Below are 122,814 nucleotides of genomic sequence, written 5' to 3' on the forward strand. Positions count from 1 at the left end.
CAATATTGCCAAGGGAATACCTGAAGGGTGTCACTTAACAACATCATTTCTTCCTAACTCCTTAGTATAGTCAAGTGTTTGTTTCATGCATGGGAAATTCTGCCCAGTACAGCTGAGAAAAATACTTTGTAGATAATCAAAGAAAATGTATGCATGCAAACCCAGGGTACTTCCATATGAATACTTATGACCACCCATCATCATACCAAAATAAAGCTTGAAATTACTCAAGTCATGATGAAATCATGCTTACTAGCAAACAAAAATGGATAAACACTATCATGACTAACAAAGTCATAATGTAAAATAATGAAGCAAATAAAAAGCCAGAAAACTTTTTAATGCCTAATTATCCTTTAGTCTGACTTCTATGTCACAATCTTCCGTAAATATTATAAAAAAAAAATTTAAAGCTATAAATTAAAATGTTCCTATTTTATTTTATGACAACTTTCAAAATGAGATATTTTTCCCTTGACTGTTTTCTTCTCTCAAATTAAATCAATCACTGATCTTGAAGTCTAGCATTTCTTTCTTCTATTGTCAAACAAACATTTTGATCCAATCAATCATATCCCTTCTAGCTTCTTCAATATAAGGTTTATCATCAGGTTTCATATCTTCTGGCTTCAGTTGTGCAAACCCATGAACTTGTCCAGGATAAACTTTGATTTTATATGGAGCTTTACAATACTGTTTCAGCTTGTCCTCCAATAAGAAGATCTATTGAAAAAAAAAAACAAAACAATTTTTCCATTACATTATGAGGTTTTTTCAGTTTTCCAAATTTGCTGTTTCTCCCAGAGAAAATACCTCTTTGGGTGTAAGACTGAAACTTTTTTTTAAAGTATGGGTGAGTCTAAGAACTCCAACAGTTGCAGCAAAGATGGTTTGGTAAATCTCATTGCTATAAAGGAATAGGTGTGTTTCTGCTCAGACTCTCAGGCTTGTAACCTACACTTGAAGCTCTGATCTTGAAAGAACATATTCCATAAATCTTAATGACCATCAGTCCAAAATATTTTGATAGGCTTAGTAACAGATTTCAAGAAAACATGGAGGGCTTTTTTCTTTCAGTTTAGTGAACAATAAAAAGACATTGCTCTTGCACAGTGTTTTGGTGATTGGTATACATACAAAGTAATATGTATGGTTTATGTGCCCATATACATCTGCCGGCACAGTTTGTGCTTATTTCCGTTAGAAGTCAGAAAATAGAAGAATGAACTCTTATTTTGCCCCACAACCTTACTTCTACCCAGTTGTGCAGATTAGAGTATTGTAATTTATTTCATGGATTTTTTTGGTTTTTTAGTTTGTTGTTTTTTATATGGAGCCCTTTATTTCAGTAAACTATGTATTTGAGGATTGGATTTTTTTTTTTTAATGCAGGAATTTTTACTTATACAATCTGCACAGAAAGAAAGCTTCAGGAGAAAAGGTGTGGTTTCAATGTGTAACACAACAGAAAAAATGCATTTACCAAAACTGTGCCCCTGGGAGAAAGACTCGCCATAAAATAAGGACAGGGAGTGAAGGATTTGTTTTCCTCTGCAAATGAGACACTTATGTGGTATAGATTAACATGCAGTTAGAAGTAAATATTGAATGACTTCTGCATTCCCAGGGCACACTGTCAGTTCTCCAGTCAGACCCTACCCTAAAAAAACAAACTGTGCTAGAGGTGGTACGTTATCTTTGTCACTGAAGAAAAAGAATTTATGCACAGAAGAGGGCACCAGTTTCCTACCCATATATTTGTCCAGCCTCTCATATATGCTTCCAGTAGGGGTTATATCAGAACACAGATGGCAAAACATTTGAGTCTGCAAATTGTTGTCTCAGTGAAAATTCATGCCCACTCTTTTGACACAGTTAATTTTGTTTTCTTGTAGCAAAAGCAGTTAGTCATTGGTCCCCATTACTAGAAAGTTCAGTTACTAAACTGAAACTACTCTTTTTCTCCATTCAGTGTCCAAATTCAGTGGTTTAGCTACCTGATTTCTCACCCATAGCAGTAATATGCAAGTTTTTGAGATGCTTGGCTTCTACCAAGTTGGTTATCCCTGCCCATTTCACATGCCGCTTATCTAGCCACTCAGAGACTTTACTCAGAGACAGTTCTTTACTGTATTTCTTACCTCATAAAAGAAGCTTTGAATAACCTAAATAAGATAGGAGGGAAGTTGAAATAGAAACAGAACCATTCAACCTGTCTAATTTTTTGTATATGAAAATGGTTTCTAACAAGGATGTGTAGGATAAATGAACTATGGAAAAAGAAATCTTTCCAGAACAACAACTTACCTGGTCCAAAGAAATAGTGTGGTCTTTCTCACCAAAAATGAAAAATGTGGGATTTAGTAAACTGTATCTTTCTTCAGAGTCTCTAACTATTCCTATAATGTTTTGAGAAACATTGAGTTGATTAGTGAGGTTAACATTCCTATGAGATAAATTACGAATTAAAAGAGAACATTTCTAATTAAGTTTACTTATTAGGTACATTACTTAGATCAGGAGAGTGGGTAATTGGATGGAGAATAAGCATTTGGAAAGCATATTTCCCTGCTCTCCTAAAACAAGGAATGATTTTTTTTTTTGTTTACAGTATCCTTAATATTTTTATATCAATATAGCCTATTGATGAAATAACTATAATTAAAATCTGAAACTCACCTTTGAGTTGAGTATTTATAGAAATTGTTGCAAATGATAAGTACTATTACAAACTATGCATAGTCATGTGAACCCATATAAGTTTTCACGTGTGTTCTACACTACCATAGAGGGACACCCCAGCGGTTAATTGAGGATTTTTCAGCATCAAGTGATGTACTGCCATTCCACCCCAGGAAAACCCAACGATACCAATCTTCTTTGCACCGCATTGCTCCTTTAGATACTTCAAGACAACATCAGCTTCCCTAAGATATATAAAGAAAAGTAAACTAAGGAATCTATTGCAGAACCAATACTTGACAATTCAATGGTATACATACATGGTATTTTTTTCTGTGTCTGCACCTTCAATAATTTAAAACAGAGATTACTTTAAAAATCACATTTCAGGCTAGAGCAGTGGCTTCTACTATTAAATGAGAGTTAATATCTCTGGTCCTAGTTTAGGGAAGTACATGTGTAGGCACTTAAATACTTACCTGAATTGTCACCTGCTCCTTTGTTTTCAAAATTAGTAAATTTTTATTTGAATCACTTTGTCTAGGACAGGACAACTAAAGACAAGACATATCTGCAAGTAGAACAACATCTTGCATTATGGACTGTAGGAATAGATAAGCTTCACTGTATTATCTCTACAGAGTTCACTTATTTAGATAAAGGTTTTTCCTATGTCATTCCTGTTACATGAGTTAATACTAAAATATCTTACAGAGCCCACATGCAAGAATGTTAAGCTAAAGTAGCAGTTACTCAAATTACATTGTCAATAACTATGTTTAAATGTTTAAAAAAATAACTTTGGCATGAGATGCAATGAAAAAAACCATGAAAAATATTTTTACTGTAGGTGTGAACAAGTAAATTTTTTTTAGACTGCTGACTTCTGAGGCCTCAAATTTATCTTCTTCATTACCTACAGTTTTAAATTAAGTTTAAATGCAGCGTTCATAAACTATTAACTAGATTTTCAAACATTCAGTAGAGTTGTATGGTCATTCAGGTGTGGTTAGGCTGATCAAGAAAAACCCAGTATGAGAGTGACATGAGAGGACATTGTGTCCTAGGCCTGTGGCCGCGCTCTTTCAGATTTGGTTTGTTTGAAAGTCATGTGTATGTTTGGTTTCATGTTCTCTGAAACAGCAGTAGATCTGAACTGGAATGTTCACCTACAAATGATACCTCAGAAGAGAGCAAAGTCATGTCCTGAGATCTTGATTTTTTAAGACTGCTCACATATCTGCTCCTTTGTGGAGTAGGATTATTTATAATTGTTAGTCATTTGTCTTTTCAAAAAAATTGGCCACAGGCTCTGGAATTATAGGTCAAAAAGTGTGCTGAGAGACACTGAAGATAGATTGTGGCTGTTGAATTTGTGGACAGAGTCAGAAGAATATTTGTGGCTTGCAGGATGGTAACTGAATAATAGGGTGTCATTGCTTCATTATCATCTGAATTATCATCATCATTTTGAGCTGTGGTGAGAGATGCTGAAGAAATAGCAATGCCTCCCATAATTCAGGGAAGCCCTGTTACATGCATTATTAGGTTATACAGATAATGATCCCTCTATTTCACACTCAAAAAAATAGTGCAGTTGATCGGATGTATCTTAGGTTTTGGTCAGTCTAGCAAATTTTTATGTTGTAATGCTCTGAACAATTTCATCAGTACCTATCATAATCTGCAAGGCAGAAAGCAGGATGGGCATGTGACAATTGGCAGATAACATTTGCAGTTGTAGAAGAATTTTCCACTGTATCTTGAGGAACGGGGCACAGAATCAGCACTTGTGGGTGAGAGTGTTTCATAGCCTATGAAACACCGTGAGCCTGTGTGGCCAGTATAACATAGTCAGAAAAGGGCTCAGGAAAACAAGATAGGGACAATAAGCAGAGTGATGGACAGAGGAGATGATCCTTTTCAAATCCCATCCGAGACAGTGCCCAGGACCACAGAAGAATCACCCAGAATAAGAAACTGTGGTTGTGCAACCAGCTTGACCTGCTGTGAGGTGCCACTTCTAACATTTCATATAGATTCTCCTTGTTTGCTAGATGCTTTTTAAAGTTCAAGTACAAATACATATCTTACTTGTCTGCTTTCATAGGATCATGATTTTTCATCCAGTCAGGAAAGTCAACCCAATGATCAGTAGATTTCCAGGGTTCTGTCCCCTTGAAGAAGTCCGGGCAGATAGCTCTGTGTGAGATATGGAATTCAGTCAATTTTCATTGAATCTGTGGATGTCTAAATGCCTCCAAATATCTTCTAGTCCAGAGTACACATCTACATGATCATGTTTTACTCATCCTATTCTGGAAATCAACTAGTTAAAAGTTTGTCTTTGTATGGAAAACAAACAAACAAACAAACAAACAAAACCCTACAAATAAATGTCCATTGTTTCCTTAGACACAATACAAAAATAATGGGATTAAACAAACCTCCTGATTCTATATAAACACATATATACCTCTTTAGCTTGTAACAGTAAAGAAAATGTTCAAAAAAGTTTGGTTCTGCAAAGCTTATTCAACTTAAAATAGATACCACTGCTTCTCTTTAGATCACCCACACTGCTTCATAAACACAAACACAGGCACTTCAAAACTCCTTGTGCCTTTGTGCTCAGGTCAGGCCCATTTTTCCTGGGTCAGTTTTAGTAGCTTTGGTGGCTCCATGGATATAATGTGTCCATTTTCTCTTTTATTTGCTCAGACTGAAATGGTATGGTTGTCTTATGTGTATTGAAAACATTATATGCCATGCCTAGCTTTGAGCCTGGTGATCTATCAATGCATTTAAGGGGAAGATAGGAAAGAAAGTTGCTTACATATATCCATGAGCTGCCATCAAATCGACTATGTATCTAATATCTGGGAACTGCCATCCAAATACATCATGGACCACAATCACAGCTTTGTCCGTGGAAAAAGATGGTCTACAAACATATGCCTTAAGGTATTCAATTTGTACTTCATGTCCAAGGCACCCATAGTGAGACCTTTCTCCAGTATTATATAGAAAAGGATCAGCCATTTGAAAACCTAATAAAAAATAAAATAAAAAGAGAAGAAGTAATAGATAGCAAGAATGTAAAAATAATTTGTTAACAAAAATTATTTAGGGCAAAAAGGCAAATATGGTCTTCCAAAAGTAGTTGAAAAACTTCTGTAAATAACATTGACATCCTTGTATGGAAAGAGAAAGTAGAAAAAAGCAAAAGCAATGGTCCAGTGCAGAATCCCTCTTTGTCTATAATGTCATTAAGCTGAGAATAAAGAGAAATACCAAAATCAAATTATAAACAACCTGCATATGTAGGTCTTGACACTCATGTCACATTTGTTTTGCTGCCATGTGGTTCTGTCAGCAGTGGTGAGAAGCACTACGGCGCTTCTGATGTCACTCTCTTCTGAGGCATGGAGCCATAACGCATGTCTTCATGGGGAATCCTGTGTTGGTTTCTCTGAACAATTTGCAAGGAACACAGCACTCAATTGCTGCATTGAAGTGTAGTGTTCAGTGCTTCTCTCAGTGCTAGTGCTTGGTAGCCCATTTGTGCTTTCTGTAGCAGAATCGCAGCTCTTCTGAGAGCAGAAGTACTGGGCACATTTAATGAAGAACTGCAATATAGATTTATAAACTAGATTCCAATGTCATGTGCCTCTATGCCCTTGAAAGGGATTGCAAGAAAATGAGATTATGTGCAAGCCTCATTCTGAATATTTGAGGGCATATGGTTCTCCAAAGGTAGTAATTAGAGACAATGAGCCAGTAGATGTGCTAGACAGATTAATGTCAAAAGTTTTTCTGACTCTCTCTGTCAGGAGCTTGGAATGGACTCTGTGCAAAAAGTAGATTATGATCCTGTAATTAAAAGTGGTGTTACAATGCATCTCTACAAGGAATCCAATTAAGTCTGAAGAGACAGTGATAATAGTAGCATTTCCTAGTCATGTACTGACTTTGAAACTGTCCTTCGACATGCAGTACACAGGCACATACACTATGACTGTCTTCACTTCATCATTTCTACATCAAACTATTTTTTTAGTTTGCATTGTAACATGTACTTCATAAAGTTATCTAATCTTCGTGGAAGAGCAAGAAATTCTCATAAAAATACATGCCATCCTCAGCCCTCCATTAACTAGAGCAGCAGAGGGCTACATTTCACAGAGTAATGGGAAGTGTTGCCAAGGCAATATGGACACATTTGGAACCATGGTACAGACAGACTAAAGAATAGAGAGTTGATGCCACAAAGACTCACTGCTTGCTTATGCCCTACACAACACTTCCCAATTTGCATGATTCACTCTGGCTCAAGAAAATAATCAATATTTTATATGCATTTAGACTGCTTTATACCCAAGACAATCGACCTCCACAGTGCAGAGACACTGTTCTTTTCCATCCTCTCCCAACCCTGGGGCTGCTGTCACCCAGATCTGGCAGGGCCAGTACTCAGTTTGAGCAAGTACACTTGATTACCACCATAACCCTGGCTGATAGTGGTGTAGACATACAGGAACTGCGCAGACATAGCTTTACTGCTCTAATCAAGTTCATTCAGATAAATCCATGAGATGGATGATCTCTCATCATCAGTAATCCCCTGTGCTGATAACTGAGAATTGATTATGTGTGTTAATTTTCATCCCACCTTTCTCAACATCTGTCAGGCTTGGTTCTAGGAAGCATGAAGTAGCCTGATCTTCAGGATTAAGACCTCCATTGTTTTGGCATTATATGAAACTGGAAGGTGTAACACACATGAGAGATTGCCTCCTAGTTTAAGCCCCCCATGCTTGAAATGCCTGAAAGTGCTTGAGAGAGATCTGTTCATACAAAAATGCTTCCTACCGCTCTTTTTGATAACCTAAGATGAATGAGCTTGTTGAAGTAGAGGAGGCTGCCTGAAGAAACCACAGACACTCATAAAGATAGCTGAGACTGCTGCCTTCTGAGATGGCAGTCACAGTCTTACTCCAGTGGTATTCTGTTCAGAAAGGCACAATCTATGGTGCCCCCTTCAAGGAAGTGTTATTTAGGAGGAATTAACCTATGCAATAGTTGTGAACCAGCCTACTCCCTATCCATTGGTTGCTTCCCAGAAACCATTTCTTTGGCCTGTGCTGACTGAGACACAGCCAGCTGGCTCCTTTCCAGGCACCAGGCAGTGGAGAACATTAATAAATAGTCAGCCACACCTGAACTGCTTAGAAGTTTGATGGGATCCTGTTCAGTCAGAAGCTTTATTTGCTCCTGCCTGCTTTGTCCCACGCAATGTGGTGTGGCAAAGCAACATGCCAGGATATTTCCTACTTTTCCAGTCTCACCTCACTCCCTCTTCCCACCAATTTCAGCCATTACACTTTTCCTTTTCCTGCTTTCCCCATGGCACAGTTCCAAGCAGGCAGCATCTCACCTTTATGTCCTGCTCCTCATCACTGTGCTGACACACAAATGAGATGCAGGGCCTGGTGGGAACAGGGGGAAAAGTTACTGCTGCTAATGGGGAAAACCAGATATTGATGAATCTTGTGTCATCCTACTGCTACTTAAGAGAAAGAACAGAAAGCTTCTAAGAGCTTGTCCTTCCCTCCAGTGGTCGTGGTCTTCCTTGAGTGTCTTGATATCATTGTTTTAGTGCAAGTAACATAAAAACTGAGGAGAGTTATTTACACAACTCAAAGATGGGTTCCACCAAAGGTGGTAGGATAGACCCGAACTACTGCATTTCTAGGAGCAACAAATCACACAGTTATATTCTGCTTCATTTTCATCAGGAAAAAACAAATCTCTGCTTGGAAAGTGAGGTTAAAAATATATTTTAAAACTATGAGGTTAAACAGAGGCAAAGATACTGCTAAGGACAATCTCCACTTCTCAGAAAGTGAGTATGAGCACGTGATCTCCAAGTGCTGTGCTTCTTGGCAGGACCTTGGACTACTAATGCCAAGATGTGACATCTCTGCCTTTTTCCCAGGTCAAGTGATAACATTTTAAGCTATAGCAGCGTTTAATTTCAATGCTAAGGTCTCAGTAGAGCAATCCAGGAAAAGAATGGAAATTCATTACCATAACAGTGAAAAAAATTATGACAGTCCTTAAATATGAACTTGCTACTTGATGAACATAGAATTATCAGTATTCTCAGAACTATTGCTGTACCACAGCTTGTAGCAAAGACTCAAAATGATATTTCATCTTTCCTAAAGTTGACAGCCTTTATCTTCGTCTTATCTGCCCCTTGATACTTGTCTTTGTGCAATTTTTTACTGAAACCAAAATAATAGTCTCTCTTTAAAGGAGTAGGTTTTACTGATTGTCTCATGCCTTTTCAAAGAGCTATATCTACTTGCTTAGCAATTTCAGATTTTCCCTTTCAGCACAGGTAAAATAGTTATCCTTTTCTGCTGCCAACTCAGTCTGCAAGGACCAGTTTGCCCTCACATACCTGGAGTGCAGGATCCTGTTTCAGCCCAGCTCACTTCTTCTGCTTGGTGAGACACCAGCTAGATTTCTCTAAACAGAAGAGAATCAGTTCTTGCTGATGGTTTTGCTCCTGGTGCTGCCCATCCAGTTTTCAGGTGCTCTTCAACTCTTCTGCAGATTTTGGGATTGGGAAGTGAGGAGGAGAGGCTTCACTCAAGAGTCATCCTGAACGGAAGGGGTGGGGACAGATCATGCAGAGAGGCAGTCTGCAGCAGGCTCCACATCAGTTGCCTTTACTCCACCTTTCATTTATTTATTATCTAAGAAGCTTAGAAGGAAAGATGCACCCAAACACTGTACTACACTATGGTGTGTGTGATGCAGACATTCAAGACACTGCAGAGGCTTTAGACTTCAGTATTTATAACTGAGATATTTAGCATTAGTGGTGTGTTTGCTGATGCATTTTCTTGAAGAATATTCGTATACTTTTTGACTATAATAAACGTCACTAATGAAATTTGAGGCAAATTAAGATGAGTCTGTCCTGGTAAACTTGCAGCTTGAAAATCTTACTAAGTCTCCTTAGCACACACATTAAACACATTACAACCACACCCATAAGTATTCTCAACAAGTTGAAAAGTGTTCCAGGTTATTTGTGATTAGACTTGCATTTGAAAGCAAGAAAGACTTGAGTCTGTGATGGCTCACTGAAATTTTCCATTCCTATTTCCACAATGGCACTGTATGCAAGGAACATTAACTTAGCCCTCAGTCTGACACACACTCATTTTCTCTGTGTGTACACATGGTCTGGGTTTGTGTGCATCTTGGAGGGTGGGGAGTATGCAAACAAGAGAGACAAAAGAGCTCAAGGAAAATTATAATGTAATTTTGAGAAAAAGAGCAGTAGAGAAATTTTTATTCTTGGTATATATGACAAACAAGTTCTCCAGTCACCCAGCAGATGCTCAGGAGTACTCTGTGGGGTAGGAACCATAATCTGAGGACTATGTTAAGTAGATGATAGATGGACTCAGTTCACCAAACTTCAGACATTTACAATGCTGATGTCTTCATGTCAGCCAGGTGTCTACACTCCCACAGTGCCATCAATATTTAGAGTATGATTCACACTCCATGGGTGTCTTTTTTTGAACGAAAATAAGTAGTACCCTAGATGACCCAATGAGTGCAATATGAATGCTGTGCTGAATGCACGAGTCCTACCTCTCTGTGCTGTGGGAACTGCACACAACCCAAAATTTAGGTATGTCATGACCAGAAGGAGGGTGTTTGTCCTGTTACACACATCAGTAGATTTGCACATCAAGATTGTACAAGAAATCATTAAAAAGATTGCTTGTGTTGCAAGGGAGGGTGTGGGGAGACTTGACTGAAAAGATCTGGTTTGTACTTTGGTATTAATAGCATCTTGCTTGACCTTGTGTAACCCCACCCAAGTGGGTCTTGTACTCAGATCCACAAGACTGAAGTATTGTCTTCCTACCTTGCCCAGACAGAACATGGATTCATCCAAGCTGCAGTCCCCTGGAACAGACTGGGCTAGCAGAAGCATATATCTGATCCCATATACATCTCATGACTGTAAACCCTGTCTTGGTGCCCAGCCTTGTGGGTAGTTAAGGTAAAAGGAGAACAAAGGACTCACTCTGCTCTAATGCAAACTTTTACCTGCACACGGTGTTTATGTTTGACCTGCAAACCCTCTATAATTCAGATCTCCCATACTTAATGAGACTGTCTTTATCCCTGTAAGATACAATCACCTCTGTAATGGACTCAGGATTATGGAGATCATTGCATCCATGACCTTCCAACAGTCTCAAGGAACTTATACATTTAATTCTTTATGTCTGCTATGAACATTTCTATTTTTAGGGTTAAAAAAAAAGAAAAAAATAGAAAGGAAGAAGACAGATAAGAATTGGAGTGAGCGCAACAAATATACTTGTTCAAACACACAGTGCTGGCATTTCTCATTCACCTGAGACACACAGCTGGTTTTTGGCTGGTGTGACTTCTTTTGCTCCTTAAGGCTTGCACCAATACTTCTCCAACTACTCCTCCTGCTTTTATAGAAATGGGCATAGAATAAAGCTCAAAAGTTAATCATCACAACTGTTGGCTGCAATTTTAGTTGTATGTCACTAAAAGAAACAAGATCCTATGACATGCAAGCCTGCTGCCCTGAGGCAAAATAGAAAGGTATTCTCTCCCAGATCACTACTGATACTTAAAAACCCAGAAAGGTAGGTACTCTGGTGGCATCTAGTGCAGAAGTGAAACACTCATATGGAGAAACCAATGAGCAGGCTTAAACATGCCCAATCTACAGTCACCCCAAACAGTATTTGGAGTGCTGCTGGTAACAACAGAGTCGCCAGAAAGTTGAAATCATTACAAATATTGTATTTATGTTGTGAAAACACCTGTTCAAAGCATCTCTGTTAAGTGACAGGATTGCAGGCTAGAAGCTACAGACGAGACAGGAGGGACAGCAGAGCTCCCCTCTCCTCTTACACAGTGCCAGCCAGCAGCCTTGTTAAGGGATTACCACTGCCAAGGTACCTTGTGAGGAACCACTGGGGAAGCTCCTGGGAAGGCCCACAGTAGAGGCACAGTGGGATGGAATCAAAATGTAGCTCTGCAGAGCCAGCTGTAATGTCACTGGGGACTCCGTACCAAACATCTGCTTTCTCAGCAACAGGAATTCTTTGGGATTTGTATCTCTTCAAGAGGGGACCATAGTTATTCATTCTAATAAAACTTCACTGAAAAGACAGCCTTACTAGTGAGCTTGTAATTTGGAGCTTGATTTGGTGCTTTTTTTTTTTTTCTGTATGTTAATCTGATTCCTTTCCCTCCATCCAGTAAAATGGTTCATATCTAAAGCTATCTACTGAGTCATCACTTGGAAGGAAAGAAATATATTTTAACAAATCTGATTTAATACTACAGGTTTTTGTCCTGGGTGTCCAGACAGTGTTTGAATAAAAACTCTTGGAAATCAGGCCAGCTCTTCTTATTGCAAATCAAGGCTTGGTAGGAGGTTTACATGTACAGATACTTTCTTTATTATCAGCAAGAACTTGTTGTACACTTAAAATTTTGTTCTTTACCATTTACCTAGCATGGTACTCTGAAGCTGGCAGCTGCCTTTGCCTGGAGCATTACAAAAATCCTCCAAGGAATTCTCTGATTTGGTTAATAGTGAGCCATATTCCCACTCTTTCCCATGCTTTCCGATCTGTGGGAGTGAATGGCTTTATCTGCTTCATCATTGCATTGTCGGCAGGCATGACCATGTTCCCTACACTGATCATAGAACCCGCTGCTCCTCACAGGGCACCAGGACCAGGGTGATTGCTGCTTCTTCACCATAAATCTTCACATCTCTCACCATGCTTCCACGCCCTTATAATTTTATTTGCTGCTAAAATATAATAGGCTAAATCTGTCATCATCTCTCCCTTTGGCCATCTCCCCATTGCATCCACCCCTTCTTCCTCCTGTTTCACTCTGTTCCATTTATGTAAGTTATTTGAAGCCACTGGTTTCAATTGGTTTCTGGTTATCCCTTTTAATGTTCCAAGGTTTTTCTGGGGTAGGCTAGACTCAGCTCTGAGAACATATAAGTACTTACCTAACTAAAATCGATATTATGACTTCCACCACAGGGGCAGAAGGATGATCTTCAAATGATAGTTTTCCATAGGTATGTTGCTAGTTTGTGATGTAGAACTGGTTGACCCAACAGCTTCTGTGTTTCTTACACCTGTCTTGGATTAATTTTTACTGAAAAATAAATTGTGAATGTTTGTTCTCAAATTTTCTATTGTTCCTGAAAGAGCTTGTGTGATTTCAGAGGGTGTGCTTTGTGAACTTTATAGAAATTGGGTGGAGTACTTTAATTATGCCGAGTAATAACAGGAAATCTATTCTAATATTGTGCGTGACATGCAAAGAGGGGTATTAAAATTACTTAGCACTGTCCAGGTGTTTCTAGGTTATTCAGTAGCTCTTCAATTTATTAAGGAACACTTTCAATGGAATTTCAGTACAAGGCAAATTATTCCAAATTATATTAATGAATATTAATAACAGTATACAGGGGAAATACTACACTTTGGAAAAATGGCTGAAAAACAGGTACCTCAGATCAAAGGTGATATCTGTTTTTCACTGAACACCATAAATGCAGATACGAGCAAGTCAATACAATTAAGAGTACGTGGATAATTGCATGGACTAAGGGCTGATTTCCTTCTCTAAGAAACTAAACATCTATTTTGTGCATAATTTAAGAATATTTATTGTCTTTTTCTAACTAAATATTTAGTCTTGTCTAAAACAACAAAAATTTGAAAACCAGTAATTACTAAAAAACACTTCTTTTTTTTTCAGTTACCCACTACAATATTAATATAATAGAATAGAATAACTCAGAATATTGCTTTCAATGATGAATTAATTCATTGTGTTTAGTCATTGAAACTGCATTTTGTATTTATATTTTTTATATATTTATAATTTTTTATATATAAGATTTTTTCCCATAAAATGTGGATTTAAAAAGATGTATAATTTTTTTTTCAGTTTTATTCCAGGGCATAGGTCCTTTTACATTTTTTTTTCTGTTTCTTTATTTGGTATGTGTTGTCTCATACGAAACTCATTTAATGCTTATTTTGTTTCAGAAAATTTCTGGGATTAATCAGCTGGAAGGGAATGATTTTTTTCCTTCTAATTGAGGCCATATTTGCACGGAGATGTAAATACTACTTCAGTCTTCAGTAAAAATAAGCTGTCCTGGACAAAAAGTACACACTTGTGCCCACAGAATTTATTTTAATTTTCAGAAGAGGTAACTTTCATGTGTAGAATTCTGGCTTCTCCTCTCTAAACTCCCAGCATACACTTGAACAGTTTCATTTGGCTGAGATTTTCTAAGACATTCTTTCTAAAGCCAGGAGGACCCCAAAATTTCCACCAGCATATGATCCCCCACAGGTTATACATCTTTCAGATGAACCTTTAGTTGTTTTTTTTCCTAACTACAGAAAGGGAAACAACATTCACTGAATATTGAACAAATCTGACGAAGATTACTATACTAATCAGTGTTTTAAACTCCAAAACTTTAAACAGAGTGCCAGGAAAAAAAACTTTTACCCATGTTTCCTTGACTTTAAAAGTCCTGTTTTGCAAATATGTCTGTGCATTAGTAATCTTGGAATGTATCCAAACAGCTTTGGACTGCATCCCAGAAAGTAATACAGACACCCAAGTGCAACATCAAAGCAACAGGTTTAAGGAAAGTATATACAAGATCTTCTAATTATATAACAAGATAATTACCATACATAATTCAGAGCAATCAAGGGGATTTATTAAATATGTTTGCAGAAAGCACCTGTCTCACCCTTTTTCTAAAATGAGATAATGAACTTTACCCTAGCAGAAAAAATCCAACGTTTTGGTGTAACCCTGCAAATGGTTGAGACTGTTCTGGGACTATTCTAAGTCTGTGCCAGTTGAACAAAATGAGTTTCTAAGACTCTCTGAGCTGCTGTAAACATGTAATGGAGCATCTCAGAAGACAAAAGGGGTCCAGGCAGGAAGGGGGCCAGCCCAGTGCAAGTAGAGGAAGGCAATGTGCATCACACGTGGAAGGAAGCTCTTGGGCCAGGTAGTGCAACTAGACTGCAGTCACTTCCCATCCTACCTGGTTCAGATGCTTGTGGCATCAAATATTATGGTGTGGAAGAGGTTCTCTTCCCCTGATTACCTGGTCATTTCAAACATTTGCTAGCACTGTGTGTGTCAAAGCCAAGACTGAACTCCCAGGCTTGCTCTTCCACAGCTTGGTTGTGAGCTAGCGAGTTTCAAACTGGATGCTACAGGAAGTAGAAAACACAAGCTTAAGCAGGAAATTCAAGGCCTGATCAGATTTGCTCTAAAAGGCTGATGTTAGCACTTCCAGATTTCACAATTTCTAGCATGCTCCTTCCTTCTGGTCTCAAAATTGTATCACAGTTTCCTGATAGACCCACAATGAGATCGCAGAGAGCTGAGGTGTTATAGGCCATGACACAAAAAGTTCAGGCCCACCTTATTCAATTGTTTACAAGGTTCATCTCTAAGGTGCTTTGATTTTCCCTTTATTCCCTGGAAGCTGCAGAGATGATAACCTGTTTTTATTTGACAAGGCAGGTACTATAAGGCAGATTCCTCCCAAAGACCTGCCTTGAGCTGCAGTTTAGACCTCAGGACAAGCTCAAGTGATCGCTACAGCCTGTTTTCCTGGTTCAGGGGGAAAAACCAATCCAAATCCAAAGCCTGAAGCTGAAATCAAATCCCCAGTCACCTTCCACTTCAAAGAGACCCGAAGTCTGCATAAAACTTATTAACTTCCCTAGAACTCCTGGTTTGTTTGTAAGTTTGCCTGGGGAGGTGTTGGAATCCAAAATAAAAGCCTCTCTGACCTACTCAAAGAAAGGAAAGAATTAAAATATATTAAACCATAGATATAGAGTAAAACTGTAGGCTTTAGTTTTAAGTAGGTAAAGATATAGATTAAGTGCACTAAGAGTTTGTGTTAGCTAGTGAAAAGCCTTATCACACAGTTTAAAGTTCAATGATACTATCCTTCACAGATTCAACTTGAACTGAACTTTAAACTGTGTGATAAGGCTTTTCACTAGCTAACACAAACTCTTAGTGCACTTAATCTATATCTTTACCTACTTAAAACTAAAGCCTACAGTTTTACTCTATATCTATGGTTTAATATATTTTAATTCTTTCCTTTCTCTGAGTAGGTCAGAGAGGCTTTTATTTTGGATTCCAACAGGAGGTGAGACCAATTTTTTTGAGTGAAATCACCACTTGCTTCTTCCAAGCTAGACTCCAGTGTGTTTCTTTTCCTTGTGCACAAACCTTTTAATAAGTCCAGATACAGAAAATGAACAAGTTCTCCAGGGTGTGGATCACCTTCTGGCTTGTAATCTGGATAGAGAGGGAAGGAAAAAAGGGAAATTAGTTATCTCCTCTGAAGAAGGAATTCATAGCGTGTCTCTACCATCACATACTCTTTCTCATGAATGATAGACTGACATTCATGAGAAGCATTTGTCTCAATGTCCATAGAAAAGATAGAACAGATATAAAGCAGGTGGGAGTACTGTTGTGAGAGGAAGTCTTGGATAGGCCAGTTCTGAAAGGACTTTCTACCTAAGATATATGCTTTCAGTATAGACCTGAAGATTTAACATAAATGTGCTGGGTCAAAGATCTGTGCTCAAGCTAATGCTCCACCATGCTCATTTGAGCAGAAACTGCCATACTCACATGGCAGTTTCTTGACTTCTGTCTTCTCTAGAATACTCTGCCTTGGTACAGCCACTTCTGTTTTAATGTGAGCTAGAAACAGAAACCTGATTCCTCTCACTACAGTCAAATACTATTGTACTGGGAGCTATTCAAACACTCCCTCTCTAGTTTTAGGCAGAAATTGCTGCCTGCTGAAGATCTCTTCCCCAGAAATTTCTTCAAAAGTGTGCCCAAAACTGAACTTTGAATATGTGGATTTTTCTGATGATGCATATTTATCCTAAAATAATCACTAAGTCATTTCAATTCCTCAAGAGTTAAACCCCATGATTTAGCTGAGATCAAATATTGCTGTATGTTATTCAACAATCTTGATAAGTTCTTTCCTGTGAGAAAGGACATAAATGCCAATATTTTCAAACTTAAACCTCTGAGAGCTAAGTGAATTTCCAAGGACAATTACATATGTGAATTGAGAGCAAGTAGTAAGCATGGACTGACTCAGAAGCAATGAAACTACACACTCCAGAATGAACATGTGAATTATGTAAACAGAAAATCAGAAATTAAACAACAGGCTCCTTCTTGGTGTGGTAATTAAGGCTCTTGATTACCATGCAAGACGCTGTTATAATTAAAGTTTGTTAAGAAGCCTATTTTTGTTTCCTGCTTTGATGGGATAAAAAGATTTTGTGAAGTTTGGGAAACAACTGGCTTCCCTAAATGCAGTCTAGATCTTGCACATTTCACCTGGGTACACTTCAAAGTAATCTTTGCTGTGTTTATGTTCTTTCAGGCAGCCGAACTATTGGTAGTTGTGTTGATTACTCTTGGAAACCTCCCAGAGAATCTGCATACTTCTTTAAAAGCTTGTTAGGAATTCTTCTCTTTAGGTATGGTATCTTTTCAAGGAATTCTTCTTTCAATGCTCTCCCAACAGCAGCTGAAAATCATTAACTCTTCATCACACTTGTAACTTTCTTTGCTCTTGTACTAAATGACTCTCCATTAAATGGCTCTCTGTTTATCTTAAATGCAAATTTTACAAAGAAGAAAATATATTCTTCTGATTTTTATTATGAAAACAAGAAATATATGGGGTTTTCCAGTTTGTTATCTCCAGATTTAAAAAACTCAAACATGACTAGGATGCTGAAGAAGAAGCAATGTTGAAGTAAAGCTCAGAAGAGCCAAGCCAGTACAGTCCCAGTCCTACAACACACAGCACTTGACCAAGGTCCCAGTGATTTGATTCCCTGGGCTCCAGGGGGAGCTTTGATTTGTTTGTGAGCACAGCACTAAATATATGTGGCAAATTTCTAAATACAAGGAATCCAGGTGAGTGAGAACTTATAACTTTCAGCTTTCAATTTTCATTAAAATATGATCATATTAGTAGTAGGCAAAGAACCTTATTAAATATCTGTGATTACATATGGTACTAAACCATAGGACATTACTGATCTGCATGTTATAAATATGGGTTTTCAAAAACAAAAAGAGATCTTTAATGTCTTCCTTCTCATGGGTCTTCAAGACACACACCTTTTCTTGGTTGCAATAGCTGCTCTGGAATTAATTCCACATACAAAATCTACATGCCAATATGAAGCATGCAGCAGGTTTAAGAATATTTCAGATATAATCATTAAAGTTATGTTAACATAGCTATGTTAAATATGCTAAATCAGAGTATTTAACATAAGTACACACTTTCAACCCCAAGTTTTGGACTGCAGTGAGAAAATCTGTCATAGAAAATCAAGCACAAGCACTTCTTGATGTACAGATTTCCAACTCACCTACATTCACAGATCCTTGTAGCTCAGATGAATTGGGGAGTTCTGGGTCACCTCTCTTGGCCTCCAGGACTTTCTTCTGTTATTGTAAGGTGCAGCCTGCTGGTGAGAACACATCGATTCACACAGGCATGCTGCCCCATAGGGCTGGGCTGACATGCTGCTGGACAAGCTCCCATCCTTTATGTCCAGATTCACACAACAGACTCCTTGTATGAGACCATTTGCTGTGTCAGTTCTGAAGTACTCCTGTACCCCTTCTTGCCCCCTATCCCCTTCCTGGTGGAGGGCTAAAGCATATCTCATTCCTCTTGGCTTCAGACTGCTTGATACTGCAGACAGGACATTTCAGAAGTTAGCATTTTGCATAGAATTTCACAGATTTATACCAAAAAATCACTGAATGTTATTGGGGTGGCAGCTACTGTTGCTATATTTTATATATTAGTAAAGGCCTGTCTGCACAAACCAGTCTTTGAAATAAGTCGTGATATTAAAGGCTAAAGTCCTTGAAACCTTCCTGCAGAAGAGAGAGTAAAGCGAAAAAATATCCTTGTGTACAGGAGAAAAAAATGTAAACCTGTGTTTATTAGCCAATAGTAACTTGCTTAGCCCACAGACCCTGTAAAACCCTTTATAAGGTCTGCTAAAGATAGAAGTAAATGGCATTCACTTTTACTTCTGTGAAGAGTCATGAAAAAGCTGATGGTCGCTCAATATCTGGCGCTTCAAACAGGGACGCTCTGTGGGCAGGGGGCTTTGGAGCCAGAAGAGCGGATCTGGGCGCAGGAAGCCCCGGACGCAGATTGGTACTGGATAGGCAACCTGAGCGCGGTGAGACATGGTGCAGTTAGATGTGTAATTAGAATTCAGGTTGCCGGGGGAGACGGAGGTGCAGAGGAGTGAGTGAGGGGTCATGACCCTCACCCCGCCATGTGCCGCCAGCATGGAAGTTGAATTTGCAGCAGCGAAAAAACTGCTTCTTTGTATTCTCATTAAATGAGGCGAAGCAGCCAGGGAAAACGACCTGGATAAGCTCATTATATGGGCGAAAAATCACGGGAATTTTGCAGTGCCCCCAACGCTCTTTGCAGTTGAGAAATGGATGGATATAAGGGCTCTGATGTGGGAAACGGCAATCACGGAAAAGAGAAAGGACACTCTGTCTCTCGGTCAAACTAGTCAGATTGTAATTAATACCTTAAAAAACAGAAAAGCGAGATATGCTGAGGCTGTGAGCCCTGTAATTCTACCTGCATCACAGCAGGAGATACCTTTACCTCCCACTGCTGGGCAAGCACTCCTATCTATGCTGCCCATGGAAAGAGGGAGGGAGAGTCAGAGAGAAGAAAATAATGAGAAAGAAATTCCACAGGAAACTCTGAAACAACAGAATCTTTTCAGCAATGGCAGGATGTGATATGGCCTGAACTATTTGCTTCACTTTTGGAGTCACTTTTAACACCACAATCTTTTTTAAGTTCCAACTTTACTACCCTGGAAGAAAAGAAGCCAGATATGGATTGGTTTTTACCTTTTTACCAGGGGGACGTGGGGGAGCACTGAGGTGTGCACAGAGAACAAAGGCACCCCCAGGGCAAAGGCAGTGCAGAAAAAGTTCCAAGGCCACGCTGAACAATTACAGAAGCAGCTGAGCAGAAACAGGTGGCTCAGGCAGCTTCAAAGAGAGACAAAATAGCCAAAAAATCGCTAACTATATGGTATCTAGTTCAAAATTCATCACTGTAATTAAAAGTTGATAAGCTGCAATGGTCACCGTTGTTAGCACCTGGCCGTGAGAGACTTTTTGTGTAACATCGCCTGCTTTTGTAAAATCGTGCCCTTTTTCCTCTATCTGCAAACAACAAGAGAGAAATTGAGAGAAAAAACTGTATGTGTTAAAGTTAACTTTGTGAGGTTTTTTTTCTTTCTCTCCATTTTTCCTCTCTGTGAGAGTATGTGGGGGATGACGAAGAAAGATAATAGCGGAGCTGCAGCAGCAGCAGCAGAGCAGGCAGTCCACCCCCCTGCTCTCTCTCTAAGAAAAAGCATCAGGATAGTACCCAGTTTGTTAAAAATTCATGATTCATTGGTTTTTTAAAATGTTTTTATATATCCTTTTAGAGTGAATTTTGTGTTTTAAGTAATCATGAGTTTATGCAGTTGCAGTTTGTAGAGTTTTACTAGAGAAATTATTGTGATTCTTTGAAAGTTTAAAAAGCCCCATTTCAAAAAAAGGTGTTTAAGGTGAATATTAACAGAAGTTACCTTGCAATAATTACCTTTAAAGCCTAAGCCTAAAATATCGTATAATTTACAGCTACTATGAAAACCTTCCAATTAATGTTATCTACAGAAGAGATTTGTGGTTTAAAAAATAATTACTTAAGAGAACTTTACTATACAAGACAAAGTTAAGTTAGAGCATATGTTATCTACTTGCTTGTTTTCTCCACAGTTTTAATAAGGCAATTTCAATGTGAGTCCTTTTGTTATATAAAACACATATAACTGCATATATACCAATTTGGATTTTGGATTTTAGTTTAGGAATTGGACTTAATGTTTCTGAAAAGTGCTACAAAAGCTGAATGGCAACTTGCCAAATCCTGTGTTGTTGTGTTTTTTTTCTAGAAAGACTGCACTTTAAAATCCTAACCAACTTAAGCATATAGTAGGCAAATTACTGTTATGAATGAGTATTTTTAGTAACATTTGCAGTTATTGTGAGTTATTCTCAAAGCTAGATGACACAGAATTGTGATGTATTTGTTACAGTTTTATAATCTTTATAGTCAATCCACATTACTGTTATATTGTGTTTAAAAGGTATATATCAAACTTTTAGCTGCTTTTTGTAGAACAGAATAAGATTAAGTTATGTTTTTATTTAATATAGATTAAGTGTTAATAGAATTAAGAAAAGTCAAGTTTTATTATGTTTAGACTTGAATGTTTTTAAGTTAAGTTTTATAACTTAGATTTTTTTTAAGGTTAAGTTTTGTTATTTCCTTTTGTCATAAATAATAAATAATTATTGTTAGGTTTAAATATTTTTTAATTTAAATTGTTTTATGTTTTATTGGAGACACTTGTCCAAACTGCAAAGTATAGTTATTTTTCTAGAGAAATGAAGATAACTACAACTGAAACAGCTGTGACAGAACACTGATGAGCACCTGCTTGTGGATAGAAGTGAATGCAGTCTGTGACACCCTTGACTTCATCGGAAGTTCTATTGGTTGTTGCAATCTCTGCAGTTTTTGTTTGTTATAGCTTTCTTATTTTTCAGTGTTTCCAGAATTTTAAGAAGATGTATCATTGCTGAGGATCAGCTGCCATGGGGGAGGCTTCAGATTAAACCAACTGCTGAATGGTTTAATTGGTCTGGTACCTGAGACTTCTGATCATTTGATTTGTACAAATGCATTTTAACAGTTTGCTGTGCTTTAAGCATCTCATAGCTGCTACTATTGAGAACCTTGTTTTAAAAATTAGTTAAGAGGCATCTTTCCAGTTTAAAGCCTAAGGCCCTGGCCAAGCCTTGACTTTACCTGAACAGAATGTTTGCCAACAGATCCAGATGTTTTTTGCACCAAATCAGTATTTGAGTCACTTTTTAACTTAGCAATTTGACCCTAGTAACATGACAGCTGGATCAATTTTGAAGTGGGCTTGAAGAATCATTTCCAGAGGTGGTTATCCAATCCTTCGCTGATTTTTTTTGGTTTTGTTCGTTAGCAAACTATGGGATGCTGGTGCAGTGTTTTAGTAATTAATAGTAGTTTTATATTACATATGTTCTTAGTAATGTTTATGGTTTGATTGATTTTTAACTGCTATAGGTTCTTATTCATTGTGTATATGGTTTTGTGTTAATGTTGATGTGTGTAACAGAAGTACATCTCATTTTTATTTTTTTTTTTAAAAAAAACAGGGGAAATTTATGCCCTAAAAGCATTTGATTAGTGTAATTCATTAACTTCAAGGGGAGAAGTGTCTGTGTTTTGTTGGGAGGTTCAAAAAGGTCACTGTTCATCTGACCAGACTGTCTACCTCTGAACATGTGAGACACAGTGAACAGAGAAGTCACCACACAGCCTTGGTACTCCAGACATGGATCAGAAGTGGAGCTGTCAGGACACAGTTGTGTCTGAACACTGCACAGAGAGTTGCCAACAGAAATTTTATGTTGTTATTATGATGTTGTGTCTCTATGAATTTTTTCAGTTATCTTCTGTTTTAAGGTTTAGAAGGATGTGAAGAACAACCTGAACATGAAAGCCCTTAGTCACCGATCCGCTGCCAGCTGACATCACGAGAACAGTGTTCCAAGACTGAATCGTGTTAAATCATAGTCAGTTTGTGAGAGAAATTCTGTAGAAGATCTAAGAAAGTGTGGACTCCATCTAACTGTATATAAAGCAAATTGTAGTTGTGTGTTTACCCTTTCAGCAAATTGCTTTCATGCTTAGACTACATATATACCAGAGCACGTGTGTTAAAAGTAGTTAGATAATAGTTTAAAATAGTTTAGCCTGTGTAGTAATTGTTATGCTAGTATAAAGTATAAGCATTCCCCCCCCCTTCAAGAGGTAAGCATCTTTGAAAGTTCATTTAATGTTAAAGTTTTAGCTATGAGTTTGCAAGTATGGTGTCATTTACATGGAACCAACTGCTTATGGTAATTGTGCTGTGTATAGTCCCAACCAACTGTCTGCTAACTAACATCCAAAAGCGACAGAACATATGGGTTACTCTGGCACATTGAGCTGGCCAAAGGTCTATGTGTCTGAGCCTAGCCACACCTGGAGATCCTTTTCGCACCTGTCTCATAAGAGTCCCTGAATGGGATCCTCAAGCATTTAAAGGTTTTGTTAGTAATGAGACTTGACTGAATCAATTGGCAATGTTTCAGGAGTGCAATCGCACTGTTGGCTTCACATTAAGGCAACTTGAAGCCTGTTGGCAAGCAAAAATTATCAAAGTTCTTAACGTTACCACAGAGCCCCCAGAAGAATTAGATTTGTTCCACCAATACCTCAGGTGGATGAATAATGTTTGAACCCCCAACAAAAAGCCATTCCAACAAAGTAATGCAGCACTGGGCTGCAGTCAACCCTATAGTTGACCTCGTTACTCACACTGAAAGTAAAGCCTTTTATTCGCAGTGCAATCTCACAGGACAATTACCAAAGCGATTACCTAGTTCCATATTCCCAATCTGTGGAGATAGAGCATGGAATGGGATTCCTGCTAATCTACTCTAATAGAGGACCCTGTTATCTTGGGAAACTTACTTTGTTTCCATCCAAGTTTACACCAATTGCTGAATGTAGTTGATAAAATAAAAAACATCAAACAGTCAAAGTGAAGCCTGAATGAATGAAGGCTTAGCAACTCTAAAAAGGCTCACTTGTTGGACTAGGAAAGAATTGAACTTAACATCCACAATGTAAAGTGAACTTTCAGCCGATGTGAGTAGTATACGTCATGCAGTATTACAAAATCAAGCTGCAATTGAATTTTGCTCTTAGCACAAGGACATGGTTGTGAGGAGTTTGAAGGCATGTGCTGCTTGGATCTTACTGATCATTCAGCTTCCATCCATAAGCAACTACATCAGCTACAGGATGGGTTACATGCCCTAAAAGAAGATAGTGACCCCATTGGAAGTTGATTCGCCAGCTGGGGAATCACTGGATGGTTGAGGTCCCTTGTGCTAGAAGGGGGACGGACTTTACTTACAGTGTTAATTGGGATGACAGTTTTAAGTTGCATATTATCTTTTCTTCATAAGAGTATAGAATGAGTCACATCCAAAGCCTGGTTTGTGCAAAAAGAGAAAGGGGGAATTTTTGCTATATTTTATATATTAGTAAAGGCCTGTCTGCACAAACCAGTCTTTGAAATAAGTCATGATATTAAGGGCTAAAGTCCTTGAAACCTTCCTGCGGAAGAGAGAGTAAAGCAAAACAATATCCTTGTGTACAGGAGAAAAAATGTAAACCTGTGTGTATTAGCCAATAGTAATTTGCTTAGCCCACGGACCTTGTAGAACCCTATATAAGTGTGCTAAAGATAGAAATAAACGGCGTTCACTTTTACTTCTGTGAAGAGTCATGAAAAAGCTGTCGGTCTCTCAATAAGCTATCCCCACCTGTGTCTTCATCAATAAGGCTGGTTTAGAAATTTCTGACATGTTCTTCCCAACATCCCCCTGAACAGAGGGATAAGGACCAGTCATTGGTATAGGAGCTGGGATCAGTCACTGCTGGGGCTCAAGGAGTGCAGCACTTTCTGCAGCTGAGTGGAGGCAGAGATAATCAGCCACTGTCCCATCACCCCTGTGCTTTCAGAGAAAATCCTGAGTCCCCACATCTTTCTCCTGAACCACCCCCAGCTGAGCACAGGCAGTGACTGACCCAGCTCAAGGGACTCTGGCAGTCATGGGATGTGGTCTGGGGACTATTCTAGTGATGATACAGGAAGATGTGGCAGCCTGAGACAAGATAGCAGATTGGCATCACCCAGTAACTCAGTCATTCAGCTGCCATCAGTGCTAGTAGTAAGGTGCAGGGCACCTGTGCAGGATGCTGCTGCAAATGATGAAGGCTTTAGACACCTGGAAATGCCCTGGGGCCCCTCAAGCAAAAGTCTTCCTTAATCAGGAGGCAGCATTCAAGGCAATAAGTTTCCCAAAATCAGCAGCTTCTTGTTTCATGGCCCATCAAACTGGCAGGTGGCCCCAGCTTGGGTGGAATCCACCATGGTCCCTGCCTGACTAGCCACTACAGTCCCCATAGATGTTCCATCTCCCTGCCACCTCCTCAGGGCCCCCAGACTCCTCCTGGGCGTAGAATAGAGGTTCCCTCTCGTGGCACCTGGTCACCTCTCTGGATCCTGTCAATGCTCCTGCTCCTGGTGTCTAGGTCCCTGTTTGCCATGAGATTCTTTCAATGCACACTGCATAATCTTACTGTAGGTTGAGATGAGGCTCACCAAACCGTAGTGTGGACATGGTTTTCTGAGCCTGAGAGAGTTTCAGCCTGCCAGGGAGAAAAGTTCCTGGGAACAGTTTTCTCTCAAGGATTGTTTTATTGTAAACAGATTATATTTCTCAAAACAATACTGAACAGATGTTCTTAGTGTGTTTTCTCTGGTCCCACCAATGGGACCAAATGGGGTGCTGGTTTATTGTCCAATCACATAACCTAGACTGAAACACCTTATAAAAGGGGTTAAAAACCCCTGAAATAAAGGTATTTTTGCCTCACGAAAAAGTGGCTGTGTGTCTGATTATCTGGGGAATCCTCAATACTTCTTGTCCTTCAGCAACACCGTAGTTCCCTGAATTCTCTTCTTTTGCCTTGATGATTATTGTGACATTTCCCTGTTCCATGCTTCCAAGGATCTCTCCCTGTTACCATTTTCTTTACTTCATAGAATCATGGAATGGTTTTGGTTAGAAGGGACTTTAAAGATCATCTAGTTTCGGCCCCCCACCATGGGCAGGAACACCTTTCACTAGACCAGGTAGCTCAGAGCTGCATCCAGCCTGGCCTTGAACAACACTTCCAGGGCTGGAGCATACACAACTTCCCTGGACAAATTCTCCTAGTCTTTCTCTTAGCCCCACTCACACTCCTCCCATCTCGCTCTGCTCATCTTGGCCATGCTATTCACCATGATCCCTTACACCATGTACCTCTCTAGCTCCTGGCTGTTCTTCCTGCACCCTTGCGTGGTAGCACCCTTGTCCACAGAAGAAACTATATTTGCCCAACTTCAGTTTACCCTCATTGGGAGTGAGTTTGAGACAGAAAAGGAGGAGTCCATGAGCCTTTGCTTTCCTTGAAGCTACTGTGAGGTTGAGGCCTCCCAAAAAACTCCCTGGCCTTTACTGTATAAAATTCTCCCCTGCCTTTACATAGAATCAGGATCAAGAACTTGGTTCAACAGGACCAGGAGTGTAAGGAAAGCAGAGATAAATCAATCCCGATTTCCTTCCTGTAGAAGATCACTAAAAGAAGAGGAAAAATGAGTAGAACAAAACTTGGAGAGACAGAGAAAAATGAAAGAAGAGAACCCAATTTGTCACCCTGAATATGTAAGACCTGATTGGAAATTTTGGTACAAGTTCTTGGCGGCAGTTTCTGATCTCAGGGTTCATGCAATAAAGAATCAGAAAAGACAGGCTGTCAGAAAACTTTTCGATCTTAAACAGTGATAAACTCAATACTGACTTTTAAAGTAAGAATTTTCCCAGATGTTTTCAATTGAAAGGTACAGATTCCAAATAAGGCTTTTCTCAGAAGCTGAATGGTAATGCTGAATGTATCTGCTTAAATAGTCTTCAGACCCTTTGAGGACCAGACCATCAGAATTAAATACCATGCACTGCCATTTCTTTGTGTGTTGTCATCTTTGTGAGATTACTCTTTCTTTAGCACCTCTAACCAGGCTGAGGCCCTGGCAGAGGCCCATCTTATATGACTACATAAAGAAATGAGTCACAAAAAAAGTATAATTGATACACAAAGCAGAGTGAAGAGAATGTACCTTTTGAGCACTAAGCATGTTTGACATCCATGTCAGTCACTCAACTGAGAATCTTCTTCATTGAGCTAAGCATTTTTCTTAGACATCAAAAGCATTAAGTGGTTTCTTCACTATATTCTTTGACCCTGCATTGATGGCAGTGCACACAGCAAATACATTCTTGCCACAGGAAAACAAGCAAAAGCAGGGGGCTATGCCCCATGATGCACATTCTCAATGTGAAAGCTACTGTGAAGTAAAAGTCAGCCCTGTGTCTTGGGTTGCAATGAAAGATGGAACCAAAAGTATGCATTCTATTACCATCTGCTAAAACCAAGTGAGTCAGTGTTCTTTATCTCTTCCATGACCCATCCTTCATAACTCCAGGGGGATATCTTCCGTTAATGGGCCAGCTGTTAAAACTAGATATGGCAGTGTTTTTTATCTCTTCCACTACCCACTCTCCCTCCAGAGAGATATCCTCTGTTAATGGGCCATTGAGTGTCACTGCTGACTGATAAAATTGCATCATCCCATTTTGAGATGCTCCACCCAGGGAGACCTTACCTGAATATAATCTGAGATTTAAAATGCCAGTCAGCCTTTCTCCACTAGATTCCCAGAAGACCAGACCCCTCTACACCACCACTGGACCTTCAGAAGAAAACTACACTCTTCTACAAGATCACTGCTTCAGCAGAACCACATCTGTCACTCCAGGAAAACTGCAACCACCATTTAATCAGACTGCTACCAACACTCTGACCAACGGGGTGTATCAGGTTATATTCTGACTCTGTCAGTAGTTTCTTTTTTTGTACTACTGCATTTTTATTTTAATTCTCCTAGTAAATAAATGTTATTCCTATTCCCATATCTTTGCCTGAGAACCCGTTCATTTCAAAATTATAATAACTCAGAAAGGGGAGGGGTTTACATTTTTCCATTTCAAGTGAAGTTCCTGCCTTCCTTAGCAGACACCTGTCTTTTCAAATCTAGACACCCAGAAATCATACAACCTCACGAAACAGAAGTGATTGACTCTGATCAGCCTGTAGTAACTCTAACCTTTAGACCACAGCTCACTTTCCCCTGGACACTCTTTTTCCTGTTGCTGCAAACATTTGAGAAAAAGTAATGACAAAGTTATTACAAATCTAAGCCCTTCTGTACTTCTTTCCTAGTCAGTGCTGCAGAAGCACAAGTAGTAGCACAGATGCTGTTATGGAACACAATTATAGTGACTATGTGGACCATTCTCCCTAAGAGATACATTTTCTTTTTGGCAACATCCATGGTTTTAAATGACATAGAACTGAACTTTGCCCTGGGAAGTTCAATTTAATTTGATTGGCAGTCATAACCTCTAATAACATCTGGAAGGTCAAGATAAAGGTTTCTGGCAAAATAAGATTGTTTCTGCTAAATATTGAAGATAATCTCTAACTGATGTCATCTGCAGGGATATTTTCACAAAATTTTAAAGACACTGGAACCAACATGTCCTCAGAAGCACTTCAGTTATACACAGTCACTTGATGATGGTAATATTTCACATCACACCCTCTATTACCAAGGAGATCAAAGTTCTAGAAGCAGGAAAAAAAAACTTTCTAATCTAATGACACAAATATCTAACTATCTAAAAGGTTCACTTGGTCATGATGAAAGTGTTTTAGGTAAAGAACTGTACACTTCAAATGATATGACAGTTATTAGGAAAGTGATATTCTGAAATACCAGTATAACTTTTTTTTTTTTTTTTTTTTAGATGCAGGTGGTCTCCACCAAGTAACCACAGCCACAAAGCTCTGACTCCCAAGTAAACTAATAACAGCCATTGACTCCATTCTCAGCATGACTCACCCTCAGCAGGGTCCCAGCCAAGCTGATAGGGCCTATGTTTTAAATAGAAAATCCACTGCAACACGTGGAAAGATCCCTGCTGTGCTTGAGAAATATAATTTGTTGAAGCACATCCTACAGATTTTGAAAAGAGCCATGAAGTTCTGCAAATATTTCTTTACTCCATGAAAATGGTTTGTGTTAATTATCCAAGTATTACCTGGGTTCTTGAAATCTAAACATATAAACAGCCTTGACTGTCTTTTCAGTAAGACTCATTAAACAGTAGTATAATTTAGACTGGGTTTTTTACCTCATGTCTCACTTAAAATGCTAGTGGAAATATTTTTTTTCTCAGTTGAAATGTTAATAATCCATAGAACAAACCCCAGCACATAGCCAAGCATCTTCTTCAAAACAGTTTCCAAAATAAACAGGTCTGGAGTCTATGTCATGGCTGTGTCTGATGATGCTCAGTCATTATGCCCATCCCTTATGTTTGGTGCAGTAATACTACACATTTCATAGCACAAAACATGAACCACAAATCACATATTCCTTCAGGAAATTTGACGCCTCCATTAGCTACTAATCATAGCCCAGGTTTAGTAAGAAGCAAACACCATCTGAATGGAAATACATTGTTCAGTACTTCATATACCGAGGCGTCAGAGTCATTATTTAGTACCAGTGCAGCAGCCTGAGCCAATCTCCTGGTGCAGCAGCAAATGTCAATACATTCACAGTACATCTGAGAGTACTTGTCTCCATCTTCATTCCAGGAACCTATGGCCATAGCAGCTATCTGCTGGCTAGGGATGGTTCAGCAGATGTCATGGCAGAACAGCCACTGGCCAGGAAGCATGTGCTCTAAAGCTGCTGCAGTACACAGGGAAGATCCAGGCTGCAGTGTTTTTTATCATGTGTTATTGCAGTCTGCAAACCTCTGTGCTTTCTGATTGTGTCAGGCCAATTTTTTGTGGGCCATACTTTGTGCTACACACTAAAGGGCCTGTTCTGATGGTTTTTCTCCTGCCATGGAAGCTCTGGGCCTCCCTAGTGGTGATGCATTATTTAGGAACTAGCTACATGTTCACTCCAAATACTGTTTGGTTTGTCAAGATAAGCTGACATTCACTTGGATTTACTTAAGATAATCCACTATGTTTTCCACATTTTTGCAACTTGCTGTTCATAACTGAACCAATTTTGTGGTGAGAGTCAGGTGGGAAGCTGAGGGGAAAAAACTAGGATAGCACTGAAAAAAAACCCCAAAACAACTAGTTAAGAAAACAAATGCGCTTTGAAATGTTAATCAACAGAAAAATTGAGAAGCAATAGTTTTTGCTGTTTGGTTTTTTCAACGCTCTGAACTTTCAAAATAACTAAAAATGTAAGGGAATCATTTTTATGAAGCCATTTAAAAATTTTAGGGAAGATGAAAATGTCACAGTACAAATGCTGGATAATTTTCATTTTGCAATTATTATTTTGTATTCTCTTAATAGAACTCTTGAATAAAAATGCATTATCTAAACGTTTAAGTAATGTAAAACCCAAACAAGACCGTATTGAAAAAAACCTTGTCCTTTTTTCTACTGTTTCTATCCACACTTATAAATATGTCTCTCCTTTTGCCACAACCTTCTGTCATTTAGGGTTATATCTATTACCATCTTCAGTTTACACCTGTACAATTACCATATTTCCTTTATTATCTAGATAATAACTTATATGGAACAGATACTTTTTTTTTCAGCATATTTGTTCAGTGCCTGTTGGCAGTAATGCTTGACCTTGTTGAGAGTCAAAACTAACAATAACCTTCTAATGTCTTTCTTTATCAAAAATTAAAAGCCATTTAAGCCATGGATATTTCTTAGGCAAAATACACCAACATATTACTAAATAGACAGACATTAATAACATGTTCACCAAAAACACCAAGGAGGCTTAGAGATGTTTAATTTAATTTAACTTACAATAACATACTATAGGTATTTTTTTTTATTGTTTAAATTATAATGGTCTGCCTCCAACTCACATTTACTGGTAAGCAATTGCATAGCCCATACTGAAACACTATGTATGAACAACATTTTGGGATAAATTCTCTCTAAATGCTGAGAAGATGGTACACACATAATGTTTGTTAGGTAACTTAAATGGCTGAACAGACTGATACGTACGGGAATGAAATTATTCACTGGCAACATAAAGCGACACCTTTCAAAAGCTTTAATTGAATTTAAAGAAGCCTCCCATGAGAGACTGAAATTGGAGAATTATATACATTAATCTTGCCGTGGTCTTTGAATGCGAATTTTAATTTAGAGACTTTTATTGACATTTAATTTACATATATCACAGCAGAGTAACAATGATGTAATGAATAATGGTTACATGTTTGGGAAATAAAGAGTGGGAATTAGGAATATACTTGGAAATTGAAATTCTCATTTTCTTGGCTTTTTCTCCTATTTTTTTCCATTGATTTTCCCTTGCTCTGACAAAATTAGTATTACAGCATTTCTCACATTCTCAGTTCTATGCTGGCAGATTTTTAATAATCCAAGATAACTTGCTGACACTGGAGCAAAGTGAGGCTCAAAAATGAGTTTATTTTTAAAATAAACAGCCTTTTTATCTTTTAAGTTATAAGTAGGAATTTTCCCACCTTGTCTTTCAGAGCAGAAGGACACAGAAGAGCTGAGTATGGTAGTCGAGCCCAAGTGTATTTTACTGCAGGACTTTACTGTACTTATTCAGCTATTGGAGAACTATATGAAGCCTTCACCTTTTCCTCAATTGTTTTGTGTACACAGGCCAGTATCATACACTACACCAGCTTGAAAAATGTAATTTTGAAGGAACTAATGTGGTTACGGTTTAGGCAAATAGAATTATAAAACTGCAAATTACCATGTGCTGCCTCTGCACTCTAAATTCAGACTTGAACTACCAACCACTCTGCTGCTGACACGAAGCCCGAAGGCTGAATGCAAAGGATTTAATGATTGGCTGGACACAAAGGGTCAAACGGTAAAGAGAGCTCAGGGTTGCTATGACAATCAACTAGAGGGGTTGAAATAGCTGCCACAATGGAACACTAAGTGCACGCATACATTTCATCAGGATGGAATTCCTCTTTACCCTGATTAAAATTAAATTGTTTTCTTCCTTAACAATATTCCTGCCAACTCAGCAGAGCCCGAGCGACATCTCTCAGTGCAAGTACAAAGTTTTAATGTGCACTGCCCCGGCTTTGTAGGACAGACAGACATGGAAACATAAATTATTAAGCTGAAAGAATTTTGTGCTTTACCAAGCGGTTTATTCGCTCTGTTGGAATGCCCCAGCTCGGGAAGGCACGGTGAGTTTTGACGAACGGCCCAGGTAACCGCTTGATACTAAGGAAGGACGGCTGTTTCCACACATCCCTGATCCCGGGAACACTGACCCTCTCAAAATCTGTTCGATTTCACGTAGGAATGCAGCGTTTCTCTCCGGTTTGGAGTAGAACTTAGATCAGATTTTGGCTACATTTTGTCCGACTCCCGTGGTCTTCCCCGGCCCGACTGCTGCTCTCGGCAATGATGAGTCCGCCCGCTCCCACCCGAGCGGCAGGGCCGGGCCCTGGCAGAGCTGCAGGGGCAAGTGCCGGGTCCTGAGCTTCGGTCACAATAACCCCAGGCAGCACTAAAGGCTGGGGGAAGAGCGTCTGGAAAGCGGCCCGAAGGAAAAGGTCATGAGGATGTTGGTCAACAGCTGGCTGAACATGAGACGTGCATCTGTCCAGGTGGCCAAGAAGGCCACCGGGCTTGGATCAGAAATAGTGTGGCCAGAAGGATCAGGGCAATGATTGTCCCTCTGTACTTGACATTGATGGAGCCACACCTCGAGTGCTGTGTCCAGCTCTGGGCCCTGTTGCAGTAGTGTCACAGTGCAGCTGGTCTGGACTGGACAAAGTAAATCTAGCCATAACACAAATCTAATCTAGCTAGCCAAATTCATGTCTGAACCACTGCACACCACTGGCCAGGACGCTGGGCAGGGAGAGAAGTATCAGCCAATGGCTGTCTAGCCCAGGAAATCTGAATTGAGTATTTGAGTTCTGAATAATAAACAAGGCTGTTTTGTCTCATGAACACCTGGAGCACGAGTCGTGGATCTTTGTCTACCCACCTACGACTGTCACGATACAGGGCGCCTCAATTCAGGGAGGATATTGAGGTGCAGGAAAGTGTCCGGAGGGAATCAGTGAAACCAGTGAAAGATCTGTAACACCAGTCCCCTGAGGAGTGGGTGGAGCAGCTAGGGTTATTTAGCCTGGAGAAAAGGTGGCTCAGGGGGGAGCATTATCATTCTGTGCAACCACATGGAAGGAGGTTGTAGCCAGGTCATGGTCGGCATCTTCTTCCCAGACAAACAGTGAACGAGAGAAGACATAGTCGCAAGATGCAGCAGGGAACGTTCAGATTGGCCATTATGAGGAATTTCTTCACAGGAAGAGTGATTGGGCATTGGAATGGGCTCCCCAGGTAGGTGGTGGAGTCACCGTTCCTGGAGGTGTTTAAGGAAAAGCTGTATGTGGCACTCAGTGCCATGGTCTAGTTGTCATGGAGGTGTTCATTCACAGGTCGGACCCGATGACCTCGCAGGTCTTTTCCAAGCCAATTGATTCTGCGTTAGCTGAGAGTGGGGCAGTCCCGCAGCAGTGCCCGCCCTGCCCCGTCCCGGGCCCCTCCGGGGCCTCCTTGCCCATGTGCCCGGCAGGCGGCGCTCGCGGCGGGAGAGCGGCGCTCCGTGCCCGCGCGGCGCTCTATGGCCGCGGGCTCGGCGGCGCGGCCAGTCCGTCCGCTTGGCACGCGGCCCCGCCCCCTGTGGTCACACCACCCGCCCGGCCGGCGCTGCGTCAGCCCGGCAAGATGGAGACCGCCGAGGAAGGTATAGCGCTCGCCCAGTCACCGCCGCCGCCGCCAGTCACCGTGCGAGGGCTCTACCAGGGCAGCCTCGGAGAGTGGGGGTGGGGGGGGGAGGGTGGCGCGGGGGGTGTCACTGGACCCGCTGGGCGGGCCGGGGGCTATTCACACCCAGAGTGGTTCTCGCACCGGGGTTGCAGGTGCCCGGGCCCCGCGCCTCTCCGCACCGTGCCGTGCCCGCCATGCCGCGGGGGCCGGGCCGAGCCGGGCCGGGCCGAGGGGGACAGTGTGTGAGGCGGCGCGCGCGGGTTCCCCTTACATAACCACGGAGGGGGGAGGGGGGGAAGGGGGGGCGGTGCCGGCAACACCTGGAGCGGGGCTGGGATGGGCCGTACCTGAGCACTGGGGCCCGCCGGAACTTTCCGCTGGCCGCGGCTTTGCCTGGGGAGCTGGGAGTCCGGGGGTGAAATGAGAATCCGGGGCGGAAAGCAACAGGTGGATTGCGCACGCTGGAGCAGCGGGAGAAGCGGCGAGGAGGGCACTTCCTCGAGCTCACTCCTGGCCGGTCGACCCTGTCGGACCCGGCCGGCCGTGTAGCCCAGGGAGTCATAAATTTCCGCGTTTGGGTGAAGAGTAATAGCTGCTCCTTTCACAAAGCTGACTTTGTTACGTGTGCTGGGCAGTCTGTTTGAAAAATTCAAATACGCAGGAGTTGACATGTTTCTCCGTCTCTTTTGCAACAGACTAATACATAGTCAGTTATCTAACTTAAAAAAAAAATGTGAAAGATATCATAGTCATGAGAGGGTTTTATGTGTAGTATTCATTTTTAAGGATATTTCTTTATTTGAGATCAAACATGGATATGTTTTGTCAGCACTTTTGTTACGCTTAGATAATCACAAAATCACAGAATTGTTAAGTTGGAAGGGACCTCTGGAGTTCATCTACTCCAACTCCCCTGCCCAGGCAGGGTCATCTAGAGTGGGTGACATAGGAATGTGTCCAGGTGGGTTTTGGATGTCCCCAGAGAGGGAGAAGAACTATGTAGTTCAAGCGGGTACTGGAGAATTTTGATAGAACAGCACTTCATATTGTAGCATAAACCAAAGTAAGTGAAGGATGTTTGTTGTGCTATGTTTCTTGCCGTATTTGAGCTTTGTCATCTCAAACATTGAGTAGAAATACATATTGCAGTAGCAAGGCAGTTCCAAGGAAAGCATTTTCCATCTTGGCTTTTGTTACTTTGGCATAATTTTGAATGTAGCTTTTTATCAGGTGTCACTTAATTGGATTGAAAAAAAAAAGTGCTGGAATAACATCAGCCACTGGATGAAATAAGACAGCACTGTTATAGTAGTATCCTTTGGGTTGTGCTGTAGACATCTTTTATACCCATGATCATTGATGGTTGATCAAAATATTACTGTTTCTTAAATCTGACATTTAAAATTGCTTGGTGCAGCTCTGTATACCAAGTCACTTACACCGATGAAATCAACAACAAACTGAAACTTTGATTGCTTGTTCTCTGGTTGCCCAGAAAAAACGGGGTTTTTTTGCAAACTGTGAAGTGGATACTCTGAAATGACCTCCTGATTTTACATCACTCCAGCTGGTAAATCCATCTCGGTGGATTTAATTCAAACAGCATAGTTGATAATTTGTTACAGGTCGTTACCAGTGGTAGACTTTGTTCATACCTGACTTAAGTAGGTGAACAGAAAGATCATTAAGACAAAGAAGAGGGAGTTTTTAGGTACATCTTTAAGGCATCTTTTTCTTTAACTAAACCTTTGTGTTAAAGTCCACACTTGAAATTTGGACTTTTCTGGTTTTATATATAAAAACACACAAAGGCACATATATATGCAGCCTTAGATATTATAGTGTGGCCTTACCAATGTTGTCCTCAAAAGTTACCAGTGGTAGCATGAACGTAACCAGTCTGTATACTCACTTTCCATAAATACCACTAGAATGTTACAACTTCTTCTACAGTTTCAAACCTCAGATGTACTATTATAACTTCAAGGGGCTTGCCAGAATACTGAAGAGACTTCCCAAGGTTAGAAAGCTCTGAACACCAGTAAGAACAGGAGCAAAGACTGTGTTAGTGCCTCGAGGAAGAGGAAATGTGTTATTATTGTGTGCTTGAACTTCTGCTACTAAGTGTCATATGGACTTTCTGAAATGGTGATTGTCCGATAACAGTATTATGGCTATTGTGGTTCTGATGGGCTTTGTGCATGACTGAACTGTATTGTGGAGCTAGAAAACTGAACTGCATGGTGAGAGCCTCAATAAGAGAGGCAGTTTGGTGTCATGGTCAGACCTAAGTGGAAGCTGCTTCACCTCAGAATGAATGTGAAAGTTGCTTCTCTGCAGCACTCGAATGGACCGGATAACTGGTTTTGCTGAAGAGAGGTAATTCTGGTTCTTTCTAGATAAATCAGTTTGTTGCTATATAACGTAATCTTCATTTTTTTATATTCCAGTGTTGAATTCAGTTGGAGAGATAATAGGCAGTGAATCATTCTCTGGGGGAACAGGAAAGAACTTATTATTCAAGGTCATTTTTTCCAAAACACATGCATGAAGAACAGAATGCAAAGTGTATGTGTCCATAGAAAAACAGTGACTCTTGCATGGTGGAACTACCCTTGACCATGGCTGTAGGTCATAAAGTGCATAGCTTGACATATTGACTCTCAGCAGTGTTTATTGATTTGAAGTTATCAGTTGGTTAACAGTCCAAACAATTACACTCATAATATGTTTATTTGGATTTATAAAACAAGTTGAAATATCTAGAATTTATCATGGCTTTGAAAAAATAAAATTTAGGTTTATTTTAATAAACTATCAGGCACTTTTTTCTCAAGTAAAGAATTCTTTTGCCCACAATAATGCAAATTGCTTTTTCCCGAAAGTTTTGACAATAAGTGAGCAGTTTGCTGTGGGAGTCAACACACCATTAAATGAGCAGATTCAAAGAGCAGTGGGCATCTTTCAGGGAACAGTGTGCTTTTAGCTTGCTTTCATTGGTGCCAGAGTATCCTTAAAGCAGTAGTTTCATGTGCTGTCTCATGCTTGTCTGAGCCCTTGTGAGGCTGATCCAGCCTGCAAAGTTGTCAACTTGCTGTAGTGAAACAGCTCTGTTGGAAAGTATGCGGGAGGAGGTGGGCATGCCACAGCGAGTGGGTAGGGCCTGCCTGCTAGTTGGAGCACCTGTCCTGTGCAGCCATATGGAAGTGATCTCTGGGATAAAAAGTCGTTTGTTTAGAGAAGTAACAGTTCTGGTCATTCTTGTCAGCAGAGGAACCAGGGACTCCTGAGGTTTGCAGAAATACTGCAAATCATTGCTGCTCAACATGTCAATGATGGAAGTGCTCTTTATGTCTTTGTAGCATCACTGATGAGATATTGAATAGCTGTTTCTGTTAAGTCTAGGTTTTCATGCTGCCTGAATGAATTCACTCAAACAACACTTACATAGATAGGAAATTGTTTGAATTGAATAATCTGAATTCTTATGCTTGATTTGTTAAACTGTTGTAATACTCTGTTAAACTACAGATACGTTCATAATGCGACCTTTCTTTAAAGTTTTTTCTATAAATTTCTTTATAGAAAAAAAAAATCAATCTTTGCTGCCTTTTGGAAGTTTTTGTCAAAAAGCATTAACTTTTGAAGATTTTGGCCAAGAACAAAGATAGATGATTCAGACTTGAAGTTGCATATTTGCAGTAGTCGTACATCAGTTGGTATTTTTTTGACAAAGATCTCTGATAGGCATGTGTTCCACTCTGGTATGTTTGCTGGATAGAGGTTGATAGAGAAATAATTAACAAAAGATAAAATCTCAAACTTACATATTCTATAAAAAATGGATATTTTATGTTCATTTCCTTAATAGAAGTAAAAGGAAGAGTCAAGGGGAGATACCATGCATCTGTCAAACAGATAAAATTTGATTTTTATTTCTATTTAATTGTGTGTTTAGAGCTCTGGCTAACTGAATGGTATTTAAAATAGACATGTCTTCTTTAGAGGGATAGGTTTATGCTCCCTTCTTTATCCACAAGACCTCTTGAAACCTTTAGTTGCAAGAAAATGTCAAAAATAGGGAATAAAGAAGGTGCAGAACCTATGGGAATATTACTGAACTTATGAAATAAGAAATAGAAAAAGTGTCTTTTCTTGTTATACAGTAGGCTATGTCCAAACAGGGTAGTAAATTGCAAAATTTCTATGTTTGTTATTTTGGATTTTTCCCTTTCATTAAGAGCACATCTGTTTTAGGTTCAAGAATAGCAAATTTCTTAAGGACATTATTAAATCTCTTATGTTCAGCCTCTGTTTAACTTTTACCAAACTCAGATGGAATTTTTCTATTTCAAAGTATCCACTTTGAAGAAAATTATCTTTAACAGTTTGTATGTTGTTTTAATGATAACTCTTTAGGTAGAAGACATATCCTCCTGTAGTTTTACGGTGTCTGTTTCCTAGAAATCCTAAAATTTTTTGAGATGTGTTTTGAGTTTATGTAATGTGATCGGACAGATAATGTTCTTGCTCTTTCTGATGATCTCCCAGTCTCCATCTTCTGTCAGATGAAATCTGTCTTTCTTCTTCTTTCAATTTATTCTGGCTTCATTTTGTTGCATGGTAAAGTTTCTAGAATGTAATTGAATAATTTGTCTTGAAAATCTGAGTTCTTTAAGCAGTAGTGTAATAAGATTTTTGTCCTTGCTAGCAGATATATGCAGAGTGTGTCGGTCGGAAGGAACTCCTGAGAAACCCCTCTATCATCCATGTGTGTGTACTGGAAGTATTAAATTTATTCATCAGGAATGGTGAGTGCTGTGTCTGTGTGTTTCTTAATTTTTTTTACCTAATGAAAATATATAAACATGTTTCTAAAAATACTTCAAGTCTTCAGGTTAACTAGTGAAAAAGATCCAATTTTCAGTAGAAATGTATTAGGAATTTTGATGTTTTTTACATGATAATTCATTACAATTCAAGAAAAATTTAGTACTTACGTATGGAAAGAAGGCACTGACAATTATTTGTGTTTGGAACTGTAGTTCTGATTGTATGTCAGCTTTATGAAAACTGAGTAGAAAAATCAATGTGTTTGGGGCTTTTTTTGCCCACTTATAGATGTGAATAGAAAGAACATCAAACCTCACAGAAAAAAAAAGAAACCCTAGTGCTTTTTAGTCATTTTGAGGTATGTTTGATCACGAAGTGCTAAAGTAAAAACTGTATTTCTCGTCTATACGGTCATTTCTGATAGTATTTTAATAGTCCTTCTTTCACAAATACAGCTGTTCTAAATCTTAGCTGTGTGCATCTGTATGTCATATCTTGAAGTATTTATAAGAACTGGTGTTCCTGGTGGATGTCCATGCCAGGATATCTGCTTTGATCAATAACATACTCAAAGAATGTTCTTTACCAACACTGTGACATATGTCACAACCTTTTCTACTGTTTGAAGCTTACTTGATGGCCTAAGTGGACTTAATAAACATGCTAATATAAGTCCTGCTTGATAGTACAAATATCCTGACTTAAGTGTGAAAGCACAGAATTGGTGTGTTTTCCTTAATGGAGGGATAGGGCTGAGAGATGTATAGCATGTGTTAATGTGATCACTTTTTATTGCAGCTTAGTTCAGTGGCTTAAACACAGCAGAAAAGAATACTGTGAATTATGTAAGCACAGATTTGCTTTCACACCAAGTAAGTATGTTTTACTTGCTCCTATTTTTTTTCAGAATTTCTCTCACATAGTATCTATGAGGTGATTATTTTTTCCTTCAGTGTTGTAGATCCAAACTTACGGCATAACTTCTATATTCTTGTTTTAATTGCATTTTTTATGCATGTTGTTGCACACTTAATTGCTTAAATAATGAATAATTTGGTTCTTTTATAATCTTTTCATAATCTTGGCATTTCAGTGATTTTTTAGTTGTTAAGGAAAAATACTTTTTAGGTTTGTGTGAAAAGAAAAAAGGGAATCAAAAAAGTTTGTAGCATTTTTCTTGGGATCTAGAAAAAGATGATGAGTCATTCTCTAAGCTAAATACACGTCATATGCATGTTACTATTGATTAGAGGAAGCTTAGTTACTGTCTTTATTAACAGAGGTGTTCCTGCAGAAGTTAATTCTTTACTGACACTGCTGTTGCCAGTACAGCTTGTAATGTACTTGCAGGTTATGGACAGGAGAGAAAACTTAGTTGAGTTAATATGGCTCATTTTTCATAGAAGCTTTGAAATTTGTAATAAGGAACCACTTTGTTCCTCATGATGTAGAGTGTATCCTCCACATTCTGCCTCTAATAAAGGTCTGCTTTATCCTCTGCCATGCACTTGTCACTCCCCTGACTGAGCAGGCTCAGCTGATAAGGTTTTCTTCTTGGCTTCCCACGTTGCAGTGTGCTTTTTCCTACCTGGCTTCACACAGTGGTTAGTATGTTGGGTACCCTGCACAGATTCCTCCTACCCTTCCTACCCACTGGGTCTTGTTTCATTGTTTCCTTCACACCCAATACTTACGCAGTTAGTTTTCTTATTTTCTCTTATCACTTTTTCTTTGGAAGATAATGTGGCTGTCCAGTCTGGAAACTGGATCTGCTTGTGTGAGCAGGGAAGGAGTCACCATTGCTGGAGAGAGAATGATAAGGCAGAAAATAAAAGGGTCTTAGGTATATATATATCAGTCATCCCAAGCAATCCCAAGTTGGATCTGGCCTGTAACCATGCCAGGTGTAACACACTTTCAGATAAGTTGATTCACCATGAAATGTAGTTGAATAAACACATGCATGTAATTAATATCTGTGCTCCAGCAGACAAGCACTAACAGTGTAATAGAATATTAGTGCAGTAATATCAGCAACTCCTCTCTTGTTTAGCTTGGTTTGCTTGCTCAGGGTGTTGCTGTCATTCTGTCAAAAATGCTGACCTGCTAGTGTAACTTCTTATGTATGGAGTATTCATAAACTATCTCTAGTGCATTTATTCTCTAAGTACTGTAACATTTGGGGATTTTTTTAGCACCTGAAGTGCTAGTTTAGTTATTGTTTTGAAGGGAGGAAAAAGGAGAAGATTCAACTAGTATTTTGGCAGGAGTACAAAGGAACAAATTTTTTTTTAATAATAGCATAATTCTCTAAATGTGTTTAGTCATGTAGGTAAATTACTCGATTTCAAAAATTTTGTATTTTAAAAATAATTCCTTTTCTGCATTTCTACAAGTTAAGAATTAATACAACTATTAAAAAAGGTAGTTTTGACATTTTTTCATTGTCAAGGTACTTGTTAATTTTTAACTTGAGAGTTTTCTTCCTGAGTTTTTAAAGAGTACCTACTCTGTATTCTTTTCCTCCCCACACATGCACTTTCTCTTGTCATGTACAAGGCTGTGCTTCTATTGATGCTATACTAAACATTCATAAGCACTGGCACATTAGAGAAAGTGAGGCTGTATTTCCCAAGAAAGTGCACTTGTCAAAAATTCTCTGTTCTGTAGGAGGTAATGTTAACATAAATACTGTCAAAAACACAAATATAGAAGCAGACTAGGCTGATCTTTGTCTGAGGATTGGGATGGGTTCATTTTTGTGCTTCCTGTGCAGCTTCATTTCTGGTATGTGGTTCATACAATGTCACAAGCTTAGTTGTAAAACTGTAAAACTAAAGGAAGCCATATGAGTAGAGTGTTCCTTATCATATAATTTAGTTATTACATTATTGAAAGATGTATTAAACTGATTTATTTACCTGTTTAAAGTTTTAACACAACAGTCCATAGCTTCAGCATTTCTAGAACATCTAATTTGGAAAAATAAACTTCTGGAATAAAACACTACATGCTGGCACAGAATTCAGTGTGTCTTCTGCCAGCTTTAATGTGTAGAGTGTACACACAGCTGAGATTTATATGAATGTTATTTCCTGTATTTGTTAGAGCCATGCTTGTCTGAGAAGGAGTAGAGTTTTTCTTCTTTTACCTTACTGGTCTGAAGCAAAGTCTGCATGTGTTTGAAGGGTATAAAACACAGAAACATAGAATGGTTTGGGTTGGAAGCATCTTTTGAAGATCATCTAGTCTAACCTAAAGAATAACTCACAAGCCCTGTTTTACCAAACAATTCAATTTCACCCAGGTGCTATCAAATATATGGTTTTTACTTATGAGTTACCCAGTCTTATTTCACGATCAGTGCATGAGGATGGCTTAGGTGGCATATAAATGGCTTGCAAATCTAGTAGTAAATAAAAAATCCCTGGGTAAGAGGGTTACAAATATGATGATTCTGTGTTATAGGCTAAATGGCAGCTTCTAAAGGTTGCCTTGTGGTTTTCCTGCCTTATTTGTGTAAGAGCATATTTTTGTTATACCATCTGTTTTGGAGAAGTAAAATTAATGATTGTGTTCCTGGAAAAGTTAAGATTACAGGAAGGGAGGGGAAGGTAGAACAAACCCCACCTCCTGAAAACAGCGGAACAAAAAAAACCCACTCAATTTTAGAATTCACAACTAAATTAGGAGTTACACTGCATAGGTGTGACCTAAGTATCCAAAAAACTTTCTAGTGGCTTTTCCATAACCTGTACAGCTCAAAGAAGTTGAGCTAAACCTATGAAAAACTCAGCCAAAGTCTGTTTGAGTTTTTTGCTGTAATAGAAAAAAAGACAAGCTATTGTTTCAATTGGTCTCTAGTAGAAAGATATTTATTTGGAGGAACTGTGGTAAACAATGCAGGAATTTGGTTTCTCAAACTGTGTTAGGAAAGATTATTGGGATGGAAAATAAGGGATGGAGGTGTGGTGAGGAGGATGCACGTGCAGAAGCAAATGAGGAGGATGGATGCTGTGGTGGCAGGGGTCAAGGTCTCAGGCTGCTAAGTGGTGGGAAGTGGATAATGGGAGGTGCAGTGTGGACAGAAAATCGCACTGGATGACCGACACAGGTGAGGAGATAAGCTATGAGAATCACTGTCAGCAAGCTTCCGTGGTGCAGAGTGCTTGCACACCAGGGGTTCCTGTCATGCTAGGAATTCCTGCATTTCATGCACCTAAATGTTGCGGGACATAGAAGGATTTTACCTTATCATCATGGTATAAAGCTTCCAGTGGAAAAAGCTGTACATATTTTGAGGTGTGCACAGGACAGTACACAGGAAAAACAGCTTTCTTCCCACCCTCAGCTTGTGAAATCATCAAAAATCACTAATTTGTTAAAATTTGTGGGCTACAGCTTGTCTTCTGAATACTACCTACATTGTGCTTTTATTTGAAAAAGCTCTATTCTAACACTAAAGCCTCTAAAAAAGTGAGCATGCAAAAATGCGAACTTTTATAAGCACTTTCTGCTTTGAGGTAGAATGTATATTCTTTCTTGCAGTTCCTTGTGTGTATTCAGTAATTCCTGGAAGATGCATTTTTAATTTTTTTAAAAAAAAATTCAAATTTTTTCAGTTTAACAACTGGTCTCTAACAAATAAATCATTAATACAAAGTTAAGTGTAGTCCTTGTTGCAGTGTTGATCAAAATATATTTTTTTGAAAACAAGAAAATTCTCAGAGTATCTACTGAATTGTCTGAATGGTACCATAAATACTTAACATATATACTCTAAACAGATACTCTTTTGCACCCTTGACAGAGATTTTTTGTCTCCTGTGGCAGAAATTTTCTAGAATGTTTGTTCAGTGTGACCTGAGATCATTAGTTAGACTTTGGCTGGCATTTTCTATGGTTCCAAATTGTGTACTAAATCTGTTTCTGTAACAAGAAAATTGTAAGATCGTGTCAAGATAAGTTTGTGTCCTGCTTTCAGTTTACTGCTCTATGTTCTCAAAGCTACAGTTCCCTAGTGTTATACTTTTAGTCATTGCATTACTTCCAGTTCCTTTTCAGATACCTAGTAAATTACAAGCTTTGAAATTTCCAACCAGTAACTACTTGTCTCAGGAGTACTGTTTTGTTGTTACTTTGTGTCAGTTATAATCCACATATTGCTGAAATGCACCAGTCTCTCTCCATTTTTTGACCACTTCGGGATGTTGATACTGTTTGTCTGTGTTCTTGAGTTATCTTTGCAATTCATAAGCTGGGGGAAACAGTGGAGAGAAAATTTCTTTCTCCTGCAGAGGCTTCCTCTCTATGACTAGTAAAAGGGTAAAAGGATGATTTGCAGGTGAAGGGGCTGCAAGTAGATAGCATAAAGCAGTATTTGTTAGACTCTTAAAGGATTGCTCGAAAGGAAATTAAAACTTCTTTCTAGTTGTTCTTTCAAAAATTGAGTTTCCTTATGGAGTTAGAAGTATGTAAAGTTTTAAAAGATAGTCCGTAATGTTAAAGTCTTCAAGGACAGATATTTCCAGCATAGCAAACCTCCAGGCAGCAATGTCTTTGTGCAACTCCCGAATATAATTTATCTTCTTTATACAAATCTGATATTGATGCTGTGCATTACTACTTCTAGGTATCCATTTAAGTGTGTAGAAACTATGTAATGAAATTGCTAGATGTTTTCTAATTGTTTGCAAAAGTAGACTTCATCACTTTTTTTCTTGGCTTTTGGGTAGGGATGGGCTTATGCAACATACAGGTGTTGAATTTCAAAAGTCAAGAAGATTTAGTATTATGAAAATATCTGTGCAGTATGAGAGATTTGAATTGTGCTCTGTAATAGGAGCACCCTTAGAAGAAATTCTACAAGATATGAAACAGATATCTGTTGAAAGTCAGTCATTGTGTGTAAATTTCAATGTCTGTGGATATTTAATCAGTTCTCTTCAGTTTTCCTCCCTGTGCTGTTTTTATTTTGCTGGGTTTTTTTTTTTTTTTGGTCTGTGCTCTTGGATAGCAAGTAGAATCTAAATTACCTAGCACAAACAAATGGATAGTGTGCAAAATTGCCAATTGTTCTTGTTCCTTGTACCCTTTCCATGAACTAGGTTTATAAATAACAGAGGAATCTTTGAGGTAGTGTTGAATGAGAGTGATACTGATTTTAGAATCTGCTTTTTCTTGAGTTTATTTCAAGATAATTGGAATTTACAGTTTACAAATAAAGCTATTTTAAAAACTTCTCTTAGGTCAAAAACTGGCATGGAGCTTATTAACTTTCCCATTTCACTCAGTACACAATGAAACAAATGTGTTACGTGATTTTTTTCTTCTTTTGTTTGTTTGGAGTCATCTCTTGTGAATATAAAATATACTTATTCTTCTAGTAACTTTTGTCAGATACAAACAGTTTGTAGTTGGCAGGACTTTTACATAAATGCCTCTTTAAAGCACTCTTTTCTACACAGTTTATTCCCCAGATATGCCTTCACGGCTTCCAATCCAAGACATCTTTGCTGGACTGGTTACGAGTATTGGCACAGCAATACGATACTGGTTTCATTATACACTTGTGGCCTTTGCATGGTTGGGAGTAGTACCTCTTACTGCATGTAAGTATTAATTTCTGTACATAATACTCATATACACAGGGAAATGTGCCGCTTCCTGCAACAAAGTTTTGTGAGACCATTATTGTTTATTAAAAAAAAATTTCAAAGATGCTTTTTTATTTATTTTGACCCAGAAATTCCACCTGTTTGACTCTTAAACCAGTAGTGCAATTCAGAGAGGTGTTAAGACATAGGAGAAAATGCATGAAAGAGCTTTTAATTGTCTTATTTCAATAAAATGCCTCAATGATCTCTAAAATCTACATGGAAGGTTTTATTTTATGCCATTTATGAATATTAGGATAGAAGTGCTGTTCTATTTTTATTAACCATCTATGAATGAAAGTGCAAGGTTTTTTTAATGTGAAAAGTAAAATTCATTTACATTCATGGACAAGTTGATTTGTAAAACTCTTAAATCTCAAAATCATGTAAGTAGCAAAGGAATTCGGTGGAAAAGAGAACACACATTTAAATTACTCTAGTATCCAGTTTTAAATTTAATTTCCAAATAGAGATAGAAAATGAGCTATGGATGTTTCAACAAGCTAAGAATACACAGAAAATGGAGAAAGGCAGAAGGGGTATAGTGTTCAGTCAAGGAAATAATTGGAAGTGCATCTTTACAAACTGTACTACGCTTCTTGAACAAAAGAGCGAGAAAAATGCATCTCCCCAGACAGTTTCTCAGTATGTTCTGTGTTTCCATTTGTAGCTGGCACAGGTTTAGTTTGAGAATAGCACAATATTCTCACCTAATTTTCTGAAGTAGACCATATGCATTGATGGCCTGCTTTTTAAATACAAATCATGATAAAAAGCCAACATTTACTAGCATCAACTATTAATCCATAAAAGAGCTACTTAAAAGAGATGATAAAATGGTGATGATCCTTTCCACGTTATATCTTAACACCAGAAGTTTATACACATTCAAAATACAATTGAGCAAATTAAATGGGGAAAAATTATATCAAGGATTAATTAGATGTGAGATAATTTGGTACTGGAAGTGAAGTGTATGAGAATGTACTGAAGAAATATCACTGCAAGTATCTTTAACCTGCTTCCATATTCTTCCTTAGGCATCCATTACTGTGACCAGTGCTGGACACAGGTCTAGATGAATCTTTGGTCTAATCTAGTATGGCAGTTCTTACACTTTGAATGTGTACTTTTAAAGATGTGCAGCTAAAATACAGCTTTTTTTCCACTTGGTTGTATATGGTCTTGAATTCTGTTCATGCACTGAAAGTTGAGATTTTCTTCCATGTCATGAATTTCATTGGACACCAGGTGAAAAGAGGGTACCTGGGGTCCTTTCCAAGTGAAGCTATAGCCAAAATTGAATTTATATCAAGCTTCTGTTTATTCACTCAGGTCGTATCTACAAGTGCTTGTTTACTGGCTCTGTGAGCTCACTACTGACACTGCCATTAGATATTCTGTCCACGTAAGTACTTCAGCAGATTGATGCAAAAACCAGTTTTAGTCAGATTACCCTGAAAAAAGAAACTTTGGAACTTTGTGTCTTTTTCATCCAGTTACACTTATCTTCTACCATCTTAATTAGTAACTGCCCTTTTACCTTTGCACAACCACATGTATGGACAACACTGTTACAATAGAAATCATTTCGTTTTGGAGTTCCATTATTCAGTGTCTTTGGAGCTGAAAAACCAACTTTACAAAGCAGGCTCTGTAAAATGAATTGTTTATGAAAATTTGTATTTGATGTAAAGAAAACTTAAGCTGCAAAATTACACTTAAGAATGAAAAAAAACTCATTTCCTATGGTTTAAATCAGATACACAGTAGAATATTAAGAAGTGTGTCACTAATAATGCAATTTTCTGTTTTCTTTGTTGCATTTTTATATTTTGAATTTAATTTTATCCATTCTGAGTCTCTTATATGAGAGGGATTATTTTTTATCAGATTTCCTTCTAGCTGATACTTGTATTTTTAATGCTTCAATCACCATCTGCTATTGCACATTGTCTTTCTTTGTCCTTTTAAAATCAGTTTTGCCTAAAGAATCAGTAAATACCAAACAACAGATTTTCAAGCTGCCTTTTGCTTTCTCATTATCTTGAACGTGAGAAACTGAAACTGAGTTTAACTAGAATCACCTGTACATCAAACAAATATGTAATGAATTTTCTCTGTGATTCAACTAAGCCATCTCAACTGGGCTATTTGATTTGAGAAATTAGGTCAAGTTGCATTTAACTAATTTTCATTATTGGAGAGGAATGCTTGTTTCTGTTTAATAGCAGTATATTCCTGTAACTTCTGTAGTGTAGATTCTATTTTTATTTTTTGGGGAAGAATCTGAAGCAACTGAACCTAAGGCACCTCATGTCTATTACAGAGAAAATAGGGGAATGAAGTATTTGTCAGATTTTAATGGTGTGTGAAACTGTTTTGACATCTGTTTCCTTGGCAGAGTCAATTACAGTAGCCTCTTGTGTCACCTTTTCTTTCTAGATTTCATGTCCCCATGGTATTCACTGTGCTGTGCAAGCACAGGTGTGTAGCTTCAAGGGGGACCAGATAGAAGCTTCTTTGGAGATGGCAGAGTACTATGGTGCCATGTTTCTTACATATTTTTAAGAACATATTACAGTTTTCCAAGGAGGTACCTGAAATTAGGGATAAGAATTGCTTAAGATGCTTTTAGGTACCTCTTGAACTGCATGAAACTCTAGGTTGGCTGGCTGAACTTTGCTTTGCTGCTGCTATACAGTTATATATGACCTGATTAATTAAGATTTTTAAGTTACAGAGATAATATCTGCGGTAAAATGCTACCTGAAATGTGGAGCAGTTGAAGGGAAACCCTACAGTTCCATTCTTCTGGTTCAGGTAGCTCAGCAGATAAAATGCTTAGGTGGACCGAATATTTTGCATTTGGCCATTTAAATAAACCTGTTACTATATCAAACCATTTATGCAGTGACTATTGTGTTTCCTCTACTGTTCTGGAAGATTGTTTTTTCTGAACTACTGTAGTCTTACCAGCATAATATTGTTTGGGGTTTTTTTGTTTTGTTTTTTTTCCCAGGGAGAACTTACTGGCTGACTGTTTGCAGGGCTGTTTTGTGGTGACATGCACTCTGTGTGCATTTATCAGCCTTGTATGGTTACGTGAACAGATCGTCCATGGAGGAGCACCACAGTGGTTGGAACAAAATCAACAACAGCCGCTCAATGGTGTTGGTCAACAAAATGAGGTAGAACTTACTGCTCATTAGTTCACATTTAATTTTGAAAATGTGGATTTGAGAATAAGTACTTTATCAGAGCACAACAGTAATGTTATTTTACTTCAGGGTGTCTTTATTTGTTAGCAGAAGTTGAACATTTGTTCCTATATAAATTTGGTGACACTACTGTTCAGTTTTTGAAGTTGTTTTATTGTGTAGCATTGCATAGATTCTTATCTCTGTATCTTTACCATATTTTAAGATAATTTTATGCACATAAAGCTGAATTCTCAGGCATAGTCAATGAAGATGCAGCTTGCTTTTATTTTGTCTTTTTCATAAGTATGCTCTCCGTGAGGTAACAATTGCTCTCAAAGCAATTGAAAGTTTTGTTGACACCACTGAAGTTGAAGCTCCTCTGTCCTCTCACTCCCAACACACACATATGTACTCCTTCGGTGCTTTCAGGAGCCTTTTGAGTGGGAGAAGAGATAATATAAGCAATCCATGCATAGGGAAGAAATAATTAATAATTAATTATTAATTATTATTTCCTTTTTAGTAAATGTCAGTTTTTAAAAGAAAGAGATTCTCATCTTGATGACTGAGTTAGATTGGCCTTGAATTATTATCTTTCTAATGTAATGATAGTTTCCATGACAGAGTTCCCCTCTATTAAGCACTGGTGAGACCACATCTGGAGTGCTGTATCCAGTTTTATGGTACTCCAGTAAAAAAGAGGCATGGACAGACTGGAGTGAGTGCAGTGAAGAGCCAACAGAAATTATTAAAGCACTCAAACACCTGATATGATGAGATGCTAAGAGAGCTGGAATTGTTTAGTTTGAAAATGCGAATGCTCAGGGTGGACATTATCAGTCTGTATAAATACCTGATGGAGGGCTGTAAAGAAGGCAGAGCCAGAGCTGTCTTGCTGGTATTGAGTGACAGGACCATAGATAGTAGGCTTAAATTGAAATGCAAGAAAATTCCATTTAGATTAATAAAAAAAAAAAAAAAAGCATTTTGTTTGTGTTGGGTTTGTTTGGTTTTTTTTAGCATTTCTACTGTGATCACATACTGGGACAGGTTCCTCAGAGAGGTTGTAAAGTTTCTGCACTAACCCTGCCATAGTTGACCCTGCTTTGAGTAGTTGGGCTGGCTAAATGATCTCTAGAGGTCCTTTCCTATCTCAGCTACTTTGTAAAATTATCTGAATGTTTCTTTTCCTGTTTTTAAAGGTTTAGCAGTCCCAAGAGTAATTCTTACCTAGAAAGTATTTTATTGATTTTCTTCAATACTGTTGAGTTTCATATATATATATATATATATATATATATACACACAGGATAAAAGCATGAAAAGAGCTTGATCAATTTAACCAGGTACTAAATTCTGTTTCTACAGGCTCAGGCTGCTGTAAATGGAGGTGTTGAAAATGCTGTGCTTGATCAACCTGCTAACCCAGCTGCTGAGAATGTAGTTGTAGGTGAGAACCCTGAAATTCAAGAGGAACAAGTAGATGAAGAGGAGGAAGATAATGAAGATGAAGAGGATGCTGTAGTAGAAGATGCAGCAGATGCAAACAATGGAGCACAAGGTAACAGGTGACTTACAACGTTAATGTTCTAGTTCTTATTAAGTATAAATTAATTAGATATAGAACTGTTGTAATTGAAGGAAGCTGTGTTAATTCCCACTTCAGCTTATTTATCTTGGCTTTGCAAATTTCATGCATTTTGAGTGCTGAAGCATCTGCTTGCTGAAAAGCTGTTGGCTATTGATGAATATTGTGCACTCAAGTCTTTTTATTCATTTAGAACATAGCATAGAGAGGTTACATCTTTTGAGCGATCTAACAGCTGAAAAAATGGCCATTGTCTCCTCAGATGACATGAACTGGAATGCTTTGGAATGGGATCGAGCAGCAGAAGAGCTTACTTGGGAGCGAGTGAGTAAGAATCATTTTCTTGAATTTAATTATTCAGCCTCATACTTGAAATGATTTGTAGTATTGCTGTGTTAAAATGCATTTGGGACAGATTTGAAAATCATTCTTTTGTAAGAGCCTTTAGTGACCTAGAAAAGTTGTTACATTATAAACAAAATTTTATTATGTTTCATCTTAACCATCAAAGAAAGTATTTCTTTGATTTTAAGTCTAGTAGTATCTTACAGGTATAAAGTATAGTAGCAGTTTAAAACATGTTTTTGTAGTCTTTTCTGAAGTCTTCCACTTAGTAAGGTGTAGAACTGACTTGCAGCTTGCTTTGAGGACACTGGGCCAGATTACGAGTGCACATATGTTGCATTAGATATAGTTTAATGCTTAATTTTTGTATTCGGGAAAGCATTGGACTAAGGAAGAGAGAAATGGAAGTTTAGGTTTCTTTGCAAAAATCAAATGTGTTTCTCTAAAAATAATGGAGCATTTTAGTGTAACATGGTTTCTGTATTGTTTATGGATCTTCCATAACTAGAGCATGACCTGCATGTACACTGTAATCATGGAGTAGTGTAGAGGCCTAAGAATTAGGTTTTTGTAGCTGGTCTAGAAGTAGCCAACATCTGAGTTCAAAGCTCACCATATGCAGCAAAATGTGCCTGAAGGTAGGGTGCAGCAGCTTCATGTTATTTACCAGCATCATTACTAAGCTGTGGTATAGTTGTTGCCTCAGTTGCAGGGTAGCAGAAATACTTTTCTCCTCATGAGTGGCTCATCTTGATATTTGTTTTGTATCTACTGAAAGCTTCTTAGTGTGTTTTGAAAGATATTTAATGAAAAATGATATACAAAAGTTCAGGTTCCTGAACCATTCTGGTTTTTTTTCCAGGATGAAAGTGTTGTATTTCTGAACACAATTTATTTGCTAGAAAGTGCTGATATGTTCCTAACCAATGATATTTTGTTGTCTCTTCATTAATATAGAAGTCAGTTTCAGCATACACTTAGAACCACTTCCAATGTTATGTGCTGACATAGGCAATAGATGCATAGTTTACATTTAGTATCAAAATTGGGGTAGGCTCTTTCATTATGTCATCCTGTAAAAATACTATGCAAGTTTTCTGAATTTTCAAACATTTTTGCATCTTGGTTTGATTTGTAAAATGTATGTAACTCTTATATCTTGGAACTTAGTGCAAAGTCCTCATACAAAAGAGTCTAGCGGTAATTGTGAAGTAGGAGTGACTGGATTGAAATAGTAAGATAAAGTGTGGGGAAAGGAGATTTTTTTTTTTTTTTTTAATAGATGCTTTATTTTTGGCTGCTCTGTGGATGTTTCCTGTAACAGCTGTGCTGGGTGATGAAGTATTTGTTTCCCATCTTCCCTAGCTGTAAAACAATTCTGTTCAAAAGTTAATTACATACAGTGTATCAAATTATCCTGTAGTAGTTGCTTTTATACATCAAGGATAAAATACTAACTTTTCTCAGCGCAGCATAAACTGGTATTTTGGAAGTAGGATGAAACACCAATTTCCTCTTGTATTTAAATATTGGGTTGATTAAACATGTACCTAAATAGCCATTCAGTCACTACAATATTTTGTAAATACAAAATCTTTGTCAAAAACTTAAAAGTCTTGAAGAGAAACAGCTTATAAATTAATTGATTATATGCTTGGTTTGACGCATATAGATATATGTGTATTCAGATATTCCACATGTATATCACTGCCTTTGAAAACCTGAGTTGACTGTGTTGAATGAGAATTTAGTGTCTCTTTTTATCTGTAAAAATTTATGTCCTGGTACTGTTGGGTGAGCCACAAAAAAAGCGTTTGACTTTACTAGACAATAAAAGTCAATATAAAAGAGGCTTATTTTAGATTCAAGTTCCTTAGTTTTTCTGATAAATAAAAATAACTTTCTTATCTTCACAGATGCTTGGACTTGATGGATCTCTGGTTTTCTTAGTAAGTGCAGTCCTGCTTTTCAAGAATTTCTACAGAAGGATTATTTTAAGTGCCTGTATTTTTTAATATACATAATTGCATATGGAGTCCTTATATTCATATAATATATATACTGCTTTAAAAATAGTTTCATATAATGTTATGTTCAAGCAAACTGGGTTTTTTAGGAATTTCACAAATTATAGTGGGGGGTGTAGCATAAAAGTGGAATTTCTTAAAAGATGTAGATAATTTTGAATCACTCCGCTGTACATGAAAACTAGACCTTTTAAAAAGTGCACACTGAAAATACATATCTGTTCTAATCTTATGTTTTGCTCTTTATTATAATTAATTAAAATACTTTTCTCATTCAAATGCATTCTGTTTGTCCTAATACCACCACTCTAATATGAGATGTGCAAGTTCTGATGATAACAGACGGTTGAAAGAAATTGAGATACAAAAGTCAAGTCACTTATTTAAAAAACTGACATTTATGTGCTGTTTGCTTGTCATCTTCATTCCTCTTTCCTCCATGCTCCTTACAGGAACATGTATTTTGGGTGGTATCTTTAAATACGCTATTCATACTTGTCTTTGGTAAGTATCATTTTCTCTTAGGTTTTAAAATGATCCTTCATTGTGAAGTGATAGTGCAGGTCAGTTTTAAGGCTGTTCTAGAAAAATGAAGATGTTACATCTGAAAGTAGAAATAAAAATTAACTGGCAAAATAAATCACAAATATTTATTATTTTCTGGTGTTGTCAATTTAAGTGAATAGACTTAAAATAGGAAACCTAACAGAGCCTTAACCAAAGTGTTGCCTTTTTCCCAACCTGGAAATGAAACTCAAGGTAATTTTAGTAAGGAGGCAATGTAAAAGGGGATCTTTATTTGAATACCTTCAAAGGTAGTTATGGAAAGGTGTCCATAAAAGTCCACCGGGGTGAGTACATTTTTATAGGTTTTAGGAAATTGGCATAATTGATAAAAAGCACCAATTAGGAGGACAAGTGGTGATGCAATTCCCCCCCATGTCAAGACCCTTCTCTGGAGCTCCCCCTTCAGTATTAGCTGTACTTCATGTGTGAAATGTATCTCAAAGAGTTGTTCTCAGCCTTAGTTTCCAGGAAGAACCAAGATAGGATAGGGGCCTTGTACTTCCCAGGGCTTGGAGCTCTGGAATTTGTTTTGTCTTTCTGGTTAGGGAAAGGCCATGGAAAAGTAGTCGGAAAACTAGCCACTAATACAATAGGTGACAGAGTTACAAATAGATGTGTGAAGAATAGAGAGAGAACAGATTAAAAAAAAAAGGGCAAAACCCAAACAGCATCAAAAGCATAGAAAATAATATTTATTTCTAATTGTTAAACTCAAGGAGGACTCTCATGAAATTTAATTTGTGAGGAAATGCAATATTTTGAGGAATTGCTCAGAAATTTTCTTTTTTTTGCCTTATAGTTTTTACTAGATAAAGTATTTTTCCATTAAGAATCCATTCTTGGAGCTCAAATTGGAAGGGAGGGAGGTATACAAGAATGTAGCATTTTAGTGACAAGGTGAAGCATAGTATACACTTAAAGAGATACCAGACAAAAATACAACAAAATTGCACTTGCTCTGAATGATTAGCTTAGAAAATATTTTTTTATGTTGTTTTGGTGTTTTTAGAGTGGTCTTTTTTGGCAGAAGGGTTTGAGGTTGAAAAACTGAAGTTGTAATGTAGATAAGTCTTTACAGACAAAGTAAAGCTCCCAATACTGAATCAGTGATTTGAGCATCTAGATACTGAAACAGAACAGCAAACCAAAAGAAAATAAACATGACTATGCTGTATATTTAATTCAAAAGAAACTGTAACTGTTCTAAAATAAGACTTGGAAAATACTTGAGTTATTTTTCTGATAGTTATTCTATTTTAATCTGTAGTTATCAGAAATAAATAGGGTTTTTTTAGCTGCTATAATGCATAGGCTTCTTTAGTAAGTAGATAATAACCTTGAAATTTCTAAACCATAGACTAAAATTCAATAATAAATGAGTAATAAGAATGATTAATGAGGTTGTCATATAGAAATATTTTCAGTAGCTGCTTTGCTAAGTGGGTAACTCACAAATAGAGGAGAGAAGAGAATGACTTTCCTAAGCAACCAGGAGGTCTGGGAATTTAATATATGCCTCTCAAGCCTATTTCTAGTATCCTTCCCATTAAGTAATACTTCTTAATTTACAGCTGCCAAATCCCTAGTAATTTTTAATTACAGTACTTGTGAGTTCAGATGTCACAGGAGGTACTTTATAAAAGAAAAAACAGAAGGAAAGCATTTCTAACCTTAATTAGTGGTCCAGAAATTCTCCGTGGACAAATTAATTCATTTCAACTTAATTAATATTTTTGTAGCTCGTTCTTAGTACTCACAGAGGAGTTTTTACTCCTTTGTGCTTTCTTTTTAAGGAATCCATTAGAAAATCTCTTCTAAATAGTTATTTAGAAAACATGATAAACTGTCCACTATATTCTCATAAAATGTGAAAAATGCAAATTTTAAGTCATTAGCCCAATATCTGTAGGAGTTGTGAGTGTGGTCTTTTTGATCTCGCTTTTCTTTCTCTTGTTCTTACTAGGCAGGGAGAGCTTGATTCCTCCCTTTATCTTTTACATGTTTGCTCTTTCCAGTAACTGCTGATTTTCCTGAAAGAGACACAAATTAAAACTTTTCTTGTAATTGATTAGGGTAATATGAGTCCTGCTGAATGTTTTCCTGTAGTTTGGTTGTTTTTTTTTTGGTTTGTTTGTTTGATTCTTGGGTTTTGAATTTGGGATTTTTTTGTATGTTGGTCATATAGAAATGAGGGATTTCCCACAAATCCCTCATTTAAGGGAATGTTTAGTCTATAATAGCTCCTAGAGTAGACTACCATGATGTAGTGAAGACAATATAGGTGAAAATAAAAGTTTGCTTTTTCTACAGCCCCTTTACTTTATACTGATGCCCTCTGTTCCTATAAAAAAATCAATGTTGAATTCTGTAGTCCTTTGTAAGTTGATTGGAAGACAACAGAGTGAGATAAAATAACTAAAAAATTTATTTTGTTGCAAATATGCAGGTTTCTAAAAATGTGGAAGTGCTATGTTTTCTAATGCATTTCCCCTGAAACGTCAGTCTTGTCAGGAGTGAGTTCTCTGGAATTAACAGTTTTCAGTACATTAATTCAAAGTAAAAGATTTTTCAGTCACTCCTCATCCCTTCACTGGGTGTCATCTTTCTCCCCTTCCTCTTCCCTTTGCAAATTTCTGCAGGGCTTGCATTTTTCACAATATTTTAAGTATTCTTAAGAGTTAAAGTACTAGAACTGAAGCCTTGCTAAAGCAAGTCCCAGCTCACCAGGCTCTGAAATGGCTACTGAAGTCTTTCAGTGTATGGGGATACCAGCTTAGTACATAACACTGAGAAACTGAATTAATTTATACACTGCAAGATGAAGTAAGAAGGAAAAGACTCTCCTCTTATTCTGTGTAGTTTTATGTTGTTTTAGTCCTTAAGGGCAAATTCTGATGTGATTTTCTGATTCTGATGTGATGTGTTTGTAAAATTATATAAATCTAACACTTCCAAATACTTGCACAGAAATTAATTTTTGTCCTTTTTTTTCATAAAACTTATGAGAAGTAGACTAATACCATGTTACAGTATTCATCCTGCAAATAAGGCTTCATTTAGCAGCTTTCATGGCCTTTTTTTCTCCTTTCTGCTTTACATTATACAGCATTTTGTCCATACCACATTGGTCACTTCTCCATTGTTGGCCTGGGCTTTGAGGAATATGTGAGTACTGTGTTACAATTTCAGAATTAAAAAGAAACTACAACTGTTTATTCAATCACAATATTTTTGAAGAATCCTTCCACTTCTGTTTGTGGTTGCAAAAGTAAGCTGGAGTATGTCTTCTTAGTAGTCCTTCAACCTTTTTGAATCTGTGATTAAAAATGTTGTCCCAATCTTTTCCACTTCCTCCATTACTTACATCTCAAGTGAGGTTTCTTACTGTTTTTAAAAACTGTGTCTTCAGGGCTTTTTTAACAGCCTCTTGTTCCTTGTGTACATTTTTTAATTGTCTATTAATTTTCATAGTGGATGATAATAAGTAGGGGAAACTAGGGGATGAATGAAACAGTGTAAGGTGACACTCTTTGTTTCATATATTGAGGTTGTTTTGAGTTCGAAGAAAGTAGTTGTAAATGTAAACATATATTCTTGATGAAGATACAGAAATAGTAGTAGATTATTAAAATATATAAAAACTAGAGAAACTGGCATTCTTCTTGAAGAGCTGAAATTTGGAATTTAGATCTCCTTTTTATGTAACTAAGGTTCTAGGAGACTCATAAGCTTTCCTCTTTTTTCCTCTTTACTCTAGGTACAAGCATCTCATTTTGAAGGCCTGATTACAACTATAGTTGGATATATTCTTCTAGCAGTGACTCTAATTGTTTGTCATGTATCCTTTTGTCAGTAGTTACCTGGTTCTGATTTACATGTAAATAATTTTTATGGCTATGCTTCGAGGAGGTGCACACATGATGCAGGTGCACTTAACTCAGCATTTTTCTCTGCTCTTTTGGTGAAGTTATAAGGAAAGGTCTCTTCTGTTCTCTTGGACATTTAGAACTTATCAGTGTGACTGCCAGCTTTCAAATACTTGCACATGCTTAACAATACAATCAAAGGTTTTTATGCTTGCTTGAAGGTCTGTCTGAGGAGAAGAGTGTAGAATTGTTTTTCCTCACTACCCCTATGTTTCTGCTGTGGACTGTAGTTGCAGCAGAGAGATTATAAAAGGGGGGATTAAGAAAATATGGGCAGTATGACGGGAAATTTATTCAAATATTTTTGATCCTGCCAGATTTTTTGAATATGGATTATCTTAGTTTCTTTGTTATGTCTCTAAACTACTGAGAGTTTGCAGCAAGAATTTCTTTCTCATTATTACTTTTTTTGAGAAAACTATTTTCACTTAGTTGTAGAAAATAAAATCCTGGAAGCTGGAAGGATTTATTTGGTCAATTTATTTGGTCAGCAAGTAAGAAGGCTGCATTCCAGCTGCATGGTTTTTTACACCAGCTTCAATTTGAAAGAATATACATTTGTTAGCAGTTCTCTGTTCAAAAGTACACAAAGTTAACATCAACTTTCTACATCAGTATACCAATGTGCAGTGCAAGTGTAAAACTTTAATAGATTAGCATGTAGGCCTTGCATACTAAAAAAAAAAACCCAAAACAAACTCCCAAAGTGCAATATGCATCCAGTTTTTCTCAGAAAAGGTGAGAACTTGATTTAGGCAGCAGGGAAAGGAAAGCTACTATTTAAAGTAGGTCTTCAGTTTTTAAACATCCTTATTTGTGGCAGATTTTTTCAGAGACAACTATTTATTTCTTGAGAAAACTTCTGGTTGCTTAATTTAAGAAGGGATATATTACTAATAATTATTTATTTACTTAAATTATTATATAATAATTATTTATTTTACTTTTGCATGTTTGGGAGTGTTACCTAGAACACTAGATCGTGACTTCCAGAGTCACAGCCAATTTTGAAAATAGAACTCTGATAAAACACATACTTACTATTTCATTTTTCTCTTTTATAAAATTTCCTGTTGCTAAAAGCAACGTAATACAGTGTTTGATATTAATTAGACTGTTACAAAGTGTTTCCCAGTGTTATTTTCTTGACAAAGCTATTCAGGGTTTGGCAGCACTTGTTAAATTCCAGCGATCACGTCGTTTACTAGGAGTTTGCTATATTGTTGTCAAGGTAATCCTAATTTTTTATATGGGGGGAAATAAAATCCTCTAAATTTAATCTGACATTATTTTCTTAGCAATTTTTGTTAAACTAGTGAAATGTTATTTTCTCTCTCTTCCTAAAGGTTTCCTTGTTAGTGGTGGTTGAAATTGGTGTGTTTCCTCTCATTTGTGGCTGGTGGTTGGATATATGCTCCTTGGTAAGAACAGAAAAAAATACAGTGAAATCTTTTGTAACAGTGTTTTTATTTGAAGAAAAAAAAAAAAGTTCTGATGAGAAGAGGATTGTTAACACAAGTTTGAGGGTACTCTTCTGTTTTCATAAGCAGCATTTCCAGAGGGAATGGGTTTTTTAGGTACTGACTGCCTCATGCTAATTTTGGGGTTTTGTATGTTACTAAATACAAATTAACATGTTGTTACTAAAATAACAAGATCCTAATCCTTTTTAGTGCAGTTACAAGACCACTGTGATAATGAGTTTACTTATAGGCAAACTTGTGTGATGAATAAACCTCTTTACATAGCCATCTTGTGTGAAATGGTAATGACTTTGTATTTTAAGTTGTCCAATCTCTTTCTGTTTTGGAAAAGATCCTTGCTGCATTTGCTTGGAATTGAGGACTGTTTTTCTGTCCTGAAAAATACTGATTGATAAATTTATTAATATAAATATTTATAAATTATTTTTTTCCAGCCTTACAAAGAGAATTTTACTTAGGAATTATTTGCTTCCATCGTAATGCCACTTTGAATTGATTTATAACTTATGTAGAGTCCGTTAGTGATTGAGTTGACATATCTCTTCTTCCTGCCAAAAGAAATAAATTGATCTTTATTTGCTGTTCTTATCATAAAGTAATTCCTTTTTTCTCTAATTAAATGGTGTATTTATGTGTTAAAGCAAACATTTAAATTTTGCTTAATAGTTTATAAGAACTAGGGTAAACAAAATGAGTAGTTGCAGATGTTTGCCAAACTTTATTCATATTTGTTTACTACTTCTAGGAGATGTTTGATGCCACTCTGAAAGACAGAGAATTGAGCTTTCAGTCTGCCCCAGGCACCACAATGTTTCTGCACTGGTTGGTTGGAATGGTTTATGTCTTCTATTTTGCATCCTTCATCCTTTTGCTCAGAGAGGTGAGTCTGCAAAAACAAGATTGTTACGTAACACAGTTTGAGGCTTACATACAGAACTGTTAAATCTTTCATGTATGGGTATTGCTGCTACCATTCTTTGTGTGTATGTTTGATTCAGTTTTATGTAAAACAGGCCGCCATGCTGGTACTTACTGCAGTGGAAAAATCATGATTTTAAGTATATTTTACTTAGAGATTTTTAGTTTACAAATAGCTGTTAAATCTGAGTGTTGCCTTCAAGTTCAAATATGTTTTAGTTGTTTAAGATCAGTCAGTACTTGAAAATTAATCTTGTATTTGGTTATTGGTTCTCTCCTTCTCTGTGATAATACTTTCTTTGTTCTATTTTGGTGCGATTTTGGTGAATCTTGTTTAACTAATTCCCTATTACGTTAAAATCTATTTTCTGCAGCAGTGTTTTCCAAAATAATACAAATAAATACAAAGATTATATTCTCCTCATACATTGTTTTCTGTTTCCTACTTTAGGTATTGAGACCTGGTGTTTTATGGTTTCTCAGGAATTTGAATGATCCAGACTTCAATCCTGTGCAGGAAATGATTCACTTGCCCATCTATAGACATCTCCGGAGGTTCATCTTATCAGTGGTAAGGACTTACCAGAAAGATTTCCTTATTTAGAAAGCTTCATATGCTGTCTTCCACACACAGTACTGTGTACTTAAACATTTTCGCCATGGAACTGAACTGGTACTAGAACAGGTTGCAAACAGAATCCGCATCTTTTGATACTCAATCTCAACTAAGATTCTGAGCAGCCTGTTGTATCTGGATCTGCTCAGAATAGGAGTTTGGGGAGAGTTGGTTGGAGTTCAGAGATCTCTTCTAAACCAAGTATCTTATGCAAAGTCAAAGAAAATGTTTATGTACTTGGAAAACAAGTGTTTATTATTATGGATATTGTAAATCACATAATTTTCATGATGCCCTCAAATACTGCAGTAAACATTGTATGTCCAGTTCACCCAAAACAGTTCAGCAGGGAAGAATAACTTTCTAGCTAAATTTAAGATTGGATTCTACTGCTCTAGCCAGTGGTGTCTGTTTCTAGATTATCATTGTAAGATACTGAAAACAAGGAAAGATTTTTTTCCCTTTACTTGTTTGTCTGAGGTTTGCTGAGCAGGCAGTCAAGCGTCACACATGGACTGTGTAAACTGACACACCCAAAACATTCTTTGATGTACTTTATTGTTACATCTAAAGTGCTTTGGGCAGTGAAAGCTCAAGAGAGATCCTGGTTCTGTTAGGGAGTCCTTCAGTATCTGAGTGGAATTGACCTTTCCACCTTTCTGAGCATTTTATCCTTGGATAATTGTAATTCTTCACCTGCCTGAAATTTCGTGGTACATCAGGTGGCCCAAATACAAGCAACGATCTACTGGTTGCTCTTGGTGTCACGTTGTCACACTGTGTTGGAAGGGGCAGTTACTTGAACTTTTGATTTGCTTAGCAAATTCAGAACTTTCACTAGCCTTATGCTAGAATATGGGATCCAGAATGGTAATCATTTACCATTTCAAAGAATAAATCACACCTTTGAAGCTCTATTTATTTCTATGTATTTAAAGAAATGTCTTGCGTATAACATAAACTATTAATTTTCAGGAAAATGGGATTCAGTTTTTCTTTTTGACATAGTTAAACACAATTTTTTTCACGTTTTTACTCTCTAGTGGTGCATTTATATGAAATGTAAGAATGTGTTTTAAATGTACTTATAAAAGTGCATTGTCTTCAGGCATTTGATGTTCCTACTGAATTTTGGTCTTTCAGTCAATTTGACGTGTGAGGAAATAGGAACTGAAAGGTCTTTTCACGCTTCAGCAAGTTGCTTAAAAAGTCAGCCACCTAGAAAAGAGAGGAATACAAAATAAGTAATCCTGGTGTTGGGGAAAGAAAGAACACTCTGACATTGCTTTAGTTGTAAAGAAGGTTATTCTGGTGCTTATTCAGCTGCAGTCCTATTGGTGAAGGCATCGTAGTGTACCGGTCTGTCTGGGATGGAATGGATTTTCTTCCTACTGGCAAATGTCTTTCTGCACCTTGAATTGGCAGCTGAAACAGCATTACCAACAGGCTTGTTGGCTATGGCTGGACAGTGCTTGCACAGCATCCAGGCATTTTCTTTGCTGCTCTGCTCTGCTCCCTCACCTCCAGTGAATAAGCTGCAACCTGGGAGGAGGGTATCCCTGGAACAGCTGGCCCAAACTGACCAAAGGAATATGACATCATGCTCAGCAGTAAAAGCTGTGTGAAAGGAGGTTGGGGGGGATCTTCATGGTTATGGTGTTAGTCTTCCTGACTCACCAAGAAATTCCTGATTATCTGTCTGCTGATGGGAAGTAGAGTTCTTCTTAATGTTTTAATTGCATGCTTGACGCTTTCTCTATTAAATTGCCATTATCTCAGTCTTGCCTGCCTTCTGTTTTGCATTCCCCTTCAGCTGGAGAGGGGATTGAGCCAGCAGCTGAGTAGGTATTCATCTGTCTGCCAGGGCTAGCTCGCCACATCCAGGGAACATGTCAGATATGGGTAGGAAAATAGGTTTGGTTGTTTCTGCTATTTGGACTAACTTGTTTACTTTCCTATTGCAGATTGTCTTTGGATCAATTGTACTGCTCATGCTCTGGCTTCCTATACGCATTATTAAGTATCTCCTGCCTAACTTTCTTCCATATAATGTTATGCTCTACAGGTGAGCATTTATTTTTAAAAATATTGGGGTTTTTCAGTGTTTCTATAAATGGAAGAAGTGTATTTGCACTCCCTGAGCATTAAAGTGACACTTTTTGTTATGTTATTTTGTTTTCAATTAATCTAATCTTCATTGTTCTAAGAGAAGTAAAGGGTAAAGGACATGGCTGCATCATATAGTGTGACAAATGAAAAGCTACTTGAAAAAAAAAGCATTTTGTATTCCTTCCATAAAGATAACTGTACAGGGCTTTACACATTCAAAACACTTCCCATTTCGACTTTCAGATAGTGAAGTTCCTTCTGTGTTTGCTTTTTTAACACACACATTCCTGATTGTCATTGCTTTGGAGCAAAATAATATCTGTAACTTCATTTTTTTTTGAATGATAGCATTTTTTCTCTATTTCTGAATAATAATTCAAACTAATGATAGATGCAAATAGAGAAGAAAACTGTATTCTTAGGTACAATCTTTCTCAATGTATTTTTTTTCTTAATTTCTTATAAGCCAAAGTGCCTGACCCTCTGCTCAGGATGGTGTATAGGGAAAAACTTGAGCAAAAAACTAAGAATTTTCTTTTTTGGCATCCATTGTATTTTTGTATTGTGGTGGCATTAATAGGATTGACTGTAAAAGATTTCTTTTAGAATGTTCCTTACATTTGATTTCCTGGTCTTCCCATTGTTTCCAGTGACGCTCCAGTAAGTGAACTTTCCCTAGAGCTGCTGTTACTTCAGGTGGTGCTTCCAGCTTTGCTAGAGCAAGGACATACAAGACAGTGGTTGAAAGGTCTTGTACGAGCATGGACTGTTACTGCTGGATACTTGCTGTAAGTACAGAAATCCATAATCAGCTATAACCACTGTGCCTAGTTTGGTCTTTAAACATGAGGGCAGCATTCCAGAAATGCAAACAAACAGGTTTAATAGCTCTTCTACAGATTAATACATGGTGAAAAACTTGTATAATGATTGCTTGCTTCTAAGCAGTAAATGCACCTACTTGTGGACTAGCCTTTGACAAGTAATTCTTCTGGTACACTATTAGAGCATTTGCTTAGTGAAGGAGATCAGTAAAAGTATGACTAACATCTTCTTAACTCCCTATTATATGAAAATAAAGAGATAAATGTCAGCAGTGTGTTTCCATGAATAATAAATAAAATTCATATTCACTTTTTGCATTTCTTGGTCTATAAGAAGGAAAAAAAAAGAAAAATTATTTAAAACATTGAGCTGAAGAAGTAAGCAACTTTAAATTGGGAATTTTAAAGTTAAATGTTCAGACTTTAGAAAAGGATAAAACCAAACCTTTTTCAAATAAAGTAAATTGTTGTACTGCCAGGCAGAGTTCAAGCACTTGAAATTATTTTTTAGTTCATCTGTTGTTTGCCAAATTAGTCAAGAAAAAAGTAAGGTTGATTTTGTTTCTGTACCGTTTTCAGTTTAATTTCAAACTATATTGGCATTCTCCCACCATGTTGCACTCCTAGAATCAAGAATTATTCTTTGCCAAGTTATATCTAAAAAACTGAGTGAATGAAAGACTTCAATCTAATCCAAAATATTTATTTATTTATTTATTTGGATAATATTTATGTTTCTCATAATGAAACTTTCCTTACCCCCTCTTCTCTTAGTTTGCATTTCGAAGAAGTTTTTAATTATTTTCCAAGTTTTGAATGTGTTTAAGTATAGTATAGTAAGCGTTCTGGAGATGATGATAGAATGGCTTTTCTTACTCCAGTGTTGCAGCTGTTTTGCAAATTACCTCTTCAGCAATTTTAGTTTAGCACAGATGAAAATCTTTTGCTCTGTTATTCTCAAAAAGCAAGCTGTTGGGTAGATGTCATTGCTAATAGAATATCTCCACAAATATTACTCTGCTAAAGCTGAGGAAAATGAAGTCCTAAATGTTCACTTTTAATCAGACTCAAATTTTTCTAATTTGTATATGTGGAAAACATCAACAGAATAATTTTGAAGTAGATTGATTTTTTTTTTTTTTTCCTAGGATTGATATTCTTAAAGACTTGTCAACAGGTTTTGAGCAATTTAGAATCTTCTTGAAAAACTCTGCCTGCCTCTGTACTTCTGACAACGCATCCATAGCAATGCAGCATTGTCCTTGTATGATTTAGGTTTGAAGGCCATTGTTTCCTATAGCGCTTTGTGACAGTAACATAAAAGCTGTTGGTGGAGCTGTGTGCTTACATGAACTGAAATATCCATGCAGTTTTCCTTTCATGTGCACAACAGCTTTAATTAGCAGGTGGTGTTTTTAAAGCAGTCAGGCAGATAAGTGATCTTTCTATGTAATTGTATTCCAACTGCATCCACACCAGCATTTTTCTTCTAAATTGTGATTATGATGACATTGAATGCGTTACCAAAAAAGGCTTATTTTACTTCAGTAAAATTCTGGCAGTACTCCTGTGTTAGATTTGTACAACCTGTATGGATTCTGAGTAGGCCTATATTTCTGTGGAATATATGAAAGTTTCTCATTCATATCAAACAGAACAAAACTGAAATTTCAATTGTTACAGGGATCTTCATTCTTACCTACTTGGTGATCAGGAAGAGAATGAAAACAATGCAAATCAGCAACATAACAACCAGCATGCTCGCAATAATAATGCCATTCCAGTTGTGGGAGAAGGTCTCCATGCAGCCCATCAAGCCATACTTCAACAAGGAGGACCTGTGGGTTTCCAGCCTTATCACAGGCCTTTAAAATTCCCACTCAGGGTATGTATACATAACACATCAAGACAAAAGAAAAAGGCATTTGAGATTTTTTTTTTTTTTCCTAAGAAAAATTTGGCCCATTGTCGCTGTTGGACACGAAATGATTCACACAGACACAGCTCAGTGTGTGATAGAAAGAAGAGAGTGATTTATTCTGTGGTTTCAGTATTTATAGATTCTCAACAACGACCAGGGATTGGATAGTTAGGTTACCACCTTCCCAACCACACTAGTCATGAAAAATGTCCATCAAAAGACATTTCTTTAATGGAATGTATAAACATCTATGTTTATAGTTACTTCCCTGGGATAGTGGCTTGAAACTATGAAAACAAGGTCAGAAGGTTTAATTCTCAGGGCAACAGCCCATTTTATCACAAGTCATCTGGTGGGTACTGTTTTATATGGTTTGCAGCTTTCTAAAAGTTATGCTCAACATTGCAGTTATGCTCACATAAGGTTTTTTTCAGCCTGTAACTTAAGACCTTCAATTACAATTTTATTTACAGACTCCATATATGTTGAGTATTATGTGTCAGTTGATGTCTTGTTTTCTTCACAGTAAGTAATGGAGAGAAAAACAATAAGCCCCTCTCAACAGGTTGTTCAGGTGTGCCTCTAACAAGGCATGGCTTTCAAGGGGACATACTAATTGTAGCTGAAGTGTACTTTAAACTATTTTGCTTTATTAAGGAAATAAACAGAGAACTTTGTTTGCTTCTGTATTAAACATAGAAAGACATTATATAATACTTGAAAGTTCTAAATCCCTGAAATTAGAAAGGAAATTTTATTGGCAAATACTTATATTTCTAGAATAATATACATCTTAAACTAGGTAACTATTTTGTTGTTAGCAGAACTCTGAGTTAAATATAAACTTCACCACAGCTCACTTACTGTGGTTTCAGGCATAGCTGAAGAATGGAAGTCACGGCTAACATTAGGTCATTATGATATTGCTTCTGAAGGTTCCTTCCTTTATACCCAAATGTCAAGGACAGTGTGTGCTCCAGATTTAACTTTCTCTCGGTAGTCTGTTGGGATAAGGTGTTGACTTTCCCATAGCAAGCTTGCTTGTTGTGTGGTTTTGATGATTAGTGAAGCAGAGCTTCATAGGGCCTAGTGCTTGAGAAATATTTGAAGATGTCAAGTATATGGTAATTCTCTGGTAAGATGGAAACCTGACTGAGGAGCAACCAGCTTCACTGTCAGTTTCTGGTCACAGAAACCTGAGTACATCTGGAAGAACTTTGTCAGCAAGGTTTTCCGTATAAATATATATCCTTGCTCATATGGCATACAGAGCTAGAAACCTTTCAGGATTATTTGAGAGTCATTCTGCTCAGTGCAGAAATTAAGGGATGATCTTTTTTGTTTTTGTGAGACAACAAAGAACTTCAGTCATTCTGGGTTCAAGTGTTACTTTTTATCATTGGAACAGTTGATAGAAAGTCTTAGAAATACACTGCACTGCAGGTGTTCTGCATGTACCATGGTTAAGTTTCTTTTTGCTGATTTATTTATACAGTAAAACATCAGTTAATATTTGAACATCCTAGTTTAGCTGGCTTTCTAGGATGATGTATTTTTTATACTGGGGTTTGTTGGGGTTAGGCTAAATAACTTTCTTACTGACTTCTCCTTTTTTTTCCCCTTTTTCAGATATTTCTTTTGATTGTTTTCATGTGCATAACATTACTGATTGCTAGTCTTATCTGCCTTACCTTACCAGGTAAGTCTATTATGATTAACTGTCATTAAAAACAACTCAGTATGTTGCTATGCCCACCCATGGAAGATATTTTGAAATCATTGTTTGAAGTCAAAAGGCAAAAACATGGAAACTAGTCTCATTTCTAATCATTTGTTATCAAATTGCAATAATCTAAAAGTCAAAATGAAAGAGATTGCCATTCCCTTTTTGCTGTAAATAATTTTCCTGAGGGCTTCAGCTGCTGAGACAATCTCAGTAGTATTGAATGAAAAAGAGAAACTCTAGCACCTATTTTACTGTTTTAAGAAGGAAAATAAGTAGTTAGTTTCCAGGTCTTCTGCAGTATTTTCTTTAATTAATTATTCTGAAGGTGTCATTATTGAGTACTGTGAGGAGCAGGGGGTTGGACTCGATGATCCTTACGGGTTCCTTCCAACTTGAGATATTCAGTGATTCTGTGATCTTGACACATCACTAGGAGATTTTGTGAAGTGGCATGCATATCACTTTAAAATGTCTGAATAAGTATTTCAAAAACACTTGGTATTTTTTTAATAATGTAGAATGAATGTTAACCAGCATAAATTCCATAACCTGCCTGCTGTAATGCCATGTAATTTATACCTTCTTCTATTAATGATACTGTCTTGGTCTGAAAAGACAGGTTTCTGCTAAGGAAGGCAGAAACCGACCTTGAAATGGAAAAAATGTAGACCACCCCCCCCCCCCCCGCAAATTATTATGAACTTGAAATCAAGATGCTCTCATGCAAAGATATGGGAATAGGAATAACAGTTCTTTACTAAGGAAATTAAAATAAAATAAAAATGCAGTAATACAAAAAAAACAAAACAATAAAAAACTACTGACAGAGAATACAACCTGACACACCCTGTTGATCTGGGTGTTGGTAGCAGTCCAATTAAATGGGAGCTGCAGCCCTCCTGGAGTGACAGACATGGTTCTGTTAAAGCAGTGATCCTGTAGAAGGTTGTTGTCTTCCTCTGAAGATCCAGTGATGTAGATGGGTCCACTCTTTCCTCTGGAAGGAAGTGGAGAAAGGCTGCTTTTGGTGTTCTAAATCTCAGATTATATTCAGGTAGGAAGGCTTGGCTCCTCCCCTTGGGTGGAGCATCTCACAATGGGGTGATGTAATTTTATCAGTCATGCGGTGAGACTCAATAGCCCATTAACAGAGGCTATCCCTCTGAAGGGAAGAGATAAAGAACACTGCTCTACCTGGTTTTAACAGCTGGTAATAGAATACATACTTTTGGCTACATCTTGCATTGCAATCCAAGATAGATACTAAAGTCATTAATGTGTTGAGATCAAAGTTATAAATTCTGTGATCGTTTTAGTTGTAGGACATAAAATAATTCCACTCTAATACTAGGGAAATGAAAACACTACTAAAAAGTTAACTGTAGCAAATCAGTCTCCCATTTTTGTCAGTGAACTTCAGAAGCCTCATCAGTAAGTCTTATAAAATTATGAGCCAGTGAAACAACCCAAAGTTAGTTCATATAATTTAAGTTCAAGCCTACACACTAATGTATGATTGCAGTTCTGGAGATCAGTGTTTAGGCTCTGAACAGTTCAGTGCTTTGTTTTGCTGTAGCTCAGGTCCCATTGCTGCCATAATGAAAATTTAGGTGGAAAAGGATTTCTATGTGTTTATTTGGCATAATTTCTGAAAGTGTTTACATAGTGCTTCACACATTTATGTGTTACAGGTATAGTACCAAAATAACTGTTTCATGTTGAATAAGATTTATGTAGGGATATTTCAGATAAATTTGATAAGTATTTTTTTAATAGGCATCCTTCCCTAATATGTCCAGAAGCATTACTGTATTTAACAGTGCTTGTGTTTTCAGTGTTCGCTGGCCGGTGGTTAATGTCATTTTGGACGGGGACTGCCAAAATCCATGAACTGTACACAGCTGCCTGTGGTCTTTATGTCTGTTGGCTGACTATCCGAGCAGTGACAGTGCTGGTTGCCTGGATGCCACAGGGTCGTCGAGTCATTTTCCAGAAGGTCAAAGAATGGTCTCTCATGGTGAGTCTTGAGAAAAAGTTCTACTGAATTATCAGAGAATTAGCTAATGGAACTTGTTTCATTTTTTGCTTGCAGGCTTTACTCTGTCATGTATATTTCATATTGCTTTTCAGACCATTTTGAAGCTTTTGCAGCTTACATTCCCACTGCATAGACTATTTTTGAAGGCAATCTATGTAAATATGCTTGTGTGTATATATGTTTAAATACATATATATATATATGTATCTATTTTTCTATTTTCCTTTAAAAGTGAACATACTGCATTATTATCCTATGTGTTACATGTTCTCAAAGACATTTACATTTTTATATAAGTCTGGAAGCTTAACTATTTACTTGTTTAGTTACATGTAATTTTCAAATGGAAAAACCTTATAAAGCTGATAGATGATGACCATGTCTCTACAAAGTACCTTGATGAATGTTTTCAGAAAGATCTTCATCAGCTGTTGAACTTACGTTGTTCAAATAAAAGATATTTTCCTCAAAAATACAGATTTTGAGGAATTGAGATTCTCAGCATGAAAGCAAATTTATACCCCACCTTTTTATCTTGGTTTTGTTTTTGAGGATTTCTGTAGTAGATTTCTTGCCAGTTCCTTTAAACATCTATAGCATAAATGGTATCCTGTCCTGGACATTTTAATGTACTTATTGCATTGTTACACTGTACATGCTCTTCATGTCCTAACTACCATGTTTCCCAAATACCTCATCCATCATTTTAAGATCTTAGCTTCTTCAAGTAAATTCAGAACTAAAGCATAATTTCTACTTGCTCTTTGCCCCTTCTCTGTATCATGCTAATTAGATTAGGCTAGTTTTGTATGACGCAGTTAAATTGAGAATTTCAGAATAAATAAAGATCCAAGCACAGTGTTCTGAGTCCTCCATTTTTAACTCAAATATTCCATAATGACTGAATTTTTAAGGTTTGTTTTCCACCAGAGAAAATTTGGCAGTTTTGGAAAAATTCTTCAATTTCCCAACATATGAGCATATGCAATGTATTGAAGTGCCATTCGATAGTACTCCCTATTGATAACAGTCAGTATGATGTTATGATTTAGAACTATATGAATACTAGTAGATACAGTCATGTTTTTTTCTGGAATTCCTATTCCTATGGAATAGGACCCAATCTTGAAAACTTGCATTGCAAAACAAGCAATAGCAAAAATTATTTCTAGGGGTGTATATGTGTGAAATAGAGGTCTCTGTAGCTTTGGAGTTTTTTCACCAGGGCTGTGTGTTTATGTAGTTCAACTTATATTTTTGTGTTTAAAAAAGAATCCTCTAGTAATCATACTAATTAAATGTCTTGTTTTTTTTAGATAATGAAGACACTGATAGTGGCTATACTGCTTGCTGGAGTGGTTCCACTTTTGCTTGGTCTTCTGTTTGAACTGGTCATCGTCGCACCTTTGAGAGTTCCTTTGGATCAAACACCTCTCTTCTATCCTTGGCAGGTCAGTTGCTCCCATTCTTTCGCTGCTGTTGATGTAAGGAGTATGGGCTGCCTTGTTTCATGTGATTTTGGTGCTTCAGAGTATTTTCCACAAATATGTTTGTATGTGGCAGAGAAAAGCCAGTTTGGATGTGAAGATTATTTGAACCAAAAGGATATGCTGAGGAATTTAAACTGTGAAAAGCTGAACTGTTGTGAGATGACATCAAAGGCTGCATTTCAGTGATCAGCTGCTTTTCCAGTAACATAATTGTAAGGTTATGTAAGAAGTTAGTATCTCTCTATGTATGCACAGATGTACGTACTCTAATAGTTTTGAAAAGCTTTTTACATACAGTTATGCAGCAAGAGGTTAAATTTTTGGTTTTTTTTTTCCTTGTAAGATTTTAATTCAGTGATGAGGCACATTATAAATGTAATTTTTTATGATTTAGGATCATGCTGATTTTGGGCTGAGTTGTCAAATCACTAATGCAAAATTCTGAGGTAGTTGTGATTTATTGCTCTTCAGTCAAATATCACAGGCTGAGTGCAAATTTCTGTCCTGCAAGTTGGGAGACAAAGTGAAGATGCATTAGATTGAATGAAAGATGCTTCCATCACCTAGGCTGAATTATGAAAGAGGTCATAACTCAAAGAAACTCAACTGAGGGGACCATAAATCAAAACATCTAGAATGCCATTACTAAATAACAAGAAAGTGTGACAGTGACTTTCTAAGCTGCCCTAAGCTTTCGTTTACTTTCAGTATCCAAATTATTCAAGCCATAATGCAAGGAAGAATTTGGCTATTAATTTAATTATTCTATTACTTTAAAATCCAAGTATATTTTTGAGCTGAGTAGATGACCAGAAAATCAGGACATCATATAATTACAGTGGTAGAAGATTATGCTTTCCAAACAGTTGTGGAAAGAATTTGTAATGCTAGAGTTTATAAAAATTCTTTACTATTGCATATTAGTTCTTTAAAAGTTTTAAAATAAGTATACTGAAAACCTTCATTTTCATGTAGCAGAATTTCTTCAAAATTTAGGATAAGTGGGATTTTATTCTAAATCAACAAGAAGCTATCAAAATTGAGACTAATTTCTATTTTTCCCAAAAGAGAAGAGGGTTATACAAAGGTTACATACTTAAATAAACATGAATCAACTTTAACTCGTGCTTTTTTGTAACAATTTTTAATTTTTTTTAGAATTTATTAACAAAAGTTGTCTTTTTAAGTAATTGATGAAAGAAAATGTACTTCCCCAGCACTTCTAGAAAGTTTATTAGTCTGTGATGTCCCAAGTTATTAACAGTTCTCAGCTGTTTATTCTACTTTATCAGCCTATGTTTTGCATTTTATTTTTGATGGATTTTATTGAAAATCTCTTAGAAATATCTGTAATGCAGAAAGGCTGGACTTAGGATGTGAAGTGTTTACTAGAAGCCAGTAGATAGTGTGGCAAATTCCATGCCATATTAATTGCAGTTTATGTTAAAACATACATTTTCCTCTGAATAGTATGACTTTTTTTGTGAAGAGCATTGCCTTGCTTTAAGCTTCTCTTACATCAGGTAGGGTTTGGGGAATAATTAAACTTCAGAAGAAGGAAAGGAATTTTTCCTGATGCATGTGAACATCTTTGTGTCTTTTTTCTATTATTTTGTAAAGGAAGGAAATTGACTTCCTTTTGTGTAAATTAGTTGTACCAGAATGTTAGTCAATTGCTTTAAGTCTGTTTGTTTTTTTTTTTATTTGCCTTTGGTTTAATAGTAGTAGTGATTTTCCAGGTCCCAGGAAGCTAAATTTACAGATATCAGCTAATCTTAAGAGCATCCTCTTTCTCACAGGAATGTGCAGATGATGTTGTCTTTTTGAAGCAATGTCACATGTAAATGGAAAAGTAATTATATTTTCACTTATAAGTAATATTAACACATTTCTCTTAAAGCTTTTGGTTATCTGACTTTTTAATGATATGTTAATGCTAACACTGTAAATTTTTACAAAATTAGGACTGGGCTCTTGGAGTTCTGCATGCCAAAATAATTGCTGCCATAACATTGATGGGTCCCCAGTGGTGGCTGAAAACTGTTATTGAACAGGTAGGGAAAAACTGTCCATGTGAATTTTCTGAATAATACATTTTTTATGTTTCTGATTGTGTGTCAGAAAACAGTGTTACTCTTGCAGTAATGGAATAATCAAGTAAAATTCAACTATTCTTGTAAAAACCTTTTAAATTGTATAGTCTAATCCATCAAGGTACACATAACAGTAAAACAAAAACTCAGAAATCTGAATTTAAGAAAATGTTTTGTATACACACATGCATTTTTATCAAGTTTGTAATAAAGTAGGAAAGAAACATGATTGTTTCTTCAGATGAAGTCAATGTGTCCAAATACTTGTCTGAATATTGGACAGTATTTACATCCACAACTCAAAACCACAGAATTTTGCTTTCTCTGCGGCTATAGGGATTACGCCATTCATAGATCAGTCGAGATGAAAGACAGCATTTCTGTTCCCCTTTGATTATTAAGCAACATGGAACAGTTTCTCTGAGCAGTTCAGAATCACATCGCCTATTGTTTTGTCAGAAGTATTTTTTCTTGGTTATAACCATTAAATTCCATGGTTGTCATCTCAGTGAAGTATCTCAATTGTTTGTCAGAAGGTAATTTTTCAGCCCCGCACTGTATGTGATGCCTGTGGTGCATGTCTCAAACTGCGTACACAAGGTGCCTCTCATGGTTAAGTCTAGCACATGGTCCCAGTTATTAGATCACTTCAGCTGTCACACTGCAGAAATATTGTCTTAGTCTGGGAGTATGTTTTGATGTATACCATGGCTCCCTCTTCCATTCTGAATGCTCTCTATGGGCCTTTTCCACACTCTCCTGAACCTTCCAGCCTGTAGGACAGAGGCCATTGTTTAGCTGCAGCTGATAGCCATTTAAAACTGGTCTTTTCCCATGCTTAATCTGGTTATGTTTTGACATTAGCTTCTGGTAGTAACTGCAGAAGCTTAAGAATTGTGGAGGCCTTTTTTTTCAGGTATAGACTCTACATACAGAGGCTCTGGTCTGCCCCACCAAGTACAAAATTGGATCCTATTTTCTGCCCATTACAAAATCTATTAATTTATTCTATTAGCATGTACAGGATCCTCTTCTAGGAAGTTAATAGTGCAAAATTATCCCAGGTCACCCACAAAACCATTGTCCACAGCTCTATTAAATGATCTTTCAGAAGGTCTCTTGCATTCCTGCAACTGAATCACAACTCTGTTCCAGATTAAATTGGTCTCTTGGGTATTGTTTAAATGATTTCGTGGAACCCTCATGATGTAAGTTGTCAGAGAGTTTTTCCTTCAGCTGTGGTCATGGGAACGCCCATTTCCTTTCTTAAGGAGAATTGTGTAAAACCTTGTAATTAGTGCTGTAAGTACAAAGCAAGGCTTTCTTGATTGATCTGTTCTACTTCTAACTTATTCCATTTTAGGTATATGCAAATGGAATTCGTAACATTGATTTACACTTCATCATCCGTAAACTGGCAGCACCCGTAATCTCTGTCCTCTTACTTTCCCTGTGTGTGCCGTACATCATAGCTTCTGGTGTTGTACCTTTACTGGGTATGTATGCATTCAGAACATCTGTTTGTCATCTCATGGTTTACAACAGTGTAAGTATGTTTGTGGAAATAAAACTTCAAGCCCTAGTTTATAAAAAAAACCCAACACAACAAACAAAACAAAACAATCAAATTACTTCTCTTCTGCTGACAAAAGTAAATGTTTAAAGACTTCCAAGAGTCACACCATGTTCCAGTAATATTGACCAAATGCTTCTTGAACCCTGTCAGGCTTGGTGCTGTGACCACTTCCCTGGGCAGCCTGTGCCAGTGCCCGAACATCCTCTGGGTGATCCACCTTTTTCTAATACCCAACACAAACCCTTCTCTAACACAGTTTGAGGCTGCTCCTTGGGTCTTGTCCCAAGGACACCACAGAAAAGATTTGTCCAAGGTTCACCACAGAAAAGGAATCAGTGTCTGCCCCTCCCCTTACCCAAGAGGAGGGGCAGACACTGATTTCTTGTCTGTACATTTTAAGTATCTAGGTAGTTTGGGAAAGGAATGCTTAATTCATTTCTTCTTTGGACAATCAGCCTTTGATTTTAGTCACTCTAGGAGCTATACTGAGCTGAGGCCATCTTTTCTGACTTGTCAGATTCTAAATGAAGCTTAGAACAGGTGAAAATCCTGGGTTTCTTTTGAGGTTTTAATAGTATTAAAATGTAAATTTTAAATATATAGGGTTTTTTCAGACTTTCCTATCTTCTCATAATTAAGATAAATCATTTCATTAGAACCAGGATAGATAAGCTTTTTCATCAACTTGTCTTTTACTAGTTAGTTTTGATACTAACATGTTCAAGAAATCCCATTTTATTCTGCATTTATTGAATGCTGACTTTTATTGTGTTGACGTTTTGATACAAGGAGAAGTCAGTAAGCAGATGAACAGAAGTTAAACAGGCAAAAAGAACTGATAACCCCTTTTTTTTTCTACTGTGGATTTTCAGTCTGTTAATGGAAAACATTTTGCTCATAGTGCTTCAGATTAAAAAGAACAGCAGCTGTCATGCTGGATCTCTCATGTAAACGGATGTGTAATTTATTTCACTGTTCTACTGAAGTTACAGTAGAACTAAAAGAATGGAAGCACGAGTAGAGGAGCAGAAATATGTGAGTTAGTTCAGCAGTATTAGAATGTCTAAGGATTGTATCTTGTTTTGTAGGAGTTACTGCTGAAATGCAGAACCTCGTTCAGCGACGGATTTATCCTTTTCTGCTTATGGTGGTGGTTTTGATGGGAATTCTGTCATTCCAAGTCCGCCAGTTCAAGCGCCTTTATGAACATATTAAAAATGACAAGTGAGTATATAGGGGTATTTTTTTTATTTTTTCCCCTTTATATATATCTGTATATGTATGATTACTTCAGGTTGTATTCAGATGTTGTAGATACTTAGGACTAAAATGGTTTTTAATAAGTTTTCTAGACAAATGACTCTTTAAGACAAACTGTTCTTGGCAGATGTTTTATCTGTGATTCCAGTAGATAAACACAGGAGTAGACTCCATAAAGGGAAGACACTCCCCCATGTCTAACATGAATGTGTTTTCCCTCAAATGAAGCTGACTGTCTCATCTGTAGTCTTGAATGACAAATGAATGTCATGACTTAAAATGTACCTGGAAGTTAAAGTCATGTCTCAGGCTGCTGCTTATAAAACCAGTTCTTCAGCCTTTTCTGCATAATGGTTTTCTTACTCTTACTCTTCCTACTCATTAGTCCAACTAACCTGTTAAAGAATATTCAGTTGATTTGATAGTTTATCCTTACCAAATTTTGTGTGGTTTTCTGATGTTTTCAGTAACTATTACTCTGTATTGCTCAGATGCCTAATGAATATAATAATTTTCCTGTTATTTTCTTGTCGTCTTGCTTAGTTTAACCTTTTTTTTGGTATTGTTACATTATTTTTGGTGTTACCCTAGTTACCTTTTTTGTGAGTTATTAAGAAGATTAGCAACTAATCTTGCTAGGCTTCTTTTGCATTGAAAATGAATAAATTAGTTTTGTTACATTCATATCCTGAGTTTCCCCATAAGAGTTTTGCTTTCCAATAACTACAAAAGGAGTCAAACCTAAAATAGGCTTCTTTGAATATTAAATATTAAGAAGCGACTGAAAATTTTTAAGTGAAAATTAGTTTGGTATTAAATAAGCTTATTAATGTTGTAACATCCTTGCAGACAAGAAGTTTGTATGACTTAATTTTCTCATTTCAGGAAGTAAGCAGACAGTCATGCCTGCCAGTAGAGATCTGTGCTTTAGAAATATGTGTAATTATATCTTTTCATGTAACAAATTTTAAAAGCATATACAAGTGTTTGTGACATTCTAAAATGTACAAAGTGCATGATGGTTGTTGGTTATGGTACCATGAAAAAAGGAGCAAAGTGAAAAGTTTCTAAAGGAAATGACATCTCAGGGGAAGAATTCACAGGTGGGTAGGGCTCTTGTACACACATGACATGCAAATAGGAAGCATGAAAAGGAATTTAGGTGGCAAAAAGTGTGGATCAATTATATAGAGGAATAAAGCAATAATGTGAAAGGTATGAAAACTGTTAAGGTGCTGAGATAGTTAAATTCTGTTTCAATATCACACTCAAGGAGTCTTGTACCCCTTAAGCTTTCCATGGAGTAGCATCAGGATATTTTCTCTCCCTTTAAGAAAGATTAAGCAGCAGCTAAAGCTCTTCCTTTACAATTTATATAATAACTTTTTATTGAAATTAATAAACTACTTTGGCAGCAAAGGAGATAAGAGTGGATTTGTGTTACAGAATAGTATTACATTGTGTTAATTTCTGGTTTTATTGTGATCCCAGGTACCTTGTTGGACAACGACTTGTGAATTACGAACGGAAGTCTGGTAAACCAGGCACATCAACAACTCCACCTCAGTCTTCACAAGAATAGATGGTCATATTAAACATCTTGACCTTCCCTTTGCCTTTACATGTCCTTTTTTCATTGACTTTTCTCTTCTTTGGATATCTCTCCCAATAATACTCTCAGCAGTGTTTTGGCTTCTGTTGGTAGCATCCAGATAGCAGTTAAGGCTCTGTCTCTTATCTGCATTTTCTGATGTTGTAAATGCTGTCTGAGGTCTGTATATGTGTATATAGAAGTGTCCTGACACCCTAAACCCTTGGATTAAAAAGAATGTGCATTGTACATCTTTTAAAAGTATATTAATTTATTAAATCTAGTTGTCACTTTATTTTGGACTGCTGTTCTGTTGACAATGTGCCACAAAGCAATAGTGTGAAGAAGCAAGATGTTTTTATAAAATTTGGAGCTTACTTTATGGTGTTCATAACAGCTCTTATTGTTGTAATACAGTATGATTTTTCATGAGTGGAAAGAACACGTAGAGAATATGAAAAGTAAATAACTGTCTTAGTCAGCAATGAATTTGCTATGTTGAGAACATAATGAACTATGTATCTTGCTGTCCAGTCTTTTTTTTATTATTTTGTATAACACCAAAGCTGTTGTACATTTTTCTATTGCCTGATTGTTTTTCATGTGTCAGAGTTTGTAATATTGTACAGTTGCTGTTAAATCAAGAAAACATTTCCTCTTTTGAGAATTCAGATGTACTTGTTGAAGCTCAGCTGGATTTTTCTATTTGGTTGAAGGGGTAAGTGGGTGTTGGCTTTGGGATCAGGATTTCACTAATTGAAACAGTAAGTAAAAATGTACTAAGGCTAGATGATGGAAGTATTTAAAGGTACCAAGAAAAATTAGATAGGTTCACAACTTGTAGCAAATTTCTTGTCAATATTAGAATTTTTCGGGATCTCAAGAAAAGGGATTAACCTTAACTGATGTGCTTACACAGCAGAAAGAGCATAGTGTAAGCAATGTCCTGACCTGATCCTTAGTTAAAGAGCTTGGTATCTTTTTTTCTGTAAGTTACCAAAGTTGAAAATTGTCATATGAATTTTATATTGCACAATTACTTTTTACAAAACCAAACCCAACCAAAAAAAATGTCTCTGAATTAGTCACTGCAAATTTTTATGGGAATAATACTGAGGGATAATACTGATTTATCATGTACCATTTATGGCCTGATGGGCAGGGGAACACATATCTTATTAAACAGGCAAGGAAAAGTTAGCAGATTTCTTTGCAAGAACACAGTCAAACAAGAGCCACCAAGTCAAGTCTCTGATATTTCTATATGTAGATAGATTTCTTTTGCGCTTATGTTTGGGGGTGGCAGTTATGTAGATAAAGAAAATGCATAACAGTATCACAAAGCTTTAAGTAGCATCAGATCACATGCTTAGATTGCAGTATCTTTCCTGGACCAATGCGAAAAATGTGAATATCCATTGCAGTATTGAGAAAAGTGATGGAACATTGGATGGAACATTTAATTTGCTATTCAATACACTCTCCTTCAGTATTCTGTACTTTACTATGTGTGTATGTAGTTAATCCTTGAGAATCTGGCAGGTGCTTTTAAAGTGTCATCTCCTTTTATTGATGTTGCATCCCTGATCTTACCTGGTATGAACTAATGTGGTCCCGGCTGTGAAGGTGGTAGCTCATTCTTTTGGTGTCTGGACTTATGTTCTAAGGCAGCGAGCACAAGCCAAATGCATCTGAATCTAGTGGCAGGAAGATCGGGCTCAAATCTCTCAAATCCATACTATTTTACAGAATTACTGTTATCCTGATGGTTTTGAACCAGAAATATTGCCCTTTTGAGTGATTTATTAGGAAATTTCCAATGAAATGAAATAATAGAAAATAGCCAAAATATTTCTTTCATTTACTGTGGCTGATTTAATGCTCAACTGAGTATATATTCACCCCATATATTTTTGATGTGCATAAATATTGCATTTGATTATTCACAGTGGTGTACATTGTGGGACAGATATATTTTCACAATAATAAATTCACTGGTAACATATATTCTTACTTACGCCATGTTTTTGACATACCTTTCATAAACAGTTCCAAAATGGTCTTGCTACTCAAATGTTGTCAGCACTACTGTGCATCATGCAGAATTTGCAGTAGTGTGGTACTTGTAACTGCATTTTTATCCAGACAAACTGCTCTTAATATTAAAATTTATTAAGAAAAAGCCTTTGTGCTGTTTCTTACTACTGGTATTTTACAAGTCATGAAAGAAAATAGCAAATCAGGCCAGTCATGCAATAGGAACTGCAGCTGTTTTGATGTTGCTTACATTATCTGTATTTGGTTTTTTGGGGGTTTTTTAATGGAAAATGATTTCAAATCCAACTGTTGTGCTGGCATTTGCACTGCTTTACAGATCCCAGGTGAAGTTTGTTTCCAGAACTGTCCATTGTGAACTTTTCAGAAATCTCATGTCCTCATCTCCTTATTTTTACACATTTTTTGAAAGAATATGGAGGTTGTAGAGAATAGGGATTAACAGTACTTTATAAATTGTTTTAAATTTCAGTGGGTTTGCTTTATTGTGTGCTGCATGCTCCTCTAGCATAGAAACTTGATAAGTAAGCTTGTAAGTTAAGTGGCTGTTTCTGAGACAGCTGATGAGCACTGTACCAGTAGTTTCCATCTGTGGTGGAGTGATGCAGAGTTGTGTGGGCTCCTCTTACTTTTCAAGTGGGAAAGAATCTGTGTGTGTGTGTGTGTGTGTGTGTGTGTGTGTGTGTGTGTGTATACACACACTCTTCCACCACAATTTGTGTTGACCTTGGTTTTGACTGGAGGGGTTGGTGGTGTGTGCTGGCTCAATTTTATCCCCTTTGTCTGTTGAGAATCTAATGCTGTTAGTTCTACAGGTCTTCATCCAAGAATTGTCAGATGGCTCTGCAGCTATCTTGTGTATATTGAAAGAAGTTAATTGCAGCATGGCTTTAACTGTTTTTACACAGATTCTTCTATATTGATTAAAAATAGTTAGAACTCTGCATCTTTTCTGTCTGCCCCTTCTCAATTATTGAGTGAAGCTGAAGCTAGTTGATTTTGTTTCTGAGGGCCCTTCCGTACCTGTAACTGCTTTGTGTCTGATTTCTCCAGTAAGATGCCAACTCCAACCTATTACAGTGCTCACATCACTTTGCAGCTGAGCGCATTCTTTCCTTGCCTTCTCCTATGCTTGCATAAGGTCTCCATAAAAATCTTCACATCAGCTGCACTGTTGTTCAGAAAACCATGAAAAGCTTCACAAGGTTCTGTACCTCACAAAGCACAAATGACTGGGGTTTGATTGCCTAGCATGCTGATCAGCATCATTTTGTTTCCTTGAACATCACTGTCCATTTTTTTACATCTAGATTGGAAAGGGTTTGTGGTAGCGTCAGTGTTCTTGTTCTGTTGCCTTGGGAATAAAGACTGCTGTACAGCCTGGGCAATGAGTGAGGTTCTTGGAAGAAATGATGATACACAAATAGTAAAAACATTAAACAAGGAATTGATTCTTGGTAGTGTAATGAAGTTCAGTATGCAAAATTAAATAAGCTGTTCTCTGAAACAGATGAGGAACAACTTTTACGAAGCACAGTGGTAAGTTACAGCTATCTTACTCTGGTATTTCAGTTCTTAATTAGGTAACAAACTAAAGAATTGCACAGTTAACAGCAATTTTTTAAGCTGTGCTTTTGGTTTTAATTTATTCATTAAGATGTCACCATAAATTGAGAAATGATATGGTGAAATCAAAGTTACTCAGTAATGGAAAATTTTAAAATATTGTATTTCCAGAGGTCAAATAGTTTCAAAATAAATGGAATGTTTTTACTTCAGTATAATACTAAGAGATGGAGCAATGGGAAGATTATTTCACAGCTCTGCATATGAATTTTTCTGCTTACCTGCTATTACCTTTTACCTCATGAGTACTGACCAACACCAAAGCTGCAGAAGCATTTTCCCCTTTATAAGGCAAAGTCAAACATCTGAAGATGTCTAACATTAGGTGTGGGAGAAGGGGGTGGTATTTAACATTACTTGCCTTTCAAGGACTGTTTGTGTTTCTGGAAAAGGACATTAGTTTTACTTAGAATTCCTTCTTGCTTACAAAAACAGAACACTGCAAAGCTGAATAGAGTATTCAATACAGAGTTTCTGTATTAGAACCTAAATAGTGCACTGGTGTGCCATGTTTAGCAGATACAAATTGCATAAGTGGCTTGCTAGAGTTAGGTGAGGAATGTTATGAATCTAAATATTGCTGGAATAGAATGGACAGTCCATGGAATATTTTGACTAGTTGTGAGCAGGAGTCATGGAAGTAGGAAGCAGCAGGAATTCTAATTGTGTTGCTATACAGCAGCATTTCTGGCAGTGCTGCTGTAAAGCAACAATTACATTTGTGGATATACTTTTAAATGTTCTTTATATACAAGACCTGGTATTATACAGTGGGAGGAAATACTCCTAGGAAGCAGCACAGATTCATATAAAGAGAGTATTTACAAGAGCATGTAGTGACAGGACAAGGGGGAATGACTTCAAACTGAAATAGTTTAAGATTAGCTGTTAGGAAGACAGTCTTTATTGTGAGGGTGATGAAACACTGGAACAGGTTGCCCAGAAAAGATGTGGATGCCCATCACTGTACATGTTAAAGGTCAGGTTGGATGGAGCTCAGTAGCCTGGTCTGGTGAAAGTGCTCATGCCTTACAGGTGATCTGCAAAGTCCAACCCAAGCCATTCTATGTTTCTATGAAAATACATTTCATTAAATATAGAAAAATATTCCACCTACATGCTGCTGTTCCCCATAAATACCGTGTGGCAGCTTTATCCATTATTTCACTGCACTGGACCAAATAGATAGAAGAATTAAGAGTATGACATTTACATTTTGAGTGTTTTAAGGATATTTTCTAGTGTGTGAAACGATCACAGATAAGAGATAATATTAATCTTGTTTATCTGTTATCACTAGACACCTTTGAAAAACTGCACTGTGAAATCACTTTAATTGAATTATATTCTGTAAACTCCTGCAGGATAATGTTTGTTTCATGTTTTTCTTGCTATAGTGTTCTTAAATGAGTAGATGTTTGAAAACAGCTAAAGGATAGAAATGTATGTAATTATATGTCAGAAGTTTGCTTTTTCATTAGTTACAGGAATCTGCAAAGTATTTTGAGGCCAAATAATTAGCCTGTTGCTTATATGCTAAGTATTCATGTTTTATGAAAGATTAAAAAGTTAAAATGTGTGCTTAATGCTTTCCGGAGCCCACATTTTATCTTTGTCCTGCGTGGCCTTGCATGTTCATCAATGGGGACATAATGTGGATTAAAAGGCCTGGCTTCAAATAAGATTGTGTGCTTCTGCAGTAACTGCTTGGCCTGTTTCAAGCATGCAGCACCCAAGTTTCTTTGGAGCAACAGCTTGTGAAGCCTTTCTGAAATGAATAATCCTATTACCAAGTTGATTTGAGTGCTCAGGCTATGTACAGTCCATGTTAGAAGGTACAAGAGGGCTATTGCTTTGTAAGCAAGAGATGCACTGGTGTGTTTACAAAGTATGTCAGTCAGATTACCTCTGATGCTGTTTTTATCTGCAGTGCAAAGACTTGTAGCTGTCCACCAAGACTTTGTGGTAGAGAGGGCAGTTTGGTTCCTCACATTCTGGAACAGTGGGAGAGCCCATGCTGCCTTGTGGTGTCAGTTTGGACCATCAGGTGCTGAGAAGCAGCTGGCACTGGCTGTGCTGCTCTCAGTGGTGGCAGACTCTCAGTGGTGCTGCTATTCTGAATGTCCAGGACTGTGGAGCCTGATCAGCAGAGGTTGCTTGTGGCTGAGCTGTCCTTGGAAGCAGTAGCTGCTATGAGTAAAGAGAATTTTTGGGGCTACATTGCCCTGTCTTTTTTTCAGCTCAATCAGCATTTCTCCACTTTTCATCCAAGCCAGGAAAGGAGGTGCAAGAATGCCAAAGGCAAGATGGACATGCCACCCTAACACTGCTCATCCAGTAGAGTATCCTTGTGGCCAGGGGACCCAGGAGCCCAGGAACCAGCTTCCCTGCCATGGGCTCTGCCAATAATATGGTGCTAAGATGTTCACAGAATCAATCAAGTTGGAAAAGATCTCTGAGATCAAGACCAGCCTATGACCAAACACCACCCTAGCAACTAGACCATGGCACTAAATGCCACGTGCATTCTTCCCTTCAACACCACCAGGGATGGTGATTCCACTACCTCCCTGGATTAACCCTTCCACTACCCCTTCTGTGAAGAAATTCTTCTTAATGTCCAACCTAAATGTCTGAATGTCTCCTGCCACAGCTTAAGACTATGCCCTCTTACTCTGTCACTGGGTGGGAAAAGATGCTGACCCTTTCCTGCCTACACCTTCCTTTTAGGAAATTGTAGAGAGCAGTAAGGTCACCCCTGAGATTCTTCTTTTCCAGGCTAAACAACCCCAGCTTCCCCTACTGGCCTTGTGCTCCAGGCCCTTCACCAGCTTTGTTACCCATCCCTGCACTCCCTCCAGAACACTCTGGTTCCTCCCTGAATTGAGAGGACACAGGATTCGTGGTGTAGCCTCACCAGGGCCGCATACAGGGGAAGAATCCCCTCTTCCCTCAGCCTGTTGGCCACACTACTGCTGACACAGGCTGGGATGCCACTGACCTTTTTGGCCACCTTGGGCCCACTGCTGGCTCACGTCCAGTCGCTGTATCCGACCCACCTTGCGGCTGTCAGTGCATTTACTAATGTAGACTCAGTCCCCTCATCCATGGTTTGGGCCTTTTCAAAAGTTTGTACAAAACAGGCGCTGCTCTTGCCCTTTAAACCTCGCCGCCATCAAGTTTTTCCCCCGCCCAGCGCCCAGACCGCCCGCCGCGGCCCGTCCCTCCGCGTTGCCAGGGTAGCGGCGCCGTGGAGCGGGGCAGGTGAGGGGGTGTGCCCGGGCCTTCCCCGAGCCCGTGGGCGGCTGCCGCGGGGGTGTCCGGGGGGCGCTGGAACCGTGGGGCGGCCCTGCGGCTCCCTCCGGCCTGCGAGGAGCCGCGCCGCGGCCGGTGCCCGCCCGCGCTGCATCCCCACAGCCCGGGGCGGATGGGCTTCGGGCACTCGCGGCTCTGCCAGTCCCACTTGCGTGCGGACACGCTTTGGCCTTTTTTCCTGAACACCTGGGGCTGGCTTGGGGCTGGGATGCGTGAAAGGAAAATAACAGAAAATAAGAGCTAACAGGAAGTGAAAGTTAGGAGCTCACCTTTGTCTCTAGCGAGAGTAACCCAAGACAGAGTAACAACGGTGAAGGGGTGCAGGAGCTGCCTGACCTAGCTGTGCTTTTCTTTGATCATTAGGCGTGTGTGTGTATATGTGTACAGGATGTTCTCTCTGAACAAGAGACCCTTTTTCCCTGTGTGAAAAACAAGGTTCACATTTTTTTATATAAAATTTAAAAAGTTTAATAGAAAGACAATTAGGAGATACAAATAAAGCAAAATGTACAAATATGGCCGGGTGTCTCTGCATTCAGCCAAGAGAGCACACCTTACTAACAAAGGATTGTCCCTTAAAAACAGAACCCTATTACATATGCACAAATTCTTATACAAGATTCAAACATTCTTCTTAATTTTTAGAGGTTCCTTTGTTTAGCTTAACTCCTCCCTCCCCCATAGATCAATCTTCTTGGCTCTGTTGAGGCTCACACTCCCTGGTAATGGAGGTTCAATAAATTCCTCCCTTGAACCACTAGTCACCGCTGTCTTCATCTAGATAAGATAATCTAAGAATGCAGGGGGCATTTCTGACTATTTTTCAGTCTCTGAGTTATATGAACAAAAGCAGGTTTTTTTTATTTTAATACTATGCTACAACCTTCATCAATAACAGAAATAAAAGAAACTATATTAATACAGCAAAGTTTTCCAACATTATACATGTAACTTTCATTTTAGTATTTGCAAAAAGCCAATAATATAATATGTATCTGTAACACCTGTGAGGGTGACCAAGTGCTGGTGCAGGTTGCCCAGGGGGGTGTAGACTCTCCATGCTTGGGAGATTCTTGAAACACGCCTGGACATGGATCTTTGGCAACCTGCTCATAGGTTGTGCAGGGGTTCAGACCAGCTGACCTCCAAGAAGTCTCTGCCAACCTCTGCCCTTCTGTGAGACTCTGTGACTAATGGCTTACTGTAGAAAAGCAGCTCTTGAACTGTATTTTTCTTTTGTGATTATATTTTTAGTCTTTTATTTGACTGTTTCCCAAGGGTACACACACACAGACACACCTGTATTCCTTCCTCCAAGTTTTTCTGTTGTCCTGAAATTCTCATCTAGCTTCAGTTCCTTGGCTAGAGCTGTGTTTTTGAATCACTACTGAAAAAACATAACCAATGTGGTAATTAAATGTGCACTTTCAAGTCTGTTTCTGATGCAAATTGGCTGCATTGGAGTGATGAAGATTCTGTACCCTGTCTACATTTCTCCATAAATAAAGTTCTAAGTATGGTATGATCCTCAAAGGAGCCTTGAGTCATAGCAGTTTCATCACTCTGTTGCTGGCTTTTATTTTTTATTTTTTTTTCTTTTCCGCAACAGGAAAATTCACATAAGAAAGCTACCTGCCAGGTACTCTTACTTTTATCTTAAAAATTAAAAAAGTCTAAATCGATAGAGGATTCTGTTACATTGATTCCTTTCTTGATGCTGTTGTTTTTACTGCTCCTCCTTTCTGCAAATAACTAACCATTTTAGGTTCTTGTTGCTAAATCAACTTAAGTATGCCATAGTTTGTCCTGGAAATTATGAGAAGAGTTTCCCACCAAATATGCCCCATTGCTATCATGGGAGAAGGACCATACAATAGCCTATCTCTGTCCTTTCTTTCAGATGCTGGGGAACAGGATTCCTTGCAACAAATGAGTTACATCCTGAATGAGACAAACACACCTGTAGAGCTGTATGAGCATGTGTGCTTGCAGCACACATGAATATTTTGTTCATCACAATATTTTGTTTGATGTGAAGTCTGTCACGAACACAAATTGATAACTTTTGGCTCCAGAATTTTTGAATACATAAACATAAACCAAGTCACATAAACTTGGTCATCTGCATGCTCTGGCATCTGTACAAAAATGCCAAGATTTTCCTTGGCATGCAGTAGTGAGTTGTCAATAGATACCTTTCATGTTGGCATGTGTGGTGTGACTTGTCTGGACAGCCCATTTTACAAATTTTTGTTGTAGGTTTGAGGAGAAAAATTAGTTTAAAACTATCTGAAGTCACCTGTTAAAGTAGTAGTTCTCACTGAGCTGTGATTGGTGCCCAAGCTGCCCTGTTTTATTTGGTGTAGCAACAAAGTTTTTTAGAGCCATGCAGGGCTTGTCTGTTTACCTTTCCAAGTCTGTCAGCTCTGCAGTAGCCCCAGCTATTCCAGTAGGACAGGAGGGAATTTGAGGATATGCACTGTTCACTCCCATGTACACACACAGTTTTTCATTCACATTCTGCATGTGTGAACTGCTGTTTTATTTCTTTTAGGTCTTTGTGACTGGACACCATGCCTCTTCCAGAAACCATGTTCTGTGCCCAGCAGATCAAAATCCCTCCAGAGCTGCCCAACATTCTGAAGCAATTTACTAAAGCTGCTATTAGGACTCAGCCTTACGATGTTTTGCAGTGGGCAGCTGCGTAAGTATGATGTTCACCTAACAACACAGAGCTATACATATGGACCCTCAAAACCTCACTCTCTTCTTTACTGTATAGTGGACATAGCTTTGAATATCATACCAGCATGTACATTGCATATACGCTTCTGTGAATTAATGCAGCATGCAAGCCTTTTAAAAATAGTGTGGTATTTTATTTATTTTCTGTTTCCTTGAGGCTTAGGGCTGGCATACTTCTGAAATAGCTAGATTTCCATACACAAAATGCATCTTTATTTTCTTTTTGTTATTTGCTTTTCTATCTGAAAGACCAACTATTTTATCTTTTAGTTTGGCTTGGTTTTTCTTCTCTCATCTGTGATTCAATTCTTGGAATTTAAAGGAAAAATTAGACATTAGCTTTCTAATTCTTAAGCTTGGTTAGGTTTCTCTTTTTTCTTTCTGGGAAAAGTGCCTGAAAATTTGCACCTTTGAAGTGATAATCTGCGTAATAAATCCCTCACCATAAAGTTGATTTAGATGTTTAATTGTTTCTCCTTTAACATCGATTTTTTTTCTTTTACTTCAACTGCTCATTATAATTTTTTCCTGTCCTATGTTTTGTGTGGGCATGTGTACATGTGGGAGGGGAAGCTGTTAACAAAGCTAGGCTGGAGTCTGGCTTGTCTGTTAAAAAGAAAATAATCTGAAGCTGAATTGTTACCGCTGCAGTGTTGGAGAAAGCCAGCAGGACCACCTTAAAATGGTGTGGCGTTTCTTAGGAATTTGATGGAAGTGAGGTACGGCTACCTCTGTAGCTTGAGCCTGCTGGGACGTGGGGCCGGCGAGAGCAGGGGCAGCCCGGCAGTGCCAAGGTCATGCCAGCAGCCAACCCCCGACCTCTGCCTGAGCACTGCAGCAGCTCGGCGGGGGAGCCGCGCAGCTGGGTGGGGCGGCTGCTGCTGACCGCACGCCCCTCTTTCTGGAGCATGCTCTGGTGTACCTTGTAGGGCAAGATCTGTACCTGGGAGTCGTGCAAAGCACAACGAGGCTGTGGCTTCACACGTGCTGCCGGTGTTGTAGTGCTTATCCCTGTGAATAATCAGATGAGGAAATAGATCTGGCTGAAAAATAGCCCGGGTGTTATATTTACGTACATACTGTGCATCCATTTCTATGGATATAGTCACACTAATTCAGTTCTGGAGTGCTCCTGCTGTGTATTTTAGCAGGTATGTGCACAGCATGGGATAGCCTGGACATGGACCTGGGTGAGCAGGACAGATGAGGCAGGACAAGTGGAGAAAATTGTAAATTAGATGCACCTGAATAAAAACTGAGTTTTCCTTGCACAATTCAGATTGCTGGGCAGTTCAGGTGAGGTAGCTCTTAAGTTGTGGCAGACTTATAATTAAAAGGATGTGCATCCAATGCCCTTTAAATTAGAACTTTAAGAGTTCTTTAAAATTTTATTTTGGAACAGACAGAAATAGCAGAAATTCTGAGGAGAGAGTTGCAATGTGAATAGGCAGCTGTACATTTTGGGTAGTGCATGAGGAGAATGTTAAACAAATGAGCCCTCAGGTTCATCAGTCAAAAGAGCTGAATATATCATGCACAAAATAAGTGAAATTCATTAAGAATTATTAGAGTGTCATGAAAGGTTCAAGTAAAGTCTAAAGATTGTGGTTTCTGGGCACAGGAGGATGGGAGTTGTGCATGTAGGCAGCTTGCCAGGTGATGCTGCTCCTGTGGGGGAGCTTGCAGATTCTTACACTGAACTGCAAGAGCATTTACTTCTGTGCAGTTTGTAATAGCAATGGGCATTGAGATGTGTTGCTCTTCCCATTCACTTAGGTATTTTTCAGCCTTGTCTAAAGGTGAACCCCTTCCTGTGAAGGAGAGGATCGAAATGCCTTTAGCAACACAAAGAGAGAAAAAAGATGCTGGTTTGACCCCAGGACTCCTTAAGGTCTTGCATAAACAGGTACAAGCTGTTATTTATCAAATGCACAATGCTGTTGAGGAATGCTGATGTGTTGGAGATGGTTGGGGAGAGAGACTGTCAAGTATTTGAAGTATTCAAATATTGAAGTATTTTGGGGAGACACTCTGTTCTTAAATTCAGTCTGGTTTTCAGAGTTTTTATTGAGGTACCATGTTTTTGTTCAAAGCTTTCTTCCAAAGGCATGGTGACCTTTGCAGAACTGAGGGATAAATGGAAGCATTTGGGCTTGCCAGAGGAGCAGCTGGAAGCTATCCTGCAACTGGACAGTTTTGGAGAGAAGGTGGAATGGATGAAGTTTCTGGCACTTGGGTGCAGCGTGCTTGGTGGGGTACGTTCACAGCAGGAGCCCTCATATCCAAACACAAATGCTTGTCTAAAATCTATATATAAGATAGACCATAGAACAATTAATGCAGATGGATTTGGGGAATGGTGATTGCTATTGCACCAGCTGGCAAAATGGCTTGCATGTTTACTTCTTTTGCCCATCAGATTTTGGTCTGGGAAACTTAACCAGAAAGATGGCTAAATCCTCAGTTTACTGGAGTGGCAATAGAAGAGAAAGCATGTCTGCAGGGACCTCATACTGTGTGAAAGGATGATGGAGGAATGATGCTGATGGTGTCAGTGTAAATGTCCATGAAGGAGAACTGAAGGGAGAAATTAAAGAACCAACTTTTAAATGATTGTGTAGCAAATTAAATTTTCTCAGCAGCATTTAATGCTACTACAGCTACAATTCTTTTAATGTCAGTAATAAAATCTCAGCAGAGCATTTCAACAGAATGAAAGATTATAAAATGTGTTCTGCTGATATTCTTATAAAGTATACTACTTCTAATGATTTCTACAGTAGGGAAGAAGAGGTACTAACCAGAAAATGTATGTGAAACAATATTTTGTTAATGTTGCAGTATCTGGAAGCCCTGAATGTTAACCTGGTCTGGTGATACAATTGTGCAATTGTCTGTCTTGCTGTCTGTCTGTCTATCTTTCTTGAAATATTTCAAATTTTTTTTTCTTCATTCCAGTCTCTCTCCCAAAATGATCTCATAGTTTGGGCTCTCTTCTTAATTTAAAAATAGTATCAGCAACACTACTTATCTAGAAAACAACAACCCCTGTCTCCCCACTAAAAAACCCCAAACAAACCAAAACCAAAAATGGAGTTACAGGAGCATTGTTCTGATGGAGCCAGACAGACTCAATTTCACCATCTCACCAAGCTTTTGGATATTTAGTGAATAATTTGATTTCAGTACTACATAATGAAACCTAAACCTTGGTTTCCTAAACCAGAGAGAAAGACACATATGAAATTTACATTCATTTCCTGCATCTGTAAATTGTGTTCACAGTCAAACAGGGTTACAGTTGAGATACAAGAGTAGACAAGTATGAACTTCTTAAGAGCACCAGTCTGAAGTATCTTTTTCTAAAAGCACCAATGCATTTTCACAAAAGGCTTGGAGAAATGACCACATATGTAGCCTGTTAAATTGTCTTTCCAAGTTGGCAAAATGGATATGAATAACTTTGTTGTATTGTGAGAGAGACACTGCCGCAGTTAGGGATGGCAGGACCAGAAAGGGAAGTAGAGGGGTAGCCAAATGTAAAATGTAAAGCTGGCCATAGAGTCAGCTGCCTCTCTTTTCCCTGAGGAGCCTCCCAGGGGAGGAGATGTATTGAGTAAAATTGTTAAAGGATAATAAGATGACACTTCTCTGGCCTGTGTTCTAGATCTTAAATAGATACTGCGTTTATTTTAAGTATTGCTATTCTACTGTTAGGAAATACTATCTTTTTACATAGATATGTTTCTTGCTGGTTAATGAAAATGTAAATTTTGAAAAAGTTGCAGTGAAAAATAGTAAGACTTAGGTTGAAGAAATCCTGTGTGGGTTTGGTTTTCTGCTTTCATATTGCATGTGTGGTTTTATTTGTTTCTTTGATGGCATTCAACCAGTCTTTGGCTGAATGAAACTCAGTGCTGAATTTTTCCACACTTTTCCCCATATAGCTCAGCATGCATAGGGCACTGGATTATTAACACCGTATTAAAGTAAAGATTTTTTCAAAGTGTATTTGGAACTAATAATTTGAGGCATGTTTTTAAAGGTAACTCGGATGTTTTTTGTCTTTGACTAAACTGAAATATTCTTTTTTGTCTTTGACTAAACTGAAATATTCTTTAAATGCTTTTTGCCTCAGTGCTTTTTCTACTATCTATTCAAATGGAACTTGCATAGAGATAGGGGAAACAGTAAATATCAGCCAAAATATAATCTAAAAATTATATATTACCATATAATAATAAAATCACCAAACCTATATTAATTTTCTGGGGGTTGGAGATTTGTCTGTCTTAACTGCTGCTGAGAATTAATTTAGAACCACTGAGGTAATATACACATACACAGGGAGATCTTTTACTGGATACAGTGATGTTGGAGCTTTTACAGTAGCAAAACAGAGCAATTTGGCCCTAATGGAGAGAGAGCTCAGATTACCCTATGCGATCTTTAACCATCACAAGATTCTGGTATTTTTTACTCCTTTCCCTACTACAACTACATTATTGTTTCCATCCTTGGACCTGCACTAGAGAGTAAATTTGGGGTTTAAAGTTAGGCAATAATGATATCACCTTCATCTCATTTACCCTCCCTTTTAATGGCTTATACTGTGGATTTTGTCATGCTATGCAAGGATGTTCATGGCTCTGATACTTTTCCTTTCATTTCTTGCTGGAACCCCCTGCAGTCCTTACTGAGTTCAATGAAACAGGCCTGCGAGATCCTAACAAGAGACCCAGAAGGCGGAGCAGCTCGCATTCCCTTCAAAACATTCTCATTCCTTTATTCATATTTGGCCAGTATTGATGGAGAGATATCAGAGACAGAAACTAAAACATTTCTCCAGGGAATTAAAGAACAAGCGTAAGTAAAAATCTGTGCAAGGAATTTTAATGTATCAATTGCCTCTAGGTTCTCCATAAGCCTTTAATTTAAGGTGAATAGTCCGTCTTTTTTTGGGAATAGCCATAATAGCAGGAGTAAGGAGTGACTAAGATTGTATTAAAAGTATACAGAGTTATTTTTTTGTCAACTTCAACATTTGCACTGTTAAAAGATAAATTGTTATTTATCCATCTTTCTCTGAAATACTGAAGTCTCCATAGGGTGGTACAATTTTCCCTGTAGGAAGCTATTATATCCAGGCTGTAACACCTGCATATTACTGCTTCTGGAACCAGCAGCATCTTCTGAGCTGTTCCTTTGATTTAACATAGATCATAAACCAAAGAGAGGGACTGGAAGTTCTCTCATTGTATCCATAGTCACACGTAGGTCACACGAAATGCATTTGCACCAATTAAAGAAGATCTGTAACAGGCTTGTCCTCCATGTGCTGCCTGAGTAGAACGTTTGCATACAGACAACTTCACTGTTCCTATCAGCTCTCTGGAATTGTTCTTTCTGTGCTTGGTGGGGCTGACACAACCTCAGAAGCGCTACCATCGCTGCTGGGCTCAACCCTACCAATAGCGGGTCTGTCCTGGAGCTGTCTGGCATTGGCTCTGTAGAACATGGAGAAAGCTTCTCTCAGAAGCTCACAGAAGGCACCACTGTGGTCCCCACCTCTCCCCAAAAATATTGCTATGCAAACTCCATATACTGTCTTAGATTGCCACCAGCTCCGAGTTCATGGGAGCTCCAAAACAAGAGCATACTAATGAACTGTTTCATCATCAGTTATCAGATTGACAGTTTTTAGTAAGAACCAGAATTAAAGAATTAAAAAATCATGTCACTTTTGCTTGCATTTCATATAGCCCTAAATTGTATCTTGTCCAACACACTAGGATTTACTATGTAAAAGTGTAATTTTAAAAATTTGGTTTATTCCTTTCCAGGGACAAACACTCTGGCATGGTGTTGATCAGACACTTCCTGCCATACTCCTTTGTATTTTATTGATCAACCCTACTCTTCAGCATGAGGTGAGAGGAAAAAAAAAAAAAAGGAAGGAATAAATAAATTCAATTATTTGTGTTCAAAGTACTGTAATTTGCACATTTCAGAACATGATCCTCTTCTCTGGCATTTCCTTTTCTTTGTCCTACTCTTGAGATGGCTCTTCAGGAGATGTTAATTGAATACATGGTTATGTTGTTCTCCTGCATCTCAAATAATGATGGCCACCCCTTCATTCATCTGCTTATATTGAGCAAAAATTGTTTTGTTACTGAGCTTCCTACCTCCATTTGAAAAAGTGATTGTTAAGTAAAACATGGAATTCAGTTAAGCTGGGGCAGCTGTAACTGGAGCATTTCTCATTATGTTTTTGGTAGCTTCTGACTTCATTTTGACTCTGGCACAAATATGCTGGTCCTTGGACTGTCTTGTCTGCTGGACATCCTCTATTTAAACAAACTTTTTGTTTTACCAAGCCCTACTGAAAGAACTTAATGAGCTGGTAGAACTGTGGTAGAGCTGGTAGACAAAACCAATGCAAGGACTGCAATGGTTCCATATTATTTTCCTTCTAATTAGAACCCTTTCAGAATTTCAATATCTTTTTTCATTTTTGGATAAACTTGTGTAAATAAAGATGTTTTAAAATAAAGCTTGTTTTATGACAAAACAAAAGGAAAAGTTACTGCATTTGTCACATAGGTAAGGAATACCTGACAGAGAGTTGTTTGGTTAGACTGCTGTAGCAGAAAGCTACATAGAAGCCTAAATCCATCAAAACTAGACCAAATATTCAGTGACAGATAATCACACTTAATTGCAGAAACAGCTGAAGTATGAAAGTGGGTACTAAAGGCTACAGTAAAACTGGAAAGGTTCCCTTTCACCAAGAAGGCCACAACCAGGAGCAACATAGAGTACTCTCTCCTGGCACATTGATCAAACAGAAGCATTTTAAGGAAAGATGGATCTACAAGCTTGTTCTCTTGTAATTGCTTACTTGGTTGAGGCAAGAAGCTTGGCTGATGGTGACTGACCTTGCTGAATGTCACAATATTGTCACAATACAGCTGGCCTGGACTGGACAAACACAAATCCAATTCAGCTAGCCTAGTTCATGCCTGAACAAGTTCCTGGATAAGTTACAGGGGACCCCCAGCCATCCCTATTCATGATTAGTAGGAAGCACATCCCTGGCTAGAGATCTGGGCAGAGGGAGACCCCAGCCAATAAGCTATGTGAGCTGAGTTTCCAATCGAGGATATAAATGAGCTCTGAACAATATATGAGGCTGTTTTGTCTGATGAGCTCTGGCTCTTGAGTTGTGGATTTCGTCTCTCCACCCATGGCTGGCACGTAACATGTGGTGACCCTATGTGAAGACACAGGCATTCCCGCAAGCAGAGCAGGAGGGAAGACGGAGTGTGGAGAGTCTATCCAAAACAGTGGAAAAAGCTGAAAAAAACAGCACCAAAAAGCTGAAATAATAGGCGTGCAGAAAAAGTCTAAAAATAAATGGGGGAGAGCTGTTTGTGGTGGAAAATTGCTCAAAATCTGGAATATTTTTGGATTTAGCCTTAAAAGTAGAAGAAAATAATCATCAGAGCCATGGGAAGTTGGATATCAACCCAACCACATCCTGTTTTGAAGGTACTGTCACTTCTTTTACAAGAATGGCAGGAAGAATATGATAAAGATGCATTATTAGCTTTAATAATGTGGGCAAAGAACCATGAATTGGACACAAAGAGGCTGCCCTTGATATAAATATTTGGGAACGACAATGTACTTAGGGCAGCCTCCAGGGGAGACGAAAACGCGATAGAAGTTTTAAAGCCCTGGAGATATATTTTTGCCTTAATGAGACAGAAAAATACTGGACTGCAGGGCGAGAATGGGGCTAAGGAGGGGACGGAGGGAGGTTGGGACCCCCTTCCAAGCCTGCGGAGGGGGAGTGGGACAAAATGGCTGCCCCATGAAGCCGTGCCACCTTGAACGGGCCCCTCGCCCCAATACTGCCTTTTAGCGAGCCGTTTCCTGCAACCCCACCATGCTGGAGACCACAGGCAGTGGGCAGTGGACAGGCTGCAGCGTGCGGCAATGAGCCACACTGCGCAATCCCGCCATGTGGCTGGGTCCCGCTGGGCAGCGGAGCCCCGAGCTACGATGACACTGTCGCAGCTGAGAGGAGCTCGACAAGCAGTGAAGGCGTGGCTGCACCAAGGGCGTGCTGCAGTGCAGTTCCAAAACGCCCAGTAGCCGCCCCAAAGTTGTGCCGCACGGAGCTGCTGTCCCGGAACACAGCGTGCTGCCATTTCGGCGACGCAGCCCGTGACCATGACGCAGCCCCTAGCCACGCCACCGGCACCGCCCACGCCCCTCGGCACCATGGAAACGCCTGGACCCGCCCCTGCCCAGAGCTGATTGGCTCAGCCCAGAAGCCGCGCCCGCGGTCCCGCCTCGGCTGGCCACGCCTGCCTGCCGCTGCTGGGGGGCGGGGCCCGAGCTGATGCGGTATCTAGTGCCCGGATTCCTACCCGGGAAGCCGCATTCCAGCGCCGGACCCCGGTCGTGGTCCCATACCCAGAGCAGCCCCAGCTTCAACGCAGCTGCAGCCAAGGCTCCTGCAACCCAATGGAACCACATCGCTGATGGAAACACGAGATCCCCACGGAGTAAAACAAAAGTCTTCACCTTACTACCAGCTCCAGAGGACAAGCCCCTATAATCTTGCTGTCAGCAGCTCCAAACCAGTTTATGTTCAGAGCAGCAATCATCCCCACTCGAGACCCCCTGATCTTTTGGATGGAGGTAAAAGAAAAAACAATTAAAAGCAGGGATATAGAGGGGGCTGAACTGATTTCTGCACCCATGTCCTTACCTGTGGTGGTACGTTTTTATTGTTAATTGTTTAATTGTTTGTACCAACGGTTGACCCCGAATACCTTTCCCCCCTGAAACTGAATGGTTTCTTCCTAAATTCTCCCCGCTGAGTTGACCGAATTTACCATCACAAGAGGGCTGGCAGCAGGGAGGGGGAGCAATTGTGTGAGGTAATGGCACACCCCCAATAAATACATGCCCTTTAGCTGGAAAATCCTTTCAGAGCTAAACATGGATTAGGGTTGCCTGCTGCAAATATACTTAGATTTGTAACTGCTAGTGAATTAACTCTCTATGATAAATGAAGCACATTGAAAAATTAATCTGTACTCCAGTGCAGTATAATATGTTTGAAACAGCCTGAAGATTCTATGCAGAGGACCAGGAGTTGAAAAATTCAAGAGCTTCACAGCAGGACCCATGCTTTGGGGCAGGGATTCCTCAGCTCATGGGATTACACCCCATGGAAGATCCAGGCACATTTGACTTTTGCAATCCTAGCCCAAGTGAAGGACTTAGCAATGCGGGCTCTAACAAAAATTACAGACTTGTCGGTGACAGCCCAAAGCTATTCAGTCATTAACCAAACAAACTATATATGCAATTCATGGAATGTTTGCGGGATGCTATGGAAAAGCAGATCGCAAACAGCAAAGCAAGGGGTCAATTAATGCTACAGTTGATGTGAGATAATGCAAACCAAGACTGAAGAATAATTATAGATGTATTACCTAAAGAGAATCCATCTCTAAAATAAATTATAAATGTCTGTATTGAGGTTGAGACTAGATCTCATAACGTGGATATATTAGCTAATTCTATTATAGCTGCTGTTAAACTAACACCCCAGTGCTACAAGTGCGGATTACAAGGCCATGTGAAGATAAACTATCCACACAAGTCCATTCCACAGGGGACTTCTCAGGGGCAAAGAAGTGGTAATGCTAGCTGCAACCAATGTGGGAAAGTTGGACATATGGCCAAGGTATGCTGGTCCAAATTTCATGTTAACAGACAATCTCTCAAAGACCAGGGAAATGGGAAGCCCAAAATGAAGGGGAAATGCATGACGACACACGTATTTTCCCATCCTCCAACACAAGCCTGTGTGACCAGCTCACAGCAAGGACAAGAGGATCAGCTGGTATGGATGTTTACACCTCAATCCCAATAACCATAAACTCATTACAGGTACATAAAATCCCTCTCAAGGCCCAGGGGCCCATAGGGAAAGGACTGAGTGCACTGCTAATAGGGAGATCCAGTGTAACTTTGCAAGGTATCTTGGTGCACCAGGTGTTATCGACGCTGATTTTACAAGATAAATACAAGCCATGGTGTCAATCCCTACTGCCCCTGTGACTATCCCTTCTAAGATATGGTTTGTACTGTTATGATGCCTCAAGCGAGGCCCTCACAGATAAAGGTCAGTGGTATGATTGACACAGGGGCAGACATCACCATCGTTTCTGCCAACACATGGCCTTAATCATGGCCTACCACACCTGCAGGATCTGCCATTGCTGGCCTCGGGGGGGATGACACAGAGCTGCTTGAATAGCAATCCTGTGTTGATCAAAAATCCAGAAGGCCACATAGCTACAGTTTGACCTCACATCACTGCAGCATCACTGAAACTGTTGGGGAGGGATGTTCTGTCTGCATGGGGAGTCAGAGTGGGAACAGATTTTTGATGGGGACCAGTGTATTGTTGGGCATCAGCTATTCCACACCAGCCCTGAAATGGCTAACAAGTCAGCCTGTGTGGGTACCACAGTGGTCCCTTGAAAAGGAGAAGCTACAATGCCCTAAAATCACTAGTACAAGAACAGCTAGCTCAAAGACACATAGACCCATCTATGAGCCCTTGGAACGTTCCAGTATTTGTCATAAAAAAGAATTCTGGTAAATTGAGATTTCTTCTTTGTTGCAGCTGGGTCTGGGGGTCTCTTTGACCCCGAGCTCTGTCAACAACAAATCCCAGATAGGTGTCCCAGGAAAGAGCCACTGTCCAGGGGGTTCCAGGCAGTTTCCAGCCAGGGGTAACCCTTAGGAGCATGGGCAGAGGCTTCAAGTGATCAGCTCTTTTAGAAGTGATTTCTGCTCTTGCAGTGATCAGCTCAGATCAGACCAGCCTGCTCTGTTCATGGGTTACCCCAGCTGCGCGTAGATGAGAGACGGGAGGCTGCGTAGTGTTCTGCGGGAGTTCTTTATTGCAGGCTTCAGCAAAGGGGGGCCAGTGATGATCTACCACTGAACGGGGAAAAAACTGTTTTTTTTTATAGGGAAGGGAAGAATTGGGAAGGGGACCAATGGTCTGAGACTGGGATAAGATGACCAATAGTTAACAGGGAGATAACATGGGGTCCCGAAGCAGGAAGGGGTCTACAGCTTAGTCATCGTGACTAGGTGCTTTTGTCTTATCTTAGGAGACAGATCTTCAGGGTGGGAGCCTGTCAGAGGAATGGGCTTCCTCCACACTTCATGTGAAAAATGAGGTTCACATCATTTTCATAGAATTTAAAAGTTTTATATAAAAAAAAAGACAATTGGGAGAAAAAAATAAAGTATACAGATACGGCCAGGTGTCTCTGCATTCAGCCAAGAGAGCACACCTTACTGACAAAGGATTGCCCCTTAAAAACAGAACCCTACAACATATCCATAAATTCTCATACATATTCATACATTCTTCTTAGGATCTTTGGTGTTCTTCTGTTTAGTTTTCTCTTGCCCCCTTCCCAATAGATCAATCTTCTTGGCACCATCGAGATTTACATTCCCTGATACCAGAAATGCAATAAATTCCTCCCCCTAGCGTTCTGGTCACTGCTGTTTTCATCTGGATAAGATAGTTTACAAAAGGGAAAAAAAAGGGTCTGCAGCTATCTTTTTCAGTCTTTGGGTTATACAGACAAAAGTAGTTTTAGTTTTAATGCTATGTCATAGCTTAACATATATGTATTATACCACTATTTCTAAGTTTCATCAATAACAGAAATAAAGAAAACTATGTTAATACAATAAATATTTCCATTCTTATACACATAACATTCATTTTAATATTTGCGAAAAGCCAACAATATATGTATCTATAACACTTCATGACACAAGAAAAATCAATTCTGTAATGAAGAGCATGGGCACATTGCAAGATGGTATGCCATCTCCTACAATGATACCTACCTCCTGGGACATTCTGATAGTGGACTTGAAAGACTTTTTTTCACTATTCCACTGCACCCAGATGATACCCTAAAGTTTGCTTTTACAGTGCCTTCCATTAATAACACGGCACTGGTGCAACGTTATCAATGGAGAGTACTTCCCCAAGGTATGAAAAACTGTCCCACAATTTGCCAGTGGTACATTGCACAGGAACTCTCATCAGTGAGAGAGCAATTTCCCAGGGCATGCTGTTATCATTACATGGATGACATTCTGATTGCAACCTGTAGTAGTTTAGATTCACCAATTTGTGTTTCCCGGCCAACACACCAAATAATGTGGTGGTTTTAAAGCACTAGCTAAAAATCACCAGAATACTTACTCATCTCTTGCTGTGAGATATGCATTAGGAGAGGGGCAAAAAAGGCTTAAAACTTAAAAGGAATAAGGAAAGTTTATTAACAGAACTACAAGAATAAGAAACCAGAATAAAACCTCCAGAAACCCTTCCTCCTCACCACTCCACCTTTTTCCTTATCCAGCTGACAACATAGAGACAAAACCTGGTGGTTAAAGCGGTACCAACTATACAATAGTCTTTTCATCAGTCTTTGCAGAGAAAGGAGTTGTTTGTGATTGTTTGTGATTCCATGGAGAGTTCTCCACAAGAGAACAGTTTTCTCATGGCTTTTCTTTCCCATGATTGGCAGCCACTCGGAAAAATCTCTGCCATTAATGCCCTCCTCCCATTTTCACACCATTCTGAGGTGTGTTCATGGGCCATGAACTCAAGGGGTATTATTTTAAGGATGAGTTATTCAAAGGCAAAGGTGTTCTTCATCTGTCTCTGTGAGCATCTGTGGGAACAGAGGTTTTCTCTTTTTTCTCCCTGGGGGCCAAGGGTCTTCATCAACTCTCACTTCTCTCTCTCTGTTCCATCATCTCATGAGATCACAACTACTCCACCATCTACTCAGCTTCATCAATGGGTACCTTTGCTCAGATGTACACTTTGAAATACTTCATTGCTCCCAAATACTCTTTCATGAAGAGTTTTTCAGAACATTATTGTCCATCTCCATGGCCTTACCAAAGAATATTTCAGTTTATTATTATCTCCTCACTCTCTTTCCATCTGAGGCTAGACTCCTTCTTTTATTGACTTTGATGGTTTATACTGTCTCTTTACATGTTGATCATCCTCACTTTCCTCTCTCTGGAAAGAGATTAAATCTGCGGGTCTCATCTGGGTAGTGAAAGGGTTAAAATCTGGCTCAAACTGCGACAGGTACTCATGGTGTCGGATTTCAGTTTGGCAGCCCCAGGGAAGGCAGTGAAAGGTTTTCAGCTGCTTTTCAGCCTGGAGCTGTCTTTGCAGGCCATGGGGGGGCATACCTTCGAGATGTCAGCAGCCACTGCCCAACACAGCCTAGGGCTGCCATGCCCCCAGGAAAGGCTTCAGCCACCCTGCTGGAATAGGACCCAGAAGGTTTCCCGGGAGGACTGTAGCAGAGCCTGGCCCTGGCCTGGGGGGGCATCCCCGAAGGCTCCATCTGCTCCATCCCCTGCTCCATCCCCCGCTCCATCCCCCGCTAGGCCGTATGGGCCTGGGGGGTGGGAGGGAATGGGGGCCAGCCCGGAGTTCTGTAGCCTTTCAAAGCCAGAAACAAAGAGAGACAGAAGCTCTCAGGCTTAGGTTTAAAAGGTGGTATTCACAAAGGTAATCTTACTTTTCAATGGTCTACAATACTGTCAATTCTCAGAAATGACTGGCTACTGGCCAGGTCTCAAGCAGAGAAGAAACGCCCAGCAGCCTCTCTCAGAGCCCTCACTTCTGTGGATGTTCCTCACTTTTTTTTTTCTTAAATGCCAATCCATCACACAACCCAAACAAAAAAGAGCTCTGAGAGATTCAGACAAGCCTTCAGCAAGCGTTAAAAACATTTGTGCTGCAGGTACCACCAGAGAAGGTGCAGCAGCAAGCACCCTGGAAATATTTGGGATTCAATGAAGCAGACTATACAGACACAAACAATTCAGTTTTCAACACCGAGTCAGACCTTATTTAGGATTGACCTACTCACAATTAGCACCTTTATTTGACCTCCAGAGTTAACTTGCCCCAGAAAATTAACGCTAGAGGCAAAAGCTGCTCTCAAAACAGTAGAGTAAGCTCTCTGAAACAGACAAGTCCACTGGATATGCCCAGAGGTGTCTATCACTGTATTTGTTCTCATTGTAAATCTTCACCCTACTGGTATTATAGGGCTGTGGAACACTCACTGGCCTGATCCTCTACACATCATAGAGTGGATGTTTTTACCTCATCAACCAAAAAAGACTGCACCTACAGTATGGGAGCCAATTGCAGAATTATTTATCAAATGTTGTCACAGGAGTTTACAATTGAATGCAAATGATCCTTCACAAATTATTATACCTGTGACACAAGAACACATTGAATGATGTTTTGCTAACAGTACAGCTTTGCAAAGTGCCCTGCAAAACTTGACATGACAAATCACTTACCATTTACCAAACCTGAAGGATTGTGACCTGGCCTGCCAGCTCCTGAGAGTGAATGCTTACAAATTCCAGTCACTACATGAGATACATTGCTGACTGAGGGGAACTGTTTGTCAAATTAAGTGGAACACCTCATACAAATTAAATCCATTCTGTCTTCTGTGACCCTGTCTGCAATGGGCCACTGCAGGTAGGATAACAGAGAGCATTTTAAGTATTTTAAATTTAACCAAACTGGGGGAATTGTCACAATATTGTTACAGTACAGCTGGCCTGGACTGGACAAGGTAAATCTGACCATAACACAAATCCAATTCAGCCAGCCTAGTTCATGCCTGAACAAGTCCCCAGGTAAGTTACAGGGGACAGATACAGATAAGATACAGCCATCTGGGGCTCTCAGGACCCTCAGCCATCCCTGTTCAAGATTAGTAGGAAACACATTACTGGCCAGAGATCTGAGCAGAGAGAGATCCCAGCCAATGAACTATGTGAGCCCAGGAGTTTTCAATTGAGTACATAAGTGAGCTCTGAACAATAAACGAGGCTGTTTTGTCTGATGAGCTCTGGATCTTGAATTGTGGATTTCGTCTCCCCACCCACCACTACAACAGCTGAAGTAGATTGTGTGAGGAATTAATAGAACTGCACATCCTTAATATCTATCTACAGGTTTTAAGTCTGTTTTATCAACCTCTATCACAAATATTTGTATGTTAGTCCACAGGATAGGAAGTTTTCCTAGTTATTGCTGGAAGGAAATGTTGCTGGTGTTGGAGTATGGTACTCAGCAATATTCTCCAAGTGTCCTTGGTGCCTCCCCCCAGTGGAGAGCTTGAGAGCTACATTCTCATCACCTTTGCCAGATTATAGTGATCTGAATTTTCTTTGAGCATGAGCTTGGGAGTACTAACATGTGTTATTGTCCATTTAACATCAGCTGCAGTTGAAGATATTTTATCCTGTTGGATAAAAAAGATAAAACTTTGAAATACGCACTCTGGTACATGCTGTAAGCTAGGCAATGTTACCTAGAGATGAATGTTAGGTAGGAGGGGGAGCTCTCTTCATGCCTTCTCTGTTTGTAACTGATCTGGACTCCATGGATTTAGCTCTTAAATCTTTATATATCTTATATATCCAGTGGGCCAGTAAGTACAACTGCTCAAAGATTTTATTCTTCAGCCTTGTCAGACTAAACTATTCGAATACATGCTATCAATATAATTTATTAACAGATGTATAAATGTTACAGATTTACACATTTTCTGAAATATACTGCTTCCATCCTCACAAACCTTAGCACTTTTTTGTCTCCAAAGCAGCACAGGTGTGAAGCAACACCAATATTATGTGGGCAACTTTACTGTTTCAAGCAAAACAACAGTAATAATAGTTCTTGTGGAAGTTATGTTTTGAACAGCTGGTTATTGTTTCTACTTTCTTCTTTTATGGTTGTGATATTTGTCTTCATCCCTGAAACAGAAACATAAACATTATGTGGGCTGTTAGGCTCAGAGTGACAGAGTCCAAAGAGAAAAACAACTTGGAAAATGGAAAGCTTCCATTAAATGTAGTCATGTCCTCTAAGGAAAGAAAGTAAGCTACTTTTAGACAGTTTATTTTCCATGCTGCTTTAATCAAGCATTGCCATGCAGTGCCAAAGTGGCAATTAGTTTAGGATGAATGGCATCACAGCGTAACAAAGCCAGCTTTGAGACAAGCCATCACTGCTATTCACGCAGTTATGTAATGCATTTACCCAAACATGAACGGCAAGGCAGCATTTCTTCTGCACAAGAGTCCTCATGTCTGCTCAAACACAGGTCCCACACACCTGTGGTCCTGCAGATGCAAATATGTCCTTGTTGATGGTACTAGAAGGTGTGGCCTAGATTTGTTTTCTTTTGCTAAACTGTGTGTCCAGAAGTACACAAGAGCAACAGCATTGTTTTGAGGCATCTAATACAGAATGGCTAGTGTATGTATATTAGTGAAATAAATAATACTATTTATTAAGGTCTAGAGCAAACTAGAGCAGAAGCCAGCATTAGATATGACAGGCACTTAGTTGTGGATAAGAAACATACTGTCCATTTAAACCATTTAACAAGGACAAAAATCAAAAACCTGTTACAGTACTGTTGCAGTCCTATAGGGTGCTGCGGAAACTATCACCTTTCAGATATGACAGTAAATTCTGAAGTCTGGATCACAATTTATTATCTCACAGAATGTTTTGTTTAGTATTAGAAGCCTCATGCCATTGGCTTGTCATACTGCACAAAGCTTTTTAATTGGACTAGATATCCTCAATATCTGCACTAAATTCTCATAGCAAATGGCTACAGCTGCCTGATTCAGAAGCAGGAGTCAGCTGTCATTGTTTCTGCTCACCTCTCTCTTTTTCTCCAAGAATCTCTGTCTTTGCCTCTCTCACGACTCCTTCTTCGTTTACTTGGACTCCTGCTGGTGTCTCCCCTGTGTCTGGAGCACTCCGTATCCCTACTGCTTCCCCCAGACTGCCGCGAGTCCACTGAAGCCGACCGCCTGTCTTCCCTTATGAAAATAAACTTAAGTGATTTTAATCAATAAAAATAATTTCACAGTCACTTTTTCCAGTACTAGTTTTATAATATAATGACTTACTGTTGATATAAGACAGACAACATATCTTTTATTAAGCCTCTCTAAGAAATACGATACCTCCGAAAAGAGGCTCTAAGTTCATGCGCATATCACAGCACACTATTTAATCCAATTATTTCCTATAAACACTGCTCCTCAGTCTTAACACCTTTGCTTGTGAAACAGGAGGCAGTAGAACAGACTTGCTCTGTTTTGCTTTAAATTTTTAACTCTTCATAACCACCTGCTTTAAGCTGCAAACTACAGCTGGAGTACCTAACTCCTAATCTGACAGAATCATAAAATTGTCAGGGTTGGAAGGGACCTCTGGAAATATTCTACACCACTGCCCTTGCCAAGGCAGGGTCACCCACAGCAGGTTACACAGGAACGTGTCCAGTGGGTTTTGAATGTCTCTAGACAGGGAAACTCCAGGACCTCCCTAGGCAGACTCTTTAAGTGTTCTGCCATTGATTCATCTTCAATTTAATGCTGGGAACAAAGTGTCACTTTCTAGTGTGTTTCAAATACATTGTCCTCTCAAAGACCTGCAGAAGAGGCACAGATAGGTAAACACTAGCTCATGACTCCATGTTACTTCAGTGACAAACGTTTGGAAGGGTGTGCAGTGTTGCTTGACACAGCAGAAATATGTACAGCTAAAACACACTCCAAATTAGCAGAGCAGCATTTGCAGGGATAAGAACTGTAAAGCTTCCCCATATTTATTATGTTATGGAAACCTTTACTCTGAGGTGTAATATATCAAGTCATGAGGTAGGGAAGGGTAAGAAATTGTGTATTTGTATTTCCAAGTGTCCTTCTGCACCCAACTACTACGTATATACACTTCTGGGTACAGAGGGAGCACTATGCATCCCCCAGCTCCACCAGAAACTCCCTGTTCAGCTCAATCACTTGTTACCTCTGAAACAAAGATCCTTATTAATTTTTCTCCATCCTTCATGCAGGCAGAGCTTCTCAAGCACAACTTAACAGAATTAGTATAAAATAAACCGTGTATATGACTAAGATAAGGTTGGTATGTGGTATTAGAATAAGGCGGTAAGATCAAATTACAGTCTGCTGCAAGCCTGAAGAAGCTGTCAGCTGTGGCATACCTTCCTGAGGACTTCAACTTCTCTCCTTCACATATCTCTGCATTATGCAACCTGTTCTCCTGCCACTGATTGCCGAGTTCTTCCATATGCACACCAATCACATCCCGAATCACCTGGATATAAAGGTATGTTGAAAACAGACATGTCATGGTAGTGCCTTGAACTAGCACGAGACAAACTGTAAACATCTCAGAAAAACCCAAACCCCACAAAAATCTCCCCCAATACCTGTATATCAGATGTCTGAATGGAAAGTCTTATTTAGAGGAAAATGTTTCAACATGAATTTAAATAGCACCATTTTATGATAGTGAGCTATATTTTGCTGGCATTTTCACATTCAGAAGTTAGCAGTTAGAAATGCTCCTTATTTGTAACTTGCTGCAACAAACCAAAAACCTTCCTCTACAGTTTGCAACAATAATAAAGCAGGATACAAGAAGCAGAGAAAGACAAATATTATTTGTCTTTGAAAGAGTATATACTTGTTTATGCTGACATATAATAAGCAATTTTGTGCAAAAAAGCCTTTTTTTTTTTTATCTCACCTCAGTGTAGGACTTCTTCGTTATATGAACATTCTTAGCTCTGTATGACTGCCGCCGCCTTTTGTAATCTCGCATTTCAGCCAAAATTTCAAGATGGGACTTTGGACCTTTCTGACTATCATCTAGCAAAAAAATGGGGAGTAAAACAAACAGCCATTGGAAGGACATTTCCACCTGCAGGTATGCAGGCTTCATACGTTCAGGAACATAAAATAATCATGTTCTATCTCAAGTTCCTCCTGTATTTAGTAACTATGGTGAATCTATCTCAAGCTTCCTCCCCAATCTTCTTGCTGGCTGTTTACGCACGAGTTAAAAGCCACCAAGCAAACACTGTTATGTGATCTCAGTCTCCAGACTGTGATCCAACCAATATACAGGCTTGTGATGTGCTAAAACACCTTCTAAATATGGGTCACGTTTTCAAAGTCAGTATTACAGTAAGACACAAAATGAGAAAGCCACATTCTGTAAAAAATTTACCTGTGTAGATGACAAGCACTGTCACACCTCCTAAGCATAGCATGGTCTGCAGGGTGACACAGATGCTTTTGCTGCACTTGGTAGTTATAAACTGGCATGACAAGAGGGATAAGAGGTCCCAGACTAACACCAAAGTACATTGCTCAAGAGCTCCACTTAGATGACTGCAAACCTCTCCTGTTCAGCTTTTAAGCGATCTTTAATCTCATCATGTCTTACAGCAAATAACTGTTCCAAGCTGCACAGCACATTGGCAACATTAGGAAACCTGGAATCAGCTGTAGCAAAGACAGAAGATCCATCCACTGAGATACACACAATATGTGTGAGCAGAGCACTGAAGCTTTCCCAGAAGAAAAACATCATAAAAGGACATCAAACTAGCATTTTGTGATGCCAGGCCTTTGCTGCAGCTTTTAAGAACAGTATGCTCTCCACTAAAAACGAAAAACAAAAAAAAAAGGGTAGCAATGTATCTGAACAACTTGGGGCATAATGTGCTCCAGCCAAACCGTCTGTAGAATTTCTTATCAGACCCTCTTGTCGAGATTGCTGAAACATAAATTGCTCTAAAATAAGAATGAAAAAGCTGAAAAACAGCAAAACAGAAAAACAAGAACCAGGTAACAGGAAGCCATCAAACACCTAGACTGTGACCAATCACATATCTTGAGAAGTGCGTGCTGAACACATGGACAAAATAAAGGCACCAATCAAGAAATGTGTGATCAGCATGTGCAGTAGTTTTAGAATCTATAAATAAGTGCATAATGTAAATAATAAACAGCTTCTGTGTAATCATATTAGTTTGTTGTTCAGAGGTCCTGAGCTCCTGCAAATAGCATAACCAATTCTGTTCGGCTTTCAACGAAACTCATGTAACTGGACAAACTGAAAGTTCTGAGACATAAATTCAACAACAGATCGATCATTCTTCAAACCTTGGGTGATTTTTGCTGCTAAATCCACGAAGAGATCACTGTCATTTTCCGTTATCTGGGATCTAGACCTCTGTTTCTTTGTTTCCTCAACAACATAATCATAAAGAGCAAGACGGTCAGCTTGGGTCAGGTCACAGACGAAATGCTTGTGGTTTTGAGGAACTTCTACAGGCAGTAATGAATAATATCCTGGAGGTTGGACAGAGAGCTGTTACTTGTAAAGTAGCATAATTATGCAGGAAAATATGAAGCAGCTCAACAAACAAACAATGCAGTAAATAAACTTCCAGGCTGTTTTCATTTTTCCCCTATGCATCTGGTAAGAAGTTTCAACCTTCTTAATTTGAAAAGATAAAAACTGCTCAAAGATCCCTCCCAAGCCCCACGCAGGCTGTATAACCTTCCTTACTGCTTACACAGATACAGTTTTCATGTGCCATGAAGGAATTGTACTAGATTAGATCAAAATGACACTCTGTAATTTCCCATGAGTTTCAGCTCTTGGCTTACAAACTAAACCAGGAAAGGCTGCAACTCTAACTTGTAGGTTTATTTTTATCCCAAAATGTCAGGTAAAGTACTAGCTGCAAAATACTTGTTTCTGCCAACAAGAATGAAAGCTTCTAGGAGACTAGATAACCCAGCACTGTGTAAATCAGTCTCACTCACACTGTCAACATCTCTAAAGAGGTTTTATAATAGACTGACACAGGAATTTATAGCTAAAAGGACTACAAAGGCACTTTCAAAGTGCTCCAGGTCAGCTCAGATAACTCACTTAAAGTTATGGAAACATATGCACTGCCTGCACACTCCTTTTTTCCATTCCCCAGTTAACACATATGCCTCCAAACAAATCAGTCCATTCTCAATCCATTGCAACAGCAGTTAAGTGACTTCCCCAAAGATACAAGATGCAATAGTCGAGGACATTGCCAGCAAAAAAACATTTCAGTCAAAAACTTTCAATTTTCCAGCAACCATTGATCTCACCTCCATAATCCTGCTCCCCCCAGCACAATCCCACACATGTTCAGGCAGACAGAAGAGCCAACACATAAAAAGGCTGTATGCAACACCCTCCTCAACAGCAAACCTAGAGCTCCTCCAGATTATTCAGCTCTTAATGGAAGCTGAGAAATCTTTCACATCCTACTATCACTAAAGACACCAAAGAAGAGGAAGAGAAACCATAATAACTGTAAGCAAACCTAAAGTGCAAGATTTCATCCTTACTGTACTTGGAACCTAAGCCAGAACCGTTCTAACATGAACAAATGGATTTAAACACAAAAACTAGAAGTTTTTCTTTAAAATGCACTCTTCTTACAGCATCACAGAAGTCCATAAAAATGCACTGATAATTACATGCTTGTGATTTTACAAGAATTACACGACTTGTGGGTATGATTAGTTTTCCTTTTCAACAATGTAGCTATGCTAATGTTCTAAATATGGCTAGAATTGGAAAAAAAAGAAAACAAAGAATATCACTTCCTTTGAGACAGTGAGTCAAAAGGAAATTTACAATGAAAAATTAATTTTCATTTGCTTCTGTTGCCAAAGACTAAATTGAACAAATAAGTCAGTAAATCTTAAAACGGGTCAAGTTGCCACAATGAAAACCACCGATCCAGTTTTAGTGTTATCCTCAGAGAACTGTAAGCTTGTGGGGAAATCTGGGCAGCGAACACAGAGTGGCTCACTGGTGCACCTTTGCAATGAATCCCTCCACAAAGGGTTTATCTACTGCTTCTCTACTTGGATGTGCTTGTGTCAAATTAATGAGTTCCCACTTCCCTTCAGAGGAAGTGCACCTGACATGCTCAAAACACCATGCTCATCTCAGGCAATCTCCTTTCCAAGCAGTTCTCCATTAAGCCTCTATTTGCTATCCAGAGAAACAAAGAAAACAAAAAAAACTGAGCAAGTGCTGCTGTATTTCAATGTCAGAAAACTTGCAGTGTCACTTCTGTTCATATGTTCAACAAAACAGTCTACAGAGAGCAAATGTTCTTTCATGTGTTGTAGTAATTTCTTAGCCATACACTAAAGCTCTACAGATTCCACAGGGAGGTCTATTTTTCTACTTTGTCTAAGTCTGAACTCTCAAAGACTCCGTCCTAGCCTGGTCCCCTGGCTGGTTACAAAACCCACCAAAAAAGGAAACGTAAAGGAATTTGTGGGCTTGAAGCAATGACAAAGGACAACATCACATTTGCAAATATGCCAGCATAGTTCTTACACAGCTTCTTAGTTCAGTCTTGAAACAGTCCAACATAGTAACACACATGTTGTTTGGTTTTTTTCGGTCCTGAAGATACAGAGGTTTGAGCACAACAGACTCAGAGTCTCTCATCTAGTTGCCCCAAGTATAGAAAGTAATCATGCTCCAACATATGCAGGGGAAGGAATATGAAAAATAAATTAAATTTCTCACAGCAGCTCTCAGTGGAATGAAGGAGGGAGACAAAAGCAGCTGTCCACGGGATGCTAGTGAAGTCACGACACTATTTGCTTGCTCCTTACCTTCACTGTAGCCTGCACTTTCCTTTGCACTTTGGGCTCTAGCCTGCTTAACAATGTGAAACTGTAGATCTTTATCTGCAGGCAAAGAAGAAAATAAAATCATACAACTTTTACATCAAGTTCTCAGGTACCTGGTTGAATTAGTCTTTATTCACTAACCTCTATTATGAGACTTACAGCATGGTACAGAACATCATGGTTTCATTCATGTACAAGGGGACATTCGAACTTAAAATGCAATTTTCATCTATTATATATTTGAAATGAGAGGAGAAAATTAAGGAAAAAATATATGTATTTCTGGGTTACAAAGATATGAAAAAAGAAATGTATGTATATTGCTCTCTGTACCATAGCTTTATCTCCAAATTCTACAGACAGTTTCCCCACCTTCTAAGCATGCATTTTAATATACTTTCTGCATTTGATGCAAGAGTGGGGACTGAGAACATAGGAAGAAACTCCTAAGATAAAAAAAAACAGATCCTCCTTGGATTTTAAGATGAAAACATATGTGACCTACAGAGTAGCATTACAGTGGCAGAAGCATAAAAACGGTAAATTAAGACAAATTGCAAATTACAATTTGAGAAAACTAACACTCAAGATTTTTAGGAGGTCTTGGGAAGTTTACAGCTGCCAAGGCAGTGGGGTTGCGGTACCGTGAGGACCCGGACTACTTAGTCCCACAGGTCTGCCCCCACCCCCACCCAGGATCTCCCCCCAGCCCCTCATCCTCTACACCTCCCCGGGGGTCTCTCCTCAGTCCCAGCCCTATGTGCCGCCCCGTCAGGCGGAGCACTCGCTGCCGCTCACCCATGGCGACAGTAGGAACCTTCAGGTTTTCATAGAAAAAGCTGGAGTCATACATCTCGGCCTGCGGAACCAAAGGGCTCGGTCAAGGCCCGCGGCCGTCAAGCGGCGCCAGCCGGCGCGCCCAGAGCAGCAGCGCCTGTCCCGCGCCCCGCTTCCCGAGCCGCGCTCCCACCTCCTCCTCGGCGGAGTATCCCATCCTGCGGAGCCGGCAGGACGCCGCGTGCCTCTCCAGGGACGTGCGGGGGACACGGTGATGGACGTCGTAGGGACACAGCACCCACTCCACCTGCGAGAGGACCCGGATCGGATCGGATCGGATCGGATCGGATCGGATCGGATCGGATCGGATCGGATCGGATCGGCCCGGCCCCACCGCCCTACCCCGCGCAGGTCCCGCCGCCTCACCGGGTCCCCGCCGAGCCACACGGCGCTGGGCGCCGCCATAGCTGCGCTGGACGGCCCCGTGACTGCGGAGGGGTGGGGCCGCCGCCACGTTCGCTGAGAACGCTCCCGCCTCAGAGGGGGTGGCTGCGAGCCCTGCCGGGTATGCTGAGGGTCTGAGTCAAGCTTTGGCTTTTGTGTTTTCAGACGAGTAGTACGTAGCTGGGCAGTTACGATTAATCAGTTGCATTGTGACTATCGGATGCTTGATTAGGATTTCAAGGAATAGGGAAGACAATCCCAAATTGGATGTGCTGTCCGGACGAGAGCCACCAGGAGCGAAGCCAGCTGGGCTGAGCAGTAACTGGAGAATGGTAATACCGGCAGTGGGCGATCGCGTCCAGAATGGACTCCAGGCTCAAATGGAGGGAAGGACCGCGCCCCCGGGCTGATTAACATGAGAAGCTAGAGACACAGCCAGCAAATGGGGGTTGAGTAGTAATTAACGCAAAAGTTACGTAATTTGCAACCTATGAATGCTGATGCCCTTGTTTGTTGAAATATGTAAATAGGGTGAAGTTTCGGTAAGGCTCTGTAAGGCAGTCTTGTGCGGGTCACCCTCACTTGACTGCCCGGCGCGAACGGGAATGCCGGGGTGCCTGAGCGGCGCGGGCGCCGCCTGCCGGCGGGAGGCCGCGGGGACATGCCCGCCGCGCCCGGGTCGGGCCGCACCGTGCTCCGAGGAACAGCGGGCTTTCCCTGCACATTGGCGTGAATGCTCGGCAGGCTTACCGTGGGTTGCTCTCCTGGGTGCAGGGTGTGCATGCCTGGGCACCCAGAGCGTCCAAAGCGCTCCCCCTGATCGTGGCGGGGCAGAAGGAACATCAGCCGTCCCGTCGCCATCGAGACGCTGAGGCACGATTCCCTTTTGCAACACGAGGAATGCGGTGCGAGATGATAGCAGTCCCTCCAGTAGGCTTCTGCCGCAGGATCCGTGAGAGGATCCCTAAGGAGCATGAGTACATACATTGAGTATGGTCCAGCACCTTTGCAGAGCTGCAATTCATGCCAAGTAGTGTGGTGCTTTTGTAGATGCTATTTTTGGACAATGCTGATCTGTTGAGAAGGTCTCTGGAAATCAGCCTGTAATAAATATAGTTATGAATAAAAATTCGGAAAGACCTAAATAAATATATCTGTACTTATAATAACATGAGATAATATAAAATACAGTGTGGCCAGAAAGTCTTTTCCCAGATCTAGTCGCGAATTCCCATTCAGGAGATAACAATACAAGCAGAAACCCCGATAAAGATCCTAGCCGGCACCCATCAACCGAAGAGAATGGGCAGGACACGGGCCATCAAGCTAACAAAGAAACGAGCTCGGAGGAGATACCCATCTCAGGACCTGAACACCCCACCTGGCAGACCACTGTTGGGGAAGCAATCAGATTGACAAAGGAACGAGCTCAGAGGAGATGCCCATCACTGGGCTAGGACACCCCACCCGGCAAACCACTATTGAAAAAGCAATCAGACTGGACAAAGGGAAAAGCCCAGCCGAGATATTCATCGGCTCCAACCCGGATCCCACTACTCCACCCTGATGGCCCGAACCAAAATGAAATCAAGAATCTCTTTACATATGAGGAGACTCTGCCCGGACACCTGTTAACTCTATTCTCCAATGCCAGGAAATCCATTCACCCAACAATCAAGGACCTTTGGTGAATGGTGCCTGCTTGGAATTTTGGCCTCAGGACACAAAACCCCTATAAAAACCCTGGACATTCTACCCTCCGTGTGGATTTGGGTAAATCTGTACCTCTGGGTATAGACCCCTGTCCACCTAGCGCTGCGCTGATCTATTTTATTGTGGTTTTTATTTTCTCCCGTTTGTGATTGAATTGTTTTATAATAAATCGCTGTCTATATTAATCATACTTTGCCGTTGCATTTATAACAAGCCCCAAATAACCTTAGGACAGTGCAGCAGAACCATCCTAAACTGTGGGACAAGCAGAAGGTACAACAAGAAGGGAATTGGTGTACACATGAAGCCAACATAAAGACCATACAGCACTTCTGGAGAACTCTTTAAATGTACCACTTTGTGTCTTCCTCCAGATAGAATTTATATTGCTAGATATTCCAGCTGTTGGCACATCAGGAACCACCAAGTTTAGGACCATACCCTGGGGCACAAAGCTTAATCTAGGTAGAATGATCCCAACCCAACAATGTCATTTGGTACCTCCAACAGTGCCAGGTTGAAACCACACTGAAATTACACTGCTCTTAAGGTCCAAACCTTTCTAATGGGTGTGCAAGAGGAGTGGGTGGCTCATCCTGAGCAGCAAACCCCTTCCCCACACAGCTGACTCAGGAAGGAGTATCCCATGGCTTGTGTTAGTTTTTTCCTCCACTACTAAAAAAATGTTGCAGACTTTCTGCGGCCAAATACTTACTTAGAAGTATACTGAATTTTTCTCTAACATTAAAGACATTTTTCATATTTAGCACTCCTTCTATTCCCTAGATTCAAAGCACTACTTACAGTTTTATTGTGTTAAATTGTGTTATTGGTAAATTGTGTTACTGCTGGAAAAAAGGGAGAAAAAGTGAAAGCTCAATTTATTAATTTTTAAAGCATGCTCTGGGTAAAGAGAAATAAAATAAGCTTTGCAACGGTTTTCTCTATCCTTACCACATTCAACATGCACATTTCTGGGTGGGAAAAGGGCCATGGAGCAAGGCAAAACAAGCTGTAGAACGAATAGAAACCTCTTGGGACTACCCAGAAGCCAAAATGGAAGCAGCCTGACTTATAGCCTCAGATAGCCCATGCAGGCCTGGGAGATGGAAAAGACAGCTTTTGACCTCCAACTGTGAGAGATTTTTGCTGGTTCTGATGCCTTAAGAGGATACCTGGAACAGATGCTGGACAGAGTTACAGGGATAAAGTAGGTATTTATTAAAAGGCCTTTAAAGGATACACCTTGCGCAGTACAAGAGCCTGGCCATGGCTACACCCAAGATGAACCAAGATGGGTGACCAGTCATGAGTTTTCACAGTCTTACAAGTTTTGGTCTATTTACGTATTGGGGTTAATGGTCCAATTACAGCTTCAGGTTATGAAGTCCCATCCAGTTTGTTGTCCTCAGTTTGCTGTTGTTTATACTTTTGGGCCTGAAGCTGCAACCGTGTTCTTGGTTCTTGGGCTGGAAAAGGATTGTTTTGTCTAACTAAGCTGTGAAAAGAATTTGCTAACTGTTGGAATCCAAAATAAAAGCCTCTCTGAGCTCCTCAGAGAGAGAAAATAATTAAAATATATTAAACCATAGATATAGAGTAAAAGTGTATATTTGAGTTTTAAGTAGGTAAAAATGTAGCTTAAGTGCCCTAAGAGTCTGTGTTAGCTAGTGAAAAGCCTTATTACCCAGTTTAAAGTTCAGTGGTAATACCCTTCACAGATTCAGCTTAGCTCTAGACATGATGAAAATACAGTTTGCATTCTTGGATAAGAACAGATAGAATTATTCATGTAAACAGATAATAACCTATACATAAGATTTAGGTAAAAAGAACACTGCTTTCACATGTTAGAATTAAGTTCAGATTGATGTAGAAAGTATTGTTTTAGAAGTGTGTTTTCAGCTGATTGGATGATTTATTAATTTAATCCCCTGTACTGGGGATTGGAAAAAAAACATTCAAAGAAGAAGGACAGCAGCTCCATCATCATCACCAACTGCTTTTGCAGCCCAGGACAACAGAACTCCATGCTGAGAAGCTGCTGCCCTGAACTTCAGGACCTTATACCAGAGAGTGCTGCTCAGAACTCAGGACTTTATGCCAAAGCTTTAGTAAGGACTGTAACTTTCTAAACTCTTTGCCTTTGAGTCTAATGCTTTTATACAATAAAAACCTTTCTAGCAACTGCTGGAGTCTGAGACACAGAGTGTGTACACTTGTTTCTGATGCTTAACTCTAAGAAAAACACTGAATTTCATACAACATGAAATTCATGAGCATGTTTTCATGGTGATACTTGAAAACAACTGTTAAAGTTAGATAGAAAAAGCTAAAAGTGTGAGTGTGTAGATTAGAGAGTTTTCTTAAATCACTGTTTGAAAAAGTTAGTTTAGAGTTTAAGTTAGTTTAGAAAGCCAGAAGGCAAGATGGAAGATTTAGAATGTTTCTTTTCCTTCTTTCTTCTTCATGTTCTTCTTCTAGAGGTTTTTGGGTAATAGTGAGTGATTGGTTAGAAAATGCCGCAATGCAGCACATAGGTGTTGGATCATTGGGTCATTAAGAAAAATAATATACGTGTCTATTGTTAATTGGATAAGAATAAGTATAAAGATAAAAGAACTGCATAGTTTGGGGCCATTTTGTGCTTTCAAAGCCAGTGTTAGTCACAAAGTGAGCCACAAGGCCATTCTGTACCATCAGAAGAAAATGAATCAGATTGCAGTGAATTAAACTTGTGCAGATAGTCTGGAGAGACCTGCCAAGTTTTGTGATAACATCCTAATAAACATGAGAAATAAGATCCTAATAAGCTTTAGAGTTTTTGTCCTGACCCAGAGGACTGTGATAAGCAGGACGTCCCATGAAAGAGTATCCCAAAGGAGCTCAGCTCAGAGGAGACTGAGAAATCCAGGAGTGAAAAAAAAGTACAGAAGTGCAGCAGAATCAGAAAGAGAGAAAAGAAACAAAACAGAATTTTTTAGAAAAGTTACAAATGGTGCCCCATGTGAGGAATGGTGCCCCTGTGAGAGTCAGAAAGAGCTCACAAAAGCCTCAATCAACACCTGCCTGGATCAGAGCAGCCAGTTCCTGAAACAAATCCATCTGGAGAAAAACATCTGCTATCAAATTCCAGAGTTCCAAGGGCCCGGGACTCACGGAACATCAGATTCTGCTGGTCAGTAATCTGAAGATAGCCAACAGATCTGGTAAATTGTGTCCAGTCTAGATAATGGGATTGAGTATCTCGGAATTGTTTGAACCCAGGATATGGGAGGAGGTAAATATGAGGTTTAAAGAGTTAGGAACCCTGGGAATGTGGGTAGATGAACTGCCCTTTCTGAAAGCGCAGGAAACCCAGAAATTCCCCAGTGGCGTGGTCCTTCCTGCACCCATCCCTTCAGAGGAAAAGGGGGAGAAGGGAAGAATGCGAGGAGAGGCTGAACACCAGGAGTTTTTCATGATAATTTCCGAACACAGAGTGAGCAGTTTGTTATATTGTTGGAGGTTAAAAAATTGCATGGAGAGACATGATGGTTGTATGGAGTCTTTCTGGAATCTTTATATTCCGAGTGAATCGCGGGGGGTGGGGGGGGGGAAGGTGTGTGAAGAAAATGCTAGAAAAAATCCACGCTGTTAGAACAGCCCCCAACCCTGCAGTCTCCATGCAGGTCAGAGGAGCCAGAGCGAGGGAGGGAACCAACCCCGCCCTCTGATGATTTTGACCGCCTAAAGGTGGTGTCAAAAAAAGGCTGGTGAAGGTGTGTCCGCCCAGGAGGAGGACACAGGGGTATTTGCCCAGCATGCAACCCCAGAGATGCCTGCCCATCAGGCAGGGCCAGGGGCACTCCAAGGGGCAGACCCAGAGGCTGCCCAAGAGGAGGAGCCACAAGGAGCGGTGGGATACGGCAGGATGGCCGAGCCGTGGAGTGACCCCGAGAAAAGGGGGGAGAGATTAGAAGCAATATTAGAACGCTGCCATAGACAGGCAGTGAAAGCTAAGGGGCTGAGCAAAGTTACAGCAACCATGAACTGCTCGTGTCTCTTTGAGACCTGGAAATATTCCTGGAATCCCTGTTGAAGCGTCAACAGCTAACACTTCATATGAAGTTCAGAGTCACACACTAAGATATTATAGAATCTGAAAAATATGAAAGCTAAAACTTATGGTATCAGTTTCACCCCAGCATTTTTGGCGAAGTTACAACAAGATCTCTGCATCCTGGTGAAGGGTATGGAGTAAGCAGCCAGCACATGGCAGACCACAGTCTATCTTGCAGCAGGGAATGACTCTCCCAGGACATATGCTGTGCAGATCCCTAGGGCAGTTTAAACTGCAACTGCTTCATTAAGACTCACCCCTTGGACTGCAGGAGCAGGGGATGTTGAACAGGAAGGTGGGGGATCCCACCTGAGTCCCACCCTGGTGCTAAGATTGACTGTACTCATCTCAGAGCAGCTCTGACAGTTGCCACCTCTTTTCCTTATCCTTGAAGTCTGCATGCCAACCCCATTTTCTCCAGGGAAGGAGTTGCAATACCCAGGCTGATAGCATCAGTGCCACTGTCATGGATTTAAAGCATTAGCTAAAAAATCACTAGAAAACTTACTCATTTCTTGCTGTGAGGTATGGATTAGGAGGCGGGCTAAACAGGCTTAAAAGGAATAAAGAAAGTTTATGAACAAAACTACAAGAATAAGAAATCAGAAGAAAACCTCCAGAAAAACCCTTTTTGCCCACCACCCAACCATTCCCTTGTTTAATTGACAACATAGAGACAAAACCTGGTGGTTAAAATAGTCTCAACTTTGCTGTAGTCTTTTCATCAGTCTTTGTAGAGAAAAAGAAGTTCTCTTTTGTCAATCTATGGAGTTTTTCACAAGAAAACCATTTTCTCATGGCTTTCTATTTCTCTGATGCCAGCCACCCAGAAAACTGCCATCAGTCCTTTCCTCCCATTTCACACCACCCTGAGGTGTGCTCGTGGGCCATGGTTCAAGGGGTGTCATTTTAAGGATGAGTTATTCAAAGGCAAAAGTTCTCTTCATCTGTCTCTCTGATCATTTCTGGAAATAGAAGTTTTCTCTTTTTCTCTTAAGGGCCACAAATCTTCAACAACTCTCACTTCTCTTTTCTGTTCCAGCATCTCATAAGATCACAACTACTTCACCATTTGCTTAGATCCATACTCCATTCCCCCCAAAATACTGTCATGAATTAAAGGAATTTTTTTCAGAATATTATTGTCCATCTCCATAGCTTTAACAAAAGAATATTTCAGCTTATTAGTACATATCCTTATCCTTTCCCCATCTGAAGCTTAATTCCTTTCTTCTCTGTCTTTGGTAGTTTATGTCGTCCCCTTACGTGTTGAACACTCTCTCTCTTCCCCTCTCTCTGGAAAAAGGATTGATCTGCAAGTCTCATCTGGGAGGTGAAAGGGTTAAAATCTGGCTCAAGCCACAGCAGGTATTCATGGTGCTGGGTTTCAGCTCAGGGGCGCTTAGAGCCGGGGACCCCCTGGGAAAAGCTTCAGCCACCCCATAGGCTTCCTGGGAAGCTGCAGCAGAGGCCGACCCGGCCTGGGGCTGAGGGAAGCCCTGCAGGCTCCATCTCCTGCCCAGGGACTGTGGCAGGCCCAGCCCAGCCCCCCGCCCGGGCCGTATGACCTGGGGAGGGGACGGGAGCCAGCTGGAGTTCTGTTACCTTTCAAAACCAGAAACCAAAGAGAGAGAAACTCCCAGGCTTAGGTTTTAAAGGGTGGTGTTCACAGGTTGATCTCACTTTTCAGTGGTCAAAACCACTGTCAGTTCTCAGAAATGGCCAGTTATTGGCCAGGAGAAAAAACTCCCATCAGCCTCCAGTGGCCTTAACTTCCTTAGCTGTTTCCCTTTGTTTCTTAAATGCTAGTCTATTACAGTCACTCTGTAAAAATGAGAGAGATTTGATGAAGATGAAGCACACAGACACTTGAATTTCATTCATTTTGATCACTGTTGCTTTTACTTTCTTCTACCTTAGACTTCAGCAAAAATGCCACATTCAAAATCTGTAGCCTCAATTCAGCTGAACCAGCTTTGTTATCTATAGGGACATGAGGTGAACTTCTCTAGCACATAAAAATCAATTTATTGAAGTATCCTTTATGCCATAGGCATGTGATAAATGTAACTTTGGAAAAAAATTCGTGAAAGAAGAAATAAGTATATAACTGTATTTATAACAATGTAGACCACATAAAAATATAGTGTGGCCTAAAGATTCCTCCCCAGACCCAGCAGTAACTACCTATTCAGGCGATAACGACCCTAAGCGATGCTTATCAGCCTGAGAGAAAGAACAGAACACAGGCCATCAGGCTAGACAATGAGAGGAGCCCAGCCAAGATGCTCACCGGCATCGAATCTGGATACCCCACCCTATAAGCCACGACCGAAAAAGCAATCTAACTAAACAATGAGAGGAGCCCAGCTGAGATACCCATCTGCTCCACACCGGACCTGGACACTTCTCCCTGAGAACTCAACCAAAGATACCATCAAGAGGCAATCAGAACTTTTCACATACGAAAAGACTCTGCCCAGTTGTCTATTGATTCAGTTCGATGGTTCCAGGAAATCCATTCAACCAAGCCATCTAGGCTCTTTGTGGAACAGTGACTGCTTGGAGTTTAGCCCCAGGACACAAAATCCCTATAAAAACCCTGGACATTCTACCCTCCGTGTGGATTTGGGTAAATCTGTACCTCTGGGTATAGACCCCTGTCCACCCAGCGCTGCGCTGATTTATTTTATTGTGGTTTTTTTCTCCCGTTTGTGATTGAAATTGTTTTATAATAAATCGCTGTCTATATTAATCATATTTTGCCATTGCATTTATAACAGGCATATTTTACAAAATTCCCTTTACCAGACTACTGACAAGAGTTTAATTTTTATCTTTTGCTGTTCACGTTCTAATTTAGTTGCTCTCCAACTCATCCCAAAGTGCCAGTGTGGAGCAGTACAGGTGCTGATGATAGCCAGGGATCTCCGAGAATGTTCAGACAACATTGCTTCCTCTGCTGGTTTCTGTAGCTGATTTATTCCTACATCTGTGTACCACTCAGAGCCTGCTGCAACTCCTTAGCTCCTGGATGTTTATTCCTTTGTAACTTAGTCCAGTTCACAATTACAACCTGTGGTGTATTTTATGAACTGCAGCGCACCAGACATTTCCAAATTGATTTACAGGCAGCAACTCTAGCATCTATTAATGCTTTATTGATTCTTCTCTCTGTATCTCTCTGTGATTTCTCATGCATTCACCAGATTTAGATCTGTTTAATCAGGCTAGTATCATTCTCAACTTTAAAGATAAAGCATGGTGTTCTCACTTGATGGAGCTGGGAGTTCACTGTTAAACAACCAGAAGTAAATCAAATGCCATCTTGCACACTCAAGTTTTCAAGATCCTTGGCATGAGGCTGATGGTCAATGTTCGGACACATGGATCCAGCCACCTACATTTGCTGCATCTGCAGACTTGTGCAGCCTTAGAAGTCACTTCAAAAATGTGGCCTCTCATGTTTAGCAGTGTTAGTGCAGTGAATGATAGCTGTCCCTGGATGCTGCCATTTCTTCTCATAAGCGTATGTGAAACAAACAATATTACTTTTACCTAAAGCAATATTTCTAAGTAAGTCCATAGGAAGGAGGAACTTACGCACAACAATTTCCTTGGAAACGAGTCAGCAGATGCAAGGTCAGGCATTATAGATGTTATAACAAGCTTAATATTTGGGTGTGTATCTGCAAGTGCTGCCTACAAGCATCCTTCCTCTTCCAAGAGGATTAGCGTGGGGGATTACAGAGAATCTTCAAGGAGATTGGCATATGCTCAAATGGTCACACACTTCTGCTTCCCAAGCTCATGGGGGCAGAGAGGAGAAAGCAAGTACAGGGGAGAAACAGATCCTGCTCAATAATTGCCAGTGGGGAGAACACACAGTGGCTTTAGCTCTCATAGGAACTCATAATTCAAGATCACCATATTTGCTGAGCTCATCAGTGATAGCATTTCATCAGCACAAGTCCTTGTATCATCACGCTTGGAAGTTCAGCCTCTCATCTGAGACACAAAGCCAAAGTGGTGCTTGTTTGTGATCAGAAATGGTCCTCAAGCACTTGTGAATGCCTCAATTACAATGTCAAATACTACCCCTTGGCAAGTTTCTCTTGACTCTGCACACACACAAGTCTACTGTTTTGCAGTTAAAGTACTGCACTCACCACAGACACTGTGGTTTCCACATTGCTCTGTTCCCTGGTGTGAAAAATGAGGTTCACTGTTCTGGTAAATTTTAAGAGGTTTAATAAAAACAAAGAGACAATAGGACACAAAGACAATAAAGCAAAGAGTAAAAATGCCTGAGTGCTTGGCTCTCTGCCAAGAGCACACCTGGTGCTTTGGAAACACCCTTTATGTACCATTTCTACTGCATAGATTTTATGCATATTCAAACTTTTCCAGGAACTATTTTGCATGGCCACTCCTTGGATCCACCTTTTAAGAGCATGTGTGTCTCTTGGCTTGTGGTTTTAATTCCTTTCTTATTATCTTTTAATTTGGGCTTTGGGTCCTTCTTTCCACAGGTGGTGAGCATTGATAGCAGCCTGGGCCCCATAATCTGTTCACTGGAGGTTATCCTAACCAAGCAGACAGTTCAAACATACTATATCAAATATTACAGCAAAGCCATTTGAACATTATACATATAATATTCATTTTAATACTTGCAAAAAAGCCAGCATCATAATATGCGTTTATAACACCTGGTTATAAATGCAGGTATCTTTCCCTCCTGTTACTTCTTTGCAGGCTTTCCCCCATTTCCTCCCCAGACAGACCTGTGGTTTTGCAAGCATCACCACCCATTATGTCAGTAGCTGCACAATCCCAGGTCTTTATGACTCTGTTCACTGATACCCAAAACCTTTACTGAAAACCATTTTGTTCAGTGTATCTGTAAATCTGACCCATCCTGCTGCCTGTCCCCAGCACATGCTTTGTCTGTCACAGCTCAGCCTTGCCAAGGCAAAAATCAGCCTGGCTGCAATGCAAAGGAAAAGCACCCTCCTTCACCTACTTCTCCAGGTACATCTTCTCTCCCAGTGCACACAGCAGCCTGGCACATACTTCCCTACAAGTGTGCAAGAAGAATTAGGTTATTTTCTTTGCGTACTTGTTTATTCCACTTTCCAGACTTTCAGGCAGAACTTTGCACATGTTGTTCTCCATGCCTATCAAACTACTGTGCAGTTGTCTTGGTTTAAAAAGACAGCAAGACGTCTGCTTAGGAAGGCAGAAACCTCTCTTGAAATGGAAAAAATGTAAACCACCCACCTTTCCAAATTACTATAATTTTGAAATCAAGGGGCTCTCAGGCAAAGATATGGGAATAGGAATAACAATTCTTTACTAGGAAAATTAAAATAAAAATGCAGTAGTGAAAACAAAACAAAACAAAACAAACAAAGCCTACTGATGGAGTCAGAATACAACCTGATACCCTGTTGGTCAGGGTGCAGATTAAACGGTGGCTGCAGTCCTTCTGGAGTGAGAGATGTGGTTTTGTGAAGCAATGGTCCTGTAGAAGGGTGTTGTTTCTTCAGAAGGTCTAGTGGTGCTGTACATGGGTCCAGTCTCCTGGGAGTGCAGTGGAGAAAGGCTGTTTGTGGCTTTCTGTATCTCAGATTATATTCAGGTAGGAATGCTTGGCTGCTCCCCCTGGGTGGAGCATCTCACAATGGGATGATGTAATTTTATCAGTCATGCAGTGAGACTCAATGGCCCATTAACAGAAGATAACCCCCTGGAGGGAAGATGGGTAGGGGAAGAGATAAAGGACACCACCACACCTGGTTTCAACAGCTGGCCTATTAACATGTCTATTAACAGAAGATATCCCCCTGGAGTTATGAGGGATGGGTCATGGAAGAGATAAAGAACACTGCCTCACTTGGTTTTAACAGATGGTAATAGAATACATACTTTTGGTTACATCTTGCATTGCAACCCAAGACAGCAGTGAAGTGTCTTGCTGCAGATCTATCTCTCACCCACCAGTGTAGAAGGAATATAGAAGCAGTAACAGGGCTTATCTTACATAGGAAGCAAGCAGCTCCAGTCCAATCAGCAAAAAGCTGTTAGCAAAGCCAAAGCATGTCAATAATCAATCCAGAGTCTACCTAATACACACACAGAGTCATAAACTGTGTAAAAAGAGCTGGTTTAAAACTACACAATTTAAGCTGCAAACTTCAGTGTAGGAAAAGTTCTATCTGTAGCTGAGAGCCCACAGGCAGTGCTGATGGCTCTCCCACCTACAGCACGCATACAGAACACTGCCTGGGTGGGTGGGCAGCAGATCGTACCAGTACATATTGCACAAGGCAATGCCTGGCAGAATGAGCTGAGTTAAGATGACACACACGGCTGTGAATTACAAAACTCTCTGTAAGGATGCTGGGCACCAGGATTACTCTGGTCTATTTCTGGCTCTGGCAGTAGAGTCTTAATGGGTACAGCCATGATTAGAAACAGGATAAGAAAGAGCCTACGGCTGAAAGGGCTCTCTCTGACAATCTTCATGGGGGGTAACCATGGGGATTTGAGGCTGTTCTGTAAGGCATACCTCCCACCCTAAACCTGTCCCGCTAAAGAGAGAGAGGAAGGATATTTACAGATCTTATAGGCATGGAGATGCAGCCAGGAAAGTCAGAATACCTCAGCTCAGTCTTGCCTTTCTCTGTCTGTAGGTGGCTACACAGGGAGCCAGATGAGGAGTTGGGTATAAACACTGATTTAGAGACAGATACTAGTACAAAGTATAGTAGCATAATCTCTGCTCTGAAAATTCCTCACTCAGTATTGGAGAAAAAACCCAACTGCTACTGTGTACCAATGAAAAAAGC

General features: G+C 39.2%; 4 protein-coding genes and 3 long non-coding RNA genes across 23 annotated transcripts; 3 read left to right on the forward strand and 4 right to left on the reverse strand.

Annotated features, from left to right (window-relative positions):
- Positions 1–416: 416 nt before the first annotated feature.
- On the reverse strand, positions 417–34,080 carry LOC111925682 (carboxymethylenebutenolidase homolog). Its single transcript, XM_086845439.1, has 8 exons — positions 33,991–34,080; positions 18,291–18,386; positions 16,096–16,164; positions 5,519–5,732; positions 4,777–4,884; positions 2,785–2,927; positions 2,308–2,399; positions 417–723 (listed from the first exon to the last, which is right to left on the reverse strand). The coding sequence occupies exons 4-8, from the start codon at positions 5,722–5,724 to the stop codon at positions 544–546; spliced, it is 729 nt and encodes a 242-aa protein (XP_086701565.1). The 5' UTR covers positions 5,725–5,732; positions 16,096–16,164; positions 18,291–18,386; positions 33,991–34,080; the 3' UTR covers positions 417–543.
- MARCHF6 (membrane associated ring-CH-type finger 6) lies at positions 30,785–76,452 on the forward strand. Of its 12 annotated transcripts, none has more exons than XM_086844896.1 (27): positions 33,895–34,706; positions 35,631–36,022; positions 38,355–38,454; positions 39,275–39,348; positions 44,944–45,087; positions 46,468–46,540; positions 48,155–48,323; positions 49,704–49,896; positions 50,186–50,247; positions 52,185–52,217; positions 52,748–52,799; positions 55,969–56,027; positions 56,620–56,700; positions 57,951–58,019; positions 58,135–58,209; positions 59,018–59,152; positions 59,642–59,761; positions 61,771–61,871; positions 62,566–62,703; positions 64,423–64,624; positions 66,290–66,359; positions 68,222–68,403; positions 69,741–69,875; positions 71,879–71,968; positions 73,371–73,503; positions 74,672–74,807; positions 76,335–76,452. In XM_086844896.1, the coding sequence occupies exons 5-27, from the start codon at positions 44,958–44,960 to the stop codon at positions 76,423–76,425; spliced, it is 2,529 nt and encodes an 842-aa protein (XP_086701022.1). In that variant the 5' UTR covers positions 33,895–34,706; positions 35,631–36,022; positions 38,355–38,454; positions 39,275–39,348; positions 44,944–44,957; the 3' UTR covers positions 76,426–76,452. The 12 variants fall into 12 exon arrangements, with proteins under 12 accessions (XP_086700630.1, XP_086700695.1, XP_086701440.1 ...); XM_086844834.1 differs by having other exon boundaries at positions 33,913–34,706; positions 35,597–36,022; XM_086844667.1 differs by having other exon boundaries at positions 33,913–34,706; positions 35,597–36,022; positions 38,358–38,454.
- LOC147655600 (uncharacterized) lies at positions 67,117–83,805 on the reverse strand. Its single transcript, XR_015274957.1, has 2 exons — positions 83,700–83,805; positions 67,117–70,418 (listed from the first exon to the last, which is right to left on the reverse strand). It is a non-coding gene; the product is annotated as an uncharacterized LOC147655600 (long non-coding RNA).
- Positions 77,133–83,206, reverse strand: LOC111925661 (uncharacterized). The gene is made up of 2 exons (XR_002862372.2): positions 83,117–83,206; positions 77,133–82,305 (listed from the first exon to the last, which is right to left on the reverse strand). It is a non-coding gene; the product is annotated as an uncharacterized LOC111925661 (long non-coding RNA).
- On the forward strand, positions 83,078–92,754 carry ROPN1L (rhophilin associated tail protein 1 like). Of its 3 annotated transcripts, XM_086845691.1 has the most exons (7): positions 83,428–84,949; positions 85,040–85,069; positions 85,985–86,134; positions 87,952–88,081; positions 88,269–88,430; positions 90,866–91,041; positions 92,019–92,754. In XM_086845691.1, the coding sequence occupies exons 3-7, from the start codon at positions 86,004–86,006 to the stop codon at positions 92,080–92,082; spliced, it is 663 nt and encodes a 220-aa protein (XP_086701817.1). In that variant the 5' UTR covers positions 83,428–84,949; positions 85,040–85,069; positions 85,985–86,003; the 3' UTR covers positions 92,083–92,754. The 3 variants fall into 3 exon arrangements, with proteins under 3 accessions (XP_023777933.1, XP_023777934.1, XP_086701817.1); XM_023922165.2 differs by lacking the exons at positions 83,428–84,949; positions 85,040–85,069 and adding an exon at positions 83,078–83,379; XM_023922166.2 differs by having other exon boundaries at positions 83,413–85,069.
- A 9,058-nt stretch (positions 92,755–101,812) lies between these two features.
- Positions 101,813–110,755, reverse strand: SNRNP48 (small nuclear ribonucleoprotein U11/U12 subunit 48). Of its 4 annotated transcripts, XM_086845891.1 has the most exons (10): positions 110,128–110,746; positions 109,895–110,008; positions 109,723–109,783; positions 108,907–108,981; positions 106,378–106,566; positions 104,954–105,075; positions 104,406–104,518; positions 103,054–103,215; positions 102,419–102,501; positions 101,813–102,132 (listed from the first exon to the last, which is right to left on the reverse strand). In XM_086845891.1, the coding sequence occupies exons 1-10, from the start codon at positions 110,164–110,166 to the stop codon at positions 102,065–102,067; spliced, it is 1,026 nt and encodes a 341-aa protein (XP_086702017.1). In that variant the 5' UTR covers positions 110,167–110,746; the 3' UTR covers positions 101,813–102,064. The 4 variants fall into 4 exon arrangements, with proteins under 4 accessions (XP_086702017.1, XP_086702161.1, XP_086702077.1 ...); XM_086846035.1 differs by lacking the exon at positions 102,419–102,501 and having other exon boundaries at positions 110,128–110,755; XM_086845951.1 differs by lacking the exon at positions 102,419–102,501 and having other exon boundaries at positions 110,104–110,186.
- LOC111925658 (uncharacterized) lies at positions 105,047–107,442 on the forward strand. Its single transcript, XR_002862370.2, has 2 exons — positions 105,047–105,133; positions 105,658–107,442. It is a non-coding gene; the product is annotated as an uncharacterized LOC111925658 (long non-coding RNA).
- Positions 110,756–122,814: the final 12,059 nt, after the last annotated feature.

This window comes from Cyanistes caeruleus, chromosome 1 (genome assembly GCF_971803275.1).
Source record: "Cyanistes caeruleus chromosome 1, bCyaCae1.hap1.1, whole genome shotgun sequence".
NCBI classification, from domain to species: Eukaryota; Metazoa; Chordata; class Aves; order Passeriformes; family Paridae; genus Cyanistes; species Cyanistes caeruleus.

Coding starts and splice junctions, on each gene's coding strand:
- LOC111925682 (XM_086845439.1), bottom strand. CDS start 5,724: ATGGCTGATCCTTTTCTATATAATACTGGAGAAAGGTCTCACTATGGG. Junction 4,885..5,518: donor ATGGCAGCTCATGGATATAT/GTAAGCAACTTT, acceptor TATCTCACACAG/AGCTATCTGCCCGGACTTCT. Junction 724..2,307: donor ACACTATTTCTTTGGACCAG/GTAAGTTGTTGT, acceptor TTTTTTCAATAG/ATCTTCTTATTGGAGGACAA.
- MARCHF6 (XM_086844504.1), top strand. CDS start 33,293: ATGGAGGTGTTCATTCACAGGTCGGACCCGATGACCTCGCAGGTCTTT. Junction 49,897..50,185: donor TGCAAACAATGGAGCACAAG/GTAACAGGTGAC, acceptor TTGTCTCCTCAG/ATGACATGAACTGGAATGCT. Junction 74,808..76,334: donor GAACATATTAAAAATGACAA/GTGAGTATATAG, acceptor TTGTGATCCCAG/GTACCTTGTTGGACAACGAC.
- ROPN1L (XM_023922165.2), top strand. CDS start 86,004: ATGCCTCTTCCAGAAACCATGTTCTGTGCCCAGCAGATCAAAATCCCT. Junction 86,135..87,951: donor GTTTTGCAGTGGGCAGCTGC/GTAAGTATGATG, acceptor CCATTCACTTAG/GTATTTTTCAGCCTTGTCTA. Junction 91,042..92,018: donor CAGGGAATTAAAGAACAAGC/GTAAGTAAAAAT, acceptor ATTCCTTTCCAG/GGACAAACACTCTGGCATGG.
- SNRNP48 (XM_086845891.1), bottom strand. CDS start 110,166: ATGGCGGCGCCCAGCGCCGTGTGGCTCGGCGGGGACCCG. Junction 109,784..109,894: donor GATACTCCGCCGAGGAGGAG/GTGGGAGCGCGG, acceptor TTGGTTCCGCAG/GCCGAGATGTATGACTCCAG. Junction 105,076..106,377: donor AGCAGCAAAAATCACCCAAG/GTTTGAAGAATG, acceptor TTTTTTTGCTAG/ATGATAGTCAGAAAGGTCCA.